This window comes from Fundulus heteroclitus, chromosome 10 (genome assembly GCF_011125445.2).
Source record: "Fundulus heteroclitus isolate FHET01 chromosome 10, MU-UCD_Fhet_4.1, whole genome shotgun sequence".
Classification (NCBI taxonomy): Eukaryota; Metazoa; Chordata; class Actinopteri; order Cyprinodontiformes; family Fundulidae; genus Fundulus; species Fundulus heteroclitus.
In genome coordinates, this window is record NC_046370.1 from 15963034 (window position 1) to 16106121 (window position 143088).

At 41.2% G+C, this 143088-nt stretch overlaps 5 protein-coding genes and 1 non-coding gene across 13 annotated transcripts; 2 read left to right on the forward strand and 4 right to left on the reverse strand.

Annotated features, from left to right (window-relative positions):
* Window positions 1–19233: 19233 nt before the first annotated feature.
* fbxw10 (F-box and WD repeat domain containing 10) lies at window positions 19234–28905 on the reverse strand. Of its 3 annotated transcripts, none has more exons than XM_036142090.1 (11): window positions 28779–28905; window positions 28434–28564; window positions 28178–28285; window positions 27990–28096; window positions 26822–27025; window positions 26293–26414; window positions 23195–23349; window positions 22924–23066; window positions 22649–22807; window positions 20176–20438; window positions 19234–20085 (listed from the first exon to the last, which is right to left on the reverse strand). In XM_036142090.1, exons 1-11 carry the CDS (start codon window positions 28873–28875, stop codon window positions 19430–19432), a joined length of 2145 nt encoding a protein of 714 aa, XP_035997983.1. In that variant the 5' UTR covers window positions 28876–28905; the 3' UTR covers window positions 19234–19429. The 3 variants fall into 3 exon arrangements, with proteins under 3 accessions (XP_035997983.1, XP_012727139.2, XP_035997984.1); XM_012871685.3 differs by having other exon boundaries at window positions 20158–20438; XM_036142091.1 differs by lacking the exons at window positions 27990–28096; window positions 28779–28905 and having other exon boundaries at window positions 20158–20438; window positions 28434–28527.
* Window positions 28906–30434: 1529 nt separating this feature from the next.
* On the forward strand, window positions 30435–38788 carry LOC105932499 (histone-lysine N-methyltransferase PRDM9). Of its 4 annotated transcripts, XM_036142093.1 has the most exons (8): window positions 31105–31222; window positions 33122–33228; window positions 33319–33411; window positions 33822–33878; window positions 33963–34099; window positions 35382–35449; window positions 36393–36583; window positions 36677–38788. In XM_036142093.1, the coding sequence occupies exons 2-8, from the start codon at window positions 33132–33134 to the stop codon at window positions 38623–38625; spliced, it is 2592 nt and encodes an 863-aa protein (XP_035997986.1). In that variant the 5' UTR covers window positions 31105–31222; window positions 33122–33131; the 3' UTR covers window positions 38626–38788. The 4 variants fall into 4 exon arrangements, with proteins under 4 accessions (XP_021176755.2, XP_035997985.1, XP_035997986.1 ...); XM_021321080.2 differs by lacking the exon at window positions 31105–31222 and adding an exon at window positions 30435–30453 and having other exon boundaries at window positions 33822–34099; XM_036142092.1 differs by having other exon boundaries at window positions 31101–31219; window positions 33120–33228; window positions 33822–34099.
* trnag-ccc lies at window positions 30840–30910 on the reverse strand. Its single transcript has one exon. It is a non-coding gene; the product is annotated as a tRNA-Gly (tRNA).
* Window positions 38789–40369: 1581 nt separating the features above from the next.
* On the reverse strand, window positions 40370–73942 carry LOC105932500 (neurabin-2). The gene is made up of 10 exons (XM_012871700.3): window positions 72097–73942; window positions 51569–51701; window positions 48396–48516; window positions 45919–46023; window positions 44504–44636; window positions 43697–43849; window positions 43533–43586; window positions 43181–43410; window positions 42218–42314; window positions 40370–41782 (listed from the first exon to the last, which is right to left on the reverse strand). The coding sequence occupies exons 1-10, from the start codon at window positions 73477–73479 to the stop codon at window positions 41732–41734; spliced, it is 2460 nt and encodes an 819-aa protein (XP_012727154.2). The 5' UTR covers window positions 73480–73942; the 3' UTR covers window positions 40370–41731.
* Window positions 73943–77464: 3522 nt separating this feature from the next.
* sgca (sarcoglycan, alpha) lies at window positions 77465–84959 on the forward strand. Of its 2 annotated transcripts, none has more exons than XM_021321072.2 (11): window positions 77465–77566; window positions 77801–77929; window positions 78026–78177; window positions 79715–79781; window positions 79893–80091; window positions 80184–80352; window positions 81343–81551; window positions 81675–81701; window positions 82072–82245; window positions 84069–84095; window positions 84173–84959. In XM_021321072.2, the coding sequence occupies exons 1-11, from the start codon at window positions 77530–77532 to the stop codon at window positions 84177–84179; spliced, it is 1197 nt and encodes a 398-aa protein (XP_021176747.2). In that variant the 5' UTR covers window positions 77465–77529; the 3' UTR covers window positions 84180–84959. The 2 variants fall into 2 exon arrangements, with proteins under 2 accessions (XP_021176747.2, XP_021176748.2); XM_021321073.2 differs by lacking the exon at window positions 77465–77566 and adding an exon at window positions 77587–77698.
* A 1759-nt stretch (window positions 84960–86718) lies between these two features.
* On the reverse strand, window positions 86719–110520 carry col1a1b (collagen, type I, alpha 1b). Of its 2 annotated transcripts, XM_021321074.2 has the most exons (51): window positions 110289–110520; window positions 108300–108494; window positions 107844–107863; window positions 107665–107700; window positions 106769–106861; window positions 106337–106402; window positions 106190–106234; window positions 105823–105876; window positions 105569–105622; window positions 105399–105452; window positions 105154–105207; window positions 105013–105066; window positions 104885–104929; window positions 104733–104786; window positions 104595–104639; window positions 104334–104387; window positions 103425–103523; window positions 103245–103289; window positions 103071–103169; window positions 102916–102969; window positions 102714–102821; window positions 101006–101059; window positions 100827–100925; window positions 100676–100729; window positions 99777–99875; window positions 99617–99670; window positions 99298–99351; window positions 99114–99167; window positions 98958–99011; window positions 98799–98843; window positions 98611–98709; window positions 96606–96713; window positions 96222–96329; window positions 94571–94624; window positions 94364–94417; window positions 94152–94259; window positions 93917–93970; window positions 92840–92893; window positions 92586–92747; window positions 92394–92501; window positions 92159–92266; window positions 92032–92085; window positions 91809–91916; window positions 91663–91716; window positions 91469–91576; window positions 90987–91040; window positions 90720–90827; window positions 90214–90493; window positions 89247–89437; window positions 88920–89162; window positions 86719–88022 (listed from the first exon to the last, which is right to left on the reverse strand). In XM_021321074.2, the coding sequence occupies exons 1-51, from the start codon at window positions 110368–110370 to the stop codon at window positions 87876–87878; spliced, it is 4341 nt and encodes a 1446-aa protein (XP_021176749.2). In that variant the 5' UTR covers window positions 110371–110520; the 3' UTR covers window positions 86719–87875. The 2 variants fall into 2 exon arrangements, with proteins under 2 accessions (XP_021176749.2, XP_035997987.1); XM_036142094.1 differs by lacking the exons at window positions 91469–91576; window positions 91663–91716; window positions 91809–91916; ... (3 more) ...; window positions 92586–92747; window positions 92840–92893.
* Window positions 110521–143088: the final 32568 nt, after the last annotated feature.

A 143088-nucleotide genomic window follows, 5' to 3' on the forward strand; every position in this document is an offset into this window, starting at 1 on the left:
GTCCACTACTGCCTACAGGGCAGCCGCCCTGAGCCTGACAGCCTCCTTGGTTTCAAGATGAGTGAGCGTACATGTTGTTGATTAGACACAATAAATGTGCACAAAAAAACATGCAATTTTAGTCCATCTTTTACGACCATCTGGATCATTCTTTTCTGTTGGGAAATTGTAAACCACATTTCTTCTTTCTGTCTACGGGTGAACCTAGTGGAGCCTTACAATTGTTTCCCGGCACCGTTCAAGTCTATAAAGTCCATATTAGAGCAACTGAACATGACACAAAGTGCATGCACAAATGAAATGTGAAATTTGCTTATTATTAGGCAGCATTTGTTGTTTGAAGTTTGAAAGTGGTCACATTTTGGGATTGTATGGGCTGAGGTGTGCCAGGTGGCATCACCTACAAAACAAGCAAAGCACACCTTAACAGTTGTTATGCTCATTAAAATGTTTTGCCTGAATGCCATTCAGAACCTATCAAAATGCTTCCTACATAAGTAATCTTAGTTTGGTGATTTAGAAGCCCCAACATGCTTAGAAACCATCCTTAGTAATTCTAACTTTGAATATGGATCCATGTTTTGATGTGTCTTTTATTCAACAAAATGCTTGAATGTCAAATTGAGTCATGAAATGGATTTAGCTTGTAGACAATTTTGGTCCTTGAAATTTTCTAAAGAGTGTTGCATGTAAAAAATAACAGGAGACAGATTTGGTATTGACTGTCTATTACAACATACCCGGAGATTTCTTATGTTTGGTTGAACAGACCCCCATGATGTCTCCTCTCTTGAAAGAAGAAGCTGCCAGTATACAACGTTGAAAGATGCAAAAAAAATAAAATAAGCTAGAACCAGATCAGGGGCCTGGTCAACCTGTCAGACCTGTTCAGTTCAGTGTTTGTGCTTGCACTGTATGCTATGCTACATTTGTCTTTTACTACCAAATGGAAGTACAAAAACAGGGAAAAAAAGTTCATTTTTACTGTCATACTGAGTGTTTGGCCATGTGGCCTGGATTGAGCATGATGGCAAGAAAATCCAGTCATGTCTTTGTACCACTTCTGAGAAACCATTCCCGAGGTAAACGCTCAACGTGAGATGAAACCTATCAAATATAAAGAGCGTAGAAGGATGTTAGGAGAAAAACTGCAGCCGCTTGTATCCATAGCTATCTTGGCATCTCTGGAGAGCTCTTCACAGCACAGTGAAGCCATATACAGCACTTGATTTGTCGTTCGGCTCCTGCACTTTCGGTCTAACCAGCCCGGGACGATTGCCACTGTTGCAGTCTCAAGAATGGCGGGTTCCCTTTTTTACGCAGCTGATTGTTTATATGGGCTGAGCCAGCTGGAGCTGTGATTGCAGGTCACCAGTTTGCTTTAATCAGCCATGGAGAGCAATTCTGAATGGTTTTAATGTGACTCAACCCTTTTAAAAAAAAAAAAAAAAAAAAAAAAACATTGCTCTCACTGTTGGGATTTGAGGTTTGGTTTGAGAGTAGTAATAGTAGAGGAGGCCATCAGTAGCCAGGCGTGTGCCAAACATGATTTAAGAACTTCTTCACTTATATCCCTAACTTCCCTAAATATCAGTTATGATCTCATTTATCAAACTTGACCTGCAGTTCCAGCAGATTTTGGTTTATAAAGATGTCTCCAGGCAGAGCTACACATTCGGGTCATTCTGTTCAAACAGAGCTGGGTTCACCGCTTGAACATTGAACGCAATCAGCTTTCCTGTTTCTAATCACCAAGCACTCGTACCAATTTCAGCCCCAGGTTAGCTTAAATACATACACTATTGACATTAATTACATCATAATTGGTGATATTTAATGATGCGTTTAAACAGTACAATGTTCAGGGTGTGGTGATTGCGCACAAAACATCAGCAATACATTTTTAACCAGAATGAGATGCCCAAGTTTGAATTTATGGTGGATTTTCTCTAATCCACACAGGTTCAAAATTATAGATATTGGTTCAACGATATACAACTTCATACGTAATTCACTAATTTAAAAGCCTTTTTTAGAGTCCAGGTTTAGAGCAATATTATCCTTTTTGTGCCCATCAACAATGTTTGCCATACTTTTTCTGGATATTTAAATAAAGTTCATTTAGGCCAATTGATTTTCTGATTTTGGCCTTGCTTTTCTGTAAATTCCTAACCTTTTCAGCAGAGGTAAAACATGGACGCACATTTTAATCCTTTCATCTAAGTCGTCACACTTGTATTTTTAAGGATATTCAGGAAGAATCCGGGGACCAGCAAGACTCAAAGCCATCATAGCTTGAAAGTGAAAGGAAGTTTTACATCAGCAGGGAATAGGTGATTAAATACAAGAAAAAGGCCTGAAATGGATACCTTAAAGCGCAGAAGAGAATCTGCATCTGCCCAGATGGACAAGATAAATCTGGAAACAAGATTGAGCCGTTTTCCCCAACCAGAACGTTTGGCGAGTCAACGTGAGCTTTGTGAACCTAAAAGCATTGTACACTGTCAAGCGTGGTGGTGGTAGTAAGATGCTGAGGGTTAGTTTTGCTGCTAGTGGGAATGGTGCATTGCACAAAGTGGAATAAAGAAGGACTACCGCATCCAATGTCTTAACTCATTACCAAGTTAAGACTCAGTCACTGTTTTGTTTATATGGATGTTCTTATATCTTTTTGTTGTATGACTTGGAAGGTGCCATGAAACAAGGTGTAATATTATTTTTATTGTTTTTATGGTCCACTGGCATGTGACCTGTCCAAGGTGTATCCCACTTCTCACCCAATGACCAATAGAGATAGGTACCAGGTGGACTTCCTGAGAACACCTCCCACACTGCCTCCCCTCACCATCCTCGACGACACTGTGTACTTCCTAGGAACCAACCTTTCTTGAAACTTGAGCTCTTCCTCACATGTAGTGGTGCATAAAAATATTGATTCATTTTTTTTTTTCCCAATTCAATATCGTTTCAGAAAATCCCCCTGAATTGATTAGTTCCCCTGGCCACTGGCTTCATGAGCAACATTTTCAAATGATTTGTATTGTACTTAGGACAACGCACAACGCAAAAGTGATTAAAGTCAATTATTTTACTGCAGTGTTAATACAGTGGCAGACTGGGATTACCGGGGATTTCCCCAATCAAGTCATTTGTTTGTTTTTGGGCTGGGTGGCTGTTTATTATTCTCTGCTCTGCTTCATTCCATTAATTAAAATGAGCTTCACCATGGACTCTGCCTTTACCCCTGATTCCCTCCACTAGTTCCACCTGTTAGTGCATCTTTAAATATTTGCCTTCTACAGCCATTCTCTGCCAGATCGTCCTCCAGCCTTGTGTGAGTTGCCATCCAGCGTTAGTGTTTGCATCGCTTGTTTTTGACCCTGTTCTGACTTTGGACTCCCCCGGTTGCCTCGCCCTCGCTGGATACCTCATCGGCCTTCTGACTTCTGGACATGACCTTGGACTCCAGCCTAGCCCTTTTGTTCCTGCCTGCCAACCTGCGTACGACCCTGGCTCGCCTCACAGACCTACTCTCTGCCTCCTGCATTATCCGCCTGTCATCTCCTGCTGTGAGCAGCCCGCTCCTTTCTGGACTGCTGCCTGCCAGTATCCAGTGTTTGTTTTCTGTTTTATTTACAGTATCAATCGACTTGTTAAGCGCAACACCGTGTCTGGCTTGAAAATCGGCTTCTCTGATCTACCGAGCTTGACACATGGAGAGCCTGTCACACTCTGCCCCCATAGTAACGCAACACGTTCTTGTTTAGCGGCGGCACAGCGCCTCAAATGTCTTCTGTTCTCTACATCTCTGTTGTGGTCAGGCTCTGCTCAGCACGCGGCCGTGAAGTGGACCTTTTAACTCATGCGCAAGCCCTTACAGAGCCGACCAGCAGACTGAAACTTGTCCCATAAAACTCGGCCGACAAAACGAAAACACTCTGCGGCGCTTATAACTTGGCAGTCAGGAATCGAAAAAGCCTTTTCCCTGATGAACCTCCCAGTTTAGTCCCTGCGTTTATCAGAGAGATGCCCAGTGCTGTGGCTCCTCATGTCTTTCTTCTGTGACCGTGGAGCATCACCTGACCCGATGAGCTGCATTAAACAGGTCTGCATTAGTCGCTGCACAATTCAGATAAAAAGGAGAGTGCATCGATAAATTTTAACATTTGTCCTAACGATGAACTTTAGCCAGATGTGCTAAAAAAAAACACTGGCGAGTGATAAGATTACAGTGTGGCAGAAAATAGTCTGTTTCTGCAGAGGTTACTCATATAGTGAACAATAAGGTTTATAGATAAGCTGTCCAGTTCCTTATTTTGTTAGGTGTGTGTTACATTTGTAAGGTACTTTGTTGCAAGGAAAGGAACCGTGTCGTTGTTATAGGTTGTATACTGTATGTTGTTGCTGTATATTATATTATATTGGCCATCTGATAATAGAAAACGTCCCATTAGCAGTGTGACTGAGTAAGACCTACATTTTTCATTAAAATTTCAACCTAGCAGTTGAAAGCGGTTATGTTTGTTACTCCCAGCCAGGCTACTTTTTCTCCCTAGTCCTGCACTGAGTATTGTAAAACTTATTTTAACTTTGGCTCTCCGTGTTATTCTCCAAGCACGACTGTGCTTTGAGTTATTGTTCAAAAATCATGAGAATTATCCCAGTTTGTAAGAGGATAGGAGAATAATTTAGGTTTACATGCATTTTACTTCAATGTTAATCCAGTACTGCCATGTTTTCACTTCTGTACTCCATATTGATATTTGATACATTTGAATCAATATCAAAACGAATCAATTTTGAACTGAATCATGACCCAAAGAATCAAATTGTGAAGTTCTTAAAAATACCCAGCCTTACTCACCTATAGCCACCATTCAAAATTCTTATTCTTATTATTTGTAGTCTGTAATAAGCCTTGCATTTTTCTAAAAATGTGTTTGTAAAAATATTTGAATTAAGAGTCTAATACAGTGAATGTGTTTTTTTTTTCTTTATTGCCTTTTTCACATTTCCTTTTTTCTGTTTGGAAATATGTTAATAAAGGAAATCCCAAAAAGAGAAAATGCATTTATTTATTTATTTGTTTATTAATTGTGGAAATCCTCTTAGACTTTGATTGGAAAAGTGGCTATTAAATGTAGTTTGTTATTTCCATCTAAAATGATTTACTTTTTCTCCAGCCTTATGTTGGTTTCATTGTGAACTACATGGCCTTCTGCTGGAATGTCCCAACAAGCTAGGTACATTTTTTACAGCCTCAGAGAGGAATTTTAACCATCTGACAATGCGACCCAACACACACTCACTTCGGTCCGCAGCACGTGAGATATTGCGTCGGTAAGACAACTCCAGCGACGTCTCTCCCACTTTGTATTTTTATTGTTGAAGAAAAACAGCAGAGCAATGCAAACGCCTGAGCAGAACACCTTTTAATGAAGCCATAACTGTTAAAAGCTGCAGCTGCAAAAGGATCAGTTACGTTCTTGATCTCGCCTTCTGCAGATTTTCTGAGAAAAAAAAAAAAGGAAAAAAGGAGCTGTAAATTTTCAGACCTGTGCTACTCGTTAAATTCTGCTTGAGAATCTGCAGTCAGAGGACACCCGGCAATGGATTTCGAAACACATTTTCTTCCAGATAATTAAGTTTTGCTCCTTCCTCCTTGCTCAAGCTAAGTCAGTTTGGATGAAGAGCATCTGCATATTCATTTTCAAGCCTTGTCACAGATTCAAAATTGGGTTTAGGTGTGGACTTTGACTGGGCCATTCTAACATGTTAATATTGTAGCTCTGGTTTAGAGCTGGTTTAGAGCCACAATGTCCTGTCAATTTTCTTTCCTTGTATTTCACAACGGTGAGCCTGCTTTTGTCGGTCTACTACAAACAATCCTGATAAAACACATCACAGATTAGTTGAATTAAAAGTTTAAGGTTTTGAAAGATACTTTCCAATATCAAAAGCACCCTAAAATTATTATTTTATAACAGATCAAGGAAACTTAGTTAATTTTAAATTGCAAACTAAACATTTAAACACATAGAGTTAACATACACTGAATAAATGTATAATATTACACACTTCTGGACCAAAAGCCTAACCCTGCCTGCTAGCGAGATTCTATTTGTGCGTTCCCAAACGCACGAGAATCCATTTTATCCGGCTCCAGCCTCAACCGTTCGGAACCGAACCCAAAACGGTTCGGCCCAATCACGTTGCAGTGTCATGGTTTAAGGCGGGGCATACCACTGCAATGAAAGCCAGAGCTGCCGAGCCCAGGATGACGCACGTGTAGCTGCTGCCATCACATCTGTTTTGTCAAAATCCACGATTGCTTCTTTGAAAGAAAACCAGCAAGAAGTGCCTTGACAGACTGACCTCTTGTGGTTTATCATTACCTGCTGCGTACATTTTAAGTAATCGTAGTTAGTAGTTCTTACGGCTTTTTGAATTTTTCTTTGGACTTTTGACAATTTTGTTTGTTTGTTTGTTTTGCTGCACTGAATTTTACTTCTACTGCTATTCCCAACAAAATTAACTGAAACCTGTTGTGATCTGACAAAATGGGACAAATTCCAAAAGGGTATGAACATCTCTGCAAAACACTTACATTTTGATAGATCCAGAAAGAAATAGCAGAGAAGATGTGTAAATATGCAGGCCCAAGACAAGATGGCTATCTAAAGCAACTAACGAAACAGAGAACCCAAAGAATCAAAAATAAACTTTTGGTCATTTAGGTCTATGTGCAGTTGGGTTATTTACAATGAGTTGTGAGAAAATTCAAAACTCAAAAACAGGCAATGATATAGAAATATGCTTATCTTTGATAACCTGTTGATTACACTGAGTTGTAAAATCCCCACATCTGCAACCATTTCCCATTTTGTAAAATGCAAATCAGACCTGTCAGCCAAACAGATTTATCGCCGTGTTTTATTAGAGTGTGATGAGGAAAAGCAACATGGAAGTGTTAACCACAGCAGACCCAAGTGTGATGGTACGTTTTCGTTTCGCTGCTTTTCTAATCAGACTCTGTTTGCCTTATATATTAAAAGTAGAAATGCGCTGCCAATAAGTGAACCGAAGTGTCGGAATTTATTGAACCCAGTAGTCAGAAAATGTTTGCGGTTTGAAGCAACAGATCCCAATCTCTGACTCGTCCAGCTTGGCACATTGAAATAACAGGCCACACATGGAAACAATTATGGCAATAATATGAGCCGTTTTCACAGCTGTACTCAGGGGGGGTGGGGGGGAGGGGAGAGGAGGATGAGAAGCGGCAGGACTTAATGGATCGTGGAAAGACAAGAAGGGAGTAAACTGTGCTCACCAATGACAATGCCATTGTTTTATGAAATGCTTTACCGAGGTTGTTTTTTGTTTCTTTGTTTTTTGCTTTCAAAGACTATCTACTAAGCTTTAGAAAGATGGATAAATGGATCAAAGACATTGGTACGGAGGATGAAGATGTGGCAGAGAGCGAATGCAAGGTGTAGAGTTTAGTGGTCCACCTAAGTCAACGTCTGCATAAACTCATCATGATGTAACATTCCGGTAAATGGAAAGAGAAGTGTTTTCTTTTCAATAAACAAGGTTGCAAGATATGAAGAGTTCCCAAAGCAATATTTTATCAAAACTCAAAAAAAATTTAAAAAAATACTGTGTTTATGGCACAGTGAATGTCTTTTGGACAGATAGTTCATTAGATGGCAAGACTGTATTCCAATTTTCTCTGTTACACATAGAGTGAAAATTCTTCCAATTATTATTTTTGATTATTAAAAGTGGCCGTTGTAGTAGGGGTATACCACTTGAAATCCCTATAAATCTTTAGTAATACTTTGTCAAAAAGAGGATGGTACATAATGCTTTTGCCGTGCACTGTATGCGTCTGTTAAAAAAATAATCACATTATCTTAGAACCTGACAATAAATTCCCAACACTAACTGATTCTTGTAACATCTTTCATCAAGGCTATGCAAAGATTTACCACTGGTTCCGATGTGAAATAAACAGAAAACAGAATTTTTTGTATTTAATAATGAGATTATCCTGAAATAAATCCCTTTTTGATTCAGACCCCTTTAAAGCAATGCTACTTTTGTCAAAAACAACAAACAAAAAAACAAGAAAAAAAACATCTTACAGTTTTCATATTTGACTCTTTTTCTTTTCTTTGTTTGAAACTGAAAACAGACAAAACCAAACTTTAAAATTTATACAGGATGACCAAAACTGAGAGAGAGAGATAGATAGATAGATAGATAGATAGATAGATAGATAGATAGATAGATAGATAGATAGATAGATAGATAGATAGATAGATAGATAGATAGATAGATAGATAGATAGATAGATAGATAGATAGATAGATAGATAGATAGATAGATAGATACCCAACTCGTCCTTATTTAATAAACCTTATTTATTTCTGTCCTACAGCAAAAACAATGCTTCACTGAAAGGTAAATAAATTGAATTTTAAAGATCTACATGACCTCAAAAGAGTATTCCAATATTTCCAATAGTTTTTTTTCACAATGTAAAAGTGTAAGAAAAAATATTTCAAAAATATAAATGTGACAAATAGAATTAGTTTATATAAACCATACCAATAAAATGCTATATGTATATAGAATATTAACAATATGTCAATAACTACTAGAGGCTATATAAACAAGTACTAAAATAAACAAAAGAAAACATAGAACATTGTCAAAATCCTGTAGATAGTAAAGCATTTTTAGTAATTTAGTAGGTGAGAAAATCTCAGTCAGATGTCATGACTAAAGATAAAATCAATACAGATTATCAAAAATACACAAAATGGCATGAATCAGTCCGGCTGACTGTTTCCCAGCACTTGTAACAACAAGCTGAGGACCCGGCAGAGCTGTGAGATACCCAAAACTAGGACACCCGTTGGTTTCCCTCGGCTCTTCCTGGGATCGGGTCAAGCGAGCAGCCTACAGAATATTTAGTGTAATAACAGGAGACGAGTTGTCATGTCTGGAAGGGGTTTTTGTTGCGTCTATTGTTCAGTGTGTCAGGAGGATGGATGGTGGCAGGGAATTCAATCCAGACAAATTCAATTGAGGCTATTCTGTGCTGATTATTGCAAATTAATTTGGCGGAGAAATGTTCCAAAACCAAAATCACACTTTGCCTGAAGAAGCTTCCTTCAAATATGCGACTTTCCAACAAGCTTTGTCTTTCATATACAAGTTTTTCTCAGTAAATAAGACTAGCTTTGAAAATCTCAATAATTCTGGTAAATAAGGGAAACTTAAACTTTATCGTTCCAAACATTAATTCCTGTTATATTTAATTTTTATGACTTAGAGCTAATAAAAAACCCAAATTCCTGCAGAAAGATGAACCCCGGGAAACTGACATTTTATTTAAATGTTCTCATTTTACTTGTCTGAGATTCCAGAGACTGACTGAACATGCCATGTCTAGAACCCTGAAGTCTTATGATTAAAACTGTACCTTTATTTTCCTGCTATATGTCAAAACATGTCTGAAGGGGAATTATCTAATTATGCAAGTTTAGAACTCAGTGGGGCATTTGAAACAAACCAACTAATTCATGGCAACTTCTACTCTCGAATAAAGATTCAATGTGTTTAAAATCTGAATCCATTCTTGTGTCCTTCTCCTTAGAATCACACGTGTGAAATATTGAATTAGAAGATATGGCAGTTTCCACGCAAATAGTCTTGCCTTGTGTTTGTTTATGTTATCTGTCTCTCTGAGCTCAAAGAAATCATTCGAGACGACAGTAAATATATGTTTATTAGCTGTTTAATGAGATGTTGCACATGTATAAGAAAAATCCTCTTCTGGTTTTGTGATTGGCCAGTGAGCTGTTTCTCACTTCTCACTCGCTGTTTTAAAAAAAGTTTGGTTTTAGTTTGCTTGTTTTTTTCCAAAAGAAGCTCCAGTGTATGGAACAAAGTCATTAATAAACTTTTAAGAAATTGTTTCCAATTCCAAGGACAGGAATCACTGAAGCGCCCGTGAACTGAACCACAACCCAAAGCCTGCTATTGCGCCGTGCCCTCAGGGCAGAGAGACCAGCTGATGGAGCAGACAGAGCGAAACAGAGCTGATGGTTACCGGAGCATACATCCAAGTTTGTTCTGAGAAAAATACAAACTCTCATGGCTTGGTCCGTTATCCGTTATAAGGGGACATATCATGCTTTTCAATTTTTCCTTTTCACATTGAAATCATTAAGTTGTAGTCTATATAAAGTAGAACAGCAACTCATTTTGGTGTGGTCTCCTTAAATCTAAATGAGACGCTTACATTGTGATGTAATTGATCAATAAACGTAATAAAACACAGGGAAAAATGAAGGACTTGAAAATATGGCGCCCCCTTTTTCCTTCCACTCAATTTTTTGTGAATGTTTGTACACAGCACTCTGTGAACAAGCTTCTTTAGCAATTATCTTTTTTGGCACACCCTCCTTGAGGTGGGTGTCAGTGAGTGTTTGCTGGACATCTGTCCAGTCACCAGTTTCTCCTGTGGTTGTGTAGGCCGTTACAGTATCTGTATTTAAAAAAAAAATATTGATGCCATGTTACATTCTAATTTTTTAAGGAACTCGGTTTTGTCCTTCTTTGTTTTCTGTAAGCAATAATCATCAAAATCAATAGGAATAAACACGTGAAATATACCACTATGTCTGTGGGTGATTAATCTATGACTTTTTGACTCAAACTAATTACATTTGTGATTCTAGTGTTCTAATTTGTTTAGATGCACCTGTATAATGACCTTTTCTTGTAGAAAGTGAGAGCTCTCCTTGTGTCAGGATCTAGAAAAGAGTATACGTCTGTATTTGACTTGAGCAAGGCGCTGTTTGTCCGACCACTCGATTCAGGAGTCAAACTGAGAATGAAACCCTGATAAAGACAAACTTCTTGCGGATTTTTGTGCGGGAGCTTTAAACAGCAATGAAGCGAATAGCTTGGGAACATCAACTAACGTGGAAACTGTAATTTTCTGCTGCAGGTCTGGACTCTGGGGTGCGTTCTTTTTTTTTCCCCCTGCGACGCGTTGCACACCTCTTTGGTCACGTTTTACAATCAATTTTCTGTTCATTTTGTGGCAGGAAGCAACTTTTCCTCTTTGAATAGGCTTGTTGTTCCTAAGTGTCACCCCTACCTCCTCCACCCACTTCTTCTTGTGACCTCTGAATAAGGAAGTTTTATGCAAGCCGACCTTTTGACTTTCACGTCTGTGTATTTATGTCTGAGAAAATAGTGAAATTATGACACTCCACGCCGTCGCCTACATGTGTCTGGGACAGCTTTGTGAGGAGTGTCGGGGCCTCCGGGACCACAGGTCAGTCTGTGGCAGCCGACTCCCTGGTTTAATAGCTCAATAAATGAGGCGCATTCACACTGACATGCCAGGAAAACCTCAAAAATTCAGCAATCAGACAGATACTGAAGGCTAAACGGTTTAACGTTTAATTCTTTTGATTAGAGTTTTGGATCAAAATGGGCTAACTTCTTGGGATCAGTGTGTTGCTGTGCTAATGATGAAAGGTGAGATGTGAGTTAAACAGTAATGGGGGATTCCCGCAGAGCAGCAGCTATAAATCACAGCTGCGTGTGAATAAGTGTGCAGAAACATCCCATCTTAGCTGTCACTTATGCCCAGGGCCGGATTATCCATAAGGGCCAGTGGGCCAGTGCCCAGGGGCACCAACCATGGGGGGGGGGGGAACCACATGACACATGCTTTAAAAATATATTTTTCACAAATTGTTATATTATTTACTCGAAATTGTTTAAAGACCATGCATTATTCGTTTTGTGAACACTGTTGTCACAATAATAATAAATGATAAATAAATCAACATTTTTTTGATTTCAACATTTTAAAATGAGATATTTGAATATTGCTCACTGCTCATATGCCTACATGTAGTTGTGTAAGTTAGTAAAGAGGTTAGTTAGAGGTATAGTGCCACATTGTCTTAATAAGGGCCTGCTTATGCCACAGCAGTACTTTTACCTTTGTTTTTGTTTATATCCTCCATAAGCCCAGGCCCTGCGCATAACAACTTCAGTGCTTAGCCAAAGAATCATTACTTGATCTCTTTCGGTTTTTCCACATCACAGCCACAAACGTAAGTGTGTATTACTAAGATTGTGTGTGATACACTAACACAAATCAATGCATAGTGGCAAAATAGAAGAAAGATTATTGTTTTCTTTTTGTGTGTGTTCAGCTTCCTTAAGTAAATGCTTTGTAAATCCCACCTTTCACTGCAAGAAATCTCTGCTGGGTGCCTCTCTGATGTCTAAACATATTTTGATCCTAGGGCTGGACAATATAGAAAAAAAGCATATCAATAAAATAGAAATCAGATTGATGGATACTGATAGTTATCAGAAAATATATATATATAAATATATATTTGTATATAAGTGCAGCCCTGGCCATTTTATGCTGCTGCTTAATGAACAATTTTTTTTAATAAAGAACACTGAATTCAAACTCAACCCTTTAGTCTTACCAAAACTGTAAAAAAAGAGATGCTCCCTGAACTCTTTGAAGCTTGGTGAAGGAGCTTACGTGTGTCTGCGTTTGTGATTGGTTGGGAGGGTGTAATGACTGTAGTATTACCCTACATGACAGGCTAGATTGCAAAAGGAAGGAAAACTGTTCTTCTATTGAACTTTTTATTGACCCCTTTTTTTCCTGTTGAACCACGCGTCTATTGATCGATATATATCGTTATAGAATTATCGTCCAGCCCTATTTGATCCTAAACGTTTCATTATGGCTGTATGTTTAGGTTTGTCCTGCTGGAATGTGAACATAAGCTTTAAACTTTTCTCTTATTTATTTCTACCTCCAACATATTTCCTTGCAGGGTTGCACTGTGTTTAGCTGCGTTCATTTTTCTTTCAGCTCTACCCAACTTCCCAGTCCTTGCTAAAGTAAAGCTTCACTCTGCATGATACTGCCAACACCATTTTGGGGAAAAAGGCTACATTTCCGATTTTTATTGTGTTAGTCTGTTGAAAAAAACATCATAAAATAAACATTTACATTAATTGAAGTTTATGCTTGTCACATGGCAAACTATATGAAACTTTAGTGGGTATTTATAGTTTTTACATGGTTTTGTAATCTTATGTTGTCCTTTAAAACAGATTGTATTACAATATGACTGGTTGACTTATGACTTATAAATAAAAAAACTAAAACTTTACCACTTTGACACGGTAACTAAACCAATATTCACAATATTGTTAAATATGAGATACTGTTAAAAAATGTGAAGTTCTCCACAACTTTAGACATGTATGTCAACAAAAAATATATATATTTTTTATCATGTCTTTTCATGTTCTAATTAATATGTAAATATAAAATTTGGAATATGCAATTTTGAGCAAAAAACTCGGATCATGCCCTATTTTTCTATTTCTCTTTACTCTTAAATGGGCTTTGATCAGCAGTTCTTCTAGCTTTTTGAAGGTCCTTCAGAGTTGTTGTTTTTTTTTATTATTTATTCTTTGCTACTTTTTAACACATTTTCTCTCCAGTCTTTGAACATTACAGTCCGAACAATGCTTTGTTGTTTGCAATTATGTATTTCAGACATATGACTCCTTTAGACTTGAAAGAGCTGCTAAAGATTCAAGTGATGAAAAATGAACGACTTGAAAATATGGCCCAAAAAGAGCCCCCTTTTTCCAGTCTTGAGTAAAACAAAATGATTTACAAGGGGCTGTTAGAGGTGTGGATTGATTTGAACTTAAGTCCCAAGTGTAATAACTTTAAAGTTAATAAAACTGCAAAAGTTTTGGAACTATTGGTTTGTAACTCATGAATTGAAAAGGCTGGAAATATTGCACCAAACTGTGTTTTTTATAGATTTCTTGAACCAATAAATGGACATTGGCTTTCTCTGTTTTCAGCCAGTTTACAATCACTACCCAGAATCCCAAGATCTAACACAATGAAGTTACAGAAATCATGCAGGAAGAGGTACAGTGATATTATTGATATTATTAACAGTGATTATTGTGTGCCAATCAGATGACAACACGGAACATTATTTAATGAGTTTGCATCATTTTCCATATGCCAAAGAAGCAAACAAACAGGCAACAGCATCTAACATCCTTCAAAATGTGTTGTCACGCAAGCTACCAGCAGCAGGGCACCTAGCATAGCATTCTTTTGCTTCCTGGTTGAATAACTGTAGCTAAAAAGTACTTTAGCATGCTTGGAAAAGAGTGTTTCTAAAATACATCGGAAGACTGGCTTTTTATAGACAATAGAGTGTAGCGACTATCAACCACCTTTTTAATCGCTTCTGGGTGCGGGGAATCCTGGTTCTAACGCGCTTACAGAATAATGTCCAGACCGGGAGATAAGTTATGGGCGTTCCCATTTATTGAATACAGTTTGTAGATGAACAAACTGCATTCAATAATCCCGAGTGACAGCCTTTGACAACAAGCAAAATGAACAGCTAATTATGAAGAGTGTGGATATGGCAGAACTTAACCAGTAGCCATAGGCAGGGCCGGATTATCCATAAGGGCCAGTGGGCCAGTGCCCAGGGGCACCAACCATGGGGGGGCACCACATGACACATGCTTTAATAATATATTTTTCATAAATTGTTATATTATTTACTTTAAATTGTTGAAAGACCATGCATTATTCGTTTTGTGAACAGTGATGTCACAATGCAGCTTAAGCGAATATTCAGACTGAAGAAATTCTATTGCCTACCTCCATCAATCAGGGACTCATCCGCCTCGGACGCAAGCCAATCAGCTTTGAACTGCTCCTCCTCAAAGCCAATCAGCATCCTGGGTTCATCTTAAAAAGAACTCCACATCCTCATCTCGGCCTTCTCCTCAGCGAGCAAGCAGTGGCTGCGCGTGTCCGGTTTGGACTCTGTCGACCGGTTTCAACCCACCTCCATCCCCTTCTCCACCATCGTACCAAGCTTCGCCTGGCTTTCCTACGGTGCTCCTTCAACCTCGTTCCTATCAGAGTGTAATTCCTCCTGGACTCTCATGGAATTCCCAGTCACTCATTAAAACGGTCCGGCAGAAGACTGCCATGCTGAGCCTGGTTCTGCCAGAGGTTTCTTCCCAAGGGGGAGTTTTTTCTCTCCACAGTCGCTTCATGCTTGCTCATCATGGACAGTTCATGCAAACCTGTGTTTATCAAGTTGGACATCAAGCTCAAACAGATCATCATATGGACTGAACAAACTTTGCTTATCTCCACTCCACCACCAGTTTCAGACCCGGGGGGAAATATCCCTATTCTCATACGCCTGCTAATGCATATTCAAGTATAATTCAGCGTGAATTTTTCCTGCCGAGGTCTGAGCGCCAAACTCTTAAAATATTGTATCAATAAAATTCTTCTAATTGCCTTTTCTTTCTGTGTAAGTTTTTCAGATTGAAATAAAAATAAGTGATAAATAAATCAAGATTTTTTTGATTTCAACATTTTAAAATGAAATATTTGAATATTGCTCACTGCTCATATGCCTACATGTAGTTGTGTAGTAAATAGTAAAGTACATTACAGAAATCCCCTTGATTATGTCTGATGTTTTTGACCGGAGGACAGCACGGGAAAGGGGGGAGGGGGGCTTTGAGGTATAGTGCCCAGGGGCACCACATTGTCTTAATACGGGCCTGGCCATAGGCTACTCTGTGCCAAAGAAAAGCGGTAAAAACCGTATGACCCCTAGTCACCTAAACCCTTTCTGCCCTCTCACCTACAGTATATAGATTTCCCCTCTACACCGCCACCAGTGGTAGAGCAAAATATAGGTCAGTGGGTCAAACAAAAGAAAACACTACCATTCAAACCAAATAAACCAGAAACAAACTATACCCAAACACCAAGAACTATAGATGCCTCCTACATAGATTAATTTTTTAATAGACTTTACTTAACAATCATCTCAATGCTGCAGTTATCTTTGTTGCTTGTGAATACATTTTTTTATTTTTTCTTCCACTCAATCTTCCCTTAACGCTTGTAGTTAAGGGAAGATTACCTAAAGCCTGCTAACTGGCTTTAGGTATGAGTGTGCGCGTGCATTGGGAGGTTCGTCCTGCGTGTTTCTGTGATGTCCTGTGATGAACTGGCAACCTGTCCATTATGTACCCCGCCAGAGATAGGCGACAGCCCCCCCTGCAATCCTACAGTGATAAGTGGGTTAAAACTGGGATGTAATCAACATGCACAGAAAAAGGCCATCAGTCTGTGTGTAGATAGGAACCTAGCACCACCATTGTCCTCTTCCTTCCTCAATTTGCACAATACGCTGTCAAGGTTCAATGCAGAATAAACTGAAAATCAACAAAAAAGCAGCCACATTCTTAAGAAAACCTTTACCTTCAGAAAGCCCAACAGACTGTTTATCAAGCTTACATTAAAGGATAACAAAGTCTGGCTACTTATAAGAAATTATAAAGATATTAGGGGGGGTCGTTTTGAAAATTTTAACAATACTCTCCCATAGAAACGGAGCATACACAACAAAGTCTGAGTTCCAGCGCAGCTCCGTCGTCTGCTTGAGTTCAGCCTTCCACATAGGGAGCACAGAAGCCAGCAATAAGCAGGGGTCTTGAACATCTTCCCCATGTGTGGTCACGGTGGTTTCGCTCGGCTCTTTGGGGCTCAATCAAGAGGCCCGTCTGATCTCCATGAGGTCCAGCTCCAGAAAGCCAACAATCCTCAATGCTGCGGTGGTAAAGCCAAGACGCAGTCAATGAGCAATCGGACACGCTCTTATCTGCTCCGCCTGGCTTGATGTGGATTTAAATCAGCCCCATATCGCTGTAATGGTGTTCCCGTTAATTGGCTCTCCTTTCTGTGGCTGTATTTACTTTTTCTTATGATCTCTATCTGCCAATGAGGTCAGAGAGGCATATGGATCTGGTTTCCAGACGCACGCTTTACTGAGAGTTTGGAGAGATGGCTCGCCGCACCGCCTCGTGTTTAGCGGTCCTGAAATAGAGGTACTCGTTGACCCTTGTGTTGATATTACAGCTCGGCCAAGGCTTGACTCGTTAATTTACGCATCACTTCTGTTCTTACGATGTACAGGTAGAGCTCAATAAATAGGCATATCGTCAAAACATTTATTGGTTTCAGGAGATTCTTCTGAATCCAGATACAATTGTACTGTATTTTAATTGTACTGCAATTGTATTGCAACTGGATCTGAATGTGACTAATGACGGGATTGTCTTGGATCTGTTTGAAAAGTGTCTTTGAGATAGCGTTTGTTGTAAGACTCTTAATCTCAGGGTCCTGTTTGTATAAGCTTCCATCCTTGATTAAGGTATGGGAGCCTCTTACTTCCAAATCATCATTGTTCAATAAGCACCCTACTACCTCATTATCTGTTATCTGTGACTATCCGGAACACTAAATAAAAAGTAACCCTTGTTCATTACCTGTTTGTCAGTTTTTGCATCATTAAGTGTAATGTGAACCGGAGTGGCCAAAGAGTAATTTCGCTGTTGACAAATAAAATAGTTTTTATTCTTGATTTGGAGCTACGTTATTAAACTAAATTAAACTCAGTGTTGTGACATATTGGGGGGGAAAAACATATTTTTCTTCTTTCTGTGACTCAACTTCCCATGAGAGCAGCTTTATTTGCGTATGCATTGAGCCCGCACGTCTGATTCTCAGATCATTAGACGTGGCGACGGTGTGATATCTGAATGGCTTCGGGGCAGGTCGGCCTGCTCGTCTGAGTTTGATGCAAATCTGAACCTGGCCCCGGTTTATCCCGGTCTGCAGCGTGACCGGTGCGGAACTGACCTGGCCCGGACAGATCGTACCAGTAGCTAAAATATGCTGCTGACTCGGCATGACAGAAACCGATAAATCCTTTTGACAATCGAACTATGATGCAAATATGAGGCTTTGGTTATGGAGATCCGAATAGATCAGAGTTCAGCCACGGGAAGTCGGCTCCTTACTCCACCACCCAACACTTAAAGACTACAATGGGGTCAACTGTCACTTCTTTAAAGCTTCTCCTCATGCATAAATAAACCTGGAACGTACCCTCCTCCACGCTGCAAACCCTGTGAGGGTCTTCAGAAAGTCTAAGAGCATTCCTCCATGAAGACTTTCTCCTTTTTAACTTTGATTTTACGCTTTTTAAAACCCCTGCAGCTGCGTCACTTCTAGACAAGAGGCTCCATACCTGATGAAACAATGGGGCGGTGGGGAGGGGGTGCCACGTTATAAAGCCGAAACCAAGCTTGGGGGTGCAAAGGGGGGGCTTGTATTGTCTAACCACTTTTTACCACCACAGGAGGTAAAAGAAAGATTCTCCATTTGCTGTTTTCTGCAAACAAAATCAAATTAGCTTTGGCGCACTTGTGAAAGAAGAGAATCTAAAACTGGAGTCGGGGGCTCCTCGCTATGCTTTGATATCCCACCAGCGCCTCACTGCTGTGCTGCTGCGGCTGTCAAAGCAGAGGACCTTCCCTCCCTGATCTTCAGCCTCGTCGCTCCTAATGATGCCCTCGAGGCAGTAGGGTCTGGAGGGCAGGTGGCCCGGTGGAAGGTCCCCGGACGAGGCACAATCCGCTCCGTCTGACGACTTAACCCCTGAGAACCACAGAGCCTAATATAGTGAATCAGTGATGTAAGACAGTTTTTCCACGTGCAACTGAAGATTGCATCACAAACAAAAAGGGTATTTTTTTTCATCATGTGTTTCACAACAAAATCTACATTTGTTTGACACAGAACCCATTCCCTTCCTGAGCAGTATGTTGAACATGACTTTTCCTGATATCTTGGCTGATTCTGCAGATTTTTCCCTTCATGATGTCAGACAAGGAAACAGCGCGTTTGAGGGGACATCCAATTAACTTAAATGTTACAAATTAATTTAGGAAAGTGATCTATACAAAATTAGTTAAAGGCATAGCAATCCTAGTGTATGTAAATGTCTGAAGACTTTTGAAGACAGAAAAAAACTCTCTCTCTCTCTCTCTCTCTCTCTCTCTCTCTCTCTCTCTGATTATTCTGACATCTAGCAAAAGGAAATCATTTTGGTAAACCTTAACTGATCTAAAAAAGGGAAAATTTTTCCCTGAGCTAATGTCAGACGGAGAGAAAAATAATTTATGTGTCTCCCTACATAGTCTATAAAATTGTTTGGCTGTAGTTTTTTTTTTTTTTTTATAGAAAGTAGAGTTGAAACCATATAGTTACAGAGTTTCAGAGCAGATGATACAATGCTGACCTCTAGTGGAAATTCAAAGAAACAGCAAGTTAAAAGAAAAAAAAAAAGTTGAGCAAATGAACTTAAAGAGGGGTGTGGAGTAATAACACGGTTCATCATGCCATCTAATAAAACTAATACTCAATAATCTATTCATGCATGTTTGCCTCTGGAAGGTTCTGCACCGTTTGCTGGACGCTCTGCTTCGTCTCTGTCTTGGACTGGAAAGAGTCCTCCAGCTGCATCGCGGGGAACAGCCGGAATCCTCCCAGCTCTCTGGAGAGACGCAAAGCTGGACGAGCTGTGCTGCCTTCACAACAGCTTTCTGGACGAGGCCCCTCTGTGACACATCTACTGAGCCCATCCATCCTCTTTACTGCTATTAGAGTCTTTCCACGATCAGGCTGTGTTGTGTGAGGTGAGCGGTGTCTCTTTGGGGAGTTAGGCGCAGTGGAAACCTCTCTTCTTCGGGGTTTATATGTCATGTTTCGACTGACGGCCCTCTTCAGTGTCGGCACACAGCTTTTTGCCCTGCGGCCACCGTCGCGTGAAGGCTGCTGTGGACACAGTCGACTCTGGAGGTCCTGTTTGGGATCACAGGGCCCCCACGAATCTCTCAGCCTGGCATTGTTCTCCATGTTGATGCTGACCTCGTCCGCGCACAGCGCCCTCTGGATGGCACCCACCCTGAGGAGCATGGCATCCCCTGTAGGAGGATGATGAGGACCTCTCTTCCTCATCCGTTCACATGCAGCCCTCTCACTCTGAATCACCGACTGTGTACGAGCGTCACCGCACACTCTAGCTGGAAAAGGAAACGCTTTAATTAGAACAAATCAAACGTTATTAAATCACGTTTAAACCTGAGCGTGCGTACTTTGTCTTTGAGATTTACTTGGGGTAGCAAGGAAACCCCTCTGCTGAAGAAACTCTGGTTTCCCACGGTTTGGGTAAAGACTCTTCGGACTCTGCGAAGTCGTGCCACATCTTTCCGTTGAGTTAGGAGGGAATCTTCTGACCAAACCTGCCGATCCCTCAGAAACCGAACGGTCCTGAGGCACCACGTCGCCAGCGCCCGCCTGTGCTGGGTTTGCGTAATCCCAGGACTCTTTGGCGAACTGGTAGAGCTGCACACTGGATGCTGTGTTCACTAAAATACTGAAACAAGAATACAAAAGTTATTTGTTTCTCTCTCCATTTAACCACAAACATTCCTGTATTTCATCTGGACACATGCTGGTGCATAACGGCGAAGCAGAATAGACAGGATGGTTTTTGAAAAAATTCACAACTAAAAATCCATTGCGGCGCGCATTTGTGTTCAGCTCCATCTGAGTCCTAACCTGACAAAAGCCAGCTGTATGTCGCTCCGCCTAGCTCCACTCACATACATCTGGGACATCTCCATAGGAATTGCCTTTACTGAAGGCTGGGCCTTATCAAAAATTCTTGCATATGATTGGGTAAGCCACTTGTCTGTCATCTTTATCGACGTGCTATTTCAACCACTCACACCGAAGCTAACCCGTGACGCTGATGAGAGCGACGCAGGAAAAAAATGTGTTTGCGGCTCTAGTGGCACACGTTTTATTGACAGTGAGCTGACAGGAAGAGGGGGGAAGACAGATGGCAAAGCGCCGCGGGTCGGTGTCGATCCTGGGCCGACCGCGTTGAGGACTAAAGGCCTCCTAACATGGTTCATGCTAACCGCTAACCGCTCCGGGGCGCATCCGCGTCTGCACGTCCGCTGCAGACGCCCCGGAAAACAAAACTTGCCAAATCCGGTCGGGAGAAGGACGAAAACATCGTTTCCACCAACAAAAGCCTTCAGAGGCGTTCTCTGATGTTCTTTTAATGAAACAATATTGGGTAGATTGGACAACACGGAAGAAATAGCAGCATCAATATTAACGCTTGCTTCCTCAACGAGCCGCCATTGCTATTAAAACAGTCTCACGTCATGGTCGCGTCTCCACTACGTCACATCTATGAAATGCCAGCCCTGCGTCCTGATTGGCCAGACAATAAAATTGGTTTGAGAAATCACTTTCTATGGGAGATGTCCCAGATGTATGTGAGTGGAGCTAGGCGGAGCGACATACAGCTGGCTTTTGTCAGGTTATCTGAGTCCACACGTGTGCAGAATATCAGTGAGTAAGCAGCACCACAAAGATTAAATAATCCAGCAAACGAGCACAGAGGACTTTGTGAAGTTTAAAGCAGGATTAGGTTATAATAGAAAATCCTAAACGTTGAACATCTTATGGCGCACGGCTCAGACCCATCAGAATAATCAGTGGTGCAGCTAAGAGGCTCACTCTTGAGGAGCTGCAGACGATCACCACTCAAACCACTAGGGGTGGACGATATAGGAAAAAAGCATATTGATAAAATAGAAATCATATTGATCGATATCGATAATTATCTAAAAGAATTCAAAACATACATTTTAGGTGGAGCCCTGACCATTTTATGCTGTTACCTGTTTTTAAATAAATGGATTCTAAACACAACATTTTACCAAAGCTGTAAGTCTTAAAAAAGAAAAAAGAACATGGGCTCTCTGAACTTTTTTGAAAGGCTGATGGACTGGGACTGTGTTGTGATTGGTTGGGAGGACTGTAGTATTAACCTACATGATGGAATGCGCTGTTCTTTTATTGAACTTTTGATTGACCCCTTTTTTTGCCTCTAATACCTCCAAAATGTGCATCATCTTCCTTAATCCTCACAAACATGTTCCACTTTCTATTGGCCTGTCACATAAAACACAGTAAAGTTTGTGGCTGACGTGTGGAATTGTGTAACCGTTTAATGGGCATGAATACTTTCGCAATAAAATACCGCAACAAGAAAAGGTATCCCAGACAGAGAACTAAAAATCCTGAAATGGACCTAAATATCAAACTAAAGAGCATCCAGTATCTGAATGGTGAGCAGAAAATTTGCATTTCTCAGGGTACGCATTTCTGAATAGCAGAAATGCGCAGAGGGCTGGAAATTGTAGCCTTTGTAGTGTTCCTTGTCCTCAGCAGATCCAACCCTAAAAATGTCAAACTGGTTGTGATCTCCCAGAGTTAAGAGGTCCAATGTGAGAGGATGAACATATATATATATATATATATATATATATATATATATATATATATATATATATATATATATATATATATATATATATATATATATATATAGGATGAACACACACACACATATTTATTTAAAGATAGATAGATAGATAGATAGATAGATAGATAGATAGATAGATAGATAGATAGATAGATAGATAGATAGATAGATAGATAGATAGATAGATATAAGGAAATGTTGATTCAATGGCATCCACGTGGCATTAGATGTTGACCCACCTGTGGTCTTGGAAGTGCAAGGACAGCAGAGGACCTGATTCAGACCCCAGAGTGATGTCTCTCAAACAATCTCCAGTGACGAAGTTAAATATGCGGATCTTTCCATCAGAACAGCCGGTAATAACACGGAGGTAGGCGAGGGTCAAAGATTTTACCCCCCTGCAGAAACACATACACACACGCGCACACAAAACAAAAATAAACAGAAAAGCACTACATACAGAAATGAAAAATTTGAAATGACTTTTCAGAGAAGCCAAAGATTTAGTTCTTACTTTGGGTGGTTGAATGTCATGAGACAGCCTGCAGCTTCACAACTGACGCTCCATGCCATGACTTTGCCTTCAGAGTCCCCGGACAGAAGGTGCCACTCATCAAAAAACAAACACTTCACTGAGCTCTTGTGGGCATAGATCACCTTCAGAAAAATAAAGCGTTAGACAACCAAAGAAGAAGAAGAAGAAGAAAATATCCCAGTATGCCAGCCAAAAACAGGTAACTAAAATGCAACACTCTCGTTTTTATAGATTTTGTCAACATTCTCACTTTGAGCAGCGAAGCACTCTCCATGTTCCAGATTTTCACCCTTCCCCGACCACAGCTGCTGTAGATGGTGGTTCTGTTGATCTTCACACACTGGACAGAACTGTAGTGTTTGAAGTTCAAATCCTGAAAACGCTTCCCAGTGTGTAGACTCCAAACTGTCAAAGCAATGATTCATAGTTTACCTGGAGACCTATTTTTGCCCATTTACATTATTTTAATGTGGAGGACAGCTCCAAGTGCCACATTGGTAAAACATTTCTATATTGTTCATACAACGTCCAGCTAGCGGATGGAAGCAACTCCGATTTTGTTCTCTTTCAATCCAAAACATTGGTGTATTGTATTTCAATTTTCTCAGACAGACAGACAGACAGACCTAAAATAGCCCCTAATGATTAGGTGAAAGAAAAATAAAGTTTTGTTTTTCAATCAGGGTTGCACGAAATATTGGGCCTAAACATTTATATCAGCCATTTTTGACATACCGCTGCCGTTAGCAAAACTGGGCTGATATAAACCACTGTTTAGTTCCATCTTTATGCCATTTGTGTTTCTGGAATCAAGAATCTTTTAGACAGACACCGACTCAGGATGCACACAAACAATATATACAGGTAGACACAACAGACATGGACATATGATTAATTTATTTTATATAGAGAGGAGGTCAATCAGTTGGCTGCACTGTCCAAACACACTTCCTGAGAAACCTAAGTGTGCAAAATAGTCTGTTCCATGGGCGTAGGTTTGATTTCAACTTTGGTAGGGACACTACTGGTCTCAAGTTTCATTGGTTTGATGTCATTGGTCCTACGCAGTATGCATGCCCCTATTTTTTTATACTTGACATGAGCATCAGGGGACATTTCGTTTAAAGAGAAAAGCAGTATTTTTTGCTACATTAATACAAATTTTATAAGCACTATATATATTGTATATAAATAAAAAGCTGCTCCTTAATTTGTAATTAAAATAAATTAGACATCACCTGAAGCACTGAAGGGCCAGCTGCTTCACATCCAAGCTGCCCTGCATCATTATTACTGGATATCTGTGTTTCCTATAATCATATAATGTTACTATTATACAAGTGTGTTTTTAGTATTAAAGGATTAAATGTAACACAACCTTTTATATCATCCTATGATACTTACTGTCTGAGTGTTAAAATAGCTCATGTCTCTTTTCATTTTTGGTGGCATCATCTACAATCACAACACTAAGCATGAGCCTAAGTTTATTCAAATATAAAATCGCTTTTAACAATTATTAAAATAAAATATAACACTATCTTATCCGTAATGTAATAATCTCCAAAATAAACAGCCAGATTCAAGCATTTTTACCGGACACTAATATTTGTACTAATTTACTTATGGACTGTGTGGAAATCTATGTAAAATCAAACCAATGTGTTCCTCTGTTTGTACTTTATCCTATTTCTAAAAGTAGAAATAATTAAATAGCACTATTATTATGTTGAACCCTAATTATGCTTTCTAAACAAAAAATAGCAATGTTTAGGCACCATCTCGTATTGTTATACTCTATAAAACGAATAACACCTGCTATTTATATCTGAACCGCCTTAAAGGGATTTTTTGAAAGCTTACATTCTTTGCTTGTCGATTTTTCCAGCAGTCTTCAGAACTCCTGCCTGACACTGAATATTTTTGTTGATAAAATGTATTATACTTCAGAATTAAATATTATTTTAAGATGCTAACGTTGGTTACTTACATTTCTTAAGTTCCACAAATGAAAACTACTCTCTCCTGCTTCTTCTATCGCCTGTTATAGCGTGGATAATATATTTTTTTTAATCGTTGTAGTAACCGCAGTATTCTAGTGTGAATTAAATTTAAATTTCGCGCTGCGTGCATGCACGCACATGCACGCACTAGAAAACAACCAACCAGGGAGAGAGAAGGCGGGACTTAAGGCAAAACAACCAATGAGAGTGGAGTTAAACAGCACACAGCACAGTTACGTGCGCTGCTAAGGTAAAGCGACAGGAAAGACCATAGACATCATATACGTAGACGCGTCATAGGGCGCAGGTTCGCACGTCAACGTCACCGCCATATTGTATGTGGCAGAAAAAAGTCGAGTTCTGTTATTGTGAACGTGAATCAGAAAAGATGCCTCACTCCTGTGCTGCAATAAATACACACACACACGCATATATATACATATATATATATATATATATATATATATATATATATATATATATATATATATATGTATGTATGTATGTATGTGTGTGTGTTTATGTGTTATGAATATAAGGATAAATTTGTATTTGTTAAATCTAAACATTGTGGTCTTCATTATTTCATAAACCCGTGTCACATGTGAACCTTTAGGAACAGACTTTTTGGGTGAGTATTAAAGAGGTAAAATTAATAATATGAGGAAAAAAAAGTCCTAAAGTAAAAATAAACTAACAAACACAAAAGTGATAATGTTATGATAAAAACATCATATTATGAGAATTAAGGGGGAACATTTCCAGAATAATCACAGTTTGCAGAATTATTTCACTCCTGGAGTAATAGGGCCAGGTTAGATTATTTTAATTATTTTTATTCTTTAGGAGAATAAATTCAGGAGAATGAAGCTAAAGGGATACGAAAATAAACTTGTAATATTACAAAAAAGAAATACTACGAATACAAAGTATATTCAGAGATTAAAGTCCCTCTGATACTGTTTAAGTGACTGAGTAACTGCAGATTTGCCACATTTAAGATGGCGGACGCTCTGACGCATCGCAGCATAGGCAGAACCCGCCCAATGACGCGTCTACTCTTATATTATGTCTATGGGAAAGACCGACTGGACACGCAGGCTGGCAGACGGAGCTGCAGCAGCAGCCGCCGCAAAGCAGCGGAGCTGCGAGAGGAAAATAAGCGACTGCTGTAACAACGATGTATTGTAAATTATAAACATGTTATTCACATCGAATTATTGGTAGGGACATGTCCCTATGGTCCCTATACAAACCTACGCCCATGGTCTGTTCTGTAAAAACCCCTCCTTTTATAGCAGTTTTCACTCATTCAGTCATAAATCTGAAATCGAGAGCGTCTCACCTTTTACTGTACAATCTTTACCTCCTGAGACTAGTCTATCAGTGTGCACATCGAGGCAGTTTACAGCCCCACTGTGACCGTTGAGCACCAGGTCACACCTGTCGGTCTTCATATTCCAACATCTGCAGGTATAAAAAAAAACGCAACAATAAATGTTCACAATAAAAGTGGAAATGCACTCTCTATGTCAGGGCAGCCAGGTAGCACTCAAGCCTGTTCATAAAATAGCAAAACCCTTAAGTGAGCTTCATGTAAAATGCTATTTTATCCAGGTGCTCTTCCTTTTTAATCATACATGTATTTACATAAGATTAAAAACATGTTTATGTTACATGAAGTTATGGTGAGCTCTGATTCTTTAGTTCAAAGGTCAGTACAGGCAGCCCTTCATATGACACAGTACCAATGAAGTAGTTCTCAGTTTCAAAAGGGCCGGTGATCCCTGCTCTATGTGATTCGTCTGAAAGGATATTGCTATAAAAATCAGGGAAACTGGAGGGAACACACAAGCTCCGGTCGTCCTCCTCACCTGATAGTTGCATCACAGCCTGCAGTTATCAGCAGATCTCTGTCAGGACAAAGCAGCACTGCTCGAACCGGGCCAACGTGCCCTTTCATCACCGCCACGGTTTTTGTTTCCGACGCCACGTGGAGCAGCTGCACCCAAGGGTTCTTTGAGCTCATCGCCATCAGGAAGCCGCCTTTATAGTCCAAAACACGACGTTTGTCTTCTCTGCCAACCCGGAAACACAAGCGATCCTGAATTTGACCATTGCAGTGTCTTACAAATGTTTTTTATACTCAGTGTGAACTTCAGTGAGATTTAATGGGATTTTATGGGATACACCAACATAGAGTCGTGCAGAATTTTGAACGGAAAGGAAATGGACATGTAGTTTTTCAGTTTCCTTTAAAAATATGAACCTGTCATGTCAAGGAATTCTACTCAGCAAACTCCAAATTGCAATTCCTTTGATTTTCTTTTAACAACAGGTCACTTCTTGTCATGCTTCTATTAAGGACAGATTTGTGAAGTGCATTATTATTAGCTGTTTTCTCATAACTTAGTCTGCAATTAACTCTGAATAATGTTCTCCTTTCCAGCCTACTGGTTAAGGTGGCCTTTCAAAGGTTAGCTCTTTCTATCCTTACATGACAGACTCAAAAACTTTCTCAGTGACCAGTCTGCTTGGTCTTCTTGAAACTGTTTGTTCACTAATGTCTACTAACAATCCTCTGAGAACTTCACAGAACAGCTGGATTTATGCTCAAATTAATTTATTGGCAGGTGGACTCATAAAACACACAAAAAACTAAGAAATTAGGCAAAAATTAATTTTCTTTCATTAGGGGGTAATTGTATTAGTATTCTGCATTTTACTGATTATATATTTTTTATTAAACCATTATCTATTCAATTAGTCATAGTGAGGGGTTTTCATTTACAAAAGAAATACCAGGTAAATTTCTCTTCCATGTCATTATTCTGAACAATTTTCTGATGGTCTATCACATAAAATCCCAGTAAAACACGTTGAAGTGTGTGGTTTGTTACATGCCAAAGCATTAAAATGTTTAGTCGGTACAAACACTTTTGCAAGGACAGTGAGGGATTTTTTATTAAACTGTGTTGGCGTGCACTGGGAGCTAAAGGGTCATTCTCTTGCTTTAAAATGAAATATAAAGACCACACTGACTGGTTTAGTAGCTCTTCGGTAAAATATGCGCCGCAATAAACATTTCGCTCCTCCATTTGAACTGTCTTGGTTTTAATTTTGGCATAGACAGCTTCAAACAGCAGAACCTGTGAGATCAATGACAGTTGCACAGATTATTTGGCCCACAGAAGGTGAAAGTGGTAGAGTTTTAAATCTGATTAATCTACCTTCTGGAAAGCAGAATGAACAACCTCTTGCTCCTCGTCATTCGCAGGCACTGGGACTCCCACGAAGTTGGCAAAAGAAGGGTTGACTGTTTTACTACCGCGGCAACACTAGTTGAGAGACGCAAACGAAACATTAGTGCATTGAAAACATAAAAGCTTGTTTTATTTTTTAAACTTTATTGTGTTATAAGATATGTGACATTTTTTCCTAAATCCAATTTTTATGACAAACTGTGAAGTGATTTAAATTCTCAACCTCCATCATGGCTTTGATTTGATTGTTGAAAATTCCTCTAAGCTTAATTTCCTCCAAGGTCTCCTCTGAGAGGTGCTGCCAGTACTGGCCGACACTCTTGCAGCATCTCAACGTGCTCTCATCCAGCAGACCTGGCAAAAAGACACATGTAGCTGATTATTTGTTCTTGCTTTTTACGAATATCACATCTAATCCAAGAACAGTGTTTAAAGAGAAAACGTATTACCAACAGAAACACTCAGAGCTGACCCTTTAACATAAAGGGTCACCCACTGTTTTCTTTCCAACCTGGTGAATATGAGGGCGTGGGGATATTTTTTAAGTTTAGTTAAGTAGAAAACTTACCTAAAATCCTCTTGGACAGGTTAACAGGTAAGCAACGAATAAAGTCACGATATTTGCTGACTCCAGATACAGACTTTGAAGAACCAGGCACCACCATTAAAGCGGGGTCTTCTGGTTCCTCATTTTGTTGCCTGGGATCACGGTTCGTCACTATGAAAATAAAGCTTATTAATTCAGAGAAATCAAAGAATCAAAATAAAAAACTATAAACTAATAATAAATAAATAAATAAATAATAGATAAATAAATAAAGCAAAGAATATGGCGAGGGAAGGATTGACTTTAAGCAGAAATCACTGAGGTGAATGTTAAATTTAATCATAAACAAATCTAAAACTTGTGTATTTGTGCTCTGTCGCCATCTAGTGGTGAGAAGTGAGAATACACAAATAAGTGCAAATGACATATAAATGATCATATTTTGATAATTTTAATGAAACAAATTATTCAGATTTTCTTAAGGAAATGATGTTAAATTACTGTAGATCCAAAGTTGAAGACAGGTTTTGCACATTTGCTTTATTAAAAGATTTATTTAGCAATATGAGAACAAAATTTGGGCCGGTGTTTCTTGGAAAACATTTGCTAATTTTAATAAATAATTTGAAAAAAAAAAAAAAAAACTATGAAATTAAATAGAACGCAAAAAGTGTGGTGATTAAAAGATGCCTGGGTTGTACCCAACGTTTTCAGTTGTCTGTATTAATTTTATCCTAATAAAAACAAAACGTTTCTATCTCCATCAGCCAAATCTTTCCAGTAGACCACATCGTTTATGAAATGAAGTAGGGGGGCCACATAAAATCAGTCCATGGGCCACAAATGTCCCCCGGGCCGCACTTAGTGATTGTTCAAACCTCTAAATCAGGCATGTGCGAAAGGGCATACACTGAACATTAGGATACTTTATAGTTTACAAACAATGCTTTTCAACTCTATGTAACAACCTGTGTCACATGATAAGTTTTTATTGAATTCCTAATAAATTGACCCTTTCGATAATATTTTAATTTCTCGAAATACATCTGTACTGGTCCATGATCTTACCATTAAACTGCATAAAGCCTCGTTTCTGTCTGACCAGCAGCACGTTGGTTAGGTTAGAGAGCATGCGCAGAAGCTCCACGTCGCACAGTGAAAGAACACGGCGGAGGTAGCCTGATTTCATCCAGTCGGGGCTGTTGCTGAACCACGTCCAGATCTCGTTCAGATTCACGCCAAGCGGTTTTCCTCTCGGCGCTCGGCAGGAACCGCGAGCGGGTCCCTGTGTCGCGGCAGCTGGGCTCCCTGACCTCGAGTAAGAAACCCACGTCCATGACGTGGCGCTCAGCATCCTTCCAATGCTTTCCAGCTCGTGGATGTTCGTGCAGCGGGAAAGCAAGCCCACCAGGAACGTTCTCCTGAAATCGTCCGAAACGTCCCACCGACGCCGAGTGGACCCCGGTGGCTCCGGGGCGAAGATGCAGTAAGGACAGACGCCGCACATGTGGACGCAGGTGTTAAATTCTCCACCTGCTCTGACAGATGCCATGTCGACGCCGCTGTTTCTTGTTGGCTTACGTCGTTGCCAGGCAACCTGGTAACTTCTTGGAGATGGTGAAGGAGTGCATGCTGGGAGGCTGTGTTGCTGATGGTCAACAGACGCGCATACTCCACGAATAAAAGGCTTGTGACTGTTAGTGAAAAGAAAGGACATTAATGTTGCTTAAATATATTATATTCCGGAGATATATATAACTTGACTGGTTTATTCTGACTTAAAATGATAGTAGCTACTCAAGCGTGCAATCGTAGGAAAACTAAAATCTAATTTTTACGTTTTTCTTTAAAGAATTCCAATCAGGGCTTTATTGACGTTGCAGAATTGACTGAGAACATTGCATTTGTTCAAAAGTGAAACAGGTTCTCAAAAGTTTAGTAACGTAAAAATTGTTGTAACATCCTTCTTGCATGTTACAGCTAGCGTTTCGTGTTATGCTTACGCGTTCTCGATTTGATGGTGCTGCTTGATGTGCGATTCAGTGACTTTTGCAAAATAAAAAATAAATAAAAAAAGATGCGTGCGCCGCCCGGGAATCGAACCCGGGTCGCAAGAATGGGAATCTTGCATGATACCACTACACCAGCGGCGCCGCTGCCATGTAAGATGTGAGTGGGAGTGTTTATATATTTAAATCCATCCGGGGTCACATAGACGTATTTATATTTTGACTAGTTAGAAAATACTGTTAAAATTTTCTATCAGAATAAGAAACGTGGAAAATGTTATTTCACAGGACGCTGGCCTTTTATCTGATTAAGAACGGAAATGCTCTACCCTCGTGCTCAAAGAGAGATGTTTACTTCCGGGGTAACTTCCTCTTGAGGAGAGCTGATGTTGCTAACGGCCAAAACATCTATTTTTTTGAAGACAGTTTAGAATTACTGCAACTCTAAAAAAAAAGGTTTGTGTGTTTTTTTGTTGGTACTTTTTAATCTTAGAATTCTAAAAAAAAAATATTTGACTGTAAATACATATGTTTACGTCCAGACGTATCGTTTAGCCATATGGAGCTAATTGCCATGTTACTGTTTAAGCTGTGATCTAAATTTAATTTGATAAACAGCAGTTGTTAGTCATACCCGAGAAAAGACGAATTACTCTCCAGCAAACCTTAACCTTGACAGGACATTCAGAGAACATTGGACAGTGTAAATCAGAGAACGAGAACTGAATTTCAGACGCATAAACCTTTGAGGAACGTTACGGAGGCGTTCAATTGAATTTATAGATGTTCTTACAATTACAGAAGATCTTGTAATTGTCTCCGAATGCCATGCGGGGTTCCTGTGGGGTCTTAAAACGTCTAGCAATGTAACTTTGTATTTAAGGCCTTTAAAAAGGCTTAAAATCGCCCAGATTTTGATCTAATGTCCCACATTTAATTTAGTCAGGTCTTCATTTTTTTTTTGCTTTCGTTTATTCCTGACAAGGGTTGGGCGCGCAAGCACAGAGTAAAACGCCGGATTCGGAAGTTGAATCTGTGTTGTCTATCTTTCTGAGGGGCTTTGCTGGCTTGGTTCATCGTGATTAAATCACTAAATCCTGTGATAACTGCGGGCAAGAAATGGCCCAGTTTGTGGCCAGGTTTTTGCGACCTACTGTTGGTTGCTGCTAACCAAACCTACTGCTTATAAGAAACATAGGACTGCAGAATAATCAGTGCCAATTAAGATCTATTAAATAAGCATTTAGAAAGAAATGTAATCAAAATAATTTTCCTGGTTTACTAGTAAGGTGATTGTACAAGAATCAGTAAAGATTCCAACTTATTGATGAAAAGTTTAGATTTAATTGGACAACACTCCACCTTTTTAATATTTGTACCCTTTCCTTGTCTGGGTCTATTAAGGTAAAAGTTCAGCTTAATGAAACCTGAAAGAGCCCTGGCACTAGAGTTATTCGTCTTGAGAGAACATTTCCCGGAAGTTATTTAAGCTAAACGATTGTCTAACATTTAATAAACGTTCCTCTTATATTCACGGAAGGTGTGAGATTTTCTAATATACATGAATATGATATATAATAATAATAATAATAATAATAATAATAATAATAATAATAATAATAATAATAATTATTATTATTATTATTATTATATTCATTATAATGACGAATATGTAACATTTATTTAAAGGTTTAGCGTCCTGATACACACTCCATTCCAGTTGGTGGCGGTCGTGAACCGAAATGTTCTTTGCCACCCACCCAGAAAACATAAATAGATTTTCTAACCTTTAGGTTTCTCATTTTGTAACTCTGAAGGAATATTTCCTGGACATTTTCAGGTGGTTACACATTTTCTCAGCTTTATGGATTGGATCACATACTGAATGTTCTTTCTTTTTTTTTTTTTTTATGCTGAGAGAATTTTCTCTTGGTTACTCTTTGAAAATCTAGACGATTGGACCGCGGGTGTGGAAAGAAATTTTCGGCAAACCTTAAGACAGGAGTCCTTGAAGATTCTCTAAAGATTAAAAAAAAAAATGCAATCTTGAGATAATGGTCATGAAAAATGAAAAAGGGACCGGTATTCATCCATCAGACCACCCATCTATTTATGCGTGCTTTGCTTTCTTCATTCCACCCACCCTTCTGTGGTTTTGGCAGGTTCCCTATAATAAAGCCTGATCCCTTCTAGAAGATCATAGGGAACTTGTGTATTTATATACCAAAGGGGGTCAGCATTAAAAATGATTAGGATATATAGGAATAATTCGTTGGATCTCAGTTGGCCTGACAGCTTCAAATGTGATGCCACCAGAAACAGGAAGCTGTACTAACTTCTCTTCACTTCCCTCAGAGAGTGACTCATGTCGGCCAAGAGCATGAAAGTGGAGTGGGTCGAGGCGACGGAGGAGGTTGTCGACGCTGAGGAGTGCCTCTCCCCGAAGAACAGCGCCCCAACAAGTACAGTGTGAAAACCACGTTTTAACCTTAAGGACATAAAACCTCTGCCAGTGAAGGCTTCTAATATCGTGTCTCTGCTTGTCCCTAAAGCGGAAGCTGATTTAGCGTCGACTGAAACATCACTCCAGAAACTGTTGAACACCGTGGGGCAGGAGGAAGGCGCCGAGGGTCATGATGGCTTCTGTAAGCATAAAGGAAAAAGAAAAACCACTGATTTCCTCGTCCTTTCCTTTTTATGACGAACAGTTGTATGATAAAGATAAAGTCGGCATCAGTCTTCTTCACGGCAGCTTTTCCACGGAAACACAAACTGTAACCCTACCAGATTTGAACAATAATATAGTTGTTTTTTTGCACGCAGAAATTGTCATTTATAGGTTTTTATTTAGTTACTTCTTGCTGTAAATGTAGAATTTAGTTAAGAATCCGTTCATGGGTGACTTTAGTGTGAGCATTATGATAGTTACAGAATCTGTTTTGCCACATTTCTGTATGATAGCTGAACGTGTTCAGAATTTCTTTTTAGAAAGAGTTTAGCCGCACAGGTAGATTCACTTTCAAATTGTCTCTTTGTTTCCCCTCCACGTTTGCAGGTTGTGAGGAGTGTCTGCCTCTCTTCCAGGATCAGAGTAATACCGATCACATTAATGGTCCGTCGTTTATTCTCGACTTTCCAACGACCATGGGTGTTCCGCGGCGAGCTCTCCTCACTTTGCCCTTTGGCCTGATGATAGGCAGATCCAGTATTCCCAGTGCAGGAGTAGGGGTGATATATCAAGGGCCAGCACTGTCTCCAGGAATGCACTTTGGGCCGTATGAGGGGGAAATGACAGCAAAAGAAAACGCCATGAATAGTGACTTTTGCTGGGAGGTGAGTTATGATTCCATTAACCAACGTCAATGTATTTTATTAGGATTGTTTTTTGACAGTTTAGTTCAAAGTTGAGCATAATTGTGAAGTGGATAAAAAATGATCCATAGTTTCTGTTTTTTTTTTGGGTTTTTTTTTGCAAGTTTAAATTCAAAAAGTAAGCCGTGCCTTTGTTTTCAAATGCTTCAAGTTTCCTGTTTACATCTGCAAACGCTCGTATGTGAATCAGTCTCAACAGCAATGCGTTGTTTTTAGATAATGTTAGCAGGACAACATTATAGAGATCAAGAAACACAGCAGACAGATCAGTAAGAAAGGTGTGCAGAGGGTTAAAGCAACTACAACCTAAACTGACAAATTAGGCTGAAGTTTCAAGGAGAGCGTTAAGCAGACAAGCAGCCAAGAGGCTCGTGGTAATCTGGAGGAGTTGCAGAGAACAACAGCTCGGGTGGGCAAATTGAATAATAGGACAAGTTTTAAACCACAACAACATGGTTTTATTCAGTAAGTTGCATCTTGGTACGTCTACTTGGTCTACCTTTTCTGCTGCATTAAGCAACAAGCATCACCAAATATATCAGTAGCATAAACACCTCCAGTGGATGTTATTATACCCCCAAAATTTCAGAAAAAATTAAATTTGTTGTCATGACCCCTTTAATAGTTCAGGTATTGCAGTTCTTTGCAGTATTCATATTGCATGGCGCAATATTTCAATAATGACGAATTTGTAATATATTGTGCTGCGCTGGTTTAGATAAAGCATTTTTTATGTGTTGAAACGGCCCAAATCCAGACTTAAATCCAAACTGGGAATCTGCGGATAGCCTAACTTGAAAGATGATGTTTAGAGGTTCCTCCCTCCACCCTCGTCCAGTCTGACTGAGCTTTTTTGCATGAAGGGGAAAAAAAATGCTAAGAATTGGGCAAACCTTTCAGATCTGCAGATGTGTAAATCTGGTAGAGACGTACCCCTTAAGACTGTAACAGCAGTAAAAGGTGGTTCTGCACAGTGTTGGATATGAATGCATGCCACACAGGTTTTAATTTGCAGAGGTGCTGGGATCAAGTTCTAATTTTCTTTCCTACCTACAATAATGCACTACTTTGTGTTGGTCTGAAGCACAAGATCCCATTAAAATACATTAACGTTTATGGTTGTAATGTGACAGCATTTTATAAAATAAAAGTTTTATTTTAGTAATCCTGAATCTAAACACCAAAACTAAAAGTCTATGTGTTTTTGTTTTCGCCATGCTTATGATATTCTATATTTCTTCAGATTCACAAAGGAGAAGATCAGTATGAGTACATAGATGCCACCAACGACTCGTGTTCAAACTGGATGAGGTACTGAATTCTCAATATTTCTGTCTGTTTAATGTTAAAGTGTAAAGTCAATGGGAAATTCCTGATTGGTTTAATACTTCCTGCTCATTGACACCGGGTGTGCAGTTGTGACCTGAAGTTTTCAAAGCAACAGAAATGTTGTCTTTCACAAATAGCAGTTTCTGTGCTGTGAGCGTTTGTCAGGTGAGTCTAGAACCTCAGTAATGTATATTTCCTAAGTTTCACAGGTTTCTTTTGAGAATTATCTAAAGTTTAGACAAAGAGATAATTTACTGCTGACTTTTCCTTTTCTTTTTTTTACTTCTACAAACCAGCCTGGTATACCTTATATACCTGGCTGGACCATTTTTGCTTTATCAGGGCTTCTAAAGGTTGTCACAATACTTCTTTTGGCACCTTATAGCTTCCTCCTAAGATTATACTACACCCCAATAAATCTGGACGGTTGCTTATGTGCCTATACCAATTCCCAAATGTCTTTCTGTAGTTTGTCTTAAACACCAAAGAAACTGCAGAACTGGGTAAAGACTGAAAAGGTGGAAATCATTTAAGTAGAAGTAATAATAACCTTTTGGAGTGGACCAGCAAGAGTCCTAACTAGGATCTAATGGAGAATCTGTGGAGGGAGATAAAGATTAGGGTGATGGGAGATTGGAGGTCTTCCAACCCCAAGGACTAGAGAATGGAGAAAAAAAATGTCAAAATCCCAGCAGAAACATGCATAACAGTTATAAAAAAGGTTTGGGTGCTGTAATGCGTATAAAGAATTGGCCCTTGAATTTGAGAGATGCCAGATGCTTCAGTTCAAATCTGAGAACAAGGTTTTCAGTGGAATGGAAATGATAAAAACCAAAAAAACCAGAATCTGCCAGTGTGAATAATTTTGGGCTACACTGCGTGTTCTGTTTAGCACATTTTTACCGCTCCTCGTTTCTCCTCATAGGTATGTGAACTTTGCTCGCAACAAGGACGAGGCCAACCTGTTGGCGGTCCAGTACAAAGGCAGCATCCTCTTCCACTGCTGTCGCGCCATTCAGATCGGGGACGAGCTCACCGTGTGGCCCAGCGACAAGCTGCTCGCCCATCTCAGTAAAGACTGGTCTAAGATGTTGTATTTGAAGATGAACAGAACAGGTAGCGTTTCGCTTTTCCAAATGTGCCACAAAACATCTTTTTTTTATGTGATCTAACCAGATGAAGTTGCTCATAATTTGCCGTTTTTTGCAGAGGGCAGCGAGTCGGCGTCGTCTCCGATTTTCCTGTGCCCCGACTGTCTTCTGTCGTTCACCACGGAGAGCTTCCTCCTCCGCCACATAGAGCTGTTTCACTCGCAGCCCAAGGCCGACGAGTCACCGCCGGGCGAGGGAAACCCGGCGTCCGGAGACGAGCCCGCGGCTTCCGCGGTGACGCTCGTCGACGCGGCCAAGTCCAAAACGTGCGACGACTGCGGCAAGGTCTTCAAACAGCTCCCGCACCTGCGGAGGCACCAGCTGTGCGTGCACTCCAACAGGCGGCCGTACTGCTGCTCGCACTGCAGGAGGAGTTTCAGTCAGGCGTCGGGTCTGCTCCGGCACCAGAGCGTCCACAGGAACAAGGGCTTGGGAAAAGTCGCGGCCGAGGCAGAGAGCTCGGCGCCGAACGCAGAACCTCGCGGCGAGGCCGAACCCGCCGCTTCCGAGGAGGCGGAAGAGATCAACTCGCCCGAGATCCGCCAAGTGACCGTGGACGCCGGTGGCGTCGAGGAGGCAAACGCCCACCAGCTGGACTGCTCGGTTTGCTGGAAGAGCTTCAGGAACGAGGGCTACCTGAAGAAGCACGTCGCCACCGTCCATGACAACATACGGCCTTACGTCTGCTCGGTCTGCCAGAAGTGCTTCGGCCAGCACCACGACCTGCGCAGGCACCTGCAGAGCCGGCACAAGGAAAGCGTCCTCAGAAAGAAGGCGAGCACAGACCCGGAGGACGCCGCCGCCGCCGCCGCGATGCCGTTCAGCTGCGGCGAGTGTTCGGCCGCGTTCTCCACGGTGGACGCCCTGCAGCAGCACATCAGCGAGCTGCACTCGGAGGACTCGGCCGCTGAGAACCAAGAAGGCGGCCCCGCCCCCGCCGTGGAAACCAAAGACTCCGCCTTGAACCGCGCCTCCGCGAGGCCCCAGCGCGTCAAAGCCAGGTCGAAAGTCTCCGCCCTCGCCAAGCTCGTGGCGTCCAAGCGCAAAGCAGCCAAACAGCCGGAGGCCTCCGCGCTCAGGATCAGGAAAATGAAGAAGTACAAGTGGTTCAGCTGCAATCAGTGCAAGCAGACGTACGGAAACCCCGAGGACCTCAAAGCGCACAGCTGCCCGTCCAAGCCGCTGAAGTGCGGGCAGTGCGGCGCTGCCTTTCACAGGACTCATCTGCTGAGGAGACACAAGCAGCTGGAGCACGGTCGAGCCAAGTCGTTCCGCTGCGACTCCTGCGACAAGAGCTTCTCCACGCCCGCCAAGCTGAAGCAGCACCAGAAAAACAAGGCCTGCCAGAAGTACCACTGCAGCTCGGAGCTTTTCCCCTGCTCCTTCTGCCAGTTCTCCTTCACCGCCAAGAGCTACCTGATCAAGCACATCAAGAGGCACCACCCCGTGGAGTTCCTGTCTCTCTGCGACGCCGACACGCCGGCCGACGCGCTGGAGAAGGAGACGGAGTACGCGTGCTCGCACTGCGGGACCAGCTGCGCGGACGCCGAAGCCATCCGCTCGCACGCGTGCATCAGGCAGCTGAAGGTGCTGTACCTGTGCAACGACTGCGGCAAGAGCTTCACGAGCCACTACAGCCTGAAGCAGCACCAGCGCATCCACACGGGCGAGAAGCCGTACAGCTGCAGCCACTGCAGCAAGAGCTTCTCCTACGTGGGCCAGCTGAACGTGCACCTCAGGACTCACACCGGCGAGAAGCCCTACCTGTGCACCCACTGCGGCGAGAGCTTCCGCCAGTCGGGGGACCTGAAGAGGCACGAGATGAAGCACACGGGCGTGAGGCCGCACGTCTGCAGCGAGTGCAGCAAGAGCTTCAGCCGCCCGCAGAGCCTCAAAGCTCACCTGCTGCTGCATCAGGGACAGAGGCTGTTCAAATGCAGCCAGTGCGGCAAGAGCTTTTCTAGGAACTATCATCTCAGGAGGCACCATCAGAAGATGCACTCCTAGAGCTTATTATTAGGACTGCCGTTACTGTCACAGAGCTCGTTCTTACCACAAATCCAATGAAAATATTTGATCGATGACTGTACTTTTAACTAGTTTAAAGAAAACGCTGTCAAGTTCATTCTAAAGAGCTTAACAATAAACATTTATTTATTTCCAAAACCAGTTTTTGTGTGGGTTGGTGATAGTTGTTGGTGGAGCACGCAGTAGTGTCGACATGTCAACCATCCTCCTGTTGATTTGTGATGAGCTCAAAGAAATCTTCTGAAGAAATCTTCTGAAGAAATGTCGATTTTCTTCCTCTAAGAGCCAAACAGCCCCATAGCATGATGCCGCTGCCGCCATGCTTTATAGTTTTATAGTAGGTAATGTTCCAAAGCCTCAGCCCTTCTTCAAACATACAGCCAATCCAAAAAGAAAGTTAACAGCCATGTTCAAAATTCCAGGTTTTTCTTGTTTATATATATATATATATATATATATATTACAAAAAAAGATTTCAAAACATTTTCCACCTTTTAATGTGACCAATGTTCTGTGCGGTTTATGTACTAAATAAAACCTTTTGCTTAAAAGTGTAAGTAGTATGAAGGGGGCAACAACTTAGTTGTAAAACAGTTTACACCCATACAAAAATGTTTAAAGCCAGTTTTGACTGGAATTAATTTAGGCCCCATGAACACAAAGACGGTAAGTTTTCATAAATTATAAATTACACAAAAGAGGACCACTGAAAACGCTGTAGTACGTACGCCTGGCCCATTGGCTGCGCTGTGACACTGCCACAGAAACAAAAAACGCCGTAAACACAGCACCATGGCGGGGGATAAGTCACAAACATCTACGCATGTTTAACCTGGTCTTTATGTGGGATGGCCTTAGAAAGGACGCTACTAACAGCCAAAGAAAAAGCCAATATTTGCCTGATCATGATTGTTTACCGTCTCCCACAAACGCCGAATCCATATGGACGCACTGCCTAAACGACAAAAATAACTTTGCGGCTACACCTAATCTCGTTTCCGTGTGGGCGGGGCCTTCATCTCCTGTGGTAGGAGTCTGTAAACCAGCGATATGCAAGTTCGTCTCTTGTCCATGTCCCCTCTGACAGATGCTTTCTGATCTAGTTCTGGACTCTGTGCCAGCCATTCCAAAAGTTAAACAAGCCTATTCTTTGGTTGATTTGGACTTAATTGACTCACTGTGATGCTGAGTAATAAAATTGGACGATATCTTCAGCTTTCTAGCGGAGAGCTGAAGGTTTCGAGTTAAAACTCATCCCACTGCACGACGAAGCCGACACCCTGTTTTTCTGTTTTCACACAAGGTCTTGTAGGATTTTAGTCAGGTTTGGATTTTTCTTTGTCTGTTAGGAAATAAATACCCTGACAGATGAGTGATGCAGGACGTAATACTACAACCAGTACAGCAACCAGGCAATTGCAACAATTGCCCTCCTTAACAGATTTGTTTAACTGAATATATGCAGGGTATGAATCACATTAAATTTGAAGAAAGTTTTGAAAACAATTTCAAAACTTCCCCTTTTTTTATATCACAAGAAGCCTTGGAGCCTCCTTCCACTTTGTTTCTTAACATCCTAACCCAAATCCTTTCTCTTAGCTAGGCAATGCCATGCAGGCCGAACTCACCTTAAACATATAAAAAAAAACCAAAAAAAAAAACATTCAGTTCATTTGATAAACTCAAATTTGCCACGGTTTGAAATAAAAACACAACTGCTCAACACTGTTGACCATTTATTCCACAAAACATACAATGCAAAGCGTGTGCACTGTACAAGCCTTAATAATTATGAAAATAGTCATAACCATGCCTGTTTTTTTTTTTCATTAAGTAATCCTAAGAGTTTGTTTCAATAACCACCCTGATCTACTACTTGTTTTTAACATGACGCAGTACAGCTTTGTCTATTCGATTACCTTTTTACTTTGCTTTTTGTTTTTTTGTGTTTTTTTTTCCTTGACTACATTATAAATATTACGCAAATTGAAAATATCGAAGTCAGACCTGAACTATACAAACATACTGCGATGACAGGTGACTTGCTTTTTAAACTGTGCATAAACCGAAACAGGTAAGAAACCTGGCAGTGTGTTGTTTGTGTTTTTGTTTCGTTTTTTTTTCCCCGCGGGCTACACGCGGCGGTGTCAAGTGCAGCTGCTGGCTCGAGACGAAAACTTTCGCTGCTGGTAACGGCTTTGAAAAAGAGGACCCGACGTTTTTCCCCAGTCCAGTAAAGGTTGGTGTGTCGGGGAGTCCTGTAGTTCCTGTTACACATGTCCTTGACAACAGCCATTTGAAAGGGGAGGTGGGGGGAAAAAACGGATCCGTTGTTCCTTGTGGTACAGAGGTTGCAGGTTTGATTCTTGTGGTCCATTGTTTCTGGAGACTCGAGGGATGAAACCAGAGGAATGAATGCTTGTCGGTGGGTTTTCAGTGTGTAGAAAATACACAAACACTTCTGGAAGGTAGGCAGCAAGGTTAGGTAACGAGACCCTTAAAAAGGAGGTTACTGTTACTACGAAATCCCGTCCCATCTGTTCCCGTTCTCTTCACCACGCCGTGCTGTCCCTTTTCAGTGCAATCTCCTGTCTTTTTTTTTTTTTATTATTCCTTTTCTTTTTCCCACGTCCTTATCACGTAAAATATACAACAACCCTCCGATCTCGGCTTATATTATGTTAAATGTTATCCACATTCAAATTTTTTTACAAACCAAACTGAAAACACGCTGTCACATCTGTACAAAAACTGGAAAAAAAGAAAAATAAATGGTCACAAAACCGGATAAACCAAAGAAAAGGGTTTCGTTTTTGGCAAGTAAAAGTAAAATGAGGGGGGAAGAAATACTGAAATTAAAACAAAGGAAAGGTACATTTAGAGCTCGACAGAGTCTGTTTGTGGCAATTTATCGTTTCAATAAACATTAACAAAAAAAAAACACGGTTAAAAAGGTTAAATGGCCAAAAACACAAGGCCTGAGGACACAAGAGTGTGGGACCAGGCTCACGTTGGAGACAAAAGATACCCTGCAGTTCATATCGTCAGGTAGAGTTCATCATGGAGTGTGGGGGAAAAAAGGCTTTTACAAGGGATCAGATTTAAGCTCCTCCACCCTAACCTCCAGGTCAGCCACCTGGAAAAGAGAAGAGAAAGATTTAGGGTGAGAAGCTGCTGCAGAGTTACGTTTCCTCAGAGCTGCAAATTAAGCTTTAAATAGCAGCTTAATAGGACCAGAAGATTGCCAATTTCTTCTTCAATAAGACACTTTAAAGTTAATTTTGTTCAGTGCTGACATTTTTGCTAAAAGTAACTACCTTTACAAGAGTTTTAGTGTTCAGAGCATAGAATTTGCACAACAGAGAGCCTTTGATTTGATTTAATTGCTCACTTGGTTTTGATAATGCAGATAACACCTGCAAAAAAACAGCTCTTTTTTTTATACTGCAGCTCTTCTAAAGTATAATATTTTTAAGGTTTTTATGAAACGATAAGCAAAACTCCTGACAAAAAAAACAACATCCTGAAACATTTAAGTTGCGCTGTCAACGTCTAAACGCCTCCTCCTTACCTGCTCCTGAAGCTGCCCCGACTCCTCTTTCAGGAGAGACGCCTCGGCTCCGACCTGCGCGCAACGCTCCGTCTCCTTTTTTAGGTACTCGATCTCCCTGTTCAGAGCAAAGCAATCGAGCATAAACACGCTGCGCATCCCTACGCTTGCTGGCACCCTTGCTAAATGTGTGATAAAGCTTCAAAATAACCAACCAGTAGCATAATCTCATACTCAAAAGATGGATGAGAGCATACGCACTTAGTGTGTGTGTGTGTGTGTGTGTGTGTGTGTGTGGGCATTTACAGTGTCATTAGTGCTACAATAAGCCTCCCCAGACAGTGCCCTATACAGAGCTCCTATGATATTTCCATTTCAACATGTCATAATAGTCTTTTGAGGAAAGAAAAGTTTTTGTTTTTTTTCATTCTTTCCCCACAAAATGTAAAACAGAGCAGCGCTAAAGTTGGCTTCCAACTCAACAACTCAACAACAGGGAAAAGGGCTATTCTGTTGCTCTTTAGATTCTCCTAGAAGCATTAAATCATCAAAAATGATCAATTTGGGTATTCTAAGTTGTTAGCAAAATCCACTTGTTGCATTTGTAATATTAGGCCAGAAAATGCTATTTTCTGGCCAGCCTCCTCAGCAAATGCAGCATCTGGAGTTTGCAAAAGGCTACTGCAGCTTCGCTTGGACCCCATCTTCTTTCATCAGAAGAGATGAGAATTGAGACTGTTGTCAACATAACTTCAGGTGGGTTTGGTGTCAAAGGATGAAGTTATGAGAGCACCTCAGCCCCAGTGTTATACACGGTGGAGGATCTGTGATGCAATGGGCCGGGTTTTTTTTCAGACATAATAAAATAGGACCTAAAAACAGGTCTGATTATGCTACTTCGATAAATATGAACTCATTTTAATTTATTTTACGCCTCTTTGCCAGTAAGTGCGGATGCTGCTGCGTGTGTCCAGACGGTCTTACTTCTGCTGATATTCCTTGATCAGCCGCTTGGCTTTGCTGTATTTGCGCTCCAGGGCCTGATACTGGGCCTGCGTCTCCTTCAGGTGCTCATCCACGGCCTGGCACAGGCTCTGAGCCTCCATCCAGTAGCCCTCCAGCTTCTCCATTCGCTCTTTGTTGTCCTGCAGAGTCTGCTCCAGCTGGGCCTTGTCCATACGCCAGCGCTGCTTCTCCTGCTCCGCATGGTGCAGCTGCAGGGACGGATATATCATGCGTTGCAACAGAATGATCAGACTTTTGTCGTTATAATTGCAGCGCCTTAGATCTTTTAGTTCGTTTTTTATGCAAGATGATGCGAGGGTTAACGCCTCACCTTTCTCTTGAGCTGCTGGATCTCCGCCTGGGTCACAGCATGCTTTATCTGCAGCTTTAACACGGAAATGAGATTTAAAATACTTGTGTTGCTGCTGGGTACCAGAGCGGAAGTGAGCTGTGACTACAGATGAAATGTTCTGCTCCGAGGTGTTCGTGCCTCACCTCTTTATATTTGTGGGCGAGTTTCTCGGGGTCCGTCTCCAGAGGCGACATGTCCTCGTTCTCCGCCAAGTCGAACACCTCGATGGCGCTGGGATACGGCGGGCTGGCCTCCTCGTCGTCATCCTCTTCCTCATCCGTGCCGTATTCGCCGCCCTGGATGACGGGGGAAAATCGGGCAGATAGAAGGTTTACAAAAAATGGTTCTTCTCTCAGCTGGATGAAAGAAATAGAGAAATAAAGCGGAGCAATGTGATTTTTTTTACCCCCATTTATTTTAAGCTAAACAGTCTTTTTAAAGCTAATGGAACATTTTAATACCGTACATTTGTTCCATGTTTGGATAAAATTTCACACCCATGTATTTACCCTAATTGCCCACTAGATGGGGTACAACTCAAAGGATCCTCCCTGCTTTCTAAATTTACCGTGATGCTTTTCAAGAACCACCATATTCTCTGTCTCTCTCTCTCTCTCTCTCTTATGCAGAGGTTGGGAATGGGCTTTAAAGAACCTTCCTATCTGCCACTACAAAGAAACCATATTCATAAAGAAAAGAGCCGAAAATACTCGAGGACCTATTTTTTTTTTTTTAAACAGCGTAGAGCCTTTGAGGGCCAAATAATCTGAGTCATCCCCGATTTGGCTCTATTTCTGAGCTCAGCTTAGCGCTTAATCACCTATTGCATTGGATACGGTTTTAACCCTTTTATTCTACGTTTTTTTTTTCATCCCCCCCTCTTTCATGGGCGCTTGCAACTGCAGGAGGAAAGGGTATAAAGTTGGACGCCCACGGAGGGCGGATCAAACCTCTTGTTCGTCCATGTATTGGTTGTAGCGCTGCTCCATCATCTCCCTCTGCCAGCGCTCCTGCTCCAGGGTCTGCTGAATGAGTTGGGCCACTTCGCTCTGCTCGCCCGGCTTCTCTCGCCCAATCACAAACCTATTAATCACAGACTCATCAGTGAGGGCTTCCGGCAGGGAGCCCGACAAGAACTACTGATCAGAACAACTCAGGATAAAAATAAAAAAAACTGCCTCCCAAGAGCCAAAAACCTAAATAAATTAGAGGCGGATCAAAAGTTTAGCAAATGATTGTCTCTGAAGTTCATATATAATGGATTTGCTAATAACGAACATTAGAGCAGTCTCTTTAAGGACTAAAAAAAAGTATCTCCCTTATTTGGTAAACTGTTTTAGCCTTCTTGAGTCGGTGCAGACAGACATTACTGCAGAAACTACTCCACGCCTTCTACTCCGGAGCAACTCACTGCAGTTTTTTAAAAATCAAACCCTCAATTCCGCCTCCGTTTAGATCGCTGCACAGATCATTACAGAAGACACAAGACGCCAGACAGAGGTTCACAAATCTCCATCAAATTAAGGCTTATGTTACATTAAACCTTCGCAAAGCAACAGATGGCCACTGAGCCAGCCTCGGTCGTCTTTTAATTTTTTTTTCCGCAGCGTTTACGGGTAATTAAATGCTCACTAAACGCCCTTCCTGTCCCGGTCCATTTGTCTCCCTGACAGTTTTTCCTGAATAGGTCCTGAGCTCCGTGAGCCCCTCCACTGCCGCTGCGGAAGATCCATAATGTATGAGCTGATCTGTACTGGCCTCTGATCTTCTTAAGTCACATTACACCAACAAATATCCCGGCAGCTCTGGCCCCAGAAATCTCCTGAATTATGAATTAGAGTAAACAACAAAAGGTGCTCAAAGAAACACTAAAACTCCAAAGAGCAACAAGCTGAAAATAGCCTTCTGACATTTTAAACTGACACTGTATTTGCTGGTGATCGCAGTGTTTTCTGCAGCTTTAGCCTGGAGTCTTTGGACTTTATTCAAACTGTCCCTAAAATGGAGCTCTTTAAACCCAGAAGGCTATAATCACGGCTCTGCGAGAGTTGCGATATAAATCTACAGTCTGGCTAAATGCATGGGGCAGGATGTGGAAAGAGTCCTTCCCGCTTGTACGACGGGCTGTGGGTAAATATATCAAAAGGAAAACATCTGTCAACAGAAGAATGCTGGATGTCAAATGACGCTGCCAAAGGACGTCGCGGTCGCAGAGAGGGCCTGGCGAAAAACCGCAAACACGGCATCCTCCCAGTGATAAAAGTATAATGCTGCCACATGCCCCCAACCTGAGGACCGTACGCCGGGTGTAAAACCGGGTCCCAGCAGGTCGGACCAGGGCGCGGTTACTAAAAAGGCCTCTTACTTGACAGTTCCTGAGGTGTTCCTGAGTACGGAGGCGGCAAAGCTTTGGGTGACTCCCACCAAGCTGGTCCCGTCCACCTCCACGATCAGATCGTTCACCTGGATCCTGCAGAGACATTTCAACAGGTTCCCAGCAAGATGTTTAAAACACATTTTTTGGTCGACTGCTTGAATAACCTACAAAAGGTGGACAACAGTCCTGTACCTTGGCAGCAAAAGCCAAAATATTTGCAATAGGACAAACGCACGTATCATGTAACATTATTAGTCAATGCATGGCTTTTTTGGAAATTCTATGATTTGATTTCTTAACCCTCCTGAACAATAATAACTGTTTTGCGCCACGTCGCTCTGTGATCGTCGTTAGGCGTCCTGTGTTTGTGCGCGCAAACACCGTACTTGAGTGGGGTCGTACCTTAAAAACAATCCTCCCGTGTATCATTCACAAATTAACTGCTTCTAAAAGGTGTTTTTTTTTTTTAAGTATTCCAAGCCTGTAGAGGTCTAAAGTTTGTTAGCGTTTCAGGTGATAAACTAGCCGTGTCCAAATTCAGGGCCTGCATCCTTCGACATAGGTAGGCCGATCATTTAACAGTGAGGCGACAAAGGCTGCCCAATTTCTAAGGCTCCTCTAAATGCGGCCCACAAACGTGTCCTACTTTTCCCCAGATTTAAAGGATGGGTCATGTACATCCTTCTTGGCCCACCCAAGAAGACTGTTCGAGCGGAAGCGCCAATGGCGGTAGAGAGTAGCAAAAACTGATTAAAGTATGTTTATCACGTTCTGTGACACAAAACAAACTTTTAAGATGTCTTTAGGGGTAAATGTAGCGGTGGAAAACTCAAATATATGCTTGGTTTATGAAGACATCACTTAATTACAAAAGTGCTCCAATGTTTTCCAAGCTCTCCGTTCGCAGGCTGCTCGCCTCTGCAGCTATCAGCTGACCGAGCAGCCGATGCTCGCTGGAACCCGAAGAGAACACGGCACTACGGGCGCCTCGTTTTTAAACTCCCGCTGACTGTCATCACGCGCTGCTGGAGTTCCTCTAGGACTAAGTAAACTAAAAAACGATCAAAAGTTCGGGGTACGTTGCTAGGCGACCAACATTACACTGGAGGTATGGGCGGGAACAGCTGGCTAGACCTTTGTGGTCTTCTCAGCCTCCAAAGGACCTGGCCTATGTAGACCGGGTCCTTCAAAGGATACAGGCCCTGAATTTGGACACGGCTCCTGGGAGTTTGGATGCTCTGCAAGGCTTTCAGCAGCAGAAGCACGTCTATTAACGAGTCGACAGGGAAGCCAAAGCGATAGTACGTTTTTTAAAGGAGAAGTCTGGTCAAAATCAGAATTCAAACTGCTGAAAGTACTTTAAATATAAAATTATTACATACTGTTCAATAAATGATAAGCTTTTTTAATTAAGAGTAATTTTGATTTGAAGGTCCTTCTACGGGGGCCGCCATCTTGGTGAAGAACAGTACTGCCTCCTCCCAGTTTGTGACGTCAGGTCGCGGGATCGGCTGTAGAGCAAGTCCCAATGCCCTATCTGTCCCCTTGTAAATAAATATCTGTTTTCATGCCAAAATATTTTTTTTAACCCCTTAAACAAAAATAGACATGGTATTAAAGGTCAAATACAAAGGAGTGCGCCTAGAGCAGTTTTATTGGGTATGAATTTAAATGAATACTAATTTTACATTTTAGAGACATAAAAAGACAACAAATAAGCATTAAAGTACAGTTTACGGGTTGGGTTCTGCAATGTTATAAGATGAGTATAAAACTCATGTTTAGAACCAATCTCTGCTCAAAATGGTGATCTGCACGGCCTAATCTACTTTCAGCAGTTATCATCAGTTATTGCAACATATTTGGGCAATAATCAACCATTATTGCCCAAATATGGGCAATAATGGCCGCCCCCATACACAGTGATCCAGACGACAATTTATGCTTTTATTTTCTTATTGAGTAACGCTAAATTAATTAAATAACCACAAACGTATTAGTTTTAGTTATAGCTAATGATCCCCTGATTTTTCCCTGTTGACCGGACTTCCCCTTTAAGCAATCGATTGAAGTTTAACACGTCGTCTACCTTGGAATAAATGTCTCGAAAACATTAACCAGAATCTGGATCCATATTTGATTGACTGACGCCATCCACGCAGATTAACGCAGTGAACCGTGTCAGTTTTATTTCTGCCTGTTTTAAGCAGGTAATGTGTAAATGTTGTTAATCTCTAAATGGATCACTTTATAGTTGATTGGCTGAACATGTTGTTGTTTATATTAATCCATTATTATAAACTAATTAGAAAACTAAAAAAATGTTAGCTTCAGTCTTAGTTTGCTACAGATCTCCTACAGCGCTCGCAACAACCTCAGAACCTATGAATAAGAAAAGGCTTTCCTGCGTACGTCCCAGTCTGACCCTGAATGTTTCGATCAGGTTAAAACGGGAACAAACCTACCTGCCGTCCCTGTGCGCTGCTCCTCCATCTGTCACGGTCTTCACGAAGATCCCCAGTTTCTCCAGGCCCATGTCAGCCCCTGCGCCCATCCCAATAATACTGATGCCCAAGCCGTCTCCGTCTGAAAGAGAGCAGGTAGGACCAAGCCGACGATTACCAAAGTGCCTCCAGGAACCCAGGTCAAAAACTTTTTTGCTTTGGACTTCCTCTGGTGGGAAACGGGGCAAATGTTGTCGGACTGTTGCTGCTGTGCTCCAATAATAAACGTAAATGTTCAGGGCTCTAAATGATGAAACAACTTTGCCAGAAACTCAGAGATCTGCCGAGCAAGCCTAAAACGGCATCTCCAAACAAAACACCCGTCAGTTCAGATAAACCAAAGGACTATTTTGTTCACAAACAAAAGCAACTTTTATGGGGAAAAAAACAACAACAAAGTCACAGAGAAAGCTGTCTACCTTGTTGCTGAGGCTAAATCAAAAATGCCCCCACACTGTGGAAGAGGGATGCTACCTCCCTGCACTGCCAGTTTAAATTAGATCATCCTAACCCGTCCTGACGCAGTCAAAGAAATTGCTAAAGTCCCTCTCTCCGAAAAAAAACACAATCGGCAGACACATTCAGGACATTTCTGCAGACATAGAAGATGTTTTGAAAAAAATATACGCATCGGTAGGAAATTTGCGTCGCAGCTTGATGAGTCTACGGGTGTTAGCGGACATTCTCAGCTCTTGGACAATGTGCGTTTTGTGGATGGAGATGCCATAAGACAAAACGTCCTATTTTGCACGGCACTGCCACTAAAAAAAACAAAAAACAACAGGAGAGGAAACGTTTCAGGCCACGTCAATATCTTGACAGAGGAGGACTTACTTACTGACGAAGCCAGAGCCACGATTGGACTGACCAAAGGCTTAGTTAACCGAGTGAAGGAACAGAGCGAGGGGGGGGGAGCCCAGTTGTTATCGTTACACACCGTGTTTTGCACTGTGGTGGGCCTTGTTGTTGCCCACCAAGGTTGCTTTCCCACGTGTACGAGCTGCGAGAGGAACGTGACCTCTCTCTCATTTGGAAGTGTTTCTTCCAAATGAGAGGTCTGATTACTCAAATCTACTTGTAAGCGATGAGTGGTGTACACAGTTGGAACACATGCCAGTTTCATAATCCGAACGATTATGGCAGAAACGATGGCACAGATGAAATAAATGGGTTCCGTTTGGAGGTGCGACAACACGTGCAAAAGCGCCAACCTTGAGATGTTGCCTCTCACGAGAAACGGCAAGATGTCAACACTGCTGCGCTGCGTGAGGTAAAGGGTAAACGTTCAGAAGACTCTTTTCATTTCATTTGTCTTCAGCTTTCACTGAATGCCTTGCACTGGGTTAGGGACACATGCAGCTCAGCAGCAGCTGTCGGACAGGGCTTGACTTTACAGGAGCAGAAGGAACTAACTGATCTGAAACAAGTTTAAAGCTGAGGTTTGCAAGATCGACCGTTGGGCAGTTTAGAGTAGACGGCTGCCAAGGAGTTCCCCGTTCTGGCCACCAAAGCCGTTTCGTTGCCGCTCGCATTTTCCACGACGTGTCGATATTTCCTGACTCATGAAGATCAATGCACATCTTTAAAGGAACGTTCTCTGGTTTTTCCCCACTTTTAAGAGTTGCTAAGAAAACCGGGCCGCCATGTCACATCAATCAATCGAACGGTCAAACTTTATTTGGGGAGCATTCCTCACACCAAACAAGTGCAAAACACAGTCCTTTGCTCAGGGTAGAAACAGACCAACATAAAAGACACTACGAATTAGAAAGCTAAGTAAAATCAAGCAAATCTAAATAAATATATGTTTATTGCTATTTAACAAGTAAATTAAACTATTCCAATGGGCAAGGAATGTATTAAATGCAACTATGCAGTGAAGGAACAATAAATAAATAGAAAATGTATATTAGTAATACTGATGGAGATTATAACATTTTAAAACAAACTATACAGACCCGAACTAAACATAAAAGATGATAAAATTTGAAATAACTGCAAGTGTGATCCAATTAATTAGACAAGACAATAAAACATGGTGCATTGGTTAAAAATAATAATAAGATGTTACTATATTTATATCATCTATATACACTAAGTAAATAATAACTAATGGATTATTATTTTAACCTCACCTGAAATCAAGAAAAAGAAAGAATCAGTTATAAAAATGTTCACATTTACCGTGTTTTATAATAAAAAAAAGCTGCTACAAATCAGTGATGCTGTCAAAAAAAAAAAAAATAGGTATTACAGTGGGATTTTTGTTCCCACTGTGAAAATGGACAGAAATTTCAACAATTTTCTGCCGTAAAAGCTGAACTTAATCTATTTTACCACGTTTTCAAAAAGCGTGCCAGTAGGTGTGAATGCTGCTGGGGGTCTAATCCTCGGTAAAACGCTTTTTTTTTCTACCCTCGTTCGGACTTCTCTTTCATCTTCTACTTTAGAAGTTTTTTATGTTTTTTTTACCTGTAGCTGCAGGAATCTACCGCACATGTGTGCGATATCTTTGCCATAAATCAATTTCGAGACTGAAAGCAAATCCTCATATGAAAAGACTTTAAAAACAAACCTTTTATCGGACCTGGGGTTAAACGAGGACCTGGTCTGATGTGACCTTTTCACTTCGCTGATGTCAACAGTCTGACGTCAGCTTTTTGCTGCAAGCTGTGATGTATTTATAGCTGCAATAAAAGGACGCCCAGCTTCTTTGTTGTTGTCGTTGTCCGTTTTGTTCGAGGACAAGAGGAAGATTAACGCTCAGAATTGTGAGACTGCGTCTCGTTTACTGTGTTCTCGAGGCAGAAATTGCACCCATCAGCCCGCGAGTTGTTACAGATATGGTATGACAGGAAACATGCCCTGAACAGAAAGCTACACGTAGTCCTGCATTCATATATTAATGCAGCGTAGTGGTGAAGGAGTGCTCTCACGGTGCCTCACTGGGGAGCAAATGAAGGAAAACCTTGTGGATGGAAGGCAGATGGTGAAGACTCCGGACCTTTTCACATGAGTGACACTGTTATGTTTCTCTCTCAAGCTGCTCAAAATACAGGAAATGTTTGTGACAATCGCAGCGTTTTAACTACCTCGCGGGCTGATGGGTGCTTTAGCATTTTAAAGCTTGATACCTTTCTCCAGTTCCACAGGAAACAGGTCCAGCCTCTCCACCCTCTTCTCCAGCTCGTACTCTGCCGACGCTGCCATGGGGTCCACGTCTTCATTGCGCCTGTCGTAGTCCTCGTTTGGGTAGGTGGCAAAAACCTGCAGTGGACGCAAAGATTTTTGTAAGTAATAATTAATTGCATCGGAGTTATGATCAGATTTATTCCATTGTGAACAAGCCTGTGCATCAGTCAGACACAACCCTAACGGCCTTTGCATTGGGCCTTGCAACGCCTTGATTGTTTTCATTCTCAGCTCTTTTATTGTCAATTTGCAGCTGTGTTTGGGATCCTTGTCCTTTTGAATGACCTGTTTTCGGTCCAAGCTTCAGGTGTCGTTCTAGAACGCTTGGATACACTGCAAAAACAGATCTAAAAATAAGTAAAATGTTCTTAAAGTTAGTGTATTTATCCTTGATTTGAGTAGGTAAGTACGATTATCTGCCAATGGAATTAGTATTTCTACCCCAAAAATAAGATAATTAAATATCCTGCACTTGAAATGAAGGTGAAGGAGAGGAATTGTTCCAATTTTAGGTGCAAAAATCTTATTCCATTGGCAAATTATCTTATTTACCTGCTCAAATCAAGGACAAATACACTAATTTTAAGGAACATTTTACTTATTTCTAGTTCCGTTTTTGCAGTGTATGCGGTGGAGTTTGTGGTCGACACAATAACTGCAAGGTGCGCAGACCCTGTGGCTACACAACAAACCCAAATCATCACCCCTCCACCACTGTGCCTGACAGTTTGCATGGAGTGTTTGGTACAGAAGAAAAAAATTACTAATTCCCCCTTTAGTCTCATCTGTCCAATGGGTATTCTTCCACAAGTTTTCAAATTTATTTAGGTAAAACCTTTTATATATCTCCATGTATAAATTGTTCTATAAATAAGAATATTCAGCAGTTAGAACGCTGGTTTGGATACTGTACCTTTGTGGGTAAGGAGTGACGTGTGTTGCTGATGCAAAGCATCCTGACAGAAGGCTCAGTTTTAGATAGTTGAATGTGAAATGACCAAAGCCACTAAGGTATGAAATACTAAACGAGTGAAAGGAGCAGCGCCTATCCAACTAAGACATCATATAACTGGCAAATCGGAAACACTTTGCAAGTCCAGAATTGGCCTTTAAACTCAATTTGGGGAATGATGGGCAGCAATTTTTATCCTTTGGAAGTCATCCTTTGGAAGATTTTAATATATCCTGATGCCTAAAACTGAACTTTTTTTCTCATGGTTGGCATGAAAGGTATGTGTAGTTGTGTGGATTCACTGAAATGCTTTTCTTTCTTTTTTCAGTCGGGATTGATTTTTTTTATTTATGAGGCATATATATTCGAAAACAATATGGCTTAATGTAAAATGACTCATTTTAAAGGTGGGAGCTTCTTTCTTTGTGCTCTGCTGTGAACTGTTCTCACTTTCTCATCTGATCTCACACATTTTCTCAAAATATAGAAACTGCTAATGAAAACAGATTCACTTCCTGTGAACCCTGATGAACATTGGTACAGTTTATACAGCGGTACTTCCAGGGCTGTATAGGCTTTACAATTTTAATTCCATTCAAACACTGAAAACTGGAAGATGGGTTTAATAATAAAAAAAAAACTGACGTATGAAATTATTTCCTGAGGGATATTTAGCTATACACAATTTACAGAAAGGGAGAGAAGGAAATGGAGCTCATCTACTCATGGCTTCTGCACAATAAGTGGTGCCTCTAAACCTGCCTCTGATGTGTGCCGATACTAAACATCATCCAATGTTCTAAGAGCATAATATGTGTTAAGAAAATTGCACAGATAATATAAAACACTTAAATGTTTCTAAGATGCTATTTCTCTGTCGTCTCTACGCATATTTTCGATTTACCAGCACAAAGAAATTGCACAAAAAAAAAAAAGCAGGGATGCTTATTGCGTTTGTTGGGAGCAGGGATGTTTATAAAGCCTTAACAGCTGCCGGGAGGAAGGATCTGCGATAACACTTCTTTGTGCATTTAGGATGCAGTAGCCTGTTGCTGCAGGAGCTCTCCAGCTCTGCAACAGCTTCAGGTATGAAGTGGGAAACACCGTCCAAATGGGTTTGTATGCTTCTTATAGGTTAATTAACATCATGGAAGACGGATAGAAACATCATGGAAAACCAAAACAGGCACCGTGTCAGGAAGAGAACTGTGGCCCTCCTCAAGGCCGGTTCAACATTGAGCACAACTTTATCCAACTCTCTGTTCAGTCTTTTTTTCCTCTCAACAAAGGATACTCTTGTTATTTAACAGCTTTTTTTATTTTTTATTTTGCTGAAATCATTGTAACCAACTGCCAGGTGTTCAGAGGATGTGGGTAATGCAGCAGAAACATATAAATGAATAACTTGACCGGTACTTTCTATGCATATCTAATGCAATTTACTTTCATCGACCGCTTTGTTCGAGAGATCTGCTGCATTTTCTCAAGCCCCTCAGAGCTACTTAATTTCACACCAGTAATCAAAAGCACAGAGGGAGAAAAAAAAAATCAATCACAGCCACTGGAGTTGCTCTCATGGCGACAGAGGCCTGTGTTTTCAGGCCTCAACTTCCCACATTCAGTCTGATCTAACAGCGTGGCAGTTTACATAACCACCTCCAGCATGTTAATGGAGGCCCCCTCTGCAGCTGCACACACACACACACACAGTAAGCCAAATCTTAAAAAGACCCTTTTTTTCTGTCCTCCGAGGTGATTACGTATGCAGCACCTTACACATTCGACTCACAACCCCAATTCAGTACTGGACCTTCTTCTTTCTCACAGTCTTCCCAACGTTTCTGTCAAAAAAACACTTTGTTCCCTGAAGGGCATTTTATTACCTTAAGACTTTTTTTTTTAAACAAAATTAGTACGTTAATACGTCAAGCCGTAATAAAAAGTGTGTTAAACAAAACGGAATTGCAGTGTTTTGCTGCTCTTTGGTCATTTCCTTGGACCGCCCCCAGGAGAAAGCTCTGAAATAGATACAGCCTCCTCTCACAGGGAGATTGTATATCTTCATGTGTTCATGCATCACTTATAGGCATGCCCGTTTGTCTGGTAAGAAGATTTGCTAATATATTTATAACGCCACAGTTTCAAACTGTTGTTTTTATGGTTTAGGATCTTGTAGCTGTGTACTTTACCATTGCTTATAAGATCCACAAAGTCCTTTTATTAGGTTAACGCAGTTAAAATACAATTGGCAGTAGTGATGCTTCGATCCAGGATTCTGGATTTCGGTTCCGACACTGTCAACTTTTTAGCTCTATCGAGGTGTTAACGCTGCTAAATCCAGCGAGAAAGTAACAGGCTTTTCTGACAGGAACAGTCATCGTGAATTATTCACGAGCAAAGCCATAGTACATGAAAGATTGAGAGAAGGTGGGAAAAAAATAACATAGGTTCCCTTTTTAGTTAAATAAAGGTATAGAACACAAGAAGGTGAGATATTTTAAGCTTTTAGAAACAACTTTGTTAAATGAGCACAGTTTAGTACAGATTAGCATCACTAGCATACCTGTATTTTTTACTTAAGGCTATAACACTGTGATCATTTATTATCGCTTTAAACCAAGCCACTGCTCTCTGTATTTTTTTACACCTTTAATTAAAAAGTACAAATGCTTCAAACAACGACATGAGAGAAATGTGAAATATGCAAGGTTGTTCAAGCAACAATCCCTGCTCCAAAGGGAAGTGTCCAGGAGGCATCCTAATCAAATGCTTCAACTAACTCCTAATTCAGAGAGGCAGCTGTACTCTGAGTTCACCCCTAAGGGTCCAACCACACTATGGAGGAAGCTTATTTCAGCTGCTTGTACCCAGGATCATGTTCTTTTGGTTTGGATCCATATCTCTTGACCATGAAGGTTAGAACATAGATGGGTAAATCGAGACCTATGATTTTGTCTAAACTCTTTCTTTACCACAATAGGTCACAACAGCTCCCCCATTACTACAGACAAGGCTTAGGCCCTCAAATTATTCTGGTACATCTAAATAAGTCACCAAGCTACTCCACCTCCTGCGCTTGAGGCAGTCAATGACCCCCGGTCCAGAAGGGGCTGTCCACTTTTTTTTTTACATTGTCAACCACCGCCTGAAACTTAATAGAAGCCGACTCTCTTCCCAGCCCCTTAACTTTTCACTGAGAACAGATTCTAGGCTTAAAGATGCCAACAGCACGACCTCAGCCACAAAAAGCAAAAGACCCCAACAAATCAAGAACCCTCCAATCCTTGACTACGCATTAAGACACAAGGAATGAGCGTCTCAAACAGGATCGGTGACCAAGGGGGCAGCCCTCATGGAGACCAACCTGTGCAGAAAACAGACTCAAATCGTAGCCGAGAATGCGGACACGGCTCTGGCTTTGGTGACCTGACAATAAGACCTCGAAGCACCCCTGGCATTCTGTACTCACGCAGTAGTCCACACAAAATTACTTGGAGGTCTTGGTTGCAAACATTCCCCACAGCCACAAAACACATGCAGGTCGGACAACCAAACACCCAGTCGACAGATGCATGTCGTACCGCTCCTGTAAGATCCAGAGAACGTGCCAAAGTGATCCGAGTTTTCTTAGACTAGAGTTACAAAGCGCTCTTCTTTCCCCTCATCGCTACTGTACACTGCCAATCAGCTGGCTGACAGAAGATTACTGCACTTTGCCACGCTTACAAGATAATCTTGGCTTCCCCTCTCAAAAACATGGAATGTCACCGTCTGACAGCTAGTGAAGGCCACCCATCAGTTGTTAGAAGCAAAGAATGAGTTTATGTTTGTTAAGCAGCCGGCTGAAGGTAGCTACCCGAGCCCAACTAATTAAGTTACTTGTGTTACTTTGTAAAGAACAAAATGGCCTAATTTTCTGTATAATAAGCACTTATTATTATTTTTTTGCTTTACTCTGAGTAAAATTAAAAATAAAGTAAATGTACTTAAAATTATTATAACTGTATAACTATACCATCATTGTTTACGCACTCATCTGAATAGCTGTAGATTTTCTTTTTAAAAAGTAATTTGAGCAAAGAATACTTTTTTTTTTAATTTGTGCGAAAATGCCATGATATTGTGAAATCATGATAAGTCCATCAACTCCAAGAAGGTAAAGCCCTTCACAGATATTGTTTCTATCATATTTTATGCATGTTAAGTAGAGGCGACATGTACAGTACCTATAGATTTCTAGAGTATCTCAGAAGTTTAGCTCTACATAAACCAGGACACAGGGACCATCTGAAAATTGTTTGTAAGAACACATTGAAATAGCTTACTTATCAAAAATGTTGTTTATTTTTGTTTTTTATTTGACCGGCACAGCATTTTTTTAATCACCAGGAAATAAGCATTATTAAACTATTTCAGTCATTCCCAGTTCTTTTCCTGAGAGAAATTGAGCTAATCATCTCTTGGCTACAGTCCCATATTTACCCCGCAGGCTTAAGGGAGGCTTTAATCTCCTTATCTACCCGTAGGTCCTGACTTGAGTGCAAACGGGCACAAATCAATCAGCTCTGAAGTCCATCGGTGATCGCTGTAAAATTAAAAACTCATGAATTAAGAAGCACGAGCCCAATTGTAGGTCAGAAAAACATGCCTTACTGTAACCACAAACTGACCCATTAGAAAACGTTATTGATGTGTGTAGACATTTAATGAAAATATGGTGCCACGTGAACAGCAAACCGAGACCTCCTGCGGACAACAGCATGGGAGCAGCTCTGAGGTCTAATGGCTTATGATTTAGGTTACCTTTGTATTTGGTCGGATTACCCGAATGTGGATTAAAGAGACGCACGAAACACACTGTTTCCATCATAAGTAGCGTAGCATGAAACAGCAACAGTGGCACTTGGAGCCTGAACGCTCACGTGGCACCGCTTCGCCTCTTGACTTTAAAGAGCAACAGGCCACAGCTGGTGGCTCCCGTTGCCCTCATTTCTCGCTGCAGAGGACCAAACGACCAGGAGGCTCCGCTGCACGTTACGTGGCACTGGAAACATCCAGCAATGACTGGACGGGTGCCGTGACCTCACGCTATAGGAAAGTTCAGGACTGGTGCTGAGGAGCAAGCGAGGAATTGACACTTTCACTGCCAAGAAGGTGGATTGTCTTCATCCTGGACAGCTATCCCACACTGGGCAGACTATCTAATTAGGGTCCTGCGCGACGTAACCTTTCACCCGGCCTAACCTAAGCGCCGCGGCATGATGAGTAAGAGATGAACTCCTTCGACTGGCATGGTGGATGCCTTTGGGAGATAAACATTGGGATTAAAGGCAGTGTGGTGGAGGCGGAGGGGGGTGTGTGGGCAGGGCTGGGAGAAGGACACTGTTCCAGTTGTGGCAGATAGTAGGTCAGAGGAGCTAACAGATGGCCAGGAAACTCCCTTCCTCCCTCCCTCTGCTGCAGACTGACTGGGATGTACAAAAGCTCTGTGGGCAGCAAGCTAGAGCCTCTCCCCAGCTAACAGATTGTGACTAGAAACAGCTCTAAAGAATATCAAAGACAGTCAGAGGTGAAAAAAAAAAATACCACCGACTGGGAAACGGTGAAATGACAGACATGCTGTTGAAGCCTCTGCTCTGCTGGTTCCATCATACCAGCCCTCAGGCAACGACTGGGTGACACGCTGGTGTTAACTAGGGACGCTGTAACCCCCACAGCCCACAACTGCATGTCAAACTGCTGTGTCTCTTTCCCTCGCGCCTCCAAAACAGATCTAATTTTGGATTTAGCCAATGGGAGGTGCGGAGGCGGCGCCATTCTGCAACAGAGACACTGTTTCCATGCTCCCTGAGCTCTACAGCAACTTTTTTTTTTTTTTTTTTAAAAATATAAATTATATTTCAAACCTAACTACCCGGAATTTCTACCTTGAAAGGTAAAGCGAACTGGGTAAATAACTGTGCGTAATGGGACATATTTTAAATCCTCTCTTGATTCTCTGCAACCACTTTGCTACTATGGTGTCAGGAAGGATATATGAAGGTACTTTAGCTGCCAAAGTACACTTAATTACTGACACTCTCTATTATTGCTTCCCTCTCCAGCACAGGTTAAACAAGTGCCACATAAATGTTTCCAAATCTGAATGAAAGTGGAACTTGACCCAGATCCTGGATGTGGGTGGCTCCAGCTGCCTCACACTGGGCCAACCTTTTCTTGCCAATTTAACCGATATGAGGCATCTGTCAAATAACGGCTGCATTGCACCAAAGCTAATTTATTCTGGCAAGACAGCCATTGGTCAATAGTCATGTTTGTCTGACCCTGGAGAGAGAATAAGGTCACCCAGAGTAGCACAACAGTGAAATTACTGATCCCAAATCTAAACACTTTGACTGTATTGTGTTTTTTTTATGGTTTAATACATTTGATGAAGAATTTACACTTGTGAAAGAAATTGGAAACCCTACTAAATTTCAGGATATTTATTTAGGAACGCTCACATATTCAGAACAAGCAAATTCCGTGAATAAAGACCACAGGTTTAGAACCTAGGACCTTCTAGCTGCAAGGCAATAATGCTACCAGCAGCTCACGTAACAAACAGTGAAAGAAATCAAAGAGTGCCAGACAAGAGAAACAGAAAGAAATTGCCCAGTGACTTGAAACGGGCAATTTTTTCAGTCAACTAGGTAATCTTGGAGATCAGCCGGTAAAGTGGAAAATCCCGATCATTGAATGCAGTATGCCAAGCACCAACAGGCTGCACTGAAGACAAAACAAGTTGTTACTGAATGAAAAGGTGTTAGCGGCAGGTAGGTTTATGATAATAACGTTATAATCATTTTGAAATATTAGTGAAATCTTGTCTAACAGCGGAGCCGTGTAACACAGACTGTTCACTCTCAAGCGCACGGAGGGATGATAGGTACGTCGACATGGACAAAAGCAATCGGACTAAAGGGCCGATCGAAATAAAAATGCGTAATGTAAACAAGCCAATTGGAATATTGTGATATTGTGATTGGATTAAGCTCAGTCAGAATGAAATTGTATTCCGATTGATAATCCGATCGATATGCGTGTACACACTAGTCAGGATCAAGTTACTCCGAATTTGGCAAATTGACCCAAGTGCGAGCCTGACGTAAATACATCGGGAAGCAAGACTGTTGGTGCTCCCTGGTACAACCTTTCTTTTCAAAACATTAAACGCGCTCATAATTGTTATTTATTCAATAATGTTTCAACCGTAATTAGAACCTTGTGCAAGTCCAGCCTGGGCTCTCGAAAGACAAACGAAGTTGTACTATACTGTAGTTTGTGGCTTTAGCCCAAAACCTTTACAGTTTTTTACAGAAAACTGTAAAAGTGCGGAAAGCCTGAGTTCCTTTAAATCGAGATTAAAAACACATTTGTTTGAAGTTGCCTTTGAATGTTCTAGTTAAACTGTTTTACTGTTTTTAATGTTCTTTTTTGTTTCTCCATTCTATCCCTACTTGTTTTTATTCCTATATTTTAATCATGTAAAGCACTTTGCATTGTCTCTGTACTGAATTGTGCTATATAAATAAATTTGCCTTGCCTTGCCTTTGTTTACTATTTTTTGTTGTTCAGTAAAGACGGAAGTTTTTCTTCTTTGTTTTTATTTTAGGGAAGAACAGCGCATCTCGGAGTGGACCATTCTAATCCAATTATTTTTTTGTTTGGCATTCGGATACATTTCAATCCAATCCTGAAATGTTGTGCATGTAAACATAGTTAATGCCTCTGATGAAAAATCAGTCCTCTACTGAAATGCTGAAAAGGAAGGCAAACAATAACAGAAGGGCTTCTTAAAGCTCCTCTATAGTTAGAATAAATTAATGAATGATTTACAGTCTGAAACAAAACAGCTTTTTTCTCAATTACAGTGGACACAGCTTTTATTTATTTTAAAAGAAAAAAGCTGATTTTGTGATGTGATACATTTATTATATCCTCTGTCCAAAAGGTTGAAGATTTTGCTCTTTTTATAGTTTTTTTGTGTTGCTGAGAATTAGTACTCTGTATCTTTGGTCTGTTTCAGAGAAATCGTAGTTTTATTTTACCACATATTTTTGTCTTAGGTAAAAATGGGTTTTGTATTTACAGGTCTAAATCCAAATCAGCTCACATTACTATCGGCAGATCAGAGCTTCACAGAAACTCTGATCACAGAGTTCATTTTTTATTATTATTTTTTGTTTATAATCTAGCAGACATTTTCTCCACCCATCTGAGTTTAAGACGCTAAGTATTGCAGTAAAGCTAAAAACCAAAGCTACAGTATCTATGACAATAGGTTATGAAACAGTATTTGGATGATCAACTACAGCTGAAGATGTTTTTACGATGGTAGAAATCCGCTTTAGTGTCCAGTAACTCTGGCCCTTTCTCTGGTATTTATTTAAGAGATCTTTATACAATAATAAGATTTTAGCTGTTGTAAAATCTTTAGTCATTTACCAAAATGTCCACAGCTGGCCAATGTCTAGTCTCCAAAAGTTACATGAAAAACAAACAAATTATTCCTTTGTGTTCAAATAATTAAATCATTTCTTAAAATAAATAAGTAGAATTAATTAATTATAACTATAATAAATAAAGTGAAATAATAAGTAAAGCAATACTAAGAAAAAATAACCTCAACTACAAATTGCTGCAGATTTCCAAACGGTGTCTAGAAATTAATCTTTGTAAACTTTGTTAATAAAACCCTATTAGTTTTTTTTCCCAGTAGAAAATAAAAAATATTGACTTTAATCTTAACTACAGAAGCAGTAGCACCTAAGGCAGGCCAAAGAAAGTACATGTCACTTCGTGCAGTCCATTCAGTGCCTCAGATGTGACTCTAACCACCGTCTGCACTTTTCTTGACAGGATGACAACAGCTTAGACGAGACGGAGCAACGCTCAGACATCACGAGCGAGACATTGCATAAGTTGGTTTGTCGCAGTAACCCGAGCGGGTTTCGCCGCGCAGAAGCGCCCTGCCGCTGCAGGACCGAGAAGTGGGGCAGCATGACCTTGTTGCTAATCTGTCTGATCTCCCACCCCTCATGGTTGTGAGTAATGCACTGCAGGACATGCTGCAGAGTCCAAAGGAACAGACAGTTTGGGGATATTGGGGCATATGGTGATTACATTACCCCTCCCTGGGCAATCCTTCACCTGCTGACCCGTGTGGATATAAATTACCAAAGGAGCCATTTAGGCTTTCCTGTGTTTCGTAGTTTGTGCCTTTAGCCCATAAAATACCGTCTTTGTTCATAGAATGAGTTTATTTTAATGTAATACGAGGTATTTTATGGAGTTGGGACGGTTTTGTGTGGATGGCAGAAACAGATAAAGGCATACAAAGTACAAGTAATTCTGCTGTATGAAAAATAAACCTGATTATTTGTGGTTATGAGGGAATACAGCATAAAACTAGTAGAAATCATCTTTTTTTTTGCTTGTTTGTTTTTTGGGGGGACTTTTGCCAAAAGCTCTCCTTACACAATGGGATGGACTCTGGATGGATGGATGGATGGATGGATGGATGGATGGATGGATGGATGGATGGATGGATTTTCAAAGACAATGTGACGAGTAAAAAACACAGGATTTTTTTTTACCGATCAATATCTAGAAAACTTGAATCCAATTCCAAAGTACTCCGAGCCTGCACGTCGTGATGAAGAGGTAAGCTAACAAACAAACTGAGCAAATAAATAAGACATGAGCTTGAAGGAGGCGGCCATCAAAGGCCAGGCGAGTCTGTGACGATAACAATGCTGCTATTTTTACAAGCAGCGGCAGCCGTGGTGACAGAGAGCAAAAGGGAGAGAAGAAAAAGCAAGAGAAAGAGTGCTGTGAGAGGGGGCAGAAACAGAGTCGATTGTCATCTCCACCCAAATCAGATCGTGTATTTCTTTTCTGTTTCAGAGGACAGAGAGGGGTGTTCAGGGGCAGAAAAAAAAAAGGACAAAGCCTCACTTGCACCCATTCGCCCGCCGTAACCGCCACAGGACTTGAACTGTGGCTAAAAGCTGACTGGTTACACATCGGAGAAATATGCACTAAACATGGGTGCTTCCTGTTTCGGAGAGAAACCGAGTGTCAGCCGACGTTATAAAGCGACATGACATTTGAGATGCACAGTGTCGGCCCTCCCTTTTGACCTCAACACCCTCCCTCACCCGTCTTTTTACTTTCATCCACTCTCACATTAGTCTCCAGCACAAAAGGCCACAGTGATACAGTACGACAGTACTTAGTGACTCCCCGGTGACTGCAGAGGAAACTAATTTGCTTTATAAAAGCACATCATACAGAGACCCTCTACTTGGTGTCCAACTTAGACTTATGGGGGTACAGAATATTTAAGAAGTTGTTTTTTCCCCCCTCTCATGTAATTTAAAAAAGGGTTTTCAACAGGTAACATGAAAATGGCCCCAAAAGCTTTTGGTTACCTTGGGCTTTCACCAGTCAATCGCTTAATAAAGCCAACATCATCGAAGCAGCAAATACCAGAAGCAGCGGTGGTCAGAAGGACTTCAGCTTAAAGTCGGCTTCAACCGCTCCATTCCTCCTCAATCACGCCTAGTCGGCAAAAATGTATCTCAGGTTGGGCTTGAAAGTCAGATGAAAGAGGCTATAAAACATCAATTAATGTTTGATGTTTTTGAGGCAAAGTGGATAGTTCCACTCTTTAACATATTACTATAGGTAATCTCGGCCCACATGCATAGAGAACGGATGCCGGTCCATTCACCCTTTCACCATCTTTGCAGTTTTGGTTGTCTGATACCAAAAAACAATGTGTGCGATATTTTGTACGGACCATGCGTCAATTTGTGCACATCTTATAAACTTCATACCTGCCAAATAGATCTTTCTTACCAGAGTTCAATGTATCACGTATTGCCATTCTTTACCTAAATCCTCACGTTTAGCCCACTTCTAACCCAAAGAAAAACTACACTATTTTAAATTTCAATATAAAACAAGCTGAATTATTGTTTAGCATTGCTTCTATAATAATTATCTGAAACTTACTGTTGTTGGTTACAAATTTGGTAATTTCTTTCACTTTCAGAAATATTTATTTCAGTCTGCTGGTGAAGATTTTCAGTCATGATCAATCCAAAAAAAAAAAAAAAACGGGTTAAAAATAAAAACAACTTCACTTCTACTCTGAAGCTGAAGACATTTCGCTTCCCATGCAGGAATTCAAAATGTCTTGAGTAGTGTAGTGTTCAGTTCACCGCACTGAACTGCATACATCTCCACTCGTCTTAGGCTTGGGAGTTTTGTCCTTAGGCTGGACCAGCCTCTGTTGGGGGTCCTGTTGGGTTTGAAATTTACTGGGACTTTGTGTTTACAGAAAGTCCTACTGAGTTTTTAAGAGACTCCAGTAACATATGGAATGACGATGTTTCTGCCCTTGTTCTTCTCCCCGTTCTGTTCTGCGGCGGGTCTTTTGCATTTTTATGCCGATTTGACAAAAGTCCAGTTAGAGTATCCGCAGGTTTGTAGAGTGTCTTTGACGTGTTTCTGTTCCTTGTTGTTCCCTTCTGTCCAAGTACGGACATGTTCGGCTCGATGGTGTAAGGTTCTGATGATGGAAAGTTTTTGTACCAGTGGGTGGTGAGAATCAAAAAGAAGATATTGGTCCGTGTGAGTATGTTTCCTGTAGACTTCAACATTGAGGCTTCCATCTCTTTCTGTGCTCACCAAGCAGTCCGGAAAGGGTAGCTTGTTGTCGTTGGCATCCTCTCTGGTAAACTTGATGTTCTTGTCCACTGGGTTGATGTGTCAGGAAAAAGCTTCCACTTCTTTTGCCTGGATTTTGACCCACGTGTCGTCCACATATCTGAACCGGTGGCTTGGTGGTATTCCTCTGAAAGAGTCCAATACTCTCTTTTCCATTTCTTCTATGTAAAGGTTGGCCACAATCAGTACACATTGGCAGAAAGTTCACATTTTGGACAGAGAAGACAGATAGTTTGAGAGAGGAGTGAAGGAAGGCATTTACGTAAAGCGAGAAAAACTTGGAACTCCACACTACTCCAGACATTTTGAATTGAGAAAGCTTCCTTGATGGGAAGCAAAACGTCTTCAGCTTCTGAACAGAAGTCCGGTTGTTCTGTTTTTTAAGCTTTTTTTTTGGATTTGTTTCAGTAACTCACCAATAAGGTCAAACCAGAGAAACAAAAAAATATGCTGTGGTTAAGTATGAGTAAAGCAAGATAAATATGTCAGGGTGACAGAATAATAGGAAAGAAACAGTGGTAGAATGGGACAAAATGAAAATGCGTTGGTAGAAAATGCAGGTACACATTGTCAGACGGGGCGATCTGACCCAGACCCATGGATACCACTTTAGCTTCTGTCTGTTTTTCATTACTGCAAAGCTGTCCTGTTACGTCAAAGTACAAGCTAATGTAAAATAACAACAGTATGTTGGGTATAACTTAATTCCCCCATAAAGAGATACAACCTCTTGCACTTTTTCATATTAGTGACATTAAAACAACAAACTTGAACTAAACAAATAATTTTATGGGGTTGTTATGAGACCAACAAACACAAAGTAGAGAATAGCATTGGGTTTTGGAATATTTTTCTCAAATGAAAATTGGATAATAACTGATTAAAACCATTAAACGCACTGACGTAAAAAGCCAACATTGAAATTGTACGCAGGTGGAGCTGCGGAGATCAGCAACTCCAGTGGGGGAATCAATCAGCAGGACAATGCTCTCCACAAGTCTGGCAAGAGCGGTGGAAGGAAAGTCGTTGTTAAAAGGAGGGCTTTTATAAGACTTGTTTGCAGGTTGCTGGAAGCCACGCAGGAGGCACAGGAAACATGTGGAAGAAGGTGCTCTGGTGAGACGACATCAAACATGAACTTTGTGGACAACATGTAAAATGTTAGCAAGATGGGGAAAAAAACTGAGTATTCCATCCCCAAGGTTAAACATGGTAGCGGCAGCATCACCCTATGGGCATACTTTAGTTCAGCAGAGAAAAGGAGGTTGGTTAGAGTTGACGGGAAGATGTTTGGAGCTAAATACAGAGCAGTCTGAGAGGAAAACCTTTTAAAGGTTGCCAAAGACCTAAGCCTGAGGTGGAACTTCGTCAAACCCCAAGACCTACGAAAAGAGCTACAATACAGTAGTTTAGATCCAAGCATAATTATGTTCTAATCTGTGGTAAGAGCTCAGAACTGATGTTTACAGATGCTCTCCTTCCAAGCTGGCTGAGCTTGAGCTCTTTTGCAAAACAAATGGGGAATAATTTAGTCTCCTGACATGCGAAGACATTAAGCTTATGTAGAAATATAACCCAAAAGGCTTGCTTCTGTAATTTTAGCAAAAGATTGTGACCCAGGTGGGCTTAAAATGCATGTCACACAACATTTTCATTTGTTAAAAAAATAGAATAGAATAAATTAAAAAAAACATGTACTTTGATCCTCCATTTCACAACTATGCACTACTTCACGTTGCGTCTAAAATCCCAACAATACACTCTAGCGTTTGGGGTTGCAACGTGCCAAAACAATTTGCAGTTTGGAAATACTTTGAATGCCCCTGCAGGTTATAATGTCCAATATGCATGTTTTTTTTTTTTTTTTCAAATATAAATCAACAAGATGAACTACCTGAAAACTTAGGTAGTGATTACGTATGTTATCTTTAGATTTTCTCTTGAGGGGTGTCAAAGTGCGGGTGCTGTTGCAGTAAGTGTGGATCCTCAACCTCCTTTGCAGCAAAAATTGAAATATAAAGTCAGAGTAAGTAAGCAATGATGGACGATGTGCATCCAAAAATAAAACAAAAAACAAAAACAACAGCAGCAGCTCTTGACTTGAGTCAGCATGATGAGGAGCAGTATGAAATGGCTTTCTGTGAGAGGGAATGCGTGTGATGCGCATTGTCTGAGCTCACTTTGCCTGCCAGAGCCTCTGCTCGTCTCAGAGCTCGGGGCAGAGCTGGAGAAGAGTCCGATGCTTCTCTCCGGATCATTACACCACTGCTGCCGCTAAACACAGAGAGAAGGAGGCGGCAGAGCTGACTCAAAGCATCTCTGTCTTCAGCCTCTCCAATCTTCTCATCTCACTGGCCCGAGAAGAGATTGCATTCTTCTTTCTTACACACCCACAAAAATACACCCCACCCTCAATTAACTCCCCATTAACAGGCTGCTATCTTCTGCGGCAGCGCACCCATTTCTTTTAATACACGGATAACCACCCGAACCTTTTGCATCGTTTACGTTAGCAGGTTTCTTAGCATTTCATATAAAAAGGTTAATCAGTAATATATGGCACGTTTATAGCTCATGATTTATAGCTCATGATTTAAGACAAAAATACACATTCTCTAATTGCTTTTATTTCTAACATAAGAAACAGCAGTTACTAAAGCTACAGCTGAAATATTATAACATTGATTATTGCAATTATAACAATGTTATCAGTAACATTTAATTGTTGTTGTTTTTGATGCACACACACACGTGAGCAAAAAGAAACCCACCAATCAAGACTTTCCCTGACATATACAGGTTTCCGATCTACAAAACCCGGCCCGCCCATTCCGATTTTGTTTCCCCCTATGGGCTATAACTCATAAAAGGGAAAGTAAAACATTGTTTCATAAAAGTAGCAGTTTTGAATTGAAAAGAAACAAGTTTGAGTAAAGACTCAAGTCTCTAATGACTAAATAAAACATTTTCTCATCAAATCCATGAGATCTAGTGCACCCCTAACTGCATCCCTGTGGGTTGGGAATCCAAACTTAAACTGTTTGTCCTTAGGCCTAAATAACCATGAATTTTTAACAATTATCTTTCGGTCGTTTAACATTTAATTCCCTATCTAAAAAAAAATGTGCAAAAGGCTGATTTATGCTATTTTGAAAATGTATCGAATGTAAAATTTGCCCTATCAGAAGTATAAACAGGTTTCACACTCTGAGAAAAATAACATTGAGATATTAAAGCTGAATTTCTGAGAAGTTCTAACAAAGGTCTTTTTTGTTTTCTTTGTAATGACTAAGTTAACACGTGTTTATCTCCGTCTTCATATAAAGTCCACTCCTCCATTATATGTTGCATTTGGACTTCTCACTCCGAGCTGAAGAATTTGTAATAATGATATGATTTGATTTGAATTGATTAATGTATTAACATGTCCTGCACCAGAGTATGCTGCCCAGCCTACATAGGCACACAAGACGCTGTACAACAAATGAATGAGCAACTCAACATGAATCACAAAACACGACAGAACATGTACAAAAGCTGAAAAGAATACCAAGTGTACATTATAGAGGCTACAACTCTCTATCTTTGTTGCCAAACCTTAAATGAATGCTGCTATAACAAGAGCTTCTTCCTTAAATAGCAAACTTGACAAATATATCTGTATCAGTCGACCAAAACAAATCGGGGGTTTTCTAACGTCTCTGTTTAAATAAATACCAAGTCTTAAGTGAGCACCTTTGTCTTCATGAGTTTGGCTACCAAAGCTCTTCCTACTGAGTTTGACAGAGCCTTTGTTCTCTCAATAAAGTGCCTATTTTCATTTAAAACTAAAACTAAATATTCCTAGGAGCTACTTAATCTTTGATCCACACTTAAAACACAAAATGTCAAACATTTTCTGTAATTCAGTCTGTTTTTGCAACCAGCACAATATCATCTGCATATTACAAAATATTCAAGTTCAAACGCTCAAAACTAATGCCTAAGTTAGCATTCTTAATTTCTTCAGCTAGGTCATTACTATAAAGAGCAAAGAATGTTGGTGAAAGTATATCTCCCTGTTCCTCTCCAAAAGGAATGGGAAACCAAAGATAAATGTGATCAATACAAGTCTGTGGACAAGTTGACAATATTTTTTAAGTTTTTTGGGGGGGGGGGGTCCTTACATGTTTAAAAACAAGAATTAGACAATTAATTTAATTCATAATTCCATTAGGTTTGTTTTAACCTCTAGAATTTCATCACCATATCTTTTTTAATCATGTACATCCATTTTCCTATACAACAGGTCAAATAATTGACTACAACAGCATTGAATACTTTTCAAGTTCATCCCTAACTTCCAATCGAGACTTTTGGCACATTTCAAATGACTGAAAAATCCACTGGACAATTTCTTTTCACTGTTTGCTTCAGATCTGGTCATTTCTACTAGAGCAAAAAGTGTGTAAACCTTAAACTCAAAACAAGTTATAACGTCAAATAGTAGTGTCACAATAGTATCAGCAAACAGCATTTGGCTTCTTTAAAAAATAAAAGAATGATAAAAAAGATCAATTAAATCTTCACTGTTTATCTCAAACTTGTATCAAAAGTTACTCCAGAAGAAATATTAACAAATTAAACTAAATATTTCAAATATGAAATATGACTATTGAAATCCCCATCATATATATATATATATATATATATATATATATATATATATATATATATATATATATATATATACACATAATCTGCCAGAATGAATCAAAGCCAATAGGTGATAAAAAAAATATTTAAGGCTTAGTAAAACTGCCGTTTGAAATCTTTTATTTCTGCTACTTAAGTGCGATTTGCGTTGAAGTCTCAAATTCAGATGGTTATCTCTGCCATGTACTCACCTTTATCTTCTACTGCTTTGCACCCATATCTATCAATTCAATTACCCATTTCTGATTTTTTTAAGGTTTAAAAAGGGCTGCTTTGTTTTTATATAAAGATAAGTACCTCCCTTATGGCAAATTATTATTTTTTTGCTTATGTCAGCTGCATAGCAGTACAGAACCATCTATAAGAAGCTGGTTGGTATGATTTGTGGATATCATTGGTGTGCTAATCCCAGTGTTGGGGGAAAAAAATGAAAAAGTCAGCGTTTGTCTGAGGGTGAAAGAAGCTGGGCAGGTTGAGTAAAAATGCTGACAAAAGCACTAGTTAGGACTGCAGCCCAGCAGATTAGCTCCAAGGTTATGCTCAACATATTTACAGGAAGTATTTAGCAATCAGGCAAAACATTATGACCGGTGTAAGCATCCTATCTAGTCTGCAGCTTACTTAGCTCCTTATGAAACAAACTGTGACAAACTCTGCTTTCAGACACCTTTCAATGAGAATCAGCATCAGAGTCAGCTTGTCTGGACCTCACAGTTTTGAAAATGCTCTAACCTAACCACCCATCCTCCTCTACAGAACATCTGTACATCTTTGCAGAGCCTGGTAACACCCACTGCGTTTGCGCCCCATCCTCATGGACCAAAGGTCTGCAAGCTGCGGCTCTTTAAACTTTTGGTCAAAAATGGTAAAGAACCAACTAATGTTTTTCAAAACAAATATAAAGCAAATTCTGCAGTTTTCCGTGGAATAATTGCATTGAATTTCTGCAACCCAATGACACTAAAAACCATCAGGCATATTCTTTTAGATCTATTTTTACCTGCCATGAGGCTGGAGACAACTATGTGCTCTATTTTACATAATTTTCTACACATATCATCATCCCATGGAAGGATATGTATTCATCCTCTTTTTGTAAACACTTAAATATCTAAGATAATCAAATATCTATTAATGGAAAAAAGACTTTTACCAAACAAAATTGCCCTTATTTTAAAAAAGTAATTGTACCCCCTTGTTAAACAATGAATCATACGCCCAGGCCTGATTACTTCCTGAACAGTGGAATCATTAAATCTCTTAAACAGAACCTATCTGATGTAGGGCTGGGCAATATGTAGAGATTTTAAAAATATCGAGTTTTTGTAAAAGAGACATAAGATAAGACTATATCGTTCATATCAAGATGGTCTTGAGTTAGAATTATACTTTTGTGTATCCAGTAGGTTATTTTACAGCCGTATTTTTCGGACCATAAGGCGCACCAGATTATAAGGCGCACTAAATATTCTTCGCAAGTGTGTAATATCACACCCCTCCGCGTACACAGCTCTTTGTAGCTCTCTCCTGAGAGGGAGAGCTATCCGTCTCTATCGGGACGACAGAGTACTTGGACTTCACGGCCCTGTTTCTAACATAAGGCCAAAATAAACTTTGCTTTTATATTGAATTAACTTACTAGGTTTATTGTTACTAGAGCGTACTCCGGGCGTGGCCTGCCTTACATGAATGCACCTCTAGTTCAAGCATTACCGTCAGGCAGTCTTGTAGACAGCTCAGGGGGGCCGATCAGGTAGTGACAGAGTGTACCGTGATGTTCTGAATATCCATTGACAGATTTTTGAGCGCATTGTACCGCATAAAAATCGGTCAGTAAGCACAACGGTAATCACATATAAGGTGCATCAGATTACAAGGAGCACCATCAATGTTTGAGAAAATGGAAGGATTTTAAGTGCGTCTTATAGTCTGAAAAATATGGTACAGTTTGTTAAAACAATGGACCTGTGAGACATTTGGGATGAAGCTTTGATTCAGAGATGCCTTTCATAATTACTTTATGAAAAGAAAAACATATCAAGATAAATATAATATATCGGAATTGAGCCCAGAAATATTGAGATGTTGTTTTTGGTCCATATGTCCCAGCCCTAGTCTGACGACATGAAGTAGGCGATTTCTTTTTCACACCAACAGAAAAAAAGCTTTAGATTGCCTTTTTTTCTTTTAATAAATTAAACCATTAGCGCCCTTTATTAAAAGTTGTTTGGTCTGAAACATTTTAAATATAGCTTGTCACCAATAGAACGACACCTCAATGTCAGAATTTCTATTCCTTTGTTGTAATTTTAGAATAAATGAACATCCACATGCTTCTGATGGCCTGATCAGTTACTCAGATTGTTTTTTTTTCCACCCCTCGTTTCTTTCTCTCTTTATTCCCGCTTGTAGATCAAAGTCCTCCCTTAAACGTGTTAATTTGTATTCTGTAAGGCAGTAGCAGAATATTTGAGCTATATGTGAGAACAATGCATGGATTTCCCAAAGACAAAATGGCAACACCGGGAAGGTTTGTGCCGAGGACCAGGCCAAACAGGTCAATAAAGATCCTCAGAAATCATTTCTAGCCAAATTCATATATATATATATTTTTTTAAAACGTGTGATCTGTTCGATGTGTACTGTTAAGAGCGTATTTTAAGTCTCGTTAATTTCTGACAGACCTGATATATCCGCTGTTACTCTCCCCTGAGGAAGACACCAGGCAGACAGACTCATGGGGGCCATCAGGACCCACTGCGATCCAGATGCAGCTTAGAATCTGTCAACATCTGTTTCATACCAGCTGATGATCAGTTGGCATCTTGTGATACCACGAAACCAAAATATATGTGTTATTTGTATTTTTCTCTCTGTGTAATCTCTAAAACTGTATATTCTGTGAAATCCTGCATTGAAATTCATAGTTTAATTACCAGATGTGTACTGGACTGCATCTGTATGAATGAAAGTAAACGGCTTTATGTTGTGATTTGTGTCTGTTTCTGCTCACGTGTGGTGTTTCACGGCTGCATCCCCTCATACCTTGATTGGCTCTGTGCTGAAACGGATCTTCCTGGAAGGGGGCGGGTCCTCCTCCACAGCCAGCCCGGGAATCTCCAAGCAGCTGGACTCAGGCTCGTAGGGCTCATCGGCCTCCTCCTCCTCCTCCTCCTCCTCCTCCTCTTCATCCTTCTGACTTTCTCCATAATCGTCCCCCATGGTGCTGCAGGTGCTGATGTTTGCGAGGTCATAGTCCGACTTGCCGTCCCTCTGAGTCCTGTCCTCCTCGCCCTCCTTCTCCTCCTCCTGTGTGAGCTTCTGGTCGGTTTTTGGGGAACTTTCCTCCTCTGCGCCGGCTTCTCCGTTCTCCACAGACCCGTGGGGGTCGCCCTGCAGGGTTGTGCTGTTTGGCCCCTTGGCCCTAGGTAGGTTTTCATGTTGGACAATCTCTTTGGCCTCCACACCAACATCTACGACTGTTTTTTCTCTCTGTTCGGTGGGTTCTCCTGCGTTGCTTGAATGTTCAGTAGTCGGGGGGCACTTGCCGGCACTCTTGCCTCCATTTAACCCTTCGGATGGGGGGGTGACCCTCCCTCTAAGGCCCCTGGGAGGCCCCTCTCTCCCCTTTTGATTGCTCGTCTCTTCCTCTTGGTGGCCTGACGCAAAGGCACTGACCCTCTTGGTGATTATCTTTGAGTTCAACACCCCCACCTTGGCGCTGACCCCCCTGGTGGGGAGCGGGGGCGTGGAGGACAGCCGGTGAAGGTTGTTCCGGAGCTCAGCGGCCCTCTCAAACACGGCGCTGAGCTGGCTCACCGTGGGGGACACGGCCTCGCTGGTGTCCAAGCTGTCCAGGGACTCCGTGCTGCCGTTGAAGCGAGACACCATGTCCAGCCTGCCGTCCTGGAAGCCGGGGACCTTGTCGGTCTTCAGCAGCACCCTGGTGGTGCTCAGCTTCTCCATCCTCTCCTGCTTCTCCTGCTGCTGCTGCTGCTCGAAGATGCGGCGCGTCTCCTGCAGCTTGGAGTAGCTGGGCGAGGAGGCCCGCTGGTGCCCGTTCTCGGCTTTGGGGTCGAACTTGCTGACGCGCTCGGACACGGTGGAGCCGAGCTTGAGGAGCGCGCTGTGGTCCACGTTTTCGTTCAGGCTGCCGGCTCTGGGCAGGGACAGCCGCACCGTCCTGGCGCCGTCGTCCGCCTCCGCGTCCCCCCCGGTCGTGGTCTGCATCTGCTGGAACATGTTCTTGATGCGGTGCACGTTGGAGCCGTACCTGCGGCCCCGGGGGCCCTCCTGCACGTCCCCGTTGGACGCGCCGTCTTTGACCGGCTTCAGGGCCTGCATCCCCGCCTCGTACGCGTTCCTGTGCGGCGACGGGCTCCTGAGCGTGGAGCCGGTGCTCTTGGATGTGGATTCGGTCTTCATCATGATCGGGTCAGGCGTCGCGACGGATGCTCAGCGACCTCATGTCTCCCTCGGAGCTCCCCCCCACTCCCAGAATCTGTTCCCCTGCGCCCCGGCGGCAGACCCCAGCGAGGTGGCGCCCAGCCCGGACTAAACACAAACAACAGATCGCATCAAAGGCCTCCCTGCATCCGCTGCAATTGTCAGAGAAAGTGAGCACGATGCATCTGTCATTAGCTCGCATGCAGACACGCCGATGCAAACCTTAACCTCCCCTCCCCACCCCGGATATTTGCAGTTATCATGCAAATATCTGCGCGGGAGGAACGGCGCAGAGATGAGCGGCGGATTTAGCCCCAAACCGACGACAGATTGCTTACGTTTAATCCCCCTTCGGAGGCAGCATCATTTTGATCTCTTCATTCTGTGAGCTGCAGATTTCTGGTCCTCCTGTAGCAGCAGACTGCTGCTGCTGCTGCATGCAAGAGGCAGCTCCCGGGTCATAATGCCCACCGGCGACACTACAATCCACAGTAAAGGTCTCCATAATAAAATCTACAAGCGCCTTTTGGAGAAGTCCAAAAGTGCTAGAATCCAAGAAATAAACAAGTCATTCAGAATATAAATTATGGAAGCCAACACTGGCCGCCAGCAGTCTGAATATTTTTAGATGTTTATCTCAAGGAAAACAATAGCATTGTTTTGGTCTCTAGATAACTTTTTTTTATTATTATTATTTAACCAGGGGAAAAAAATCCCATTGAGATTAAAACACATTTTTTCAAGGGAGTCCTGGGCAAGAGGCAGCAAAGTTACACATTAAACAGAGATACATTAGATTAAATGACAGGTACATGAAAAAAAAAAAAACATATCAAGTAAAACAATTAAACATAACTGAGGCTGTCTCAAATTCTCTCATTTTCAACTTAAAAGCATTTAAGGATAAAAACTCAGTCAACTTCCTGTCTCATCGTTAAAACAAACTCCACACACAAGGAGCTGCGTAGATAAAGGCTTTGTTCCCTGGCTCTGTGCGGGCAAAAGGAACAGTGAGCATTGCAACTGCTGATCATTGGATCTCAGGGCATGGAGGCCATGCTATTGAGGGTACATGACTTTAGTCTACATGACAACGATCCATTAAAAAACAGGATTGTTTTTTTGTTTCCGTTAACACATCTATATCAATCCCAATCAAACAACCTGTGCAGGCGTACAAACATTCCCTGCTTAAAAAAGGAGCCACTATGTCCTATTATGCACGTCAGGAGTGCTTCCTCAAATTGGCAGATTCTGTTTTTCTTGCGTACACGACAACGGAGCGTACACAATTCGTTCATTATGTTGCACACTGAAAACTGATTTTTTTTTATTGTGTTTTTGTCAGAGAAAATGCACCTGATGGGGTGTAGACACACTCAGTAACACAACAAATGCTTTCAGTTTTAGCAACAAACAAAAAAGATGACCTGTGCACAAGGTGTATGATCCGGATTTAAACGTAGGTAATCTATATTCATATGAAGCAAAAACTGCTCGGGATAAATGAGACCTAGTATTATACATTTATAGGCAGGATATTTTGATATCTCACCTGAAAAAGTGAGACTGTTTGTTTACATTTTAGTTTGATGATTTATGCATTTAAATATCGTATTGTGTTTTTATTTATTGATATATATTAAATTGACTTATTTTCTTTTTTATATTAATTAGTACCATGGATTGTGGCACTTTTGAACTTTCGCAGGTTTGAGGAAAGGACTAACTGTTAATAAAAACAGTGTAAATGAAGACAATAAAATGTACATAACACAAATAGGTTTCTTATATATTTATATTTATTTATTTATTTGTTTTTTCTGAGCACCACACACCTAGTTATTGCAGCAAGGGGAATCGTGAATGGCTTTACTACTTCCCCTACTTATTATGCAAACATATTGTAATTACTTATTAGGTAATACATAATACCTAGACCAGGGGTCTGCAACCTTTACGACCCAAAGAGACATCCTTACCCTCAGTCCATCTAAATAAAACTCACTTAGAGACACAAATGTTACTCGACATTTTGAAAAAAGACAACTTGTAATTTTTTTTATAAATATCTACTATAGTAAATGTGTTGTCATTTTCAGTCAACCACCATTTTATTTATTTTTAATTTTATTTATTTATTTATTAGTTTGTACAATATGACTTTTGCAAAAGGAGGACAGTAACAATATCTACTGCAGGATGCGGATATTTGCGGAAAATGATGTAAATTTTAAAAAATCACATAGTTTTCAACCTAATAACACATAAAATATTTTTTTTTTAAAGTTACTGGGACTGTTAGTTTCATTCTGTTGTGGAAATTCGATGCATTTATTTCATGGGGGGAAAAAACTGCAAAACTGCTAAACGTTGCAGTTGTTATTTCAGGCGAATCTGTATTCAAAAACATTAGTTGGTTCCTCATCATCTTTAACCTAAGTTCTTACGGATGATTGTGGAAGGTCCAAAGAGCCACTCGTGGTTCCGGAACCGCAGGTTGCAGACCTTTCCTAAACCTTATATCTTTAGACAATCTAAAAAAAATCTCCACATGTGGACTAACCCGACGGCTTTAGGACCCAGTACAATCTCGCGTACGTCAAACCCTTTTGGCCAATAGCGCGCCCCTTATTTGCAGACCAGATTGTTGCTTCCTGCATTGTGCATCTTCACTGACAGACATGTTCAGTGCTGTGGCCATTACTAGAAAGCGTTCTCTTTACGTTCAGCTGTAAAACAAGACCCCCCCCCCCCCATACACACTTTCCATCGTCTGCAAGAGGGCGGTTTTAATTGCAAAGGCATTTAACTGCGTCATATATAAGATGCAATATAAGGGACAGAACTACCTTATTTCCAATTTAGTTTTACATGTCAAGACGGCCTTCTCCTTAAAAAATAAATCTAAATCTAACATTAAGATTTAGACAACACATGTCTGTGTTTTTGTAAACCTGTGGCTAAATTTAAATCATTTTAAACCATGATCCTTTGTTTTGTCCCGGTGCATAAAACTGACATTTTTAAACGTGCATGTTTCAGAATGGAGGAAATGCACTGTTTGGATGCTATTCTATGAACAAAAGTTGTTCTGAACAGTGTAAACGGACCGCAGAAGACGCCTAGTTTTCATTTTTATAAGGAACATCAGGTGGCACAATGCACTCACTTTTTGTTTATATTGTTTGACAACACATAGGGATGATAGGCAAAATGTGGCTGGACTAAATCGTCTGATGGCACTGAGAAAGACGACGTGGCAACGGACAGGAAAGCCCAAGGAGTGGGAATGTTGGAGAAGTGTTGAGCAGGTCTGAAACAATAAACAGGTGGAAAACATGTTAAACATTCAGCCCCCTTGACTTTGTAGGATCACCTTTTGCTTTAATTACATCTCCGTGTCTTTTGGATAGATCTTTCTCAGCATCGTGTGTTGAGATGCTGAAACTTTTGCACATACTTTTTCCTGAAAAATTGCTCAAGCTCTGTTTAGTTGGACGAAGATTCCCATTGGGTTCTGGGCTTTGACTGGGCCATTCTGACGTTGTAGGTTTTGATCTAAGCTATTCAATTGTAGCCTCCCCTGTTGAAAAGTGAGCCTGGGACCAAATCTCAAGTCTTTTGCTGCCTCTAATAGGTTGTTTTTCCCAGGATTGCCTTGATCCTGCCACCATCTGGTTTCACGGTGGAAATGATGTGTTCACAGAACAGCTTCAGATTAAACTGCATGCCGGTGGACTCAATCAGCCTCTTGAAGCAAATTGGTTTCACTGGGTTTTGCTTTAGGGGAATCAGGAGGGCTAAATGCGAAGGCTCATCGCATGCAAAAAAAAAAAATAAATAAATAAAAAATTGAATTTGAAACTATTTTTAATTTTTCCTTCCACTTTCCAAGTATTCACTACAGTTCTCAGTTTCCAGACCGGATGTTGTTAGGTGAGTGAGGCAAAAATAACTCAGACATGAGTTTAACTGTGGCCAAGCCCCCACCCCCTGCAGTTGGCTCCGTCAGTCAAAGGCCAAAACAAGATGGCGGGATTCAGGAGCTGGCTTTTCATTTCAGCAGGCAAGTTTAACACTGAAACATTAAGCTTCATGTCATTACAGAAGCCAGTTCAGGCTTCCTGTTTTAGATTTAAGCCTGCATCTTTGAATGGAGACGTCATCAATGATTTCAGCTCAGCCGAGCTGTGACTAAGTAACTGACTGGAGTGGATCGCTTGACCCAGATTTTATGGTTTTGGTCAACATTTTTACCTTAGACATAACATCTTTGCTGTGCTATCTTACTTCCACTCAGTCGTTGCTGCCAGCTTGTGTGGGGTCAGAGCAGAAATCAAAGTCACCATTCCTGTGGGGAGGCTGTTTACGTATGAAGTGATGAGAGAGTATTTCCAGAATGTCTTTGAGCCCTTGTCAAAACTCTACGGTCAGTATGGTGTTCTCATTTTTTTGCAAAAATGAACAGAGGCTGGGAAAAGAGACAATTTTCTCACACCGTTACATATTTTTACATGTTATACAGCTGGGCTCCTGCACGATGACCCCATGATTTTCAAGTGCAACAAGCAGGGGTTTCCTGACCTCCCAGAGTGGCTGCGCTTCATCCAAAGGCAACCCGATGATAATGGCTTCCTGTACGGCACGCCGACTTCTCCGGGAAAAACTTTCATTGAGGTCTGGAGTTTTTTCATACATCAACACAGCTAGACAATTAGAATAGCAGTGAATGTCAAAGTTTGCTCTCTAATTTATGGAGGTAAAAGCTTTGGGCTTGTTGAGCCTGGATAAAAACAAAAAAATCAATCAACATGTAAAAGCTTTTTGAATATATATATATATCTGTGTGTATATATATATATATATATATATATATATATATATATATATATATATATATATATCTGTGTGTGTGTATATATATATATATATATATATATATATATATATATACACACACACACACACACATATATATATATATATATATATATATATATATATATATATATGTGTGTGTGTGTGTGTGTGTGTGTGTGTGTGTGTAGTTTTAATTCATTAGAATACATTAATAGATGAGAAAGCATGTTTTTTGAGTAAATATATATGAGCGCCATATCTATGGCTCAAAACATCCCAAATACCCTACTTCCTGTATGTAAAATGTTCTTACAAGCTTTTCAAATTGCAACAAAAACTTTACTTACTTTAACATTGCCCTAATTTAGTTCTTCTTTCTTAAAAACACACACTCGGTGAATGACAATTTATCAGGCAAGGCTTCTAACAAATGATACTAAAGCCTTTTAAAAATGTGCAAATCTTTAGTTAACTGTAGTTGAACGAAAAAAATAATTTGTTTTTACTATTACCAAAGCGTGAAGGCAGAGCTAGTAAAAACAAAAATCCTCCCTATGCACAATTCAAGTTTGCAACCACTCACAATGGGAGTGAATACCAAACTAATGCTCTGCTTTTCAGTGATGTCCTTTATCCAGGCGGTAATGATCTACAACAGACCACTTCATCCATGTCAAAACCAAAATTGAAGTGCACAATTTTTATTATGATTGTCTTCTAACAAACCTTTACGGTCAAAGTTACAGTGGCGTTCATGCCCTTGGAATAAAGTGTCTGTTTTTTACCTCTTCTAATGAAATCATTGGGAAAATTAAATTTGTTCTTGATAGATAAAGTGCATATCTCCTCAAAATATAGTTGATCAGTCTCTTTCACACAGCAGTGTCTGTATACAAAATTTAAGCCAACCTAACAGGCAGCAGGGGATTTCTGGAGGTGTCACGGCGAGGCTTTCAAACATAAGAACGATATCAGCTGCCAAGCACGGCGGTGGCAGGACCACACTGCGGTTTCCAAGCCAGCAATATACGTGGATTGCACAATGGGGTGGGAATAATGAAGACTGAGAAGTAACTGGAAACTTGGACGCAAACTTGCCGTCTTAACAAAACAGTGGTAACTGGTTTTGGGACGGATGCAGTAGGCTAACAACGGCCCTAACATCAGTCTTGTTGAAAATGTGTGAACTATGATTAAAGGCCCGGTCAGTGCTAGGAAACCAGTCAGTGTAAAAAAACTCCTTTCTCATTTAAAAACTCAAAGTAACCACCCCCAGTAAATCCAATAATGCAAAGATGAGAACTCTAATGACAATATATGCACTATTTTGTGCACGCTTTGCCTTTTCTCACAGATCTATGCAATCAACAAGCAAAGCTACGACACAGCCAAAGAACTTCTCGTGATCAAAGTTGTCCCAGGTATGTGGGTTTCGTTTGGCGTTCATCCAGGTGTTTTGGACAATCATGAGCAAGGCATGGGGGAAAGAAGGGGAAAAAAATAAAAATAAAAGACCATGTTCCCTCTTACAGAGAAGATGCTGCCCTATCAAGCTGAGTTCTTCTTGGCGCTGAGGGAGGTTGAGAAGGTGCTGCCCTCTTCTGTTCAAATAGAGATACAGCAGGATCTGCAGAAGCTGTGGAACAATGATGCTTTGGAAATTGTCAACATCACCAACGCCCTCGATCGCGGCGGCAGAGTTCCCCTGCCTCTTGCAGGACACTATGAGGGGTAAAATAGGTTATATATGAGGCGGGGGCAGGGAGAACAGCAACCTCTGAAAATAACTGTTTCTGTTTCTTCAAAAATCTGCCCTGTCTCAGTGTGTACGTGAAGGTGGGGTCAAGAAAGTACTTCTCCAGGTGTCTGCAGAGGGTGATGACACCAGAGCACCAAAGGCAGTGTGCAGCGGGGGCCAAGGTGAAGGTGCCTGGAGAATGCAGCTTCTGCAAAATCCCCAGCAACTGCATCACCTGGTGCAAGACGGAGCTGGTAAGGTCTCCAGAGAGAAATAAACCTTCTCTAAGATCTCGCCACTATGCATCCCTGCACAGGCTCGTTGTGCATTTGTTGTGTGTTAAAAGCTGTTAGTGGGATGGTTTTCTTTAAAATGAATAAACACGTGAATAAATAAGCTAAAGCTTGTAATATGCTGGTGAAGAGTCTCAGTCATCCAGGTCATGGTCATTGCAAAAAAAGTAAAAAAAACAAAACAACTGGACTTTTTTCCCCCAAGTTTGAAGACGTTTTGCTTCCTATCCAGAAAGCTTTCTCAATTCAAAATGTCCGGAGTCATAATATTTCAGGCCAACAATGACCTTAACGACTCCCCATTACTAACGGGGTGGACCTGTTCCAGTTCAATTTGCGTGTCATCTTCGTTGGGCAGTATTATAAAACTTGCAACTCCACACTACTCTGAACATTTTGAATTGAGAAAGCTTTCTGGATGGGAAGCGGAACGTCTTCAAACTTGGAAAAAAAGTCCAGTTGTTTTTTTGGAAGCTAAAGCTTGCCATCAATAATAAGGAACAATTTTTAATCAATATTGAGATAGCTATACGTAATTTTCAATGTAGCATTTTTTTGTTGTTAAAGTGTAAATGAAAATGTTTGATTGAAAGCGACCACCCAAGTGAACTAAATGATGGCTTCAACAGAAGAAAAGGTAAGTTTTGGAAAGACCTACCCACAGTCCAGACCTAAACACAGCAGAAAATAATTTGGGGGTCATCTGAATGCGGCTGTGGGCGAGAGAGGTCCTCGCAATCCGAATGATTTTACCAAAAGACCGAATGCTGTATTACACACGCTGAATGCAAACGGACCGTTGCATGTTTTTATTCCGAAATCCCCCGGATGTAAGGGTGTACTAGATTGTTAACCCTGCTCTTTCAGACCGTGCCATGAGAAGTAACAACTGTGCCATCTTTCCATGTCTGTGCCTCAGTTACTAAAAACCAGAAGTCTCTCTTCCTGCAGTTTGACCTAACAAAGGTGGCGCCTGCGCCGCCCTCTCCCACAATGGGCTCTGGGATTTTAGAGGACGGGGGCTACTTCGACCCTCCAGAGTCTCCCCCGGACAGAGACTACTTCCCGGATTACATCGTGACCGTGATTGTGCCCCTGATCATTGCCGTCCTCCTGTGTCTGTTGCTGGCCTACATCATGTATGGCAGGCGCGAGGGAGTGTATGTATCCGCTTCGAATGCAGAAAATAGAAAATTACACACGTGGGTGTGATAGGATGGGAAGCCGGATTTCTAAAAACGCATTCATGCGACGTTTTCTGTTTTGTTCTGTTCTGTTTTTAGTGCAAAAAGGAATGCAAGAACAAACAAGTAAGTAAACTGATATAGTGCATGCCTTGAAACAATCTGAGCTAGAATTTCAGGGAAGTATACTCATTTAGTTTAGTGCAAATTTACATAAACCCATAGACATGTATTCAACTATTTATTCCACTGGACTTGACTGAGCAGTTGATCAGACATATCTTCTGGCTTTGAACTTATTTCATGCATTCCACTGTTCCTGAAAAACCCTTGGTAAAAAAAAAATCAGAATCATTTCCCTTCCGCTTCATAATTACGGACTACTTCACCACATAGAAGTCTCCAAAGCCTATGGTTGTAATGTGACAAAATGTGAAACGGGAATGCTTTTGGAAGGCCCTACATAAACCTGAATGTGACGGTCTGTTTGCTCCAGCATTCAGCTGTACCACCAACAGACCATCCACGGGAACACGGAGGAGCTGAGGGGCATGGCCTCCCACCGGGGGGTCCCGGCTCCTCTGTCTACGCTGCCCATGTTCAACAGCCGAACAGGGGAGAGGGCTTCCCCGCTGCAGTCGGACAGCATCCCGCTCATCATGGCCCAACAGTGAGCTGCTCACCTGTTCACTATTGTTGTTTATTCCTGTCTGCTTTGAGCATCAGTTACTAAACATGTAGCTAAAAACTAGCCAGATCCAGATCTGCCCGGCATCCAGTTCCACCTTCGGAATTACACTTAATCAAAAACTGCGATTAATTTTTGTTCAGCAAACGTTTGTTGCTGGTAAAGTTACCAGATGCATAATATGTGTTTTTAATATATGAGCAAATGTCCAAACCAGCAAACATTCGCTTTTCTGCCATATGCAGCGTCCTCTGCAATTACTTACCCTGCTTAACATGTGCTTTGAAATAAATATATATCTTTTATTGCAGTACCATGGCCTCATGTGGAAAAGCTTAAAAAAAAATACAGCCTTTAATTTTAGATTATTCATTTTGTGGGTGGCCAAAAATCCCCATATCAAGAAAATCAAGCTTTACCAACAGGACGACACTCAGTCTTCTCCTCTACCATACAGTTTAGCTCACATAGAAAGGAGTCCTGGTCCCATTTTGCATAATCTCCCTGGTTAATCCAGGGCTCTGCTTGTGTCTTCCCAACACAATTTATTTTTAATTTTTTTGATTTAGGGTTTAGGAATAAGTATAAAGGAAACAGGTTGATCTAGTGACTGCTGACCCATTTCTGTGGTAATAATTTGGCAATATCATTTGGACTGTTACTCCACTGAAAGAGCCAACAAGAGAAGGTTTCAGTTATTCACCGGGTTTCTATTAAGCCGCCTTTTTAAATCATTGATGTTATGAACCATAATAAGGTTCCCGTGGCCTTTGGAAGAGAAAGCCTCACACATCACATCCTCCGCGCTGTACTTAATGGCTGGTATGAGCTGCTTTCCACGTGTTCACACTCCATTTTACAACAGAGCCACCTGGAGTGTTTTCAAAGACAAGCGATCGCTGCTGCACTCCCTGTAGAGTTTAACAGAGCGCACCCATTTAGGTTTGTGACAGTGGGACAGAAATGGCTTTCTCCCGGCATGCCTCCCTACACTGCAAAAACAGAACTAAAAATAAGTTAAAATTTTCATGAAATGAGTGTATTTGTACTTTTATTTGAGCAGGTCAACAAGGTAATCTGCCAATGGAATAAGATTTGTGCACTTACAATAGGAAGAACTCATCTCCATCAACTTATTCCAAGTGCATTATATGTAATTATCTTATTTTAGGGGTGCCGTGTAGATCTAATGGTTGCTCTGGAGAGTTGATTACTCCTAGATGTCCCTCTTCGCTGCGGTTCTCTAATACTCAACTTGAAAGATTTAGTTTAGCCTCCCTTACCGTCCCGTGGGAGGACCTGTGGGTGGAGGAACAATAGAGTCCCTCTGTCCCCCAGCCTTGCATGTCAGTTTCAGTGGCCATTTTCTGGTGACCGTTTGCAGACTTAGGAAGTTAAACACACACGTCTCAACTGGATGACATTTTCCATTATGAAAAATGTATATAATTTTGCTACACGATATTGGGGTGCTGTGTCCAATTCTTTTTATTACCGTATTGAAGCAGGACGTCATGTATTACTCATCAAAAGTTTACTTTAAGAAATAAAGTGTAAAATAGAAAGATGTTGCCACATTTAATGTCTAAGAAACGTTAGGGGTGCCCAATGTGTGTGATGGTGGCGTTCCTAATTTTACATTTATCCACTAACCATGTTTTGTTTTTTTTTCATGTTGTGTGACAGACTTCTTTCTAATTTCTGCCTCTTAACAAAACTTAACATACGTGTTGCGTTTTTTGTTTCTCTTGTTATATGTTCTCCTGAATCTATGTACCACTTTTTGTCCCCCTCTCTTTTAATAGGGATCCTTACAGTGACACGCTGCCCAGGTAAACCAAGTCACTGCTTTCACTCTTTTCGTCAACGCCGATGACTCTAATCCTCCTCTTGTTGTCCTCGTTTGCAGGAAGTGACGACGGGAACGGCTAAGGAGTCTTTGAGGTTCTACAGAGTAATTCATTCTCCTACATAAATACGTCTACATTTGCAGTGCAAAGAACCAAAGAACTGGCTTATAGAATTATTTGCTGTTCAGGACTGTGTGTGTTTATGCTTTCACGTTTTTAGATCCCCCTCTGTATTGCTTTGTTCAGTTCAAGGCTTATTCCTGGAACTTGGCGCCATTTTCTTACTGTAATCGGATATTTTGTTCACCCGGCTTGTCAAACGATCCCTTCCTCTTGATCACATGAAGCAAACTTTTTCAAATTGGGTAAACTGAATGGATATCTACAAATAAATGATTAATGCATGCAAAAATGATTGTTTCAACATGTCAGTGTTTGCATTGTTGACTGTTGCTAAGCATTTTTTATTCAGTCCCCTAGATTCTGGCACCCCTAATTGGTAAACAGTACCCAGCAGTGTGTGATCTAGCAAACAGTCTGACGAAGGCCAAGAAAAACACAACAGAAAGGTCAGGGAGAAAGTTGAGGTCAAGTTTGAACTGAAAGGCTGGGAAAAAAAGGAGAGCATTAATCAGAGAAGCAGCCAATGACTCCAAGTCATCCTCAACAAATCATCTCCTCGTTGAGAAACGGCGGTGGCAGCATCATACGGTGGGGGTGCTTGTGTTCGGCAGACAGGCTGTTGTGCAGATTTAATAGGTAGATGGAAGGAGCTAAATGCATGGGAGCAGCTGAGACAGAGGTTTACCTTCCAGCAGAACAATAAACCATTTATCCTTTTCCCTTCGCGTCTGTTGCGTAAAATCTTTTAAAAATGTGTCATAGTCAGTGTCTGTGACTCGACTAAATGCTGAATGGTTTGAAGGGGTTGAATACATTTGCAAGGCCCTCCATGATGTGAGAGTGTTACAAATTTTGAAAAACGATTTAAAAAATGTAAACACGTTCACGCCTTTGGTATGAGTGTCCCTTGGTGGAGAGAGTATACTTTACAAAGAACCGTTGCCTTCCTCTGACCTGCTCAGCTTTTGTTGGGAGTTGGAGCTCAACACATTAAACGCTGCTTTCACCAGAAAAAAAAAATCTAAATGTGGTTCTAAGCAGCAGCACATCTAGTTGTCATTTACAGGGGTTGGACAATGAAACTGAAACACCTCTCATTTTAGTGTGGGAGGTTTCATGGTTAAATTGGACCAGCCTGGTGGCCAATCTTCATTAATTGCACGTTGAACCAATAAGAGTGTGAAGGTCCAATTAGCAGGGTAAGAGCACAGTTTTGCTCAAATCTTGGGCTGTGGACAATGTGAAACATGTATTGTTCTCTGATGAGTCCACCTTTACTGTTTTCCCCACATCCGGGAGAGTTACGGTGTGGAGAAGCCCCAAAGGAGCGTACCACCCAGACTGTTGCATGCCCAGAGTGAAGCATGGGGGTGGATCAGTGATGGTTTGGGCTGCCATATCATGGCATTCCCTTGACCCCATACTTGTGCTAGATGGGCGCGTCACTGCCAAGGACTACCGAACCATTCTGGAGGACCATGTGCATCCAATGGTTCAAACATTGTATCCTGAAGGAGGTGCCGTGTATCAGGATGACAATGCACCAATACACACAGCAAGACTGGTGAAAGATTGGTTTGATGAACATGAAAGTGAAGTTGAACATCTCCCATGGCCTGCACAGTCACCAGATCTAAATTTAATTGAGTCACTTTGGGGTGTTTTGGAGGAGCGAGTCAGGAAACATTTTCCTCCACCAGCATCACGTCGTGACCTGACCACTATCCTGCAAGAAGAATGCCTTAAAATCCCTCTGACCACTGTGCAGGACTTGTATATGTCATTCTCAAGACGAATTGACGCTGTATTGGCCGCAAAAGGAGGCCCTATACCATACTAATAAATTATTGTGGTCTAAAACCAGGTGTTTCAGTTTCATTGTCCAACCCCTGTATATGCATAGGTTCAAAACCCTCAAAAGCCAAAATCTATGCATTGAAACGGCTTCGGTCCTTCCTAATAAGTCTGGCTGATAAAGCTAAGTGCTGTTTTTTTACCATTTACCATTTTACCATTTTTTACCATTATTTCATTTGATTATAAAAAAGTGACTTATTCTGCTTATTCTATTGTTGGGGTTCTAAGGTGCAATGTCCACAAGGTGGCAGTCTTGTCACTTATTTCAAAACTAGAAAAAAAAATTTCCTCTTCTCTGACATCTTTGGTGCTCGGTTGACGAATGAACTAATGAGCTCCTAATGCAGGATCACCTGGGATTTCCTTGGATGCGACAGACGCAGGTACATCCCCTGCAGAGCTGTTCATCAGAGCTGTTAAAACGAAGCTATTCGTCAATCAGACTCTGGCCTTGTTTTCACTGCTGCCTCACAGAATTTCATTCAGTGCAACACAAAACACGTCAGACGATGGGAGCTTTTCGTCAAAGGCCCTGCTCTCTCAAATCGTGAAACATTGAGCGTAAGACACGACCTCTGGGTCCGTGAATCTACGTTTTGACAACAGTGAAAACTCTGCCACCGAGTAGACCACTTCACATGCTTTATTTCAGCACCCAAAATAATTAAAAACATCTTGATTTATTATACATGTACAAAATAAGTACAGAATCTCTCCTTGAAACCATGAAAGTCGGTCTGCTTCAATTTCCACTTTTAAGAAACTCTCGCTGCAAAAAAACAAAAAACAAAGACATCAGTGAAACATAAACAAGTGGGAAAATGTGGGCTGTGCTTTTGTAGGGCAGGGTTTTCTTTTCAAATGTATTGAAGGAGTTTTCCACAGGAGGGGGCAGACAATGAACTTTGTGGGCAGGGAAGTCACTCGCTTGTATCTACAAAGACCCGAATGCATGCGTCACATCTGCAGCAATCGCACCTGTTATCAAACCAACACTTGAAGAGAACGAAAAAAAAATTGCACTGCATAGAAAACAAGACAATGAGTGAATTTAGTAGCACCAGAGTTCTGCAGGCATTAGTGGCAACAATTACAGTATGAGAGTGAGAGTTTGATCATCAAATACCGATAACTGGACCTCATTGGATTTGTAATAGCACCTTTAAATGGTTTAATGCCCCCCTACAAGCTTTTTCAAAGAAAAAAATGGGGGTGACTCTGAGGTAGCCATCTATATATTGCAATGAAGGTGAGCTTAATTGTCTTGTTCTTTTTGTTGGTCCAAAGTTCAGGTGTTTTTTTTTTTTATGTATTTAGATCAACAAGACACTTCACACTTTTTACAATTTATTTAACACCAGAAAAATGGTACATATCATTTGTTGTTTTCAAAGTCCTTCTGCAGTGGTTGGAAATAGGCAAATAGTCACCTGATTTCTTTTTTTTTTTCTTATTTTTAATCATTTCCTGTGGGGAAATTTACAGATACGTACATTATTTTCTTGTTGCCAGTGGAATCAAAAGGTTTTATTCAAAGTGTCCTTGTGGTTGGTTTTCAGATGGAGTAGCAGTCCCAAAAAAAAAAAAGCGTCTCATGATTGGAAGAAAATAACACAGACACCGTCTTCAGTGGAGTGGTTTTAAAGCATTGTGGACCAGTGGCGGCCGAATGAGTTTTGATTGCATAGGAAAAAAAAGAGGTTTTAGAGATGACTGCTAGAAAAAAACAACAATGTCATGTCCATGTTTCTTTCATTTTTTTGGGTTTTTTTTTTGTGTTTTTTACAAGAAGCAAACGGGGCCAACTTCGACGCCAAATTCCTGATCAGGTGCACCAACGTCCATAGGAGCAATGTCAATGATGGGCAGTCGGGATGTTTTCGATGTCTTGTAGTCGATGACCGTCTTGCCCCATGTGCCAGTGTGTGACTTTAGGGAGAAACAGAAAAAACAAACAGTCATCAGAAATTTAATAGCTGCACAAATAAATTGAGGTGCACTGAGAAACCGTCTATCAACCCAAAATGGTGAATTTTTAGCTTGATCTGTCTCTTAACACCATTAGTAGACCCTCTAATTACCTAAAGTATTAAAAACTTTACTTGCACATAAATTACTCTATCTCCATTTAGGATACACTATACTATGCTATACTGTACACTAGGATAATATAAAAAATATATATTTTTAATAGTATTTAGAGTAAAGGAAAGGGTCAGGACTAGAGTTATGCGTTAAGGTTTAAATGGAAAAACAAAACAGAAAAGGACTGAAATCACTGAGCTTTGTCGGGGGGTGCGTTCTGATAGATATTTCTCACACTTTCCGTGTGGAAATTGTTGCTGAGAGAGAAAGAATCCATGTCGTTTATCAGTACGGAGTCCAGGAAGAACATTAAAATGAGGCTAGGGGAAGCACTGGGACATAGGAAACACTCAATAAGAACCCGTATTTTCTACAATATGCTGAGAAATATGTCCAGTTTATTTTGAGCTGCTTGAGAGCGAGAGAGAGCAAGACTTCACCAGATAGCAGGAAGACACAACAGAGCTTTCTTATGGGCCGTGCTGGATTTGGAAAAACTCAAAAAAGACTAAATTGTTTTGGGTTTGTTTTAAAACAGTAAAACCCTTATTTCAAGCTACGTTTCTCTCACACTGCTGTAAATGATGTAAATATTTACTGCACAACAAAACAAACCAGGAAAAAAAATCTTTTGAAGTTATTATATGATACGTCTTTGATCTAGCTCTTGAAGAGGTTGGTTATGGGCCACTAAATTTGGACTGGTTGTATCTGCCTAATACGAGGAGAGCAGGAACTTACCGTGCAGCCATCCTCGCTGACGCTGTATGTGAAGCGGCTGTTGCCCTCAGCTCTGATCTCGACGTCGTTGGACCCCTGGAGAAGCAGGGCCTTCTTCAGGTTGCCTGTGGCAGAGTCCATGTAGGCGATGCTGTTCTTGCAGTGATACGTCATGTTCTGTGAGGCCTGGTTGGACATCAGGCGCATGAAGGAGATCTGGATGTTGACGTCCTCGGGATCAGCTCCGTTGCTGCCATACTGGAACTGTGTGACAGGTAGAAGGGAAAGTCACTTTCTGATCATACGGACGCAAACTAATCAGAGCACTGTTGCGGCAGGAAATCTCACCTGGAATCCACCGGTCATGGACTCGCTGAACCAGACGTGCTTCTTCTCTCTGATGTTCTTGCTGAGGTACCAGTTCTTCATGGGGATGGTGGAGTCGACGGGGCTGACGCAGGTCTCTCCAGTCTCCATGTTGCAGTGGACCTGAATGGCATCCAGAGGAGAGCCCTGATTGGGGTCAACCCAGTATGTGCCTGTAAGAGAGGACAGTAAAAGAAGTGTTTACGGATTTGTCTGTCAGAGGCATAAAAAAGCTTTCTAGGGCTAGAGTAGTATTACAACAGAAGAAAAACCTATTTGTGTTTCAGAACTGTGTTCTGTGTTTTCTGCAAAGTAAGCACCAGGCCCGTATTAAGACAATGTGGTGCACCTGGGCACTATACCTCAAAGCCCCCCCCCCCCCTCCCCCTGATTTATTTATCATTTATTATTTTTGTGACATCAGTGTTCATAAAAGGAATAATGCATGGTCTTTCAACAATTTCAAGTAAATAATATAAAAATGTATGAAAAATATATTTTTAAAGCATGTGTCATGTGGTGCCCCCCCATGGTTGGTGCCCCTGGGCACTGGCCAACTGGCCCTTATGGATAATCCGGCCCTGGTAAGCACTAGGAGGGCATTTACTTAGTCGTAGTTCCTACTGCTATGACTTTCCACCAACTTCCAGATTCATTCATTAATGTCGTATTCATTTTGACAGAGCATAACTAAGGAGTTTGAGCCCAGTAAAATGGACTCTAGGGAGGATTTTTCTTGTTCACAGTTGGTAGTTTTCTTTCAAATAGAAAACCTTGATCCAAAAACCCCCCAAAAAAACGCAACTGCTTTAAATTTACAGGAATCCTTTGTACATGGGCATTAACAGCGTTTCACAAAATCAGGGAAATCTCAGTGTGGAAAAAAAGTAAAACAAAAAAAGTCAAAGAAAGAAAAAGAAATGTCCAAAGGACTCTGATCCACACTCACCGCTCTTCCATTCAGGGTGGCACATCCTCAGGTCACGGCACATGCGAGCAGGGCTCTTCTGAGAGCCGTCAGGGCTGCGGATCTTCTCCACCTTCTGGGTCAGGGTCTTCAGGGTGGTGTCAACCTCCATGTCGCGGTCGCGCATCATGTTGGGGTCGTCGGCACGGTAGCCACCACGCATAGGATCGGGGGCCTTCTCCTGGTGGGGTGGTGCGATGAACTCCATGGCACTGCCAGGGGGTCCGGGAGGTCCGGGGGGTCCTGGGGGTCCAGGAGGACCCTGTTTTGACATAAGACAGCTGTAAAATCTGCAGACTGACCGCAAGGGGTCCTAAGTTTTTTATTTTTTTTTTAAAGTCACACAGACATCTTAACCTCCCAAAAGGGAAGCCTTTTGGATGAGAGCTGATACGTCATAAAAATGTAAGAGAAGAAGTCCAGCTTCCTTCTACTTAAGGACTCAATACCAATTTATCATAACTATCTCTATTAGTGGAGAAACTTACAGATGGTCCCATCTCTCCATTGCGACCACGAGGTCCAGGGGGTCCGATGGGTCCAGGCATACCATTCATGCCATCCTTACCAGGGGAACCGTTGCTTCCAGAAGGTCCCTGAAAGGAAAATAATTATCGCTTTACTTTCTTTTTCCCCTCGCAGATTTGGTAAAAAAAAAAAAATTGAGGCTTTATCTTGACGTATTTCATCTTTTAAAGGGCATAACAGATTTCCCCCGCATCTCCAAACACCGGCATTGGGACAGCTGGACTTACTCTGGGTCCAGCAGGTCCGGAGGAACCAGCGGGTCCTCTGTCTCCATGAGTTCCCTGGCAGCGGGTGAAGGGGAAAAAAAACGTCAGATTCACAAAGTCAGAACATGCGTTCCTAATAGGCTCCTTTGTCAGGAATATAAACACGTTGGGAAAATAACAACCTTTTAAAAGACATTAAACATTTTTTTCATTAAACCTACATTTCTGAATTTGAAAGCTTTTTTATTGCTCCAATGTAATACTCTAATCTTAAATGTTGTGTTTTCAGTAACTGTAAAACGGAAAGTAATCGTAATTAACAAAAGTAAAGGCTTTAATACATCAGGCTGCGTGTAATGAATCTATATGATGTGTTTCACTGAGTACATTGAGTTACTTGAAAGTTTTTAAATAATGTTCCAATGCATTGACTATGATTTTTTTAGTTAAAGGTGAAAGCTTTCACATTTTCCATGAGCGTAAAAGTGCTAGGAGCCACTCACAGGAGGTCCAGGCAGACCAGGCTGACCGCTGAGTCCTCTGTGTCCCTTGTGGCCTCTCTCTCCAGCCTCACCGGCCTCTCCTCTGTCTCCCTTGGCACCAGCGGGACCCTGAGAAATCCCAACGGTGTCAGAACATTTCTCTCAGACTATAAGTGGATCGCTGTGAATCGTGTGCTTCAGAACGATGAACTTACAGCAGGACCACGGGGTCCAGCAATGCCAGAAGGACCAGCGGGACCAGCAGGACCCTGGAGGAAGGAAAGAGGTTTTTAGTACCAAAAAATAAACTGAATAAATAAACAGTTTTTATTTAAATGAGCCAGCAGCCTTGGGGACTTACACTCTCTCCACGTTCGCCAGTTTTACCAGAGGGCCCAACACCGCCGGGGGCTCCAGGAGCACCAGGAGGTCCAGGGGGTCCGGCCATACCACTCTCACCACGGTCTCCCTATAAAGGGCATGTCTGTTAGCGAGGCAGCTAAGATGTACATCTACAAGGAGAATCCTCCAGATTCAAAAATAGTTTTGGGTAGACTAAAAGTGATCCCAGAGTAAATGTTTACCTTGGGTCCAGGAGATCCATCACGACCAGGAGCGCCATCGTGACCAGGAGATCCCTGCATAGATCGCAGCAAAAATTGGTAAGGGACAGCCATTTGAAGGAAATATCTAACCACCGTGACTTCATACCTCACGACCAGCCTCTCCAGTGGCACCAGACAGTCCGGGGGGTCCGGCAGGTCCAGGGGGTCCACGCTCACCGACAAGGCCGGGAGGTCCCTGCTTTCCTGGCTCACCCTGAGGAAACGCAGGAGATCCGTTTTTGTCTTTCAGGTGAACTCTTAGAGAAGGTTTCAGACACAACTCGCGTCTGAGTTGTGCGTAGTCTTCAAGCCACAAAAGGACGGATTCAGAATATACTCACAGCTGGTCCCTGGGGGCCCATTGGACCTGATGATCCTTTCAGACCGGGCGCGCCAACGGTACCTCGCTGTCCAATAACACCCTGGGGTCCGGGGAGACCGGGGGCACCCTACGCAGAGAGACGTAACACTCAGTGGGCTTACATCGCAATCAAGAGAGGAGCAATAAAGCTCGGGCTCTATCGGCCACTTACAGGGGCGCCATCAGAGCCGGGGGATCCCTTCTCTCCACTGAGACCTGGAGGTCCCATAGCACCAGACTCACCAGGGCGACCAGCAGGGCCAGTCTCACCTCGAGCTCCCCTGGGTCCATCTTTTCCCATGGGTCCAACAGGTCCGGGGGGTCCAGCAGCTCCCTAGAAACACCCCACAAGGCAGAAAAAAACCCCATTAGCTCCCATTACGCTGTCTTGTAGAAGATGATTTATGTGACGATCCTAAAGCTCACAGCAGGGCCAGGGGGTCCGACTCTGCCGGCAGGTCCAGGGAAACCGGTAGCACCCTGCGAAGACACAAGAATGTGATAAAATGTTACATTTAATTGGACAGTTAACCTAATGTAAAATGTGTAGATTAAGATCCTGCAGAGGATCTTTTCTACAACAAACATATGATTAGCTGCTTGAAAGGTAATTCTGTCCAGAGAAAAAAACTAAAATAAATTCACTTTTGTGATATATTTTAAGATTAATAACTTCCTAAATATGATTGCAGTTGACAGTCCAGGACAAATCCTTTAAGGAACCTTCAGAATAGTAAAATAGGAGGCAAGCATTCTGGTACAATGGCAGATGTTTTTTAGTCATTGTATTAAGAGTCCAATTATCAAACACTTCTATTCATTCAAAGGGTTCCCCCCCAAAAAAAGGTACTTTTATATCCTAATCTTTGCGGGACTGAAAGTTTGAGATTTTCCAATAGTTTAATGAAATCTTGAACATCTGGACTTGAACACAATATCCTCTGGATGACTCAAAGACCATGAAACTACAAACTTGCTTCAAACTGGTCTGTGCATTAAAGAGACAGTACGGTGTTTTGTTTTGTTTGGAGCAGATTAGATCAGTTCTTCCTCTGGGTTGGTTCAGCAAAAAACCAAACAAAAAAAAACAAAACTGGATGCCATTTTTTTTGCTGCTTTTTTGTTTACAAAAAACAACAGGTGTAATAATAAAAAAAAAGATGGTGAATCTTTCTCCGTGTTTCGTTTACCTACAGGTCATGGGTTTTTACACTTTACAAGACTGCATAGAAACAACATATTCATTGACTTCAAGTGAAAACTTGCCATTTGCCAAAATGGTGTATTATATTTGCAAATTGACCTTATCTTAACTAAACACCCAGCAATCCAAAATGCATTTGAATTTAAACATTGAAAGTTTTTTAAAGCTTTTTGTATTTGTTTGAAAAAGATGTTACAGAGGGTAAAAAACAAACAGCAAAAATAATAGAAAAAGCATGCAATCTTTCTGTAAATTAGTCTGTTATGCTTTGTTTCTCCTGAATGTGACAGAATACTCACAGGAGGTCCAGCACCACCACGAGCACCTTTGGGTCCAGTAGCACCAGCAGGTCCCTGATGAACAAACGCATCAAAGAGAAGCTCAATGAAAACCTCATTATGAACACTGTCCAGCATCAATACATAGATTATTAGACATAAGAGTACATCAAATTGAAAAAAGAATCTCTGTTTTCTATGCTAGGTTCACCACAATTACTCTTCACATATTTATGTTGAATGTGGAGGGACCAACCTGAGGACCAGCAGATCCGACGGGTCCAGGAGGTCCAGCGGAACCAGCATCTCCCTTGGGTCCGGTGTCACCGCTCTCTCCCTTGGGACCAGGCTGACCATCAGCACCCTGAAGTGGGAGAAAGGGGGGGGAGTAGCAACATTGATGCATTTCCTATGTTTTTAACACAAATGGGAATTCAGCCTGTTTGGGCAGAGTGCATTTTTACTTACAGGACGTCCAGCGAATCCAGCAGGTCCTGGAGGTCCGGACTCTCCACGATCACCCTGTTGGGAGTCATTTGTGAGATCAGTTCGATCGGGGACATTCTGCGTGCCTCAACACGCGCTGAGGTTTCAAATCTTTTGGAATTAGTCAGGGTCACCGCATCTGAACTGCTGCGGGAATCTTAAGATTTTGGCTTAAGAAAATGTACTTACGGGGGCACCACGAGGACCAGAGGGTCCAACGACTCCAGTGGGACCGGCCTCGCCCTGAAACCAGAGGACAAAAAGAGGTAGAAGTCAGCAGACAAGATAGACCAGGGGTCTGCAGCCTGTGGCTCTAGAGCCATGAGTGGCTCTTTAAACCATCTGCAGTGGATTACAAATCACCAATAAATGACAAAGAAGAGTGCTTTATCTATTATTTGTAATATAGAATGTAATCAATAGGGCTAACATGAGCAATTTCAATGTATTTTATTGCAAATTCTCACATTAGAATCACAACAATGCTTTTTGTTTGCTCCATTTTTTTGTCGTTAATTAAATATTGTTGTTTTTTATGGATTTTCCATAAATACGGGATCCAAAAATATATATTTACTATTTTGTGTAAAAATGTATTTTTCTTTTCTAAAGCAAATAATAGAAATGAAATTGTGATTCCTTAATTCAATCAATAAACCAAGACATTTTTAGACTTATTCAAAAAAATCAATTAGCCAACAGTTCTTTAAGGTTATGCTTTTGATGTTTAGCAGAACCAAAACCAAATATTCCTCTTTGGTTTGTGAAGGTTGTTGAGTCCCTAGCCTAGACAGACTAATAAGAATGTAACTGTAAATGATGATCTTTTTTTAAATCTTCATATTAAATGACTTATAAAAAGTATTTAGAATACATTCATCAAACAGCATATACAGTATATGAAACATTATGTGAAGCATGTGTGTCAGATAACACTTTTTGGGGAGACTGGCAGTATCAATTTGTCTGGCAGTGCTGTAAATTTCTCAAATTATTTTTCAGCTCAAATGGAAAATGTTCATATGGGCCCTTTTCTTCTAAAGGAGTTCCTCAGGGCCCCATACTGGGACCCATGCTCCTCATTCTCTAAATAAATAATCATTGTCATATTTAAAAAAAAATACAGAATAAAATTTTACAGAACATGCGATTTTGCAGATGAGGCAATTATCTGTTGTTCCTTCCCATCAGTATTTCAAACCCTTACATTTTTCCAGTCTGCTATTGATGTTCTGTTCAGATTAGTGCAATTTAGGTTGGCATTAAATGCAGAAAAAATAGCAATAAACTGCCTTAAATAAAAATCGTTCAAGTGCAAATAGAAAATTCTGCTCAGTAATGATGGTTAGTGCATCATCATTGGTCAGAGTTTGCTATTTTAAACCAAGATCAAAAGGCTTTATTTTTAGAAAGAAACTTAAATTAGGTTTTGTTTTAAAACTTTCTTTCTTTTGTTGGATTATGGGGGGTTAAGTTTTATGGCCATGAAAATAAAATTGCCATGTCTTTTGCCAGTCTGAAATGAGTACAATGTCTGGTAATGTGTAGTTTACACTCTTAATGTGTAATATTCTCTCCCAATGGGAAACTCTCATAGTTTAGTACTTGCTCTCTTTTTCATAAATAGTTTTGCTGCTATGTGTCTGTTTGCCTTGTGCTTGTGTAAATCCTGTTTATTCTCTTATTTATTTTATAGTTTTCATATCTGCTTGCATCTTACTTTTCATTGTACTTGTTACAATGAAAAAACTTCAATATCATCAATATCAGAATGAAGACACCCTATAAACCTCTCAAGAAGCTGAAACCCATCTTCTATCCCATTCTACCTTGATCTTACCTTCTCACCCTGAGAACCAGGAGGTCCAGGAGCTCCAATAGCACCAGTTGGACCGCGCATGCCATCTTTGCCAGAGGCGCCGTCAGCACCCTTAGGACCAGCGTCTCCCTAAAAAGAGAAGGGTGTTAATAAACCTGCTAATAGTTTGGAGTTTGTAGGATGCAAAACAAACAATTATGGGTTTTTTTGGGGGTTTTTTATTTATAACATACTGGTTTAGTTTTTAAATTTGACAAATCTTTAGGTACACAGCTACAATGCACTGAGTTTATACTAAGCTGATAGTGAAAGGGAAATAAAACAAGTTGCATGTTTTAAACCATGACTAAGATACTGTCACACAATGGAAGACGTCTATGCAAGTTGTTTGGCTGTGATACCCACTCTCTCTCCCTTGGCTCCGGGGAGACCGGAAGATCCTCGCTCTCCAGGCATTCCCTGCATACCAGTGGGTCCTGCACTTCCGGGGGTGCCAGCAGCACCAGGCTCTCCCTACGCAGAGGACACAAGACAAAAAAACACACTTTAGTCATTCCCATATATGAACCAGATGAGACAGGTCTGGATTTTGGAACCAAAGTAATCATATGGTTTGCGATTGGGTCATTTGCTCCTGCACTGCTTCAAGAGTTGTAATAACCATCTGTTGGTGGCTTTACAGGACCAGCACCACATGGGCGCACTTACTTTTTACAGTTCGCTATGATAACATCGATTTAGAGGAAACAACTTTGAAGAAATGGGTTTTATTTCTGTTTACTGTCAAAGCATTTTTTAAATTCTTAATATTTAGGACCCTTATCATCATTAATTATGGTTTCATTTTCCTTCACTTTAATTTAGTGCTTTCACGTAGCCTTCATTAACAACACATAATGCTAAGCACACTACAGCATATAGACAGTTCCTTTCCAGTAATCCTATTGATTTCAGTCGATCCAATCAAACAGACCAATACAAAAATAATTACTAACGTCTTATTTTGATACTAGTTATAAAGCAGTGCATATAAATTCTGCTGCGAGTGCATTGAGTCATTGACTTTGCAGTAATCTGTCGTCCTGTATAAGCAGGTGGTGATAGTAGAAAGGAACAACTCCCTTTTAACGGAAGGAAACCACCACCATCACTTATATTGATGCTGGGCAAATATATGGTGTAGCCTTGTAGAAACTGTCAAATTTCACACACTGTAAAAATGTAATTGTTTAGTTTTCCAATTTCCATGGATTGGCGTTGAGTTTTTGAGATATGAGCGACTATGACACCTGATTGAGCAAATAGCAACCTAGAGGAATATTTGTCAAAGGCACACAATAATAAGTAGATAAGAAAAAATAGTTTGAAACACTGTCAGACCAGGGGGGAAATAATGACCCTATGGTTTGATTGATGTTTGGTCTGTCTGACTGTGGAAACACAATCCATCGGCAGTAGATCATTGAGCAGTTATGGCTGAATGATAGAACCGTGCTTTACAGCTGCAAACTGCAAAATCAGACGTGTAGCCCTGAACGTCATGGAAGGGCCACAACACAATATCAACACATTTAGAGAATGTGTGTGTTTCCCTAAGAATGCAGTTCGGTATCTGATAAATGGCTTAAAGGGGAGATCTTTTTCCCTTTTCAACCAAACTCTTTCTATAAAAAAGCACCAGAAAATGGGACAGAAGTCTGATTATTTGCTGTGGTAAATAAATGCATCAAAACCAAAAATACTTATCATTTCCAGGCTGAGAATGCATCAACCGCCTGAATGTACTTTAATGCACTTTGCTCTGAGTTTAATAACAATCAGATAAAAGTTAGATACATATGCTTTAGTGCATGAATTGGAACATTATTGTAATTCCCTCATTCCCTGTTGGATTCAAAACTAATAGCTGTACCAAGAACCTACAACACATTTTGATGTCTTTTGTGTGTATAATTCTTAGAAATCAAGAATCAGTCCTTAAAAAAAAACACATTCTACATTCTACATCAGTACCAGCAAAGAAAAGACTGATCGTTTGATCAATTTAAATTTTGCAGTTTTAAGCTTAGACTGGCTTTAATTGGTTCTTGTGGTTTTTGGATTTGGTGGACCGTCCCAATAATTATCAGGAGGTGTTCCTGCTAACGAGCATTAGTGGTCTCACTCAAAATGTATTGATTTACTTAAAAACCCAGAGTTGGGTTGTTGAAATGTTGAAATATTTTTGATTTCCATGCATGGGAACAATATTGTTATCATTTCATCTTCTTTGATATTTGCAGGTATTTTTTTGTTCACTGGCTTCAACTTGTGTTTCATAGGGTTCAAGACTTCTCCAGCTACATAGTCCGACCTTTGGAACTTAACATCCACCTATTTCTTTTTTTTTTTCTTCTTCTCGTAAACCTACCCTTGGTCCATCATTACCAGCAGCACCAGGGGAACCACGAGGTCCAGTTGGACCTGCAGGTCCGGGACCACCGCGTTCACCAGGGAAGCCTCTGTCGCCCTGGAGGAGAAAGACGGTAAACATCAGCCTTTTTGTCTGTTTAATGTGAACAGAAAAACAATATCTCTGACGGGGCAGGAGGGGCTTACTCTGGGTCCAGATGGGCCAGGTGGTCCAGCCTCACCGGGAACGCCCTGAACAAATGAAACATCAGAGAGAGCGGTTATTATAGAGTCTGGCTGATGCGGTTTGTCTTTGATGTGTAGCTTGAAGTTAATACCAGGAACCATGACTGGTGCAAATCATACCTGCTCACCAGGCTTGCCACTTTCACCAGTTGCTCCTTGGGGTCCAGGAAGACCCTATGCAACAAAAAAAAAATAAAAAAATAAAAAAATGGGTGTGAATCATACAGTATCTTTAAGCAAACAGACTCTGGAGGAGGAGATGCTTCAAAAACTCACTTGGAATCCTGGAGCGCCAGATGGTCCTTGTTCTCCCTTCTCTCCAGCAGGTCCCTGTCATCAGACATTAGAACATTTACCACATGATAAATGGGATTCATTTAAATTTCTTGTTAAAATGGGGGGGGGGGGGAATATGCAAATTGTCTCTTTTATATATCAATAATGAAGGTATAATGCTTACAGCTGGGCCAGAAGGTCCAGGAGCACCAACATCACCGTCTTTGCCAGGAGCACCCTGAACGCAAGAAGTTCACAACATTTCAACTTCAGTTCATTTCAATGTGTTTATATAGTACTATGTCAAAGGAACCCCAATCTAAAAGCACTTTTCCAAAATAGACAGGTTCAATTCACTCCAGCAAACTGCAGTTCAGCCTAGTCTTATTTCTCCAGTGAAGTATCAATTTCAAGAAGTGCAGTTCTAGCCATTTTATTTGTTCTAACAATCTAATTCATCATCACTTCAGGAGCAAATTTAAAAAGATAAGGAGAGTACTTACAACAGGGCCAGTAGCTCCAGCAGGGCCTCTCTCTCCAGCTTTACCAGACTCACCCTGTTCACAGAAAGAGAGTTCACGTTTACATCATTGCCAGAGCGGCGTTTAACCCCAGGACCCTACTGATGCTCTGAAAGACTCTGAACGATGAGGATCCACTCACAGCGGCTCCCTTGAGTCCGGGGAATCCCATGACTCCGGGCTGTCCTCTGGATCCTGTGGGGCCAGGGGGTCCGGGGCGGCCATCTTGTCCAGGGGCACCCTAGTGGCCATTGATTACAGACAAGAGTTAAAAGAAAATGTAAAAGAAAAACTACATTTTGGCTGATTTTTTTTTCTTTTAAACTTTGATTAAAAACTGCCAAAAAGACAATGCAGTATGTTTTGATAATGGTAGAGAGAGTCATCTGGGTCTCAATTAGGTCACATAAAGACCTAAGACTTGTTAAGTCTTCCTAATACATTTTCATTAGATTATTTGTTCTCCTATCTCTTCATCCTTATAGTAATAAAGATGCTGTGGTACACATACACACAACTCAGACTTGCCTACTAGAACTACTTTGAACCAGCAATGCAAAAAGTCTGTGTAGCTCTATAGTTCTAGTCAAAACAATATTGTCTTGCCCTCCAAAATAATAATAAACAAATCACATGATTTTGCTAAGTTTCTATTCTTAAAATGTTTTGTCTGGATGCCTAATGATACATGTTAAAGTCCTTTTTGATGAAGGATCTTATTTTGCTCATTCAGAAACTGAGAAAGCTAATCCATGATCCCTAAATGGATCATGAAACCTTGAATGAGAACCTGTCTCCTGCGTTTGACAGAACATGACAGTGAGGCTGGTTTATCGGCTTTAAGCTTATTAATGCCGTTTATGTTGCTGCAATAGTATATTCTAAGAAACAAATGCTTTGTTCTTCCGGTTTTTGGACTGTGGTCTAAAGAAACAGGCTCTTATTTCATTGTGCTCCAAAATACTGATGCAACAGCAGAAAAAAAAAACAGGAACTTTGACTAGAAATCCATTCAAATGCTTAAAAACCATAAGCACTTACAGCAGGTCCGACTTTGCCGTCAGGGCCGGGGCTTCCGGGGCTACCAGTCATACCCTAAAGAGGAGAAACAAAGTGAAATTGGAAATGTTTTTTCAGTCTCTTTGCATGTAACAGAAATGACCCAGCTGCTGTAATTTATACCAGAACTCACCTTTGATCCGGGAGCACCAGGAGCGCCAGGGGTTCCACTCTCACCGCTGGCCCCCTGAGCTCCCATTGGTCCGGGGGCACCACGCTCACCTGGGGCGCCCTGTTGGAACAGGTTAAAAGTGGTCAGAACTAATATCCCCCAGGGTTTATTTTAAAATTCCACGTGGTTCACAAACTCACCTTTCCACCTGCACCACCATCAGAACCAGGGAAACCACGAGCACCAGGGGCACCCTGAAACACAGAAACCCCAATTAGACCCGCTACTGGACAGCAGCCGATTGGCTCACGCTCTCAGAAGGTTTACTATCCCTTAGCTGTTTGGAATGTGCTGAAATGTGTGTATTCCCAATGTAGCCCTAGAGATAAAGCAATTCCCGGCTTTAAGGATTCTAGTTGGTATTACCCTTTTGACATGAGATTACCCTTAAAACCATACATGCCTACTGATCTATTAGTAACTGTGAGTGTTTTGATTGTCCCTCAGAGGTATTGTCTAAGGGCTGAGCATCAGAAGTGGGCAGAAGGGTGGGAAACTACAGCAGGGATACTTCAACCAAGAAGAACACCAACTCCATAAAAGCGATATAAGGTTTTTAAAGATGCTTTTCACAGTGAGGTAAAAAGGAAACAACACGAGTTGTCCTTTGACCCTAGCTGCTGCTAGCTGACTTGTGGTCAAAGCATCCATCTGTTAGCCATACCAGCTGATCCGTGCAGGGTCATGGGGCCTAGCTCTGGGGGTCACTGGGTAAAAGCCAGAGTACACCCTGGACAGGTAGCCAGTCCATCACAAGGCAACACATGCTCACACCTAAGGGCTATTTGAAGAGCTCAATTCAGCTAACAGTCACGTTTTTGGACAGTGGGAGGAAGCTAGAGTTCAAACCCAGGAGCTTCTTGATGCAAGGCAACAGCGCTACCAACTGCACCGCTGTCCAGCCGGTGGTTAAGCAGGAAAAACATAAAACTCAGCAGGTTGCTTGCACTCTCCAGCCTGTTTCACTGGTTAGCAGCTTATTAGCTTTTCTGGGCTATCTGCAGAATGTTCTGTTTATTTCAAGCATGAACTTCTGTTAACCCTTTAAAGCCATTAAAGTCTGAAGGAAAACACAGTGCTCTGGTCTTCCAATAATGAAGCGCCTAGCTGATTAAATCAAAACAGTCGTGCCACTGGCTCTGCTCCTACTCCAAAAATCATTCATTATATCGCAAGAGTTTTGCATGTTTAAAACGCATTTTACCAAACTGTGAATTTGCACGTTAACCATGATACTTCATTTCCATATCGGTTTTAGCTTCATTCACACAGCGAATAAAATATTTTTGTTGTTTGGTTGTGTCCAGTCAGATCGTTTGTAGGTTTAATACTTGTTGTCTTTGTGTGTGTTGGCAGTTATTGCAATTTGATGAAATATAACCAGACAATAAGGAAATGATTTGTCTGTCTGGGATTTTCACCTTTTGGGATATATTTACTCAAATTGTTTCAAGGTTGCAGTTTTTCTATTTAAAAAGGAGAAAAATAACACAAATGTAAAAACTATTTACTTATATTCTGTGGTCTGATGCCACAGTGTTGTTTCTGTTGCTCTTTTATTGAAGTGGTAAGCTAGCTGTTTTATGTTTTGTGTGTGTTTGTGTTGTTTACCGGAAAAGAACAGTTGAAAAACAAACGTTCATACATTGGAACCCCAACAACTAATTATATATTCTAATCCCCAGTGCCAGATTATTGTTTTGCATTCTTCTTCTTCTTCTTCTAGGATCAGTCAAAAGACTTGATAGCATGTTTTATTTTCCCTATTTTTTGTCCATTAGATTTGTTAAAATGTAAAAATAATGACATTTTAAAAAGTGAAAAACGGGAAAAAAAAAAAAGACATACACGTTCTCCAGGGGGTCCACGGGGTCCAGCACCACCAGGCTCTCCACGAGGTCCTCTCTTTCCTTCCTCACCAGAGGGGCCAGGGAGTCCCTGAACTCCAGCGGGGCCCTGGAAAAAAAAGGAAATACAACCATCTTATTCACTCAAAACACAACAGGCTGCAAGAGGATCTCATTTTCCATTAATGTGGTTTCCAACTTACAGGCTCACCCTTGGCACCGGGCTCTCCCTTAGGACCTGGGGGACCGGGATCACCCTGTTGGCATATAAACATGTTTCATTTATTCTGTCAGATCTTTTCAGATTTTGGTGACATTGTTGAGAGACATTAAAGCACATCGTAAGCCGTCTACTCACATTGTTACCCTTGGGACCAGGAGCACCAGCGCCTCCCTGAGCTCCAGCAGGACCACGGGTGCCGGGGAAACCAGGAGCGCCAGCAATACCAGGAGCACCCTGTGTGAAGACAAGTCAGGGTGTAAAACTGTTCCTTTTCAAAAAAAGGAATGAACCTGATTATGCTATACTTACATTGGCACCTTTAGCACCAGGCTGACCATCAGATCCAGGAGTGCCCTGTAGGAAAATTCACAGAATAGAAGTGCTTGAAAGTCTGTATCTTCTTTTTGAAAAAAAAAAAAAGAGAATACTTTTCCATGCCTGGAAAAAATCAAAAGGTTATTAGATGGATTTGAGCTTATGTGCACTTACAGCAGGTCCAGCAGGTCCGGAAGGTCCTGGGTTACCAGGCTCACCACGGGCTCCCTGGGCTCCCTCAGGTCCACGACCTCCTGCAGGGCCAGTCTCACCCTGTCAAAGGAAGCAGCAGCAATAAAGAAACCTGCACCTTCAAAGTAAAGTAAGTGTTGTGTGAAACTAACAAAACATGTTTAAAAAAAAAAAAAAAAAAAAAGACTTTCTGGCCTCGTTAAGGACAAAGCTGTGCATACTACAATAAATAAAGCTAAGAAGGTTGTAATCAACCCTGTTAAACAGGTTTCGTGCTATTCCTCACAAATAATCGATTTAAAGACCATTGATTTAAGAATAAAATAAATACACCCTGCACTTAAATACAGGCTTTCAAAGATTAAAAGCACAATTGTATTTGTCACGCCATCTAAGACCAGCAACTTATTGCAGTTTCTATTCCTTTTTGACACAAGAAGGTGGGATATAACTGGTAAAAGGCTAAGGGCCGTAAATGCTTCACGAATGGATTTGGAAAGCGACTAACAAGCGTCACTTAAGGTCTAATGATGCCATCCGGTGGCTGGTAGAAGTAGTGAACCCCCTGATGGCTGACAATCAACCAGAATGTTTAATTAATCCATCATATCCTTTCTTTAAAAGGCATTCATCTTGTTTTTCGCGCAAACTCTATAAATTCCCTGACACAGAGTTAGCTACACGTTATGATATTATAACCAAGGCTAACCGGTATCCGACTGCGTAATTTCCTTTATTCAGTGGAAAACGTGTTGCATTTACCCACATTTAAATATCTAGACTTAATCAGTTGGTGCAACCTAAACAAAAATCATCCAATTTTTTTTCCTGTTTTAAATTGAATAAAATAAATAATAATAAATAAATAAATATTAGACTTTTAAGACATACCTTAGCACCAGCGCCGCCAGGGAATCCAGGGGGTCCAGCAGGTCCGGTAGGTCCCTTAATATTAGGATTACAAGGACGTTATTAGAGAAGCACGCTCGGAAAAGGCGACAGTGACATTTGTTTTGGTTTTCCCTTTTAATGCAGTGAGGTGACAGCAAATTATCTCATTTAAGAGACCAACAGTGAACTGTACCATTCAAAAAGTATATTTTCGATTTTTTTTTTCCTTTATTTCGAACGTTTTAAGTATTGAAAACCTACGGGAGGACCAGCAGGACCGGTGTTGCCATCGTTACCCCGAGCACCCTGCATGGGAGAGCAAACTGAGTGTCACGTATGTATGGTACGCTTCAGCATTGACGCAGGTGTTTTTTTGTTTAGGAAGAGGAAAAAACTTACAGAGGGGCCAGAAGGTCCAGGGCGGCCTCTCTCACCAGGAAGACCACGAGCACCCTGCAAGACAAAGAAAAAAACAGATGAATTTCATCTCCTTTAGAGGTTGCACCCTATCACTAAATTGGTTATTTGGAGTGATGCAACAGAAAACGTACCATGGCGCCTGGGATGCCATTTTCTCCAGGGGTACCAGGCTCTCCCTGCAAAACAGAGGTCAGCTTTAAAATGGCTGGACTGAAACAAAGTGATCCAGACTGGGAGAACTGCTTTCTGGGAGTTTTACCTTAGGGCCAGCAGGTCCGCTGTCTCCCTTGGCTCCATCCAGACCTGGGAAACCCTGCAGACAACATCAGGAACCATCATTAGATCCATTCCCTGCTTGTGATCCCTGTCGCAGAAGACTGCGATCCTCTCCGAGACTCACTCTGTGTCCTTTGATGCCGGGGAGTCCGGGAGTTCCAGGGAATCCACGAGCACCCTGCGGGACAACAAGAAGGAAACTGTCATCGTGGGAGTTACCCAAACCGGCAGACGGCCCGTGCAAACGGAGAAGAAATGTAATCGGCATTGAAATGAGTAAGAACTAAGTTAAATAGCAACTAAATGAAGACATATTTGCAAATATAAACACAGGCTAAAATTTTGGTTGGATTGGCTGATTGGGCTCACCTGAGGGCCAGCGGGTCCACGCTCACCGGGGCGTCCAGGTTTGCCAGACTCACCCTTTAGAAGACATGAAGAAAAAAACACTACTTAAAAAGAAAGTGCCAGAACATGTAAGAAGAAGAAATGTTAGCGGAAAACACAGGTAAAAAAAACAAAAAAAGTAAATCTCTCACATCATCTCCGTTCTTTCCAGGGGGGCCTGCAGGACCACGGGGTCCCATTGGACCCTAAAAACGCCAACAGATAAAAAGATTTATCAAACATTCCACTGACACAGGTGAAGAAGATGGAACGAGGGAATGACTGGCTACTAGAAGCAATCACGCTCATTCATGGTGTTTTAATCTCGTGATCTGCACGTTATCAACTCATGACAGGTTTAAGGAGTGACGCGGGGTTTATCAAACCAGTTGTGACGTGTACTCACCGCAGCGCCGGGCTCACCGGGCTCTCCTGGGGGTCCCTGGTTACCTGAGGGACCCTAAAATGAATCAAAGGGTAAAAAAAACATAAATTCAAAATCCACAGCATCTTTCTTGATACATATGGGAGGTGAGGATGGAGAGGAGGCAGTGGTGCATCCAGGAGGGGGCGGTGGTGGTGGTACGGATTGATTTATTTATGCATGCAAAGTAAAGTATGACAACAGCCAGGATGGAGTAAAGCTGCTGCTTTGTTTTTGGTGTCCCACCCAACAGATACCAGCAGCCCCCGACTTGGGTGCCCTTTTGAAAACCTCCTGGAGGCACCCCTCTGTGGGGGGGATTATGTATCTTTTTGATAAGAATACGCACCACATGGCCAGGAGGTCCAGGAGCACCACGGGGACCAGGGGGACCCTGTTGACGAAGAGTTAAGAACATCAGACATCGGTTTATGGTCAGTTTTTGTATAAATGCTGTAAAGATGGTTCACTTTGTGTAGGAGCAAAGCATTCGTACAGGTGGGCCAATAATGGGTGTGGAGGATTTTGAGGAGTCGAAGTAGCTCATTTGAGGAGAGAACTTCTGTAAGGGCAGAAGATGAAGATTAGTCAGTTGTTGTTGTTGTTGTTTTTCAGCACAAAACACATCCACGTAAATACCTGAAATAAGGAAATGTCTCATAATCCTTACAAGAAACAGAAATCTAGATGAGAGCAATGGTTTTATCAATGATGCTGCATGATGTCATTTAGGGGGACAACACCAAAGAGACATTTAGTAACGCTGAAAAAATGGCTGATGGAGCTTTTGGTCGGCTCAGTCCAAACTCACACATCTGCTCTTCCTTCATCAGTTCGTGCCAAAGGGGTACGTTTGAATTCTGGTGTGGGTTGCTGATTTAAGTCAAATATTTAAGGATGTTTTCCCTGATGAAACTTTGATACTTACTCCACCGAAGCCAGGGGGGCCGGGTGGGCCGGGTGGGCCGGGAACGCCAGGCGTTCCGGGGATTCCGTCAGGGCCAGGGGGACCAGAAGGACCCTGGGCGGGAAGAAAACAGCAATCCAGACATATTACACACCTATCTATGCAAATGGTTTTTAAACGTTACTTTCAGTAGTCCAAAAAAACGTCACTCTACTGTAAATCCACCTCGGATGTCACCTTTACTAACTTTACAAAGATCAGAATCAGAAATATGTCTGGAATAAAAGCATATTTTTGCTTTCACTTATTCTCATAAAATGCCATTAACTCCTTGTTACAAATAATCTTTGCTGGATCTTTTATTAATCTCACTTAAAGAGATTAATGTGTATATATCCTTTTTACTTCTTATTTGACTGCATTCTTATTTTTTGTCTGCACCATCAATACCAAGTCAAATTCCTTGTAATTGCAAACCTACTTGGCGATTAAACTTGATTCTGATTCTGATTCTAAAGCCTCATGAACTTTGACCTTTTGAGTTATTTACCAATTAGAGTTGTGTCACACCAGCTTTCTGATGCCTTTCCTTCCCAATCTGTACAGCATATATCTTTTCATCTTTGTCTTTCATACAAACTCAAACCGATTCATGAACAACATTAAATACAACAGAACCGACAACATGCAGAGCGGTTCTCATGAGCTTTGCTGAAATACTACAAGCTGCATTAAACCGATATATTTCCTTTAAAAGAGGCTAAGGGAGACACTCTTGTTTTGAAAATACCATTATGATTGTTTAATACGCATATAAATTTGCACAGAAAGCTGTGACTCAGACATTTCCACTGTTATATCTACTTTCTTCATAATAGGTGTTGTTATGTTGAAAGACAAAGCAAATAGAAACCTACCGGATCTCCATTGGGGCCGGTGGGTCCCTTCGGAATCTAAGAGTACATATAAACCCAAGTTAAGCTATGCTGTGATCTTAATAACAGATCAAAATTGTTATTAGAACATAGATATAAGAGCTGATAAATTTGGAATTGTTTTTCAGCATAATTAAAATTATATAAAAAAGGTAAAATACCTCAGGTGTTGGGTAAGGACCTGAAAAATCAAATGAAATAGAAGGGTTAACAAAATAGCTCACATAAGGAAATCTAAAACATTTCAAGACTAGCTAAAGTTTTAGGGTGCAGGACCAAGCATGGATAGCACACTTAGGCATTAAAGTGGAAAATCCAAGATGTCGTGACCACATTAAAGTAACTTAAATAATAAAAACGGGAGAAGGGATGAAAGTCATTCCTGTGAAATTATGAACTCTCCACCAGAAAGAGGGTTTAATCCATTATTTGAAAGAAAATATATTTAAAAAAAATGCTCAGCAAAACGTGATCCAAAGTGATTCTTTTTCTATGTCAAATCCACAAGCAGGCAGTCAGCAGGTCCATTTGAGAACACAAAGCCAGAGATGGCGACATGGGGAAATGTAGGAGGCCATGCAAAGCTTGAATGAAACCACAAAACGATTGGGCAGTACCGTTGTCTTCTGGGCAGATAGGGCAGCACTCTCCGTCTGGAATAATGGGGTCTTCACATTCGGTCGTGTCCTCGCAGATCACCTCGTCGCACAGGACGGTCCCCACATCGCACACGCAAATCTGACAGGGTTCTGGTTTCCATACATCCTTGTCATTGTACAACTGTCCATCAGATGTGCAGCTGCCGTATTGCTCTGAAAAAAACAAACAAAAAAAAAAAACGTGAGGAATTCACAGCTGATTCAAAACTGATGTTCACACATGTAAATATCAATCAGATGCTTATTAATGCAAAAAAAATGAACACATCTAGCTTAGAACTAACATGTTGGTAAACCTATTTCAGTGTCCTTGTATGAAATTCTAATATTTGCAAGAAATAGAACAATATTCATAAAACTCTTATTTATTAATAAATAAGGGTGAAAATGTGTTAGCAGACACCAGTAGGAGAGTGAATAGATTTTCATCACGGCCAAGATTCCTTCTTTTTGTTCGATTCAAAGGGCCTTGGGCCCTATTGGTAAAGTTTTTTGCCACTAGTTCTTAAGGCTTTCCAAAAGCCTGTTTCACTCCGGTTGTTTATGTAGCTTTTAACAAAAAATGAAAACCAAAGTCCATTTTTTAAATATTACAAATTGTAGTTTAAACCACATAATTACATATTGCCATGTGCTTAACAAATCTATAGCATTTCTAGTGACTTTCAAAGCTTAAAGAGTTGATTTAAATAAACCTCATATAAGTGAAACATGCATGCTTTGTAAACACATAAGTAAAGTTAAGTACTTTTTTGATTAAAAACATCTTAAATGACTAATGCTTCTTGGTTTGGTGTGGCTGTTTTGCTTAAGAAAGCATCAGCTACCAGCAGCTTCAGCTCAGGATGGTTTTTTGGGGAACGAAATGAAAGACGAAGTAAAAAAACAAACAAACCATAATTACGAAAGCTCAAACAAGTAGAATTAATGTAACTAATAGTAATATGACATTAAAAACACTGGAGTGCTATACTTTTTGGTTTTAGAAGTGGGTTGGTGGCCCCTTAAATCCACCATATAGCTCCATCCCTGTTTAGCATCTAAAACCTGGAGTTCAGTTACGTGATATTTAGCTACAGGATTATATTAGGGGTTATGGTTGTCTTACTGTATATATATGTGTCTATATGTCAGATAGAATAAAATATTCCAAAAATGAAGGCTCATCAGGCTGTTATTTTCTTGAAAACCAGTTACAGTGGGTCCACGTTTCAGATCGATCATTTTGTAGGCTGGGCCTCAGGCGTGGTTTAAAGGGTGGATGTGCAGTTCCAGCCATCGCCACATGGTGTCACCATTGCTTCGCAAAAGAAGGCCTCCCGCGCCCCATTCAGAGTGGTGATTAATTGACGTCTAGACGAACCTATTCCATTGTCGACGTCAGACTTTAGAGTTTTCCGTTGTCTTTTCTTCCCTTGATTCGAAGCAACTTTCTAAATGTTTTAAAGCCACCCTTCTGTATTCATGTGCTCATTATTGATGCGTTTTAGTCGGAAGCTTTTGTCTTGAGGCGAAAGTTTCCTGGGCCGAAATAAATCCCCACCAAATCCAGACCAAGTGTTGTTTAATTCGAATACCTTTTTTTTTATTAGATTTATTTGCTTTTGCATGAGTTTCAACTCTGTCTGAACCCATGGTCTGCCACTGCGCAGAAATAAAACAGCTGCTCCCCTCAGGTTTGCACTCCAGTAGGACATGTGTCTGCACGCCAGTGAGAGGGGGGAAAAAAACAGTATGGAAAAAATGTCCAGTCTATAAACTCCTATTCGTTTCCAGATCTCCAGAGGAGCCCATGAAAAAAACAGAGGGAAAAAAACAAATTTCTCAAGCTCTGCCAGGTGGGGGTCAAATATCCGAACAGTTCCATCAATCTGCGCATCCTCTGTGGACTATCCACATCCTGAGATGGCCACAAAGATGAAACCAATGTTTGAAAGTGATACTTACTATCATCCTCGCCTTGACCTCTCGCCAAAAGCACTGTTGCGCTGAGCAAGAGCGCTAACCGAATATCCACAAAGCTGAACATGTCTAAATATTAGACATGTAGATTCTTTGTGGCAGGGGAGATCCTCTTTTTTCCTCCTCAGACACCACTCATGCAGGGCAGGGTCCGGTCTGTGCGTAACTCCAATCCCGACCCCAGCAGAAACTCCCTACTGCCTAAACAAATGACTTATCTTGGCTTTTATATGCCTGAGCTTTTGGGGAGGTGCTGTGCGCGCACCGCGTAACTTGCTGCGAGTCGGGGCGCAGGATCCCTCCTTCATCAGATGGGAATGGGCCCTATAACAAAAGCAGTTCTCCTCCCAGCTCAAACGTGGCCGAGGCATCATTTACACGCCGGCTCTAAGATGCTGCAGACGTCCTTTATCATCTACTGTGTGTGGATTTTCTTGAGAGACACTTACCGTGTTAGGGCTACTTTGGCTGCTAAATTAAGGAGTCTTCAACTGGTTTGGATAGATATGGCTTTCTGCTTTAATAACTCCTGATCCCCCTGGACGATAATTCCTATACTTTTAAGAAACTGATGCGCAAAATTGCGTTTGGAGGCGTTTTTGATCTGAGGTGGAGAGTGCGCAATTTACGCACAAAGAAGGAGATGATCTGATGGTATTCGAGTGGATGTTTTATAGAATTAGCAGTGAGGATTTCTCACCGTGTTTTTAGTTTAACTAGCTTAACTCTATTTTTATTTGAACGTTTTCCAACCATCCAAGGCACAGAAGACACTAGCTAGCTTTAAAAGAGGTAGCCAGATGGGGGCCACTGACAATCTTGGGGTGGCACATCAGAACTAGACTCTATCTAATAAGATCATTAGCATGCCATTGGGAAATATGTGGACACAATTACACAAATCAATGCAAGAAAAAATTTGTAAATAAATAAATAGTATAAGAAAAACAAATTAATAGTATATGGTATTGTCTCCCTTGGTCACCCCTTGCCTGGTGCAACCACTGAGAACACCCGCAACTAAGCTCTGCACATACGTCACACTGAGTCTCGTTCTAGCTGCTAATCTTTAAGAGGATTGTTGGAAATATTGTTGAAATATGTTGTTGAACTTTTTTTTATTGTTCTTGTAATATTTCTTTTTTTACACCCTGCTCAGTTCAAATTAGTCTTCTGCAGTGCAGACATGGAGCCATCCTTATGATATGATGTTAGAGACAGAGGAGGAAGCAGAGAGAGAGAGAGAGAGAGAAAATCTGGCAGATCCACAAAGCAGTCTGGTTACACTGTGGACACGTTGCAACTTCTAAAACACAGAGCTCCAATTTGACCTCATTTACTCTCTGCTGCCGCTTGCTTTTCCTTTTTCTTTTTTTGAACTCAGCCTAAGTAGACTGTGGTGCTTTCCCTAAACAGTTGACAACGAATGACACAGAGGTGACAGGCTTTATTTTATGTTCAACGATCTAAATTTACAGAAATCGACATTACAGATGGATTCGCTGAATCTTTCCACATTTTCTCAAATTACCAAATTCTTTTTATTTTATCCGGATTCTATGTGATAAAACAGTAGAGTAGAAAAAGTATGTTATTCAGCACCCTTCATTTGACTACCCATAAATTAAAACTGCCTTCAAGAAGTCACCTAATAGGGTAAAAAGACTCCACCTGTGTCATTTTATTTCACTATGAATCCAACTGTTCTGTGAAGGCCTCAGAGGTTTCTTACAGAACGTTAGAGAGCAAACAGCATTGTGAAGACCAAAGAACACAGCCGACAAGGCTGGGAGAAATTTGTGGAGAAGTTTAAAACCGGGTTGGCTTATAACACAGCATCCAACACATTGAACACCTCACAGAGCTCTGTTCAATCCATTTTCTGGTAAATTCCAAATCTAAACTTTAATTGACAAGAAGACACCTGCTGTTGAAAAAAAGCATGAATAATTATTTTGGTTTGGCATAAGTCATGGAGGGGAACCGGAAACCATGTGAAAGAAAGTGCTCTTGTCAGATAAGAAACTACCTTTTAGCTGATGTGTTAAGCATTTTGTGTTGGAAAGCATCACTGATCACCACACTGAACACAACACATGGTGAAGCATGGTGATGGCAGCATCTTGCCGGGGATGTTTTTTTTCTTCAGAAGGGATGGATAAGCTTGTCAAAATGGTCAAAATTAATGGGAAGATGGATAGGAATAAGTGCAGGGCATGAAAGAAAATCTTCTCTGAGGCTCCAAAATTATTTGAGACTAGGGAGGTGGTCCACCTTCTTTCTGGACTGCAGGCCTAAGCACACAGCCAGAGCTGTTTGACTATCAATAGATAGTTAAAATGACTCAGTCAAAATACAGATCTAGATCCAATTGAGAATCTGTAACAAGGTTCAAATATGGATGTTCACCAATGCTCCCCATCCTAAGCTTGAGCTATTTTGTGAAGAAGAATGGAGGAAAAAAATGTGTTTCTAGATGTGCAAAACTTGCAGTGTCATACCTCAAAAGACTACAAACTAATGGATCAGATAAATGCATGTCACACAATATTTTTATTTTTATTTGGACCAGTACGGACCATTAAACCAGACCTTAAATCACCTAACGTTTTACCCAATTTAAAAATAACAGAAACTGCATACTCCATGCCAGTGTCTTCAACAGACTATAAAAAAATCTGTAATCAAATGCATGAATGCTAAGTTAATTAGCATGTGTGACTTTTTGCAATTTTTTTATCTGGACCATGCAGGTACAGGGGGAGTGATAAGGCCATTTCATACAGTTTGAAGTCCATCAGTCAACAGTGAGGAAAAAAATCCTGTTTGGTAAACTTTTGTGTGTCTTAGTGTGTTAAGTAGTCTCCCTCCATCAGCTGCTCTGCCTTCATTCTGCGTCAGCTGCTTCACATTTTAGCTCTTCCAGTTCATTTGTGATTCTCTAACCCCGCCTCAGTATGCATGCTCACTGATTTTTGGGGTGTGGGGTCTTTTCCCCACTATTTTAGATTTACTGTATAATCCAACATAATTAAACTGAGCATAGACTTTGGAATCTGTAAGTCAAAAACCGGCAGGAAGATAGGTATCAATGGAACTGGCAGGTGTCTTCTCATAAATACAGTAGGTAAAGTCAGCTGGAGCTACAGCAGTATAATTTTTTTATGACCAACTTTTAGGGTGGGGGGGTCTTGTTTTTTATTGTGTGTCATGATTTAGGTTTTTGTTTGTTTGGGACTTTTCCGGACTAGAATCAGCTCTGTCACTTCTCAGCCACAGAAACCCTCCAATTAGCTCAGTCCACTTCTCAGTCATCAGCCCAGACCAGTTCCACATGCTGCCACAAATCAGTACCTACTCTGTTCACCTGTTCCCCAGCCTTCATGTACCTGCCTCACTCACCCACTCACTGCCCCAAAGTCATATCACCTCTATCACTTCACTTGTGCTCTGTGCCGCTGTGGTGTTTTCAGTTTGTGTGTGCTCCACCAACATCTGATCAAGTCTGGTTTTCCCATCCCCGCTATCTGGTGACGTCCTTGGCCCCAGGTTTATTATACATCTTAGAGCCTTTCATTTATAGCATTCTCACAACACACATGTATATAGGGCATTAATGGGGACGGGGGTGGCGGGGTGGGTGATAGTGTAGGCCTCAACCCCTGGTGGCTTCCTTTGCCACCGTTCACATTTAGACATTGAGGATTCTGGGTAAGGTGCATTGACTGCTACCTTCCAGAAGGGCTGGGCTTTTAGCCCGCCCGCCTTTTTAGCCCACCCAGATTTAAAGGCACTGAAGAACAACATGCAAAAACATAACATTTAAGCAGGCTGAGGCAGGCTTGGGTCGTTTTCACCCCTGCCAGGGCGCAGGGTGAAAAAGGGGCGCCATGGCCCATGGCTGCCGGCGTAGCTGGCTGTCGGCCGAGCCTGGAGGCTCATCACCGTGGCTCCTGGGGGCTTCGACATTATGGATGTTGGGGGTTTCCTGGGGGTCCTCTCTGCTCTTTCTTAGGATAGGGGAAGCAGCTTTCCCTGTGTTGGTCCATTTTGGACACATTTGCTTGGGGGTTCCCTTCGGGCATCTGGGGTTCTGGTTCCCCTGGCGTCTGCCTCAGTACTCTGGGGGGTTGGTCTTTGGCTCCTCACAATTGAGCATTTTTCTTATGGATAAACCTTACATACACAAGTTAACTCTTACAAACATCAACAGGTGCTTGGACTCAGGTACTTACAGATTAATTTCTATACAGAAAACTCCTATTATTATCTTTAGCTGTCACTTTATACATTTTGTATTAAATAATACTGTATATTCTTCAGTGATGGTATCAAGTTGTTGGTTGTTTGTACTTGTAATAGGGGTTGATTTTGCTGTTCTTTTTATATATCTCTTTGCAGGTGTAGAAGCAGACTCACAGGATGTTATATAGCTCTCTCCCTTTCCTCTCCTCTTTTTCTTTCACCTTTTCTTCCTTTTAGCATTTTGTCTCATCTGTTTCTCTCTTTTCTTCCTCTTCTACCTTCCTGTTTCTAGGTCCAATGAACATGAAATGGTCCCAGCATAAAATCTAATAAAGCTTCTTGCGTATATCAATCAAGAGGAGCCCTATGGCAAGACCAGAACATGAATACACAAGTCTGCTGTTAGTATCCCTTGTACTGCTTTTTTATAATTGTTATTATTTATTGCTAAATAAAAGCAACCTTAGTTTGAGGTGGGACACGTTTGTGAATATTTAGCAGCATTTTGGATACTGCTGAAGCCAATGTGTGTAAAGTCGGTTTTGATCACTTGGCTGTCACAATACAGCTGGCCGTTTTGCATTATCTTTCATTTTATAAGAAAGCTAAAGTAAGAATAAATCGGCTTTTAACTGCACGAACAGCGTCTGGACATTTAATATTTACCATCTCACCTTGGCAAATGCATGTCAACCATAAGATCCTGGTTTAAAAACATTCCACACGCTTTAAGCGTTGGTTTAGCACTTACAGATACTGTACTTTTTTATTCAAAAATTGCTCTTTAAATGTGAAGGGACCAAAAAAAACCACATTGTGACTAAGAAGTCAGAGTTTATTAACAATATGCAAGGAAACTAGCTAAAGCCATGCTTGAGCAATCCTTTTTATTGTTTGCTGTTAAAACTGCTTTCCCTTAAGAAAAATAACAGGAGTTTTGTTTGTAGCTCTTCTGTTTGTCTACCTGATGTGGAATATACGAAAGATATCACCTACAGCTGATCAGGATCCGCATGAAAATCTGTGCTTCCAGAGTTCCTTTTTGTAACTGAACCGAGCTCAAGCTCACAGGACGGTGTTTAAATAGAACCGGTAATTTTCTGGTGTTTGTGTTGGACTCAAGTTACTGCAATCTATAATATACAGACTTCAGACTGATGGTTTGGATGGAAGAACACAGAATCATTTCATGGCATTTGAGCTGTCTTCAAAAACTTCACCCTGCAGCACAAAGCTGCATGTCTGCTCTTCCTGCTAGGTAAAGGTGTGCAACATGCAGCAAATGAAATTCAATGGGTGTAATTTGTTCCCATTGTAGTCGCCCACTTCAATGTCTGTCTTTGGACCTGCATGTGCTTTAACGAAACAAAAAAGAGAACCGTTATGAAGTGAAAGAAAGATGCATAGTTTTAAATGTTAGTGTGGCTTTGTATGTACCCCCACCCCACGACCCCTGACTCAACCGTACTTCAGGAAGCCATGATGTGCTGTGATTTCAGCTCAGGGCATACATAGACTGAATTAAGGCCCGTTCTTCTTTGCAAAATCGCTTTAGCTTTGACCAACATCAATACCATTTTCAAGTTTTCCCATTGATTGTCACATGGAAATGGACATTGACTGGATCATTCTAAAACATGCCCTTTCTTTGTAACTCTGGTTCTATACTTAATGTCGCTGTCCAACCCAGTGCCATGTCTTTTCTAGCTTCTAACAGGTTTTCTTCCAGAATTATGCGTATTTTGCTCCACCCATCTTCCTTCTCCTTTTTGAAGAACAGTATTCCCACCGCATGATGCCACCGCTGCCAAAGGGTTTTATTTTGGTTTAACTTGACCAGGGCACCAAACTCTACATGTTTACTGTGTGCTTTACTGGCTACTGTTTTATACTCATTGCTTTCTTTCAACGATGGCTTCATTTTTGCTGCCGCCAGTGCACAACTAACACCTCTAATGCTGAGATTCCCTCACCTGAGCTCTGGATCTCTCAAGATCCCCCTGATATCCTCACAGTCCGTTTCATCTTTTTAAATAACTTTCTCCCAGGTAATGACTATATGCATTCCTTTGAACGACAACTTCTGAACGGAAACCGTGCCGCTTTGATGGAGGAGTGGATCATGCGTTTCTTTAAAATACTGTCAACACATCCTACATTGATTTCTTCCTGTCAGGCAGAGCTTGCAAAGTGACTGCGCTTGCCTAAAATGTGCTTTTCCCTTCCACCCTTAGAGCTGCAGCCTGCAACACGTAGCATCTGCCTGCCCCTTGTCCACGTGTTCCTACTTGTATTCCTCCTAGGCTTTCTGATCCAAATGCATTGCAGCCAAACCCTCTCGGTCTCTCCGTCGCGTCTATCATTGTGCCTGAGAGCCTTATTTATTTGATTCTTTTATTCTCTCTTACCTTTAATGTCTCCCTTGGCTTGCTGTATAGCTGGCATTTTGCGACAAGGCCTCTATTACTTGTTGTTCCACATCATTATGACGTTTGCAAATTATTGCCAAGTGTGGGTTTTTTTTTTTGCACAGACATTTCACTCATTGTTTAGGCAAAAGCCCGCTGCATGCCCACCTGCTCCAGACTAATTATACAGTTCACGCGTGGAAAATTACAGCGCATCACAATTAAAGTCAGTGTACAGTATATCTTTATATTCCAAATGAATGTTTTTGAGCTGTAACAATGTTGATCTTTAAATATTTTTTCAACAATTGCATGAATTTGCACACACTTGCGGGTCTGAAATATTTTCTAACGATTTTCCAGAAGATTTTGGAATCAGACTTTAGTGCAACAAGAACGTACTGTGGGTTTTATTGTTAACACTAAACAATAACATTTTGTAGTCAGATGAGGGGGTCTTTAATTTCTTTCCATCACAAATCATTACTGCTGATTCTGATTTCATATTGTATGTTATATTTGCATCAATAACACAATGACATGCTTAATTATCTTAAAATACCTCAGCTCATTATGTGTCTCATCAAGTATTCAAATGTAGAGATTTAGCATCTATCTCACTCGTTTTTTTTTTACTTAATTTTTTTTTAAGGAAAGGTTTGACTCCTCCAAACATACAGTCTTGTCGTTGCCACCAAATAGCTCAAGCTTTGTCTTGTCTGACCATAAAAAGCTTTCTCAGGAAGGCTTTTTGGCTTCTTCATGTCATCAGCTGCAAGTTTCAGCCAGGTTTGCCGCTGTCGATTTTGGAGCAGGGGCTTCCCTCTTGACCAGCATCCTCCCCGGTCATGGTGAAGTTAAACAGGCTTCACTTCAGCTCAGGGGAGTCCTCAGCCTTGGGGGTTTCTGGGTTGCTCTTGAACATCTCCACCAGTTTCCTTTTATCTAACATTACAGTTTGGCTCTTGGCACATTTGTGACACGTCTGAATAACTTGAATTTACTGTATGTACAGCTTGTACGACAGACCTCGAATTCTGACATCGTTTAGAAACGGCGTAAATTCTCCTTAAAGTTTCACCAAATTTCTTGGACTTTTGCATTCGTTCATGCATTTCTCAGTCCAATAAGTGCAGCTCTTGCTAGTAAGACTTCAGTCAGCCTTGATCACCAACGAAAACCTGAAAGAACTTGGTCTTGTCAAGTTAAAAGACTCTCCAGAAACAGTTGACACCACTAAATAGAAACATTTTACCCACTGTGAAACATGGTGGTGGCAGCTTCATTCTCATGGTCTGTTTCACTGCCATCAATCCTGGTGCATTGTGCAAAAGTTGATGAAATACCGAAGAAATGCTATGTCTAAATACTGGGACTTCACTTCAGCCTAACCAGCTAGATGGTTGAAACATCTGGATGTTGCCTAAGGACAACAATTCAAAATAAATCAAAACTGGCTGAGGAATCGATAAAGCGGGTTACCAATAAGCTTTTGAGTTTCCCCAATCTCAGCTATGTTTAAAATCGCATAGACTATGCTGCAAAGCCAAGTGTGTAGCAGGAAATCAACCAATTAGAACTGAGTGGGTTCCACCAGAAGGTTGTTGACGTCTACAAAGGTGGGACCTTTTGCCACAACTTTCCTCTTAGACTCTATCTGACAGAACTTCTTCTTTTTTCCACAGGATCAAATTTCAGATCTACTAAGAGTTATCTACTGACTCTTTTTTTTCTCCCCTATTTCAGCTACGGCATTTTTGCTCCATCTAGGTTCGCTCTTCTCTTCGTTCCTGCATCTGGCTTTTCTTCCCAGCCCCCATCCGAACTCAAAATCTCCATCCCTCCCTCTTTCTGGCCCGACCTCTCTTCTCCGCTCTCTCCCATCCTTCCACTCCCCCACCAGCGCAGACATCCAGTCAGACACGGGACGGAAAATATGACCGACTCCTTCCCTTGCCGAAGATAATGTGAGGGAAGGAGCCCGACAGCTTTTAACAGTGGCAGTACCAAAAACCAAGAAGGACTTGGAGAGTAAAAGAACCAAAGAAAGTTCCTGATTATAAAGTTATAAGCAAATATTCACCAAGAGTCTCAATCTTTAGGTTCTGGTGTTTTCTCTACATGTAAAAAACACAACCAAAAAAAAACAATTTTGCTCGGCAAAAAATGAACTAAATGTTTAATCGTCTCACATTGCTGCTTTTCAACCAAACAGCGTTGTTCTGTTTATGATCTCCGTAATAACTCAACATCAGAGGCCACATGAGAAAACCCAAGGAGCTTCACTGTGCCTGTGGGTGTCGTGTTACAACACTGCAAAAGCTCAAGCTGAGGGAGGGCCTGTTGTGTTTCAAAGAGAGGAGAATCACCAACATGAGTTTAGGTCGAAGCATTTTACGCAGACACAAAACCCTCGCTTCTAAAGCCACTTCTGGATTTACGTTGGAAAGTATGCAGAGTATTTTACCTTTTTTTCCCCCTTGTAAAAGCATTCACAGCCATTGAAGCTTGTTTTTTTTTTCTTTACCTGTTGTCAAGTCTCGACCACAAACTTCATTGTGTTTTATTAGGATTTCATACCAAACACCAAAACAACTGGGTAGAGTAATTGTTGAGTTGAAGGAAAACAACACGTTTTTTTTAAAGATCTTTGGAAACAAAACTCTGAAAAATTAGGCATGATTTTTAATTCAGTTTTTTGTGGAACCCAGGTTTACTGCAATTAAAAAAGCTCTAAGCCTTTAGAGTATGTCTCCACCAGGTTTGCTTGTCTACAGACTGCCATTTCCTCCTTTCTCCTTTACAAAATAGCTCAAGCTCAGTGCGATTATATGACAGCGTCTGTAAACATCACATATAATTCTTCTAGTCAATTCCTGATTGGATTTAGGTGTGAACTTGGATTAGGTCATCCTATCACATGAATATGATTTGATCTAAGTTGTTCCATTGTTGCTCTGGTCTCATGTATAGGATCGTTGCCTTACTAGAAAGTGAATCTCTTACTGGCATCCATTTTTTTGCAGCCTTTATCTGGATTACCTTGAGGCTTTCCCGGGATTTAGCTCTATTCACTTTCTCACCATCTCTAAACAATCCTTCTCACCTCTGCATAAGACAAGCATCTCCAGAGTATGATGCCGCTGACTCGTTGTTTCAGTGCGGAGATGATGTGTTTGGGTTGATGTACAGTATTAGTTTTCTTCTACACTTGCTGCACAAATGTGCCCCCCCCCCCCCCCTACATGACATGCGATAAACTGCACACTAGACTTATAGATTTTTTTTCAACATTTCTTCCCCCCTGCCTCTTCCATTAGGCCTAGCTTTGTGAAGTGTACAACTAATAGTTTTCATGTCAACATGTTTTCCAACCTGAGCTGGTAATGTGTGCAGACCCTCAAAAGTTGCGATTGCCATCTTGGCGGCTTCTCCTTTTGAAAGGCGCTGTAATATTATCTGCTTCAGCTTAGCTTTCACGGTGTTAGCTGTGTCTGAATTCCACATGATCTTCTTATTTTCCCTTTTTCTTTATATATTGAAACAAAAACATACACACGTATGTACTGCTGCTTGAAGGTGGTATACCAAATGTAGGTACACTTTGAGCACTGATTCGAGTCAGATTCCTTGATTGTGCACACAATCATGGTCAATAAAACTGATTCTGATTTATGATTAATTTCCAGTTGACTAGCAGACTCCTTAGGGTGTCTTGACAGCGGTCTTCCCCAACATCTGTGAACTTAGAGCCTTTATGACATTTTTTTACCCTTTTTACCCCTTTTTCTTCTCTCCTCCTACGTGTCATATGTTTCGACAAATGCTCTGCATCATCTGCTTTCTGTTTTCTCCGGAGCTCTTCCTATATTCAAGCGTTTTTGCCTTGTTCTATGCATGGATTTAATTCATGCGTACCATCACATGTGAGATCGCATCAGAATGACAGCGACTAAAAATCTCGATTTGAGGCTAAAATCTGTTTTCGACACACGGAAGAGTTTTCAGCGAATCATTGGAGGGAAAATGAGCTAAGAGGCCCGTTCTGGAAATGCCATTACTCCAGCTGCGTCTGCAAGCACTCAGAAATACCGTCGTCATGCAGGGGTGTTCACATGTGAGAAAATGAAGGAAAAGCGGGCACTAAAGCTCAGCTTTACAGAAGTAAAAAAGACAAACAAACTAAGAAGAGCAACAGCTCAAGGAGGAGGAGACTTTAGGGCACTGGGTTAAATGGAGAAGTGGAAATTTTGTTTAATCTTACTTTTTACAGTAGCTAACACGTGGAAACAGAGTTGAACATATAGTAGTTCTAAGAGACACCAGTAAAGGAATAATGAAGTCTGTAACTATGCAGGGGGAAACATTCCCATCTGTTGGATGACTCATACTCTCCCCTCAGCTGCAGAAAAGAAGTTCAAGAATGTCCAGTCCAAACCTTTACTCAGCTAATGCAGTGATATTCTGACAATACTTCTGACTAGTTAACGCAAGTTCATGTTAGAAACAAGAAAACTGGTGTAAACAATGTCAGCAAGAGTCAAATTGTGATGGCTAGATAAGTGGGGCAGAGAAACTACAAAACTCCAGGTCTGATTGGGTGTCCCCAGGCTGCAGTGGTCAGTCCCTAACAAATATGGGCCCAGAACGCAATAATCTTCGTCCCATGGCCGGGTCATGGGTGTTAGAGGCTTCAAGCCGCAGGAGCGGAGCGAAGGTCCAATCTAATACGAGTCACTGTAGATCAGATTGCTGAAGTTCACACTAGTTCTGATTTTAAAAGGTTGTCCTGATACACAATGCATCACAGCTTGCTGAGTATGGAACTGCATAGCCACAGACCAGTCGAGGTGTCAATGGTAACCCCACCCACTGCTGAAAGTGAGCATTAGAGGTCGACCAACAAGTAATGGAGGAAGGGGAACTGGTCCGATGACTCATGTTTTTTTTGCCTCCCATGGATGTCCAGGTGCTTGTGCGTAAACATAGGTAGACAACACATGATACTGAGATTCACTATGGGAAGAGAGCAAACCAGCGGGGGGAGTGTGAAACTAATAGCGAATTGGTAATAGGGGTCTCCTCTTAGATGCTGAAAACCCATCAAAGGGAAGCACCAAGGAAGCATCTTGATTAGATTCCCAAACTACCACAACTGAAGACTTTTGATGTAGCAGTGGCCATAGTCCAAGCTCCTCAGGGATGATGGAGATCCTTAGGAAGCTAATTTCAGCTGCTTCCATCTAAAATCACCTTTTTTTGGCTATGATCTGTAGCTCATGATCCTAGAAAAGGGGCAGAATATAGGCGGGCTGGTAAATTAAGATATTTGCTTATTTTTATGTAATTCGAGAACAACTTTCTAGGTTCTCGCGGAGTATATTGCAGCTTTTACGCTGAATGTGATTTCCCAAAGTCTCTCTTTTTACATGTTTTAGATATTACAATTTTAGAAACACATTCATTATTTTTGATAACATGCAAAAATAATATGTAGCTACAAAGATATGAAGCCAAGCCCCCAATGTTTTAATACGTGTACTAACTAGTCAAGACTAACCTTGCCAAACAAAACTTTAGCAAATTTCTTCAACTAAATACTATTGATAAAGGAAAGGGCATATGACAGTGATTCGAACTTGAATTTACTCTGCTAATGCAGTATTTGGTCATGCACAAATGGGCAAACCCCACCTTTTGTTGTCCACCGACCAATCAAAATGTCTCAAATCATGTACCCTGATGTGTCAGAGAAAAATGCATTGCAGGGCTTGACTTATCAGGATAAATCCCTGTTAACTGCTCTGGCAAAAAAAAAAATAAACATATTACCTATTTGGGATAATCTTTGCTAACTAAGATGACACTAGATCCAGCAATTTCTTGCAATAACTGCAGTCATTCATTTATTGGGACATAACATGACAAACCTTAAATTACTTAAGAGAATTTCCTGGGATGGGTATAAAACAATACACACACACACACACACACACACACACACACACACACACACACACACACACACACACACACACACACACACACACACACACACACACACACACACTAACTACTCATTCGAGCAGAAAAGTATGGGGATTACATTTTCAAAAAAGGTTGTGAATCTATAGCATCAAGCTCGCATCACAGAGAAAGATCTGCAGAACGATTTGCTTAATTTTTAAACAATTATACATTTCTGATTAAAGATTTTTTAGTCATCATTCCAAGCTTTAAAAATGTTCTTGCTGTCTGGAACTTCATTAGATGGTTATGATGCTTACATGCAATTTCTCATTTGTTGGGCAACATTGTTTCACTGCTGCTACTTGCACATTTTATGTTAAACAAATTAAATGAAACTTAAAAGGTAAAATAAAGCACAGTAGCATACTATTTTACAGTAACAGTTCTAACTACATCGGCAAGGTGTTGAGTAAAGTAAACAAACTAATAAACACTGGTGATGCATATTCTTTGAGAAGCATGAATCTCCATTCAACTTTCAATTTGTCTTTTCAAAATCATTTGCTACACGTCCCAGATAATTTTGCATGCAACAATATAGACATGTGCTAAAATTATTACATTTTTTTCTACCAGCTCAAGACTGCCTGTTTGTGGGGGGTTTTCTGACTTTAGCCTTTCCCTCCATTCTCTGCTCCACTTTGCTCTGCCACCACTCAGATCACCCTAATTAGTTTCACCTGCTGCAGGTTTTTAGAGACAAGTCAGCTTACCTGTTTCTCTGCCTTTCTATACATACCTCACTCACTACTCACTGCCAGAACTCGTCTTGTCTCACTGCCTGCATATGAATTTCCCCAGTGATTGTGTTGCTCAGCCTGCTGATCCCATGGACCTGTTCTCGCCTGCCCTCACTGGTCTGCTTTACTAGTGTTTGCATGCACTACCTGGTTCAGGTTATGGGGGTTCTGTGTCTCACCGTGCCATCGCTGTGAGCTCACTAACTGCACTGCCTGCTCAAATCTGTCTCTGCCTGCACCGTCTGGTCAAATCTGTGTCTGCCTGCATCACCTGGACAAATCTGTCTCTGCCTGCACTGTCTGGTCAAATCTGTCTCTGCCTGCACCGTCTGGTCAAATCTGTCTCTGCCTGCACTGTCTGGTCAAATCTGTCTCTGCTTGCATCGTCTGGTCAAATCTGTCTCTGCTTGCACCGTCTGGTCAAATCTGTCTCTGCCTGCACTGTCTGGTCAAATCTGTCTCTGCTTGCATCGTCTGGTCAAATCTGTCCCTGCCTGCACCGTCTGGTCAAATCTGTCCCTGCCTGCACCATCGGGTCAAATCTGTCCCTGCTTGCATCGTCTGGTCAAATATGTCCCTGCCTGCACCGTCTGGTCAAATCTGTCCCTGCCTGCACCGTCTGGTCAAATCTGTCCCTACCTGCATCACCTGGACAAATCTGTCCCTGCCTGCACCGTCTGGTCAAATCTGTCCCTGCCTGCATCACCTGGACAAATCTGTCTCTGCCTGCATCGTCTGGTCAAATCTGTCCATGCCTGCATCGACTGGTCAAATCTGTCCCTGCCTGCACCGTCTGGTCAAATCTGTCCCTGCCTGCACCATCTGGTCAAATCTGTCCCTGCTTGCACCATCTGGTCAAATCTGTCCCTGCCTGCACCGTCTGGTCAAATCCGTCTCTGCCTGCATCGACTGGTCAAATCTGTCCCTCCCTGCACCATCTGGTCAAATCTGTCCCTGCCTGCACCATCTGATCAAATCTGTCCCTGCCTGATTTGATGAGGGAATGTACACTCCTAATCCTGTATTTGTTGCCGCTTCAGTGAATGAAAGTCAGGTCATTGGCTCGCTTCTCAATTTACAGAAATTACATTTTGGTTTCTGCAAATCTGCACTAACAGATTAACTAAGTACCTTCTGGAATTTGCATGCTTCATTACTCACTCTTGAAATTCTTAGGAAACCAAAGAAATAGTGTGGAGAGGTGAAGAAAACATCGTAACATCATTGCTGTTCAATTCAGTTCAGTTCAAAAATACTTTATTAATCTTTGACTAGTCAAAGCAGACTTCAGCCAACATGTTGTCCTTATTTCTGTTTCTGTGATAATTATTTGTATTGGAGCATCCGGAAAACGTGCTCAGCATTTTCTTTGTAGTTTTACATCTATTTTGTCTCAAATCTGATCATAGGACTGTTGTAATTCAGCTTTGTGATTATCTTACTCTGTACTGCTATGCTTCTCTCCGTTTGGGGAAGAGGAAGCACCAGTGGGCTGTGTCGTTTCTGATGTTTTGGTCCTCTGAAACTGAGCTCTTAGTCCAGCCCGAACTTTGCAGAGTACCTCAGACGGGAATGAGAAGAAGAAAAAAAGTGACCTCAATAGGGAAGAATGCAGTGCGGTTCCTTGTCTGTTCTCCCTCCCCTAACATCCAGCATGGGTAAAAATTACTTCACCTAACCCACTGTTTAGCAGAGGCTGCGTATATGACTTGAACCATTTAAATTGCCACAACTGCTTCCCTCTCCTACCTTCACATTCGTCCCTCCCTTATTTTCACCTCCTCTTTTCATGGACTCATGTAAAGTTGCCACGTTTAAACGCTTTCTCATTTCTTGCCGGGTTTCGTCTCATTGTAAATGGACTGCTCTAGGACTGTAAAAACCAAGGCTAGCAGATGTATATCGCTCCATGCTGCCATGTATTAAAACTGCAGTTGTGATGTTGGTTTGAATAAAAGTTTCCTGTTATATTTAAGCCTAATTCATTTTCATTTTCAGTGGAGACACTCCAATATTCCTACATAAATTGACAAAAACTTTGGTGCTATTAAACAAACCAAGGCCATTTTTCACTTTCAACCATTACCTGCTGCATTTTCCTGAAAGTTATCTGTGCTTAAATTGGAGAATTGAGGAAATAATGCAAAACAAGGTTAATTTTCTGAAGAAAGTCATCAGTGTGCCATGCTAAATAATAAAAGACATACTGAAATGAGAAGGAAGTACAAACAAGAATCCACATTGTCTCACAAGGCATCCACACTGCTTGAATGTCTTCACATTTGCTCATGTTACAATCCAAAACTTCAATGCATAGAGTATGCATGATGTGTTTATGTGATAGACCAACACATGGGAGTACGTCGCTGTTTTTCTTTTTTTGTTTTATAAAAAAAAAGATCTAAAAGTGTAGCATACAGTTATGTTCAGTCCCTTTAATCTGAATCCCCTAAATAAAAACCAGAACGACAGATTGCCTTCAAAAGCTGCATAATTAATAAATAACGTCCTGTGCTGTAGAGATGTTTAATGCAGGATTTGGTTATAAAACAGTATCCCAATCTTTGAACATCTCACTGAGCGCTGTTCAATTCATCATCTCTAAATGGAAAGAGTTTGACACAACTGAAAAGCTACCAAAACACGGCTATCCGTCTGAACCGACAGCCCAGACTATTAATCAGAAAAGCTGCCAAGAGGTCCAAGGTACCTCTGGGGGAGCAGCAGAGACCCAGAGCTCAAGTAGGAAAATCTGGCAGCAGGAAAATCTATGGATTGTGAACTTTTTCTTGTGTTTGAGTTTCAAGAGTAAATTTATTGTTGTGAGGAAGCCACATGCTGTCCTATTTTCAGGTTGCCAAAGGTCATGTAGTGGGCAAAGCAAACAGGAGAATGGTGGTCAGCTCAGTTGAGACCTAAGCTGATTTTGTGGTCAACATACTTAACACTTCTGCTTCACAATCACCCTAAACATAATCTCACATGATCAAAATCTATTTATTTGTTAGAATGGACCATGAATACAAACACACTCCTCACTTTACAGATTAAACAACAGTATGAGAACCTTAAAATGTGTCTCCTTTTCCTTTTATGTCACAATTGTATACTTTTTTTGTGTTGGACTACCACATATGAAACCACATTTTAAATCCCAATCAAATACATTGAAGTTTGCAATGTGAGAACATTGTGAAACTATTGTTTTACAAGAAATTAAGCTCATCCTGGCATCCTATTGTGGTTATTGAAACTCAGTTTTGTATCAGCACAAATTGCTTGCAACGTTCCCATTCCATCACCGAGGCCTGAGCAGAAGAGATTTCATGCAAGAGGAGCTATCCTTGTGCCAGCCATATGCTCAGAAACCCTCGCTGCTGCAGTGGCCGCTGCTGCAGAAGGAGGAGTTAGGATTGATGCCTTCCTCCTGTGTCATCCTGAAAGTGACTAACAGCTTTCAGATGTTGGCTGGGGAGGAAATAGAAGGGAGAGGTGTGTTTGTTGCTAACCATCTGTGCTAATACAGACATTGTAAAGTTTAGTCTATTTTTAATCAGTTTTCGCGCTTTAGGTTTTGCCAAAACATTTATCAAAAAAATGAACAGCACTTTAGTGCATTTAGAACATTTTCCTTTGACATAACTAAGCGATTTCTCTGTTTTGGTTGTGTTTTGTGTTTGTAGCCTACAGGGTAATAGTTTAAATATAAATGTGTAGAATGAACACAACTGTCAGCTCCTCACCATGTGAATGAATGTCATATGTGTCTCAAGCTTTTAATTCATTTTAATTCAGTTTTATTTATATAGCGCCAACATAAAACACGTTAGCACAAGGCACTTTACAAAGTCAAATAAATTCATCCCAACTGATTGGTTAAAACATTTTCAAAGAAAACCCAGCAGATTGCATTGCATTTACTATAGCCAGAAAACAAATGCAACGATAACTTAAAAAACTTTTAATTTATTCTAGATTATTTCCTGATTTCTAAACTTTTTCGCACAGGCTCAAATATGCACATCTGCTCTCAGCACTATTTGTTTAAACTCTGTTTGGATAGTTTAGTGCTTTATTTTGGAGAATCAACTTAAACTGGTTGGTTTCCTTTCACCAGTCTGGATTTTCAGTAGAGTGGACTAAATCTATTACAGGATGGAGGATGGAGTTTGGGAAGCCCATTTAATCCCAGGTGCCAGAATGGCTCTAAAATGTCTTTTATCTTGATAAGGCCAAAGTTAATGGACATTTTGTTGGCAAGCCTGCTTCATTGCAGCTAGAAGCTTCTCTTTGCCAATCAGAGAAGACTTTTTTGACAGCTCTCATTGGTCTGATAAACACTCTGGAAGAAGACCCTGCAACTACCATCACTTTAACAATGGCCAACAATTTTATTTGCCTTTTTAAAGGTAAATAGGACAGCAACTGCTTAATCTAGCATCAACTCTCAAAAATATTTTTTTTATCTCCATGAAATAATGTCCTATTTCTGTGTTATACTATGATTGGCTGCAGTATTAATGCATTTTAAAAAAATTAAACTATACTAAAAATATGACTCGACAGTAAAAGCAAAAATTTATTCAATTATTGGCAAAACATTTAGTTTTTGGCTCCAAAACTTTATGAAATTATTGCCACGTTATTACATTATTGGTTGTTGTTACATCAGTGTTTGTTACACAGTAAAGGAGGACTACCCCAAATATCTACAAATTTGACAACATAATAAAAAGCTTGTTTTATTTTTAATGGATCAAGCAAACATTAAGCTTCTGCAATTAAAGTGACCCCTAGCCAATTAATATTTTGAGTAGTGTGCTTAAACCTTGTTGGTGACTATAAAGTGTGTACTATGTCTGCACCTTAATTAGGGACAGCTAGGTATATATATGTATAATTTTAAACCTGTTTGATCCTGAAATTTGACAACACATTTAAATATTTTTACCCAAATCCTGCATTTTTTAATATTGCGAAATGTTTGATAATTATTCCACCTTGAAAGGAGAATGGCTCACAGAAAGAATTTAAGCCCAAGATTAATGGCATAACTGTGTCGTTTCAAAATTTGCATTAAGAACGTAGTTCAATAACTTTAAACCCCCTTCTAAATTATACGTGAACTCCCCTGCCTTCAGAGGAAAAAGCAGTAAACCATCCGCTTATGATGTGTGAGTCATAAACAACTGGAGTGGGCGCTAAATGAACATTACAGTGAGTACCAGGCCTTTTGCTTTGAGTCTTGAGCTCAATAAACTCTCATCCTTAAAATAAAAGCAAAATTAGAGGGTTAGAGAAAGGAGAGAAGAAATGGCTTTTGGGCATGGTTTTTGGCCCCACACACTCAGCTGCTGTGGACTTGTCTTTCTTGTCTCTTATTATTTTTGGTGCTCTGCCTGGAAGAGTCAGAGACAGCAAATAGGAAAGGAGAAAAAAAGGAGGAAAATGACAGAGCAAAGAGACACGGACAGACAAAGGTGGCAGGACAAGCCGAAGAGATCTGCCACTCTGCTTTCCTTTTTTTTTTTCCTGATCTGGCAAACAAGGAGTCAAATTGAAGACTGGATTCTATTCATTTATTTTATTCTTTTTTTATGTTAAGCAATTTGTTCAGTGTCAACTGTTTTAAAGTGCTTTATAAATAAAGTTAGCTTAACTCTTCTTGGCTTGCAGGGAACTGGTGCTTATTTCCTGTGATCATTGGTTCAGAGGTGAGGAAGAAAACCTCGGGCAGGTTCCTTAAAACCAAGCGCCTAAATTAAAACATATTATTCTGACTCATGATTGTAGCGAACACTGGGATCTAGGTGGCTCACAGTATTGCCTCACAACTACTATGTCTCTGATTCAGAATTCGCCGCATTTTCTCTGCGTTCTCTAGCTAGGTTGACGGGTTTCTCTTGAAAGTACAAAAATACGGTTCAAATTATTTTAATCATTTCTGCAGCTCTTGTTGCTCTTTGATTCAATCCAAGGTGAGCTACTGAAATGAGGTACAGAAATCTTCCCAAATCTGTTCTGAACACACAAGCATGTATGGTCTCTGTTACTGACGTTAAAGTCAAGCTGGCTTGTGTTGTTCAGCATCATGACTGAACTTAGAAGAAAGATTTGGAGTGGCCTAGTCAAAGCCCAGACTTTAATCCAAGTGAGATGTTGTGGCACTACCTTAAAAAAGCCTCTATTGTGGATGAAACAAGGTAATTCTGCACAAAATTACATTATATAAAATACTAATTGCCAGTTATTGCAAATATTTGGGGCACAGGCGGTTAGGTTAAGGGGGTAATTGGTTGTCAGGTTGATTTGGATAGCCTTTTTTCCCCAAAATGAAATCATTTGAAAACATCACAACATTGTAGATAAATTCAGCTACCGTGTGAAGTAATATTTCTTAAATATCTTTTTAAACTGAATTGTGTCTTCAGACAGTGTTACGGTTCCATCCTTGAACTGCTCCACAAGTTACAACACAAATACTGTTTAACTTTAGACCCAATGCAACTCTAAAATAAGGTTTTAAGTTTAACTTCACAATAAAAAAAGCTAAATATTTGATCTAAAAAGTGAATTTGAATAATTAGAAACTTTGATGTTATCTATAATTCTGATTCTTTTTCACAATAAAGAGTGCTTGTAATGAACCTTTCACCATTTCTTCATAGCTCCAAACATTAACCTAAATACAGTAATGCCAAAGAGCTCATCTTTGGACATGAGTGGAATGGATTCAGACTGTGTGCTCTGAAAAATCTATATTTTATTTGCTGGAAATTTTGTCAATTTATTGGTCCACCAAGGTATTTAAGATTATGCACTCTTTCTGTTTTGAAAATCCTTTATTTTTGTATCTGAGTCTGTCTTTGACTTTACTTCATTAGCCCCCCGAATGGCAATTTCTTTGCAACAAGTAATAGTAGTGGCAACCATCACACAATCACACTGAGGTTTGGTCTTACCATTCCCAAATACCGTAAATTGTGTTTTACTCAAGTTTAGATCAGACCAAAACTGGACTGTCTGGCTGGCACGCAAAACGCTACAATTGGTGGAAATTCACCCATCACCCTGAACACAGCATTCCCAATGTGGTGGTGGAAGCATCATGCTGATGCAAATACTGTCTGATGAGGTTGCTGGTATCCTCATCTACCATTTAGGGGCCAAACACATAAAGACATTGCATTAAATAATTGTCTTTTTCTTTTCTTTCAAACAGACATATGACCAGTCTGTGCAACACCTCCCCATGTGAGGCAGGGGTTTAAAACTTTAATGCAGCAGGAACCCAAATAAACACTGTGGGGGGGTGGGAAGGTGTTGTTAATAAGTCCTGACAGGTTTATGCATTCAATCACGGGAACCCTGCCAAGGTTTTTAGCCCCCTATGGACAGAACCTAATAAAGCTGCGTCCCTCCCCTCCAGTAATGGGTACACAGCGGGTGGAGGCATGTGGGTAAAACAGGCGAAGCTGCTGGCTTTATAAAGTCTTGCACAGAATAAGTAGTGTTCCAGGTCAAAATTGGTGTGTAAACCTTCCTTAATTTATTTATTTTTCCCAATCCTTCCAGAGGAAGACCAGAAAACCCAACTGTGCTTGAGCTCAAAGGAGCCATACCATAAGTGAAAAGTCATTATGTTAGACAGAAATAACAAAAGAAAATTGTGATGTGAAAAACTAAAAGGCATCTTTTTAGGTGGAATATGGTATGACGTCACACACGAGCTCTCTGTGTTGTTCTCCAGTCTCTGGTTTATAAAACAGGGCTGGCCACATGTGCATCTATGTACATGTGGATAGCTGCAACTCAGGGCTTAGCCCCTCCCACCCCCAAAAATGCCACTGTCAAAATAGCAAAATAGCGGAGAGCACGCCCAGCGGATTGAAACCTTCTCTTGCTAACAGCTTTATAAAGATATGAGTTACTTACTTCTTCATTAGACATGTTCCTGTTCCTCCGAAAAGTGATGCTGTTTTTGCTGTGTATTTATCCTTTGTAAACATGCTTAAATGAGGCGACAGGAGAGAAGGGGGTTGGAAAGGGAGGGATGGGGCGGGTTGCAGCTGGAGTGGAGGTAGAGGGAGTCATGGCTTTTCACAAATCTTGTTTTGGTCTACAGACAGTGCTCCACAGCCCACACAGTGCTGACATTTTGCTTAAAGGTATACCATAGCTCTCAACTCTCACGCATTGACCGTGTGACACACGCATTTCACTAACTTCACACGCTCACACGCAACACAAGACATTTCACACGCAAACATGGAATTTCTCACGCATAAAAATCACAAAGCCCATCTGGGCTGCGGATGACAAAACTCCGCCTTCTGCTGAGCTGTTTCGGCTTCTTTCACAACTTGTGGCCATCAGTAATTCCTGCTGCAGTTCGTGTTAACAGAGCAGCAGAAAGAGTGATCAGAGTTATGAATAATTTTAGTCTTAACAGTGGTGAAAGTGAGCCGGTAAGGTCCTGTACCGCGTACACCGAAGGGGAGGGGGCGGAGGGAGAGCTGCTGCAAGATGACTGGTTCATTCAGAACCAGTCATGGCTGCACGCTGATCATAAAAACAGTTCTGCTAACCAGATGCAGTTTAAAACGCCACTTGGTCAGTTTATAAGTTTCGTTTTTATTAATTCTGCATTTTTACATGCACCGTATTTCTGTGCCTCCGCGCTTGCTCCTCTCCCTCCCCTCCTTTCCCTCGGAGCAGGTGCTTTCTGGGCGCCCAGAGCGCACTGACGAGAGCAATAGAGATTTGTCTGGTCAGCGCGGCGACTGACTGAGAAACCTGTCGCTGTGAAAGGTGATGAGAATGTTATAAACTGTAACAATCTAGAAGTGCATTGAGCTGAAAAGAGGGAGAGATCAGCAGCTGGATTGTGCGTAAAGACGCAGCGGGAACCTCTGTGTGCTTCAGTGTTGCTGCTGAGGGGATCATAAAGGCTTGATGAAACTCAGCCTGATTCACCAATCAGGTTATAGATTTACAATGATAAACAACCCATAGATGAATGTGTAACAGTATAATAATTCGGTCAATAATTAAAATCTACTTAATTTTATTCAGTATTATTTGAACAATTGTGTATTATTTATGTTTTAATCCATTAACTGAACAATAAAGTATTAATATGTCTCTTTCTCTTTTTAACACAAGTAATACATGTCTACTTCATTGTCTGGTGGGATAAAAATGAGATGGAGTTGACTCCACCGGCTCTTCCAGGGTCCGGTTAGCCCCGCCCCCAAACAAGCCCCGCCCCCAAATTAGCATAATCTCACTCCTAACTTTTGATAAAAGTTGAGAGGTCTGGGTATACTATGCAACCGGGGTTGATTTTCCAGCGAGGCTCCCCCCAGAGGGCGAAAGTAAAAGTGCACTGTCGTAAAGATGCTCAGCTGTTCTGGTTTCTCCGTCAAGCCAGGCGCGGTTGTTTTGAGCTTAGCAGACAGGCGAACGCAACGAAAAATTGAAAAAACGGCAGTACAAACAATGACTAACACAGTGAAAGTATGAACATCAGGCTTCCCGCAGCGCTATCTTGGCCGCCTCACCACACTCACGCTACCGCCTCGCCAACATTCAAAAAAAATAAATAAATAAATAAAAAATAATAATAATAATAAAAACTCGATATGCTTGCATGTTTATTTGAGGTTAACACTCGGTTCTTTGTTGTTGCTTTCGCGCGTGCATATAGTGAATGGCAGGGCAAAAACACATGGAGTTCTCGCCGTAAAGCAAGACCGACTCTCGCGGTCTTGCACGAGACTTCTGAGCCTGTGGGTGCGGGCCGAGGGCTCCTGCAATGGGGTACCGCGCACGTGACGTCACCGTCTCAAGAGCAACGCCCCTTTTGCCGCTTAGGTAGGGCATACAGGAGAGAAAGCACGGATAACCCAGCTATTACAAGCGCAACAGAACCAGCGATATGACCGACTTTACAGCCGTTAAACTTTCCCAAGACGATGTTCCAGGCACACGGTTTACTGGTCGCACTGTCGAAGAACACACCAACCTTCAGCTCAAACGATGGCTTGAGGTTCGAGGGCTTAAAAAGACTGGAAAACTGGCCGAGTTGATGAACGGTAAGCTTTGTTTTTTTTTCCTGCGCGGCGATCATGGCAGTGTCGGCCGTTTTTTTGTTGTTGTTGTTTGCAATCACCGTCCAGGAATGGGTATGTGTTTAATGTTTGTCTCATTTGAAATGTTTTTGAGTAAGCTATCTTGGTAGCAGGCTATCATGTTAGCGCCTGCTACCATGATAGCCTATATGCTGTCATGGTAGCAGGCGCTACTTTATTAACATGTCGGCCACCAAAATACTCTTACCTTGACTTGATGTCGCTGGAATTGGGTCAGGATGTTCTTCGGTTGGGCCCTTTCCTCCAACAAAATGCTTGCTACATATGTACTTGAATTTGGTAACTTTTTCCGGGTTGAACTGTTGTGTAGGCCGACCGCCCCGGTCCCAGCTCACACATTTCTCCTTGGCAGTCTTGAAGAAAACATCCTTCATATGCGGCCGATCAGCGTAACTCGAGTCGCTGTTGCACGTTCCATAGCAACAATGTTTAAAAACCATGGTTTTAGATTTGGAAAAAGCAGTCGTTTACCGAGTAAAACCTAGGCTAACGCACGTCTCTTTTACAGCAAAACAGCGGTGGGTTTCCGGAGTTTGCCCCACTGCGTACCACGTGATGTGACGTCATCGTGACGTTGTGTTTCTAAAAATAGCTTGCGCGCGGTACCCAATTGCAAATACGGTATTTCCCCCACAGACCACCAGGGCGGCCGAGAAAACCTTTGTTCGACCTGAAATGACTCATTTAATCATCCAAAACGGTATGGAACACATTAATTAACTGAAAAATGTTGCATAGAATGCCTTTAATATCATCTTTTTATTTATTTTTTGTTTATCTTTTGAACGCTATAATGGGAGAGAAAAGAAAAAACACTGTAACCCTGTTTGTTTGTCTTTTATGTATACTCCTAGCCGGAGTGGCCAAAAAGAAATTTCACCACTATAACAGGCGGTGACAATAAAGCATCTTTGAATCTGTTGCTCCTTTAAGGACCCAGACTGTACTGTCTCCTTCAAGATTTTCTGCTAGGGAGCAGAAGTCGTTGTTCCATCATTGACAGCAAGTCGTCCAAATCCTGACCCACCAAAGCAGTCCCAAATCATCACACCACCACCATGTTTGACTCTCAGTGTGACATCTTCCTCTGTAATGCTGTGTCAGCTTTTGTCAGATCAGATGTAACTAAATGCAGATTCTCCGACAGGTTCTGCTTGTGTCTCACCAGCCCACAGAATGTCTCCCAAAGGTCTTGGGGATCAAAGGTGTTTTTGGCAAATGTGAGACGGGTCAATAGTTGTTTTCATCTTGTAACTCTCTGATGGACGTCCTATTTGCCCGGTCTCTTTCTAATTGTTCATTCATGAGCACTGATGTTAGCGGAGGCAAGTAAGGCCTGCAGGGCTTTGGATCAGCTGCTGCTACCTCCTGGACCCCACCGATGCACTCTTGGAGTAATTTTGGTAGGAGGACCACTCCTGGGACGGCTCACCACTGCTCCATGTCTGTTTTAGAGTTTCTTTAGATCTGGCCTGACGTGTTGCTTTTTTTCTCAACTTGTTTTCATACAAGTTTATACTAAGTGATTTCTTGATGCTACATGTCTGGTGGTGGCAATTGCCTCCGGCTATCAAATTAAACTCAGCTTCTAAAGAATGTATTGTTTTCCAGGACATTATATCTTCACATTGGGCAAAGTTGGTTTGAAAAGCTTCCCATTTCAAACTGGAACATTTTTTAAATAAAATGGAACCATAACTTCACAGCATCCGTCAGTCATTTTTGTTCCTCTTTCTTTGTTTTATTTTACCTTCTGTCTTGATGACATAACATAAAACACTAAAAAAGTCTGAGTCCCGCTGCCATATTGCTTTTAAATGTCTGTCAGGTCGATAGAGTCTGGAAATTTTAGTGTTTGCAGAGGTCAAGCCCTTTAAAGGCTTGACCTCTGCTTGACACGCTATGAATGAACAAAATAGGAGAATCCAGGGATCCTAAGGCATCCGGATCAGGGTTGGTTACACTGAACAACAGCTTTTGAACTGTCCACGTCACATGTTGAACTACAATAAGCACTGGTAGATGGATTCGAGTGGGTTGGACCTGGATTTCCAGCTGCAGATGCTCTGATTAGCTCCAGCTGGTTGCCCATATTTAGATTAGTGTTACGTCCCTCCCAGGTTCATGTTCAGCTGTTCAGGTCTGGATTGAAAGGCAAGATGTCCCTCTCACAGCTCGGATCGCATCACAGAAAGCCTCTGAGAGCCTGTAAGCAAACTTAGAAAACAGATTTTATATCTCAGAGCTCAAAAATGAAGCCAGTGAAGCATTTACCTCTCCTTCCACAGCTGAAAAATCAAACCTATTAACCAGCTATAAGACTAAAGATAATAATTTTTCAAGAAGCTAAAATTGCAAGGGTGTTAAAGTTCTCCTCCCTGAATAAATTGAAACGCCTTGAAGTTGCCTGAAACGTCAGACTGTGACCCTTCTTTGCTCATCTAACCATTCATCATCCATTCCATGATTGTCTCAGACTCCCAAATTATCTCCTTCTTTTTTCTTTTTTTTTTTCATTTCTGTCCACGTTTGCAAGCAAAAGAGTGAAAGGGGAGGTGCTTTCTTTGCTTGACATGGAGCATCAACTCTTTACTTCCCAGGCCTGCCACATCTACAAAGTGAGGATACTTGGCTGAGGTGCAAAGAAGAGAGAGAGATGAGGGAAGGAGGAGCAACTCTGTGCATGAAAATGGTGGATGAGTATGCATTTGCTCTCCTCGTGATCACGACAGCTTTCGTTTCATTTGGTTTAAGGCCGATTCTGTTTGTGGCCTGTTGTTTGAAATGATTGTGTCTTCATTACAAAAAGAAGGTTTTCACATCTGAGACCATTTTCACTTTTTTTAATTTTTTCCAAGAGTGAATCATCTTAGCTCTTCACCAAAAGTCTGACTTCATTTGAAACAGATGGCCTCAGTCAGAATGCGTTGTTCTGCCCAGAAAAGACGTGGAAGGTATGAAGCTAAAAGATAGCTCACAATCTGATATCACTACCAGACGTATTCTTAATTATAATCACCGGGCTATTTTTACTAAAGCGTTCAACTGGCCGATTCCTGATATAACTTCAAGTTGGCACCTCCCAGTGGCAGAATGAAACCTAGCAGAGATTAATTATATGTTTCCTGTAGAGTGAAAGGGGATTTAGGGCAGGACAATTTGCTTTGTGGAAAATGTAAACTTTCTGAGTTGAACTGAGCCGGCATTCCTGATTTTGCACTGTTTTCTTGTATCTGAGCTGCGTTTCAAGCACACCATTACAGAGACCACTCTGCTTTTGCTGTCATCTTCAGCAAAAACACAAACGCAGCTAAATAAAGATGCCTTCCAGTATTCGATTTGTCATCTTTGGTTTTCCCTTTCTTTCTCTACCCACTCTCACAGACGCATTTTGATCTCGCTCTCCCTTGTGCGCATCTTTCTCCAATTTTCTTCCTGTCTCTACCTGTTTTGTGCATTGCTGGAGTTCTTGATTTTCCATCTAACATCCCTTCGCTGGTAGGTGGAGGCGAAGAGCTTTAAAAAAACGAGCAGCCACCCTCGGGGATCATGAGAGTTCACAGAGGTGGGAGTGCCAAACGCGTGCCGGGCTCCACCTCTTCTCCTATAGCCTCGGTCTCCACGACTCTCTTCCCATTTTGCCCATTGGAAGGAGACAGACACCACGCCATTTAATTATAGTCTGTCTTAGCAGGGTGAAAAAGGGCCGTCGTTTGCTTGTGTCACATGCAGGGTTTTTTTTTTTTTATTGTTGCGTTCACAGCAGTAAAGCTTAAGAAAAGATTATAGCTCTGAAATGCCACTCCCACTTCTGACCAGAGTGTGGGTTTGGTTCACTTTTCCAAAAACGTTGTGTTCCATTTTTGTGTAATCTGATACCGGAGCTTTAGGGAAGGCCCTTCTTTTTAAGTCAGAGAAGATGCAGGTAAGGTTCACCAAACGCTGTTTGAGAAAACGATGAAGACAGCAGCAGAGAAGCGTTTGGTTAAATGGGATGAAAAGGAAAATCTGTTTGGTCTGTTCCAGCACATGAGTTCAGAATTTTTTTTTTTTTTTGTAAAGCATCTGGGATCACTTAAAACTGCAGTTCTGGCCGCATTACGCTCTGCTCTGCTTTCAGAAAGACCTCAAGGAGGAAAAGTCAAAACAGGGCTCCTTTTTGTCTTATTGGTCACTATAAGAAATCAGTGTGCCATCTTTAATGCATAATGCATGATTAGATCCCAAATTAATCAAACTTTATTAATGGAGCAGTTTGATACCGATAACTGTAACATAAATGGCTTTAAATAGGTTTAAAACAGATGATTGAACCTAAAAAAAAACATACAAGAAATGACCCCAAATAGGCAAAATTTCACAAAAGCAAAGAAATTAAAAGATAAAAACAACTGTGAACGATGAGAAAGTGAGAAAACACAAATATGCAGTTTAGTGAGAAGACACAGAAAAAAGGGTAAAGCAATATATAAATATCTTCAAATTCCTGCCCCAAACAATTTCTTTTGTTTTTCCTTTTTGGTCACACCTAAACTTTTCAGATCAGTGAACAAATGTAAATGTCAGACAAAGATAACCAGAGTAAACATAAATGGCATTCTTCAAATCTTGATTTTATTTATTAATGGGTTAAAAAAACGCCAACCAAACCCATCCATTGTCTAACATGTCTATCCCTCGTGGGGTTGCGAGGGTTGCTGGTGCCTATCTCCTTACCTGACTCCGCCAGATAGATTTGCTCCGCATATCCATCTGGAAACCTTCCGTTGAAGTAATTTTGGGAAGGGGCGAAAATACTGGTTAGGTGATTGGCCTATGTTGGTGATAGACGGGCCAAATGAACCAATCAGATTCGTCGTCGCTCGTAACAGAGCGACGACGAAAACACAACCACAAGCCAAGCTACTCTTGCTGCTGCAGGTAAAGGCTCGTTAGCTCAGCAAAGAAATACTCTGTAATTCCGATAAAACTTGCTCGATAGCCACGCTAACGCTAGTTTCATCGGCTGAAACCGCCATGTTCTTTAGACTGAACTGACGCGCTTCCCGTTGCGTCACACCTCAACCAGCCTCAAAGCCAACGCTGATTGGACGTTCGTTTGGTGAACGGCTCCAAATTTTCTTTAACGGAGAGTATCCAGACTGATCTGCGAGTGAAACCTTGAAAGCTCGCGAGATCAGGATGGTCTCACGAGGCTACCTATCTCCAGCTGTCAATGGGCGAGAGGCGGGGTACACCCTGGACAGGTCGCCGGTCTATTGCAGGGCAACACAGAGACAAACAGGACAAACAGCCATCCACACAAACACTCACACCTAAGGAGAATTTAGAGAGGCCAATTGACCTAATAGTCATTTTTTTGGACTGTGGGAGGAGAGAACCCATGCATGCACAGGGAGAACATGCAACTCCACGTAGAAAGACCCAGGACAAGCATAGGACTCAAACCCAGGACCTTTTTGCTGCAAGGCAACAGCGCTACCCACTATGTCACTGTGCAGCTCCCAATTAGGCCCGTGTTAAAAAAAAGCTATAGTTCCCTAAGTGGTTGGGGCAACTTTGGCAGCCACAACTGGGATCAAGTGTTGGTGATAACCGACTATCAGTCTTTTCCGTCACTGTGGAGGAACTTTGGCCCACTCTTCTCTGCAGGATTGTTTTTACTCACCCACACTGGACAGTTTTAAGCATAAACATCCTGCTTAAATCCTTAGAAATGTCTTTGTTACCTTCTGTAGACCGAGAAACGTAAATCAATTTGTTTTCATTTGTTTGAGGTGGCAAACACTAAACATGAGAATTCAAAGATCACCCAATGTTATACAAAATATACAAATAGATTGTGTAATACAAGCTGGAATTGTCAAAAGCTAAAAGAGAAATACTGAAAAACATAAATATATATAAAAAGTGATGATTAAAGATAAAGTAAAAGTCAAACTAACTCTGAGGTTTGGTTTGCTTTTTGAAATAATGTTGTCAGCTGCCCTCCGGTCCAGGGGAAGGCTGTACTACAAGTGAAGGATGTCATAAGAAGATGACGCCTCGCCAGAAGTTTCACTTCAGTGCTCAGATACAGCAGAAGAGCTGAGAGGTAGGGTTGCCTTCTACAAAAGCAAATCTGATAAATAACCATGATTAAAAACATTATTAGGTTTAAAAACAAGTAAATAGACCCTAGAATCAATTCTGAGATTAAAGGAACTATACCTGAAATTATATTTGTCTGGTTACGAAAAATGCTTCACACACAAGCTATGTAAAGATGTAATTTTTATAATAACAATCAATTAATTGATTGCAAGATCAAGCACGTTCAAGCTGTTCGGAATAAGCAGCGAACTGGGGACAACCCAGGATGACTATTCTCTGCCAATGACACAACAAGGTGGCTCCTCCAGCGTTGTGCACGACAGGGTATGCAAACAGAACAGCAAGGCATACATGTAATTATTGACAATTCAAATAGGAAAATATAATTTAACCAAGACATAGCCATTAATGTCAATGAAAACAAAGAAAAGCCCCTCAATGAAGCTTTGTTTCCTCCGGAGGATTTTGCATGAGCTTGAGGCTAACCTAGCTGCTAAACTAACCGGATACATAAACACTAGAAGTGCGCATGCGCAGCCAGCAAGGTGAAGCTAACAAGGAACGTAGACGCACACTGGCAGTACGTGAGCGCGTCAGAGTAATTGGCATGTGGGACAACCAATAGATAAGGTGATACCCCTGGAATTTGAGGGACAGAGGTGGGTGAGGGCAGAAACTATATTATGACAAATCCCTGCCCTTCGGTATGAAGAGCAGTGACTGGTTAGAGTTTTTACAGACTTGTATCTCCATCAGAGATGGATTTTTGGAAAAGGTTTTGGAACCCCTGTTTTATCCAATAAACACGATTTTTTATTTATTTATTTATTTATTTGTATTTTTGTCTGTTAGGATTTCTGCAGGTTTGCTGGAGGGAATATTGCAAAAATAAAGTGAAAGGAACATTGGTGCTCACAAAATAGCCTAAACTTAGTTAGATTGGGGGAAGAGAGTCTGTGAACATCTATTTTCAGATCTTGCCACAGGTTCTCAGTTGGATGTAGGTCTAGACTTTGACTGGGCCATTCCAACACATGGACAGGGTTTGATCAAAGCTATTCATTCAACATTGGAGGTTGAATGAAGGGTTAGTGTTACTGTCCTGCTTAGACTGGGGCCTCCACTCCAGTCCCATTGCTTTGCGTTCAACTTTTTCAGATAAAATGGGCTCTGAATATAAATTCCCACCACACTTTTCAGAATTTAATTTGCAAACAGATTATGTTGTCATGTATAATTTTGTGTCTGTATGTGTGTGTGTTGATGGAAATAAGATATGTCATGCCTTTCCTGTCATCCTCAGTTCTTCTTGCAACAGCAGACATGTACAAGGACTGCAGTGAAAACCGACTATTATCTGTCCTTGACTGGTTCTTGTTTCATTTTTTGTGTCTCCTCTCATGTTTACCACGGTCAGGTCTGCAAAGTTAAGGCTCACTTACTGCTTCCTGTGCCTGTAATTGTGTGTGTCTGTGGGTGAGAGTGATTTCTGTGATCTCCGCTCAGTCTTAACCTTTTAGTACCTTGAGGGCAGTACAAGTCAGAGCAGGTAGGCTGCTTTTTACATTACCCGTAGCCATGTTTATTCCACCATCATACAGTTTTAAAAAGCTACAGCCTCAATATTATCACTGGTTTTTAGCACTTTTCTGCTCAATCTTTTATAAATCAGTTCTGTTTCTTTAGTAAAGAGGTCTCTGTAATGTGAATCAGGTTTGTATTGAACATCCGCAGCACATAGATGAGACGTCTTCTCTAAGTTGCTCCAATATAGCAGCGACGTCGCCATGCGATTCAGCTCTGAGGTATCTACATATACATCTCTGTGATGGAGCTGAGCAGGGCCGTGCAGAGACCGTTGGAGGGGCAGGTGCTCAAAATTAAAAAGGGCACATGGGGCACGGATTTAAAACATGATACAGAAACATACCTTGCTATACAACCGGTTGAAATGTACCAACCCAGCTGAGTGAGTCAGCAACATCCTGCGGAAGTGCTAAAAGAAAAGGTTGAGTAACCCTAACCCTATAGATTGGGTTGGTCTGCAACCAAGCTGAGCTGTCACTTTACTGCGAGGCATTGCAGGATCACCATCTTGCTTCCTGATAGTTCTGGGATGCTGCTGGTAGATGACTCACAACAATGTCTATGTTTATGTCTGCTGGTCGCGCCCAGTGCAAAATTATTTTCATGCTCAAAAAGGACTAAGTAAACACCATCAGGACAAACTCTTGGCATATATTGTTTTATTAGAAGATTTTTTTTTATGTTTTCTTTTTATGGTCAACATGCATGACTGGGCTTCTCTAATTTTGGAGTAATTTAATAACTTAAACACCATTACTACATTCAAAGAAAACAGTGGAAAGCCTGCCAACCCTGAATACGCCTTCCCAACTGTAAAGTACAGGGGTGTTGGTAGCATGTCGTGTGGGTGTTTTGTTCTATAGGATGGACTGGTACACTTCACAAAATAGATGGTATAAGAAAAAGAACATTATGTGAATAATATTATAGAAAGATTTCAGGACAATAGCCAGGAAGTTAAAGCTTGGGCACCAATGGGTCTTCCAAATGGACAGTGACTCTGAGCATGTACAGGAAATATAGCTACAGGGAGGTTAAAGGATAAAAAGTCAAGGTTTGACAACTTTCTCTGCAGGAAAGAAGCTACAGAACAGCTGGCAAAAGGTGGAGTCCCTCATCGCCGTCCGTGTCTTTGTCTGGAGAAGCTTAATTACACAGTCTGCCAGAACACCAAACATCCATGTGTGCGTGAATCCTCAGCCAGAGGAAGGAACATTTCCTGACTTTTCTCTGAGTCTTAATGCCTCGTTGTGTCCAAAAGGCAAACCGATCTGATAACGGAGAGTCAATAATGTCTCTAAGACCAAAATAATTTCACAGGAAAAGCAACACACCAGGAATCGTTATGCTGCTTAGTCTTCAGTTCACAGCTGGAACCATAGGCACAATGCTTTAAAAAACAATACTCAGTTCAAACAATTACTTTTTAATCTCTGGTATAAACAGCTCCTCTGTGAAGCTCTTAGGTGTGTTCCATAGAACAGTAGATGACAAACAGTTTCGTTAAGACATAGAAACACTGCAGGTA

What these genes read in the sequence shown, in the direction of transcription:
- LOC105932500 (XM_012871700.3), bottom strand. Translation starts at nt 73,479, where the DNA reads ATGATGAAGACCGAATCCACATCCAAGAGCACCGGCTCCACGCTCAGG. An exon ending in TCCTGTGGAACTGGAGAAAG is followed by an intron (nt 48,517 to 51,568) that starts GTATCAAGCTTT and finishes GCTCTCTTTCAG; the next exon opens with ACGGAGACGGCTTGGGCATC. An exon ending in GCAGCGCACAGGGACGGCAG is followed by an intron (nt 46,024 to 48,395) that starts GTAGGTTTGTTC and finishes ATGTCTCTGCAG; the next exon opens with GATCCAGGTGAACGATCTGA.
- LOC105932499 (XM_021321080.2), top strand. Translation starts at nt 33,132, where the DNA reads ATGTCGGCCAAGAGCATGAAAGTGGAGTGGGTCGAGGCGACGGAGGAG. An exon ending in CGAGGGTCATGATGGCTTCT is followed by an intron (nt 33,412 to 33,821) that starts GTAAGCATAAAG and finishes CCACGTTTGCAG; the next exon opens with GTTGTGAGGAGTGTCTGCCT. An exon ending in TTTGAAGATGAACAGAACAG is followed by an intron (nt 36,584 to 36,676) that starts GTAGCGTTTCGC and finishes CGTTTTTTGCAG; the next exon opens with AGGGCAGCGAGTCGGCGTCG.
- sgca (XM_021321072.2), top strand. Translation starts at nt 77,530, where the DNA reads ATGGCGGGATTCAGGAGCTGGCTTTTCATTTCAGCAG. An exon ending in TATGGCAGGCGCGAGGGAGT is followed by an intron (nt 81,552 to 81,674) that starts GTATGTATCCGC and finishes TTCTGTTTTTAG; the next exon opens with TGCAAAAAGGAATGCAAGAA. An exon ending in AGGAATGCAAGAACAAACAA is followed by an intron (nt 81,702 to 82,071) that starts GTAAGTAAACTG and finishes TGTTTGCTCCAG; the next exon opens with CATTCAGCTGTACCACCAAC.
- col1a1b (XM_021321074.2), bottom strand. Translation starts at nt 110,370, where the DNA reads ATGTTCAGCTTTGTGGATATTCGGTTAGCGCTCTTGCTCAGCGCAACA. An exon ending in CTGGCCCATCTGGACCCAGA is followed by an intron (nt 98,710 to 98,798) that starts GTAAGCCCCTCC and finishes TTTCTCCTCCAG; the next exon opens with GGCGACAGAGGCTTCCCTGG. An exon ending in CCACCCTGAATGGAAGAGCG is followed by an intron (nt 89,438 to 90,213) that starts GTGAGTGTGGAT and finishes CCTCTCTTACAG; the next exon opens with GCACATACTGGGTTGACCCC.
- fbxw10 (XM_012871685.3), bottom strand. Translation starts at nt 28,875, where the DNA reads ATGGTGGTGCCTGGTTCTTCAAAGTCTGTATCTGGAGTCAGCAAATAT. An exon ending in CCTGTCCAAGAGGATTTTAG is followed by an intron (nt 28,565 to 28,778) that starts GTAAGTTTTCTA and finishes TCTTTTTGCCAG; the next exon opens with GTCTGCTGGATGAGAGCACG. An exon ending in AGAGTGCTTCGCTGCTCAAA is followed by an intron (nt 23,067 to 23,194) that starts GTGAGAATGTTG and finishes ATTTTTCTGAAG; the next exon opens with GTGATCTATGCCCACAAGAG.